This window comes from Pundamilia nyererei, unplaced genomic scaffold (assembly GCF_000239375.1).
Source record: "Pundamilia nyererei isolate P.nyererei 1_Seehausen unplaced genomic scaffold, PunNye1.0 scaffold00066, whole genome shotgun sequence".
Lineage (NCBI taxonomy): Eukaryota > Metazoa > Chordata > Actinopteri > Cichliformes > Cichlidae > Pundamilia > Pundamilia nyererei.
Genome location: NW_005187467.1, coordinates 516,401 through 620,729, shown reverse-complemented (window position 1 = coordinate 620,729; position 104,329 = coordinate 516,401). Strand labels below are relative to the sequence as shown.

Genomic DNA, 104,329 nt, shown 5'->3' with positions numbered 1-104,329 from the left:
GCCCCTGGAGGGGGGAACTGCACCCAGACCCAGGTGGTGTTTCCCTTTTCCCTGCGGTGGGGGGAGGCAGACCGCCCCGACTCCGCAGCAGCAGGAAGGCTCCACACTCCAGACCGCAGTCGGACGGCCAACTCCTCCTCCTAGCCCTCCTGCTCCAGCAGGTCGCAGAGAACGGGGGTTATTTTTTATCGAATGGAAAAAAGTTAGCGTTCATCCTCCAGCTTCACTGTGTTTATGCTATGCTAACATAGCCATGTCACTAGCAATCACGTAGCGCATCATTATATACCAGCTAGCCCAACTTCAGCAACCCTACAAACGTCACTGCTGTTTAGTTTTTTGTTTTCATCTATCTCGGAAGTGATAGCAGAGCTGTACGTTTTAATTTTTCAGAAATCCCTCAATCAGAACATGGTATATTATTTAATCTTAACCTTTTTTGGGAGACTCCCCGCGTACCACAAGAGGGAGCAAACATACCAGCAGTACGTAGGCTCCCTCTTCATCTCGATCTCACCAAATATTCTTTATATAACCTACTTAACCTCTATTTAACATATACATTTTCAAGTAATTTCAGCTTGACTTTAGTATTTCTCTGTTTTCTTTAACAGTTTTAAGTGTTAATCTTTAATTGACAACTTATACATTTTTTGAAATTTCTATATTTGTTTAAATGGTGTCCAGTGTTGGGAGAAATATCACTCAGGTGGGATCATTTCTAATTCCTTTAATTCTTGGGTGGAATGGATATCACTGTTATCTCACAGAAAGATGGTGCCGGGTTTAAATCGTGGTGAGGGTTTCCTCTGGATTCCCTGGCTGCCTCCCACAGTCCTTAATTGTACTCAACCAAAGTGAACTGAGAACAATATGGCTTTTTTGCTGAGATTACATGAATATATCTTATTAAGGAAAAAAACAAACAATGTCTTGTGTTTGACCAAACACAGATAAAGATAAAAGATTTACATTTATTATTATATATTGTTGTGTAGTTGATTTAATTTCTCTAAAATGTGTTGTGATAAGGTTGATTTATGTTTTAGTTCATATATTCTGTGCTCACTTGAGTGTTGTTAATCTGTCTGCTTCATCAGATTGTTGTTATTAACTTTAAGATTTTGCTAAACGGAGCTTAAACTGAATGTCAGAGAGGACAGTGTTTACATAAACAACTACTGATTAATAAATTGGATTTATCATCTCTGGTATTATGCCAGCGTTGTTAGGCAATGTGATTTTGTCACCCTAAAATAGCTTGAAAATGGATACTGTCTCTTTAATTACTGGAAAGGTTTTTCATGCTAGTTGTTATTATGTCTCCCCTAATGGTAGTGGGATGGAGCCTGCCCCAGCTGTAATAGGGGAAAAGATAGGTCACCAGTCTGTCTATTGTGATAATTCAGTTTTAAAGTAAAGTCACCTCCGCTGGCTCCGTGAGGAAGTTGAAACCATACTGAGGCTGAAAAAGGAAGTGCCAAAAACTGCAATTTCTCTAGGTGCCACTTGAGGCTGGATCTCATAGGTTTCCATGTAGAAATAACCACTTTTATAGCATTAAATTCATATTTGCAGCCTTGTAAAAAAAAAAAAAAGTTTAGGGGTCTATGGATAGCTTTCCCCAACTCTGAGTGGGGTGAATTTTTTTATAACTCATTCACCTGGATACTGGAGATAGGCGCATGGCTGCCTTAATTGGCAGTTATCCCGACACAGCCAGTTAGAGCCCACTGTTGTCTACAAAGTGTCATTCACTGCTCTAAAGACCTCTCTGCTGTGTTTGTGCTGTTGGTGCCATTTGGAGCATTTTATCTGGCTTTTAATATGCCTTATTGTTTGGCATTGACCGTCCAATATGTTTGTATTTCATTTTCGGTGAGTGAAATTCTATTATTTCCTGCACTGCAGTCATTAGCCGATATCTATGTCTGATGTGTTTGTGCACATATAGAGTGTTTTTGACAGTAACCACAATAACCAACTTGGTGGCAGCCAAAATATCGAGTCCAAAACCAACGAGTGACATCTTGTCCATTTTTCATGATGTCTGTGCTTAAAATTGATTTTTAAAAACAGTATATTAACCCAAGTTGTTTTGCAATCTAAGCATAACCAAACAACAACAAACAAAACCAAAAAGGAGTGAAAGCAAAACATAAAAGAGGTCCCAGACAATGTTCAAACTCCAGTCTACTGTGTTTCTGTTGCATCCATCAGACATGAGTGTACACGCTCATGAATGTTTACCTAGTCCTTATCAGGAAACGGTAATAAATAAGTGCTGTTACTATTAAGGTTTAAGGATTCAAGAGACAAAAGTAATTGTAGGTTTAACCACATTTCCTTGTATGTCTAGTATCTTAATTATCCCTTAGGTAAAGTTAGATTTTGAAGTGGAAAAAATGAAATGTCATTATGTTCAGAGCATTTCTTAAAGTCGGTAGTATTCTATGAATAATTTTGTGATACAGAGGTATTTTATTCTAGTAGTAAAGTGTATATCTAGCAAGTCTCCTTATTTTAAATTGTAAAATAAAATTGTAATGTTAAAATTCAGTGTACCGAATAAAAAAATGATTTACCAACATTATCTACTTAAATACCTATGACCCACTTTATTATTATTATTTTTTGCGTGTAACTTATTCCTGTAATATACAACACATGTTCTGTGATTTCTTAAAGTGTATTCTTCCAAATGATTTTTTTTGCATAAAGCTGTCTTGTATTAGCTCTCTTTATTCAGGATCTGAATGGCAAATTGTATTCATGGAGATACTGCTCCCCAAGAGAGAGAGAAAAAAAGCGATTTAAGGGGATGCGATAGCTGCTGCAGTCCATTACTGCAGCAGAAATGGAAGAGATGCACTGACTCCTCCAAAGGCTTTTTCATTTATGTGCAGGAGGCTTATTCATTTACACAAACTTATCAAGTGGGTTTTGTCTTACACTGTTTATGTGCACACAATCATTTATGCCCCAGTGTGGATTATGAGAAGAATTTCAGTAAGCTGTTTAAATGCATTGCAGTGGAAGTTAATATTTTCACTCAATCATCCACACTGCAGTTTTTAATTCAATAGATTTGTCGCATAATGTCTGCCTTATAGCACACAAGCCCTGTCAGTCATTTCCCCCCTCATATTCCGTTGCATCACTTCTTTCTGTGCAACTTTTTTCTCTCCCAGAATTATTTATTGCTCAGGCTCCAGACTAGAAGTGTGGATGTAAATACAGATAGTGGCTATAAAAATTAACAGCCCGGTGAATGTTGGGCAAGTGTCGCAACTTGCATGATCGGTGTGAGTCAGAGTGAAACATCAACATCTGTACAAACTGTTCAGCACTTGATGTCTTAATGCTTGAGCTAATGCTCTGAATATCGCCTTAATTGAAGCTACATAATTAGATTAACATGTTCACGTGACATAAAGCGAGTCTACCTCATCATTCTCATAATCACATTAACATCAAAGCGTTAGTGTGCGTGGAAAAAAAAGAAGAAGCTCGGATTTCTTTATCGAATGCCTGCTTCTGTTGAATTTAATATCTTAAAATGCCAAGCTTTACCTCCCACCGCCAGGTTTTCCCTCAGGCAAGTTATTATGCAACAGAAAGTGGACCGGCTATGTGAGGCACAGTGCGCTTTATATATATCATGTGCACTTTAATTTGAAGCTTTAGAGACTGCAAGAGAAAGACAAGGCCACTTAAAGACCCTTTCACCCTCTTCTAACAGCATTCTGTTTTCCCTCCACTACTCTGAGCTGTGCATTCAGAGGCTGCATTGGTGACCCCACTCAAAACTGTGAGAGAGAACTGAAAACATGAAAAAAAAAAAAAAGCTTCTCGGAAATTCCTTCATCCACGGGGAATATTCTGCTGTTTTTTAAAGTTTTCTTTAAGCGAACGGAGTAACAACAGCCTCAAACTTTCTAGTGTTTCAGTTTCTCTTCTCTGTAAATTTCATGTATTTCTGTTTGAAACTTTTGTGTGGAAAAAAACAAGACACTGAAGTCGCCACCATCACTTTCTGCAAGCTCATGTAGGCATCCTGCTCTCCTCGAGTCTGCACCTTCACACTTCATTAAATTTTGTGCTGTTTTTTTTATTCTTTATTGGAATGTTTAAGGATGTGTAAAATACACTCACTGACCACTTTGCTAGGGACACCTATTCAGCTGTCTATTAATGCAAATATCTAATCAGCCAATCACATGCCAGTAGCTCAGTGCATTTATGGATGTGGACATGGATAGAAACAGGAAGAAAGGTGATAAGTGACTTTTAACTTGACATGATTGTTGTCAAGTTGAAAGTTACACACGAAATTGGACAATAGATTGGAAAAAGGATCAAACTCTGCTGCGGCGTTCAGATGTTAGGGTCAGAATTTGGCTTAAACAACATAAAAGCCTGGATGAATTCTCCCTCCTATCAACAGTTCAGGTAGTTCAGTGGGGTGGTGGATGGCTCCCTGGTCCACTTTGAGCCCCTTAATACCTACTTTGCGTTTTTAAATGCCACAGCCTACCCTAGTATAATTGCTGACTATGCCCACCCCTTTATGACCACAGTAAATGGCCTGTATTTGTATAGCGCTTTACTAGTCCCTAAGGACCCCAAAGCGCTTTACACAACCAGTCATCCACCCATTCACACACACATTCACACACTGGTGATGGCAAGCTACATTGTAGCCACAGCCACCCTGGGGCGCACTGACAGTATACCCATCTTGAGGACACGTGCACAATAACATGCATGTGTACCCCTCAGTTTAATCATCTCAGAATGCTTGCTCGAACATGACAGTGTTCATGATACTCAAGTGGCCTCTAAAGTTCCCTGATCTCAATCCAACAGCACACTTTTGGGATGTGGTGGAATGGAAGATTGCAGGCAATCTGCAGAAACTGTGTTATGATACAAAGTTGTCTTATGCTTAGGAATGTTTGCAGTGTTCTTACAAACCATCCTACTTTTGGAAATTGTCCTACTGTACGTAGTTTATGCACATTTCTGCTGTCACACAATAATTCCAGCATAAATCTAAGTAGGTAGGACGGTTTGCCACTTAATTTTACCCATCAGGTTATGCTTCCAGCTCATATTCACAAAAGTAGGACAGTTTGCCACTTAATTGTGCGTTGTGCGCATGCAGGCAGAAACAATGGGTAGGGTGGTTTGTGAGGTAGGTTTGTGTGTTGTCTATATCACATAGACATAAGGCACTTCTTAAGGCAAAAGGAGGGTCCAACCCAATACTAGCTATGTGTGCCTAATAAACTGTCTAGTGAGTGTAAAATATCCCACAGTTAGAAAATGGTAGCATTTGGGGACTGTTCTAGCTTCTGCTAATATTCATTTAATCTAATATAACTGTATGTAACTGCTCTTTCAGTGGTTACGCACAACAATCATGACTAGAAAATGTCTCAATTTGCAGCTTGTAAAGAAAGATTTCTTTTTTACATCTGTTCTGTACAACTCTGTGCACTTCTTCCAGAAGCAAGTCTCACTTGAGATAAGCAATTTAATTCCACTAGAACTTAGCTAGCCTGCACTACCATCTTTGCAGATGCAGAATTCTCCCATGCATTTTAATTCAGGATTCTTTTAAAGCCATGTCCCTCTCTTATAAGTCTCTGTTTATATCTTAAGTCTTACCCAGAATGAACAGTTCCATGTTCATTCTGCATTACAACAACAAGTCCAAACATATAGCCTTGTCATAATGAGTCACAAATCATCTTCAGAGAAATGAAAAACAAGAAACATTACAACAGGTGGTTTGCCCCGCACAGAGCCTAATCTCAACATCATGCAGTTACTGTAGGATTACATGAAGAAGTAAATGAAGACTTAATTCATTACTTTTAAATCCTTTAAAGTGGATAACTGATTTCTGTACCCCCACAAAATTAGTAGGAAATCGCACTAATAATGATGAAATTCTTGCTTTTTTCTATTTACAATACTTTGTGCGGTGTTTAGATATACATTCTGTTGTGTTCTACTCTATTCTACAATCTCTCTTGTACAGATTTAATCCAGGCTCAAATATTGGCTGTGGTGCAGCACTCAGTTACCTCTGTGTAGAGTGTTTGTATGTGTGGGTGTTTGGTTAGTGGCATTAGAAGAGGATATGAGAGAAGCTGACATTGTAAACCTGGATGTTGTTTTTACCAGACATGGTGGTATTAATCATGCGTATTTTGCCAGCCTGAGCTCTGCTATGTCATATATTTTTTGCTCCTTATTTTGTGAAGCTGGTCTTGGCCTTTGCTGTAAGTGCACCGATTTCTTGAATGTCCAATCCAACTTGCTTATTTGCTTATCGCAGGATGTCGTTTCAGTTTCATCAAAGCTTGTTCGATGAGACAACAACACCTGTTGCTAATATGTATTCTTATCATTCTATCTAATAACTTAGAAGTGCTTTTATTGATGAGGCTGTTGGGTTTCAGCTTACACTCAAAGAAATCTTAGTTTTTTAATTAGCAATTCTCACTCATAAAATAATCCTTTGAAAAAAAAAAAGTTTACAGCCTACAGCAGATTCTTTTTTGATATCTACACTGAAAAGTCAGCTTTATCTTCAAAACAATTCCTCAAATATACTACCTAAACAAAAATAATAATAATAAAATTATAATCATAATGTATTAGATACAATATATAGCATTTTCTAATACGTATGTGTCTTCCTTAAGCTCAGGTCCCTTACCATAGCTGTTCCTATGACTGCAATCTTCTGAATAGGTCTGGAATATGCCGGAGCACCAGTAGACCTAGTTTTAGTGATACAGCTCCTCTTTCCTATTTTCTCATGCTCTTTCTTTCTGGTGTTGCTGGGGAATTGAAACATCTATCACAACTGCAGTCTTCTGCTCCTTGTCAACCATCACTATGTCTGGTTGATTGGCCAGCAGTTGCTTGTCTGTCTAGAGCTTGAAGTCTCATGGGACCTTAGCCCTCATCTTTTTCAACCACCTTGATGTTTCCCATTGGGAGCTGGGACTTCTAATCCATATGCAGCACAGATGTTCCTGTATCTACTATCCCAGCTACTTGGTTGTGCCCCAGTGTACACTTTCACAGTTCGCATATTACATCCTGCTTCTATGCGGTGGACTGTTTTCGGAGTACTTTTGCACAGCCTGCAATTTGAGTCCTGTCAGTCCTATTTGAGTTCTACTGCCTCTTTGGATCTGGTGCTTAAGGCATGTTCTTGTGCTGCCATGAGTGCTACCAGAGCCTTTAGGCCAAACATTTCAAGCAACTGATGTCAATCACTTCCTCTATCTGTCATTGGTACTGTCAGTGGGAGTTTGAGGGTCTTGCACAGTATCTTTGATGTTCATAGGACTGCGCTCTTCAGGACAGAGATCTTAGGTGTCATTCCTGGGATTTGTTGGAGCCACTCACCCAATTCGGAGGTCACTGCCCCGGTTGCTCACATTACCACAAAGACTACTGTTGCTTCAGCCAGCAAATCTTCTCAAGCTCCTCTCTGAGCCCTTAGTATTCCTCAAGCTTCTCGTGTTCCTTATTCCTGATGTTGTTATCACTTGGCATAGCTACATCTATCACTTTGGTCGTATTCCTTTGCTTCTCCACCACTAATATGTCAGGTTGGTTAGCCATCACCAGTTTGTCTGTCTGTATCTGGAAGTCCACCAGGATCTTAGCTCATAGCCCAGGATTCTCAACCACCCAAAGAGGTGTGTCCCATTTTGACCTGTGGACTTCCAGGCCATACTCAGCACAGATGTTCCATATATATGCCACTTGGTTATATCCTGCCTGCTAGCATTCTGCACCTGGATTCTTGCCTGGTGTGATAGACCCCAGTCTCTATGGATCTTGTGCTTAGGGCTTGTTCCTGTGCTGCCATGATTAGTGCCTAGATAGATAACACCCCACTCACACAATGTACATTCTCAGATTTCAACTGTAAATTTCCAGATTGTTTTGTTTTATTGTATTTATATAATGTATATAACTCACTTACTGCAGACAATGTCCTCTTTGTACATATTCACTCACTGTATATAATGTTCTCTCTCTTGTTTTCTTGTTTTTTTACACAATCGAGGAGCGTATCAGGTCACATTTCACTGCGTGTTATACTTGTATAAACAATTTTGAATCTTGAATCTTGAATCTTGCCTCTGCGTTGCCTTTCAAGCCAGCTTTGCCTAGCCACTAATAGGATTTTCCAGTATCAGCCACTTCTTCCATCTATGCCAAATGTTTGGACACACCTTCTCATTTAATGTTTTTTCTTTATTTTCATGACTATTTACATTGTAGATCCTCAATGAAAGCATCAAAACTATCAATGAACACATATGGAGATATGTTGTAAACTAATAAGTGTGAAATAACTCAAAACACATTTTATACGTTAGCACATATTATGCACACTTTTGGCATTCTCTCAATGAGTTTCATGAGGTAGTCACCTGAAATGGTTCTCCAACAGTTCCCAGAGATGCTGTTGGCCCTTTTGCCTTCACTCTGCGGTACATCTCATCCAAACCATCTCGTTTGGGTAGGTCAGGTCACTGTGGCGGTCAGGTCATCTGGTGCAGCACACCATCACTCTCCTTCTTGGTCAAATAGCCCTTACACAGCTTGGAGGTGTGTTTGGTATCTGTGTCCTGTTGAAAATAAATAATAGTCGAACTTAATGCAAAATGGAAGGGATGGCAAGTCGCTGCACAATGCTGTGGTATCCATGATGGTTCAGTCTACCTTCAATTTTGAATGAATCCCCAACAGTGTCACCAGCAAAGCACACCCACACCCTCACACCTCCTGCTCCATCCTTCACGGGGGAACCATGCATTTAGAGACCATCCCTTCACCTTTTCTGCGTCGCACAAAGACGGGTGGAACCAAAGATCTCAAATTTGAACTCATCAGACAAAAGCACAGATTTTTACTGGTCTAATGTCCATTCCTTGTGCTTCTTGGCCCAAACAATTGTCTTCTGCTTGTTGCTTTTCCTTAGTAGTGTTTTCTTATCAGCTATTGGATGGATAGATTGATTTCACAAGGTGAATTATTGTGTTACAATAAAACTGCTACAGGTGCACAGTTTTAAATCACATTTAAAACACTTTGCAAATTTAGTTTTATTCAAAGTTTGCATGAAAATACTTTGCAGTTTCATAATTGCACTGGTCAGTTTTCAGTACTCTGCTTTACTAAGCTTTACAGTGATGCTCTGATGTTGTACTAGACACATCTAACGTGCTATTCTTTCGCTACATCAAGGGTAAAGACATCAGTTTATATCTAGGGTACTGATGCTGATTAGAGTCAGTTATTGAGTTCTACCTTTTACATTAGCTTTATATTATCTAGTGGTTGAAAAAAAACACTAAAGCTCATGTAACATGATGTTGAATTCAGCTGGATAAATCAGCAAAGAGCAGTGAAAATCAGAGCAGCAGCCCAGGTCAACTGATCACAGTCTGTATACTAAGAAAAATCAAATGGAGCTCACAAAACAAATTATTATGTGCCTTATTTCTAAGTAGTTTGTTTCCCTATGCTGCACTGCTTTGCCCATCTGCCGAATCTCACTATCTAACCCCTGCTTGTAGAGTCATGGAATAAAAATAGGGAGCTTGAAAAGGGCATAATAGGTCCATGTTAAGTGATACTCCTGAAGAAAAAAAAAGGTGTTCGTTAAGTGTTTTTCTAAGAAAAAAAAATCTTGGCTGAATGTACTTTAATTCCCTGAAGGGTTCACAGGTTTTAATATTTAAGATTGTTGATGGATGTTGGATTTAGACTTGAAACTGGAAGCTGTTTTTTTGCTGTTTAAAAGCAAAGAATAGAACAGACACGGGAGTCGACTTCATGAATCACTAATTTGGACTGTATCTTTTCGAACAACAAGAACACAGTGTAAAAATGTTGTGACTTTACTGAAGGTAACGTAGTCTATTTCAGCAGATGGGTCGTGGCGTGCCCTCTTCAAACATGTTTCACTGTGATTTTAAAGTCGGCATCAAAATAAATTCAAGTGCCTGGATCTAGATCAAATCTCCTTGGCTGATGATCTGACCCTGCCCCAACATCTTTTTAAAATGTTAAACATTTCTGTTAGATATGATAAAAGACAGGAAAAAAAGATCCAGAACAACTCCTTCCAAGAGCTTTATTTTCTCAGTGGTAGATGTAATAAATTAAACCATCTGATGGATGGATGGATGGACGGATGAGTCGTGACTAAAGAATGCCAGGGCCACATTTTGTGCCCAGTCTGGTGTTCCTATAGTAACTCTTCTACAGGGCTCTTATTGCCACACAGTTTCTGCTTTTTCTGTCTGGTTTCCCTCCAGTTCACTCTGTGTGAGGGGCTCTTACTCCTTATTTGGCAGTGCTGTAAATTGTTTCTGTCAGCTTAGATAAACGGACCCCTGGGTTTGTCCATCTCCCTTCAACACATACACCTTTACACACACATCCAAGCACAAACATTCACACAGCAACCCTCTCCCACACAGAGACACACACACACGTATATAGATTATGCAGTAATCAACGAGCAAGGGTTTATTCTTTACACGCTTGTTTTCAATGCTTGTTTACTTGTTTTCCACATTATTAATATTCCACCCTTCTGCAAGGTATCTAAAGGTTCACCTTCCTGAAGCAGATAAGGATGTTATTTATTCAAGCATTGGCAATGTTGGCATTGGCAAATCTTTTAAAATACTCTCAAATGGCCATGAATTTACCTCCAAAATATGAAAGGAGGTTGTAGATAATTATCTTGAAATCTTCTTCCATCATGATCAGAAATGTCTTTATTGCAAATCGGGTGAGATCAAAAAGGAGAAAAGGCATAAGTCTTAAAGTAAGATATCATGGCAGCTTACTCTGACATTGGCAGAAAGAGAAACTGAAACAGAAAGTATTTGGGACGCAGAGTTTCCCAACTCAAAGTATCCTTCAGTTCTGTCATTTTCAACCGAAATTGATTTTCTGTGAACAAGGATATCATCTTGCTTCATGGTTTGTTGCCGTAAACCATTGTGCAAACTGATTTACCTCTTCTCTGGCGCAGTGCGATGGCAGTGATAATTTCTTTCCTCGCTTGTTTTTTCTATTTCTTTAGGGACTTTATTATGTCATTTCTGCTGAGATGCAATTTAGGCAGACAGTTTTGTTCCCTGTTGATCTGATATAATGAGATGAGGTGGCATTTCTCTTGTTTGTTGAAGCATTCGGCTTTTATCCCAGATGTCTCCAAAAAAAGAAACATTTAAACAATAAAAGCACCGATGCAGTTTAAATTTCATATGGAGAAAGTGAGACGACATAAATTAAGGTATGGCATGCCGTGTAAAATGCTTATAGATGACAAATATATTTTAAATGGTCTTATGAAGATCCCTTTTTCACGTATTGAGATTTTTCAGTTACATTTCCTTTCTGCAGAGTGTTTTCTTGAATGTAAGATAGAGATGTGGATGAATAGATAAAAACAGATGGAAGGGAGATGAATAAATGAACTAAAAGCTTTAGTAGCTGCGTTACATTATACAGTACTCAGCTGTTCTGGGAACAAGAGGAAATGACTTTTTATTTCCTTTTTCTCTCTATGATTTGGCTTTCAAAGAATGAATGCAGCATGCAGCTTATTAATTAATGCCCAATTTGAAAACATTGCTGGAAGAAGAAAAGGGTCAGCCGTAACATAATGATCGCCAGAGGCCACGAGTTTTCTTAATCATCAAGTCCCTCGTCAGCGTTGGTCATAGGAAGTAAATCCTTCATTAAGCTCGAGTTTCTCGCAGAGGTAGCATATTAGCACTTGTTTACCGCAAGCCTCAAAGCATTGTGTAGGAGAGGTCTTCTTCAAACAGGAAGTGCTCGTAGGATTGCAGGGCGCTCCGTTTCTGAGGGACTGAATTGGAAGGGATGAAAGTGCTGTTTGTTGTCTTTTGACTCAGTGCGGCTCGGTGTATGCAGTTCAGTGTCTGTCACTGTCTTTGTGTTTCTCACTTTGCTTCTCTCTCATACATACTTAGCCACATAAACACTGACACTATGATCTGCTATTATATTATACACAAGCGTACAGGCTCGTGTCCTCACACGCGCAGCTGTTAGATACAGTGAAGATGAAGCAGAATGAGGGAGTGGTTTCTCCTGTAGAGCTTAGCTGGGCCAAGTGTAATTGCATAGGTGGACGTAAGCCTAATAACGGCCTTATTGAACCAAATCTGTGCTGTTCTGCCCGCAGAGATACTTCTGAGCAGTCTTTTTCATGTAGTTGTTATGTTTTGTCTTGAGGGTGTACAAGTTACCATTTTCTACCTCTCTCTTTGCCGCGGTTTTGGCTGTGCTGTCCTCCACCCCCTCAGACAGGCACTCTGTTAGAGCTGAGATGAGGAATGAATTGAAAGAGGTGTGAATACTACAGCGTGGGATCATTACAGTGATGACTTCAAGGTTTTGTGCCACCATTCCCTTGGATCCCTTGTAATATGAACTGTCCTATTACAACAGCCCGGATTTATTTATTTTCATCGTGTGTGTGTGTGTGTGTGTGTGTGTGTGTGTGTGTGTGTGTGTGTGTGTGTGTGTGTGTGTGTGTGTGTGCGTCAGTGATTGCAAACAAATCCTCTTACATTTTTTTTTCAGGAAGCCAATGCAGCTTCTGTGCAGGGGTGTTGGTTTGACAAAAGAACCAAACTGTGGACTAGATTATGCATTCTAATGGATCATCAAGGAATCGGGATTGTCAGTATTTGAAGATATCAGCATGTCCTTGCGTGGGGAGAAAAAAAAAGCATATATTAAAAATATATATATTTTGATGATAGTTTTCAACTCTTGAATAAATGTTTCTATTAGCATAATCAGGTATTATAGTATGACAAAGTAACAGCTTCCAAAAGTTGAACATTTTCATTAGTTATAAGCACAGCACTTTATATATCTGATATTGTGCACTTCGACTGACACTAAAGATTCGTTGGTACACCCACAAGCTGGTCAATAATGAACAAATCAGGACATTGTTTCTGAATGGCCTCAGATATTCAATTAATGACCAGCATACACACTCACGCCAATATCTCTTCACTATTATCGTCTGATATATTGAGCTGACCAATTTATCATAGCTTTATGATAACAAAGAATTCAATGAGCAGCAGGAGAACCACATGAAAGATGTGTTGTATAGCTTTGCTTATAATAATGCCAGTCTTTCAGTACAGCAGGTTATTAAATAAAGGTCTAGTCTAGTCAAGTCAAATCGTTTCAAATAGGCCAATGATAGGTTCAATAAACAGACTCAAAAGACAATAGTTCATCATTAAATTTTCTTACTTGCTTCTATGATGTAAGATTCATCCGGTCTGTCCAGCAGAGACAGGCCAAAACCCGTTTTAAATGCAGCCCCATTTCAAATGGGGAAACACTAGAGGTTTTTCAGATGAGTGAATTGAGTCAGAGGTATCGACTGGTAAACGGGAGAGTGGAGGAGACCTAGGGGGCCACTTCTAATCCACGGTGACCTACTCTTATCACGCACAGCCAAGGTCAAGAGTCTAATGAGGATGGAACGCCATTAGAGCAATTAGACCAAACTACCTTGTTTCTGGGGCATGCAGAGCCATGGGAGAAGAGGGAGAGGACGAGAAGGAGGGAGAGAACTACAGGAACGACAGACTGATGATCTGCCCAGCAGTTGCCTGCTTTCTGTCTCTCTCCCCCCACCTTTCTGCAGACAAACAACGGGTAAGCACTCAGCGGCACAGCGTTGCAACAGTGACACATGGTGGCAAAGTCACTCCCTGACAGAAGTGTCAAAAGAGTGGCTGCAGGGATGTTTTACATGAACAGAGCACTTTGGAGTTTATGGAAAGATGATAGTCGAGAGTCACAATCTTACTGGTACATTTTGGTGATAACAATTCAAACTAAGGTGTCTGTATTATTGTCATTTACTGCAGGAAATCGCTGTGTAGAAGAAGGAAAATGAGTAGTTTCAGATTTTTTAGACCATTTATTTCATACTTCATATGCAGAGTGGGAATAAACACTCTGCTGTATATCCAGCAGACATTTTCACTTCTTCCAGCTGTGTATCATCTCATTTCAAACTGAATATGCTATGATTTTGGATCCTTAGTCATGTAAAAGAAGGTTTTTGAAGAGGACATTTGTTCTGAGAGACTTCAGTTCATCCATCCGCTTCCCTAACTGGCAATTAAGGATCGCGGGTTGGCTGGAGACTACTCCGACCGTTAAAGGGCAAGAGGTGGGATACACTCCGGACAGGTTGCTAGTCCTTTGCAGGGATATAGAAAACGTACTAAGAAATATCTAAACTGTTATTGTAATACTCTAATGATATATGGACAAACAAAATCATCCTATCATTATCCCACAATTAAAAGCTAAATTATAATTATGTATTTCCTAAAAATTTACACCCACCTCTGGAAAAAAAGCCCAATTTTCAGAATCTTCCCAAATATTGTCTATATGCTAATGTATGGCAAATGAATATTTGTACTATTATGCTTTATAACAAATCATTTTTTTAGACTTTCAGAGTGCATGAATTTCTACATTAGCTACTTTTATTTAAAAAAAAACATGGGTTTTTTTCTCAGTCATTTAGCCTCAAATAATTCCAGAAAAACTATGAGCGGTTTGTTTGCTGTGAAGCATAGTTGTGAAGCACCCTTTTTTGCTTCTGACCATATAATCAAAAAAAAAAGCTTACAGGCACAGACAAAAGTATCCCGGGGACATGGGAATACATTTGCAAGATTGAACTGAATAGAACACAGTAATTTTCACCTTGGGAGGTAGATCTCTGAGGGGACATGGAGACCCCAATTCCAGGCATCATGTGGAAGAAGGCCAGCACTCGGAAAACTTCAAGAGTGACTTTGATAGAAAACTGGATTACTGACAGTGCATGAAATGTTATATGTAAAAGGTTATTTAAATACTACTTAGGGTTCAACACATGCCTATTGCTTTATTTTACACAAAAACACCAGTAGGTCACAGTTTTGTGTTGGATAATATAAGTTTTAATTTGGATGACAATGCATCAGGTCATAGTGAAGGTGATTGTAGACTAACCACAAAAATAATGTGAGTAGTGTAAGCATAAAGTTCTAACTGAATAAATAAGGTAATGTATTACTTTTCTTAAAAAGACAGGTCATGTGTAATACATGACTTTTTTGAGTCAGAGAAATACTTTTAGTATAAATATTTTATTACTAAATTCTAGAAGGATCGACTAATACGTTATATTCAGCTTTAAACCTCTACCTGACCAGCTATTGTGAAAGAAGTCCATAATCTTTCTGACAGGACGGAGGGTGTTTGTTAGTGAGGTGCACTGTCACTTCAGGGGACACACACATTTCTGAACAAGTTGGTAAGAATTGAGAAAAGCCAGTGCTGCTTGAGGGATGAACCAGAATCACTCGGGGTAGTGGTGGAGAAAACGATGTTTGCGGTCTGCTATTATGGACAATGTCCTCCACCCTCTCGATGACAAAATGTCAATGCAATGGAGCACTTTCAGTCGGCAGCTTTTTCCACTGAGGCGTGCCAAGAAGCACTTCAGGAGTCCGACTGACTGCCTTCCACTACAATGCCCCCTCCCTAGCATCAGCTGCTAGCCTTTCGTTCCCCCTTATCTACTTGCCTGCAGTCTGTCATTTACTTATTTCTCAAGTGAGCTGCAATGACATTTCATCCCCTCACACGTATATGGAAGGCCAAAACTGCCAAAGAAAAAAGAAATGTTGAGAAAACTAAAAAAAATTCAAGGCAGCATCATCAGTAGCTTTTTTAATTTTCTCAACTTTTAACTGTTGTTGTCAACTTTACTGTGATTTACACAATTAGACAAGTTTCTCAATTACTTACTTTAATGCAAAAAAATTTAAAACTAAAGATAAAGATGACAAAGCTGTAAGTTGGTTGAAGGATGCTTATTCTGTGAAACATCCCATGGCTCTGAATAGGTCAGGTTTACAGCCTCAAATATAATCTACCTAAATTAAAGACTGCTTCAACTGCTCCAAACTAAACATAAAGTAAATGTTGCATTTTTGCACAGTGCTGTTGACTTGTAACAGCCAGAACAGGTTTCTTTGGGTAAAAGGTAAACGGGAAATACATGCAAATAATGCAGTTATTGATCAAAAAAGTGATCAAGCTGTGATAAAAAAAATATTTTCTTCCATTTTTTTAAAATTTGTTACTACTCAATGTTAGTGTTGGACAAAATGTAACAATTAATAGTGCTGCGAATTTGTTTTTCAAAGGCATAAAATTAAAGTGTGTCCATATATTTTTGTATGAACACTGAACATGCTAGCGCATACATCCACTTACGTTTTACTAGAAATCAGATGGGCTCCCACTGTAAACATAAAGTGCATCCTCGTACACTGACAAGAACTCGAAGGAAAATTATTCTGCAAGTTTAAAATTCTTGTTATGCAGCTTTGAAAAAACGTGTTAGGGCAACTGACAAGCTTTTATTTGTTGCCCTTGGGAAATCTTTCAGTCAGTGTCTGAATGAACTGAAGGAGCAATTTTGCCTCAAATTGCATCAAAATGGCAAAAAAGACACACTATTCCAAACACAGAATGAGGCAGGAATAGACCAAAGTTACTGTTTTTGTTAACAGAGTCTGACACAGTAGCTTTAAAAAAGGTGACATAAAAGTTTGAGTTTGCTGATGGAAAAGGGCGAGAGATGTTTTTAGACTGCTCTGCCTGTCACAATTTATAAATCAATGAATAACAACATTTTTATGTTGTTTATTTCTTTATGCATCTTTATTTCTTTAGTCAACTGATTTATATTTTGATTGTTTTTTGGCAGTTTCGGTCCTCCATACTGATGCAAGTATCCATATAAAGCTTCTCCACTTCATACAGAAGCTCAGCTTCATCTGTTGGATTTAATCCTGCTCTTGTTTTTGCCCCCTTTTTATTTGTCTTTGTTTTTTGATACAAAGCTCCATGGATCTATAAAGTAATTCGCTCACATAGTAATTTATTTATTCACTATTTCACAAAAAGAGGATTAGTTAATCTGCCCCCTAGTGCCCATTAGAAGGGATATGGTACATCTACAGAGAGCACACTGAACCATCAGTCACTCTGTGTGTCTCATCTGTGACGCTGTGTCCTTGTTTTTTATCTGTGTTTACTGTCTGTGAAGCTCTTTGTCACAGATGTTTTCCTGGAAATTGATTTAGAAATAAACTTGACTTGATCAATCCCACCATTTTTCTTAACCATCTGGAAGCAGTTGAGGACTCTTACACTGCGCACGCTGCCCACCTCCTTCTGTCTGTCTGTCTTACAGATCAGCTGATCAATAAGGATAATGCTAATGATTATTCATCAATTCTGTCAGTCCGTTCTTTCTACCTTCTATCTAATCTACAAAGTCAAACAGGACTCATTCCAGTGTTAAGAGGGACATTAATACTTATATAATAGTAATAATGCATCAATAAAAACAGAGGAAAAATCAATTTGTCAATTTGTGTGACATCTTACTCAAAACAACATATTTCTAGCTGTGCCATAGAAAGAGTCGGGGGATGTGTTGCATTCACAGCCTGGGAACCATTAACGTCTGTACAAACTTTCATCAAGAACATTTTATTTACTTGAGCTGACCGAAAGTAAACACAGAAATTGGCCACCTGGAATGACCACTTGGCTTACTGAATTAGGGATCTCCATCTGGGACTCATTGCTGTATGACTTAATCACAGGCATTAATCTGCTCAGGTTGGTTTGTTTACATGTGTAATGCGAACTTTGTTGAAACTCCATAGATAAGTGGTCTATTACGCCATGGTCACACGCCATTTCATTTTGATGGTCAGCCATAGTCATCGGCATTGGAGTCAATAAACCAAGAGAAGAGAAGGCACAGAGATGAAGACTGAGGCCCAGAGACAATGGGACTGTCCTGAAAAACAACATACAGGTGGCATTTCTCTGTTTACTGCACAGCTAATCTCAAAGAGGGGAAGAACCTCTGCTGACTAGTGCTGAATACCAATAATCTACAACAAGAAATGATCCGACTAACTCAGTTAACTGGCAGTTTTGTTTTGTTTTTTTTAAGTATAAGGCTTCAACAGTGACGCTGTTATAAGTAAAAACTAACTTTATATGTTGGACAGCTCGTTTGCTTTAAGCTTTCGGCATGAACGCATAAACAAACCACCTTAAGTGAAGAAATGTGTGGACTGACCTAAAACAAGGGGTAAGTCAATAGGTTACTCCTGATGCACAAAATTGCTATTTCAACAGCTAGCTTCCATTTATCCTGCCGGTTACACTCAAAAACATCTTTAAAAAATGATCCATGTTATTTTGAAAAAGCCAGAGGAAACTCCAGCTACCTGTCACACATACACTTTTACCTGCTTTTCTGAAATGTCCCCAAGGCGGTGAGCGTGACCTATAAAGCCACACTAGTCATATTATTATATCAGAGTGAATTAAACACACATTAAAGCAGCTGGATTTATCCCCTCAAGACCATTAATATTTGTAAATCTTGACAATCCATCCAACAGTCTACAGTGGACCACAGCCGTGGGTTAAATGATCACCAAACAGAATGACTAACATTTGCCTGAAGCAAAGCCAAAGTGTAGCAAAGAAAAATGAAGACAAATGGACAAAAGCTACTTGATTATGAATGTTTGATCAATTTTGTGGAAAAAGAAAAGTCAGTCATACTTCTTTTAATTCATCAGGGGGTATTATTTTATAGTCTAATATTTCTTTATAAACAGCTTTCAATTGGTTTGCCTATCATTGTAAAAGATTGCTTTTTATGATTCATCTGTTTCAGTCTGCTTCGAAATGGAATGAGTGTGTAATTTTGAATTTAAAAAAATATTATTATTATTATTGTTGTCAGTATCTCCAACTGGGTTGCTCCACAAATGGAGTCAAACTGTCAATAATAAACTCTTAATGACAAATAGATCATGTGCAGAAATATGCACCTGATCTGCATCATCAATTCATGCTTAGTGGCAACATGTAGGGCAATCATATGAGATAGTCAGTGAGGAAGATGATGTTTTCACAGTAAAGGCTCAGTGCTTTACATGCTTACATTGTCACTGATGACATTTAATATAATTAAACTGTGACTATTTTTGATAATTGTTATTTATTTATTTATTTGTTTTGTCCTGTATGATTTTTAATGACTTAATTCTAGCCTAGCCTTACAGCTAGATATGTTTTTGCATATGAATGTTTAAATTAACCTAGGGTTGTATTTCTTTAGCCCTTTTCAGATTTGCAAGAAAACATCTTTTAACATTTTAAACAAACTTTACAGCTGCTTTTATAAATTTGCTGTATTTATGAATGATACTGGTTATATTTAGTAAAAGCAAAAAACCTCCACATGACATTGTGAATGGTCAGCCATACAAACTTTCTCCTCCGTGGACCCATAATCAGTGCTCTTTTTCCCGTCCACGTGATTTTGAAATCCTCTTCCTGTAACACATTTGCAAGGGAGAAGAATCCAGATCGTGGGTGGTGCCAGATGTTCCCTGCGGCAAACAGTGCTGAAGCTAGACAGTCTCTGAACATCTGTGGAGGTGTGCTGACTGAAAAGAGAAAATGTTCCACAAAGTTCGAACGTCAGCTTCACATTAGCTATTGTTACATCTGATTTGTGAGTGAGGCTTTTTAGCCGCTGGTAAAAACAGCAAGTGTGGCTTACTTCTGTACCAAGCAGCGTGCTGTAGGTTAATTACAATACTGCTGTCCACCCAGGAAAGTGTGCGTGTTCAGAGTTGCATGCCTGGAAAATATGCAGAGAAGAAATAAGAGTTGATACCTGTCTGTCAAAGAGACTGAGAAATATCCCTCTGTGTTCAGAGTGTGTTCTGTCGTGGGCAGCTGGCCACAGGCAGTTGAACTAGCAGCAGCATATCTCTCCAGTTCATTGGTGTTGGCCTTTGCCTTCCTGGCTCTGCATATTCTGGCAGCGATTCAGCCCTTGTCCCACAACATTAGACTTCTCAAATTAACATTTCATGTGATGGCATCGTGGTGTGGGTGTGTGACAAAGCTTGCCAGCACAGAAATGAAGCAAGCTGGCACCAAATGCTCTGCTAGCTCTCTCCTTCTCTCTTTCCGTCCCACTGCAACAACCTTGAACCAGTTTGTTAGCATCCCAAATGAACAGCACTGGTGTTGAGATTTGAATAGCATAAATAAATGAATGAGCAAACAAACCAGCACAAGCCCGACGTTGCTCTAGTGGCAATCTAGGGCTTGCACTCCCTGTGTAATGATCTGCAAATAGCTGGCTGCTGAGATAAAATTCAATTGAAACTACAAACTGCCACTGTCGACCACATGGCAAATAGGCTGTTATAATTTCAACCAAGAGATTTGCCATGCACCTGTTAAAATCCAAACACTTTAAGTCAATAGGACTGCTGGGTAATATCATAACAAGGCCACATGTTGCCTTGTATTTTGCATCCCTGTAAGGGTCTCATCTCATCACCAGTGACACAAAAGCTGAAAACATTAAACGGTAAGAAGTGCAAAGTGGATGGATTCTCTAGTGGGTGCATTCAAAACTGACAGGGAGATATAATATCGTCTTTGTTAGTTAATGTCATGGAAATTGCCATAAATCTACATGGCATGTAATCTCCATTACTTTCTGTGCTTTGCAGTTTGTGTTTTTTCTGTCTTTGTAATCATTAGGCAAGATCTTGAAGGTGAATACCTTTAAAATGAAGAAAGAATAGGCCAAACCCGAGGCACAAACAGTTATGTCTGAGTAGTTCCTGTTCTGCTCAATTAGATTAAAAAAAAAACAAAAAAAAACCTTAACCTAAGGTAAACTATCAATCCTGTCTCTGGAGCTGTACTTGTTGGTTGTTGAAGTTATCTTAGACACCACTGAGATGGATTCAATGCCATACATTACACTAAAAGTCAAATTTTAAGCTTTCCACTTGGCTAAATTAATTTACCGCATGGACATTCATCCACACTAAACACTGATAATACTCTTACATCTAATAGTAACATGTTGTTCATGGACATCTGCTACACACAGTAGGTGAAGCCAGCCTGATGCTGAAGAAAAGCTCAGTTATCTCAAAAAAAGCAAAGCTCTCTTTACTGCAAACCTTCTGCTTCACCATGACCTCAGCTCTCTGTCACAGTGCAATAACATAAACACATTTCGTGTTATATTTAATCGTGAAATGAGGTCAACCTTCCCATCGCTATTTCAAAGTAACTGAGAAAGAATGTAAACACCATTACTGTGAAGTATATACTTAAAGAAGGTTTGATGCTGATTGGCCAGTGTTTTAGGTCAAAAATCAAATGGTTAATGTTCGGTTAAAAGGAGGGCATGTCAACGCGAAGTGACCGAAAACAAGCAGGTTGCATTTCCTTTGAATACCAGCTATTGTATATTACATTATTACAGTGACTCTCACCGCACTGTCCGCTTAAATGGCCATTTCTACCTCTGACAGGCTCTTTAAAATACACAGTTCTGGCTGACCTTGTGACTCACTTGGAGAACGACACAGAGATCAAGCATGTGAATGAATGTTTATTCCAGGAACACTAAAGTAAAGGGGCTCTCAAAGGGTGATGCTGAATGCAGCTAGCTTTTTTTGTGTATCAGGCGGAGTGAGGGTAGATGTGTGTTGGAACAAACAAAACTACTCTTTCAGCAGTGGTCAAAGCTTTTGGTTGTAGCAGTACTGCCTTTCCATTAGACACAGCATATATAAGTGCAGTCCTCTTGCATTGCTTTGGCTGCCGCTTTTGCTTTTTATTCCAAAGCAAATATTATGTCTCATCTATTTTTTCTAATCCCATTTATTTATTTATTTTTATTTGGGTAATTTTTTCTCACCCTATTTGTGTTTACACAGCTACAGAGAAAGTAAATTGGATTTCACTTCCTTCACAGTGAAAAACCAAAGACCACACAGTACAAAATGGTGATTGAATATCTGGTAATAGGAATCTCTATAAATTTGAATGTGTAAATTTCAGCCTCTCGCTCTGATGACAGATTTAGAATTTATCCTTCGAAATGGGCTCCGTCATTATCTGTTGTTTGTAACTCATCACTTTTCCCATGACAGCGCTGTGAAAAGGACTTCGCTTTTACAGCTGAGCACTCAGGAGAGGACTGATACAGAAAAGTATGTAAGCTTCAATTCTAGGTTGACATGCATACAATTTCTGGAGTGCTTTAAATGGGTTTCTTTGTAGGGAATGTTTTCTAGGGTTACAATAATTATTCACAAATGGAAAAGAAATAAAAAATGGTGAAAACCTCTGACAAAAGTAGCAAAAATGATTAGGTTTTATTATAAAATGAGGACATCCTGTTAATTATTGCCTATAATGTGTGAACAGAACTTCTCGTTTATTTGAAATTAGAGGTGAGGCTACTCAGTCAACACCTTGTATTTGCACAGGGCTGTGATGTGAAGTTTAAATTAAAAAGTGTTGCTGACAAGAGATCTCTTCCTAATAAGGCGCAGGTGATTGTTTTTAACAAAACATTGGGAAATTAAAAGGCATGCAGAGAGTGCATCCACCCGGCAAAGCTAAAACCTGCCTCGCACTTTTAAAGTGATCTGCACCTAATTTAGTGAGTTCTCTTTCCTGTCAGTGCTCCAAGTTTCCAAGTCTGCTTCATTGCTTTGGCTTAATCTTTCTGATAGACATATGGCACTGAAAATGTACCTCGATCCCAACTTCAGCCTCGGTTTAAGAGAAAAAAGCTTTAGCTTTCCTAAATCAGCAAAAACCGTTCGTCCGACCTTAAAGCAGTTTGAAGCAAACGTGAAGTCCCGACCTCACAATGAATACTTTTAGTATATGTCTATGTTTAATCCTCAAGAACTTCAAGAATTACCAAATCTAATTATATGTAAAAAGGGAAATGATGTGTCAGCAAAATTTGAATGTTGGCTTGCTCTTAATTAGGCGAGCATCTTGCAGGGTGGCGTGTAGTCTCCCTAATTATCTCTGCGCGCGCTAAGTGTACTGTGAGACTAAATCTTAATAAGATGGGATGAGATTAAATTTTATTGATCTCTGTGGGGAAGTTGCAGCGAAAAATAAGAGGATGGTGTGTTCATATATGTGATATGTTAAAATAAATAAGCTTAAAGGATCATTCAGATTTGTGCCAAACTGGAATTATAATAGCTCTGGTGGCTGATATTACTAATTATGTGGCATTCACTGTTTTCATTTCTGAGAGTGTCTCCGCAGGTTGGTCGAGGCTACTCCAAAGAAAAAACATTCACATGGTGGAAAATGGAAAATGTGGATGTGGTACTTTAATTATTTGATGGATTACAGGGAAATTTGCTCTGTTTTCTTCATGTATTTTGTTTTATTGTCATATTTCTCACTGTCCATTAGCTTGATTCTGCCAGAGGTTTTGTCCCGTTATATGCAAGGCTTTCTTCCCACTCCCCCAAATGCTCAGTAATCTATAATTATCTGTGGTCTTTACTCTAATATGTAAAAAGTGCTGAAATTCTGAGATAACCTATTATATCATTTTTATAACATTAGCAGCCTCAGACACCAAACAGCTAGACAACATCAGTGTCAAGAAAATGTGCCAGCTGCTATAAAACTGTCTGCCTGTAGTTTAAAAAGGTCTGAAAAGAAATATAGAATACCCAAAGACATTAGCTTTTTATGCCACATCAAACCTATATTACCTGCATTACCTTCAGTGCAACTCAACCTCTAAATGTTAAAAGTCAGAGAAGTCAGAGATTTGAGTGTTTTATGCAAAGAAGCCTTAATGTAGCCTTAGCCTGCTAGCTTGCAGCTTAGGGGAGTGTGTTGCTGAGTTTTTCTTTCTCTTAACCAACAGCTTCTTTCTTCTTTTCTAACATATGCAGCAGCGTAAGACCTGATGGCAGGTGTTTAAATCAACATACTTTCCCTTTGACACAGCTGCTGAAAGTGGCTGTAGACTTTTAATCTTGTTAAATGGATTATGTAGCTTAAGAACTAGGAATTTTCTCAACTGGTGAAGAAACTTGATATAATATAAGGAAATATCTAAAGGAAATACAATTCAGGACTGTAAACATAACTGATCAGTAATGAAAAAAGTACCCAGACAGTTTAGCACATAATTTGGGCGTAGCCTTCTAATTGAAAACACCAATCATATCACTCTATGTCAGACATTGAAATCAGTTTTTTTCTGTCCTACTTAATCTTAATCAACATAAAGCTGCCTGTCATTAATCCTCTTTTTCTTCATTCACTCAGATCAATGTTTCCTTTTCCTGAGCAAAGATGGTAATTAATCCCCAGTCCAACAGAGCCTTCAGGCATGACTATTTGACAAAGACCCTAATCAATGCTTCTGCCTATTCTTCTACCTTTAGTAAATGAATAGCTTTTCTTTTTTTTATCATGTTTTACATTCCATCGAGGGAATCGATGATTCATATAACAGCCAAATAATTAATGTTTGAGCACAATCCCTGAAGAAAATCTGAACTGTTGCAGAACAGTTTTAGAACTTCGACCTGGGAGCTCATAAATGTGGTTGGAAGGGGTTTGAATTGATATGCTTCCTATTATGCTTATTAGAATTATTTCAGTAATAAATGGTCTATACGGGTGTCTTTTCACTTCATTGCCCCCCCACCCATTGACTCACCATTAATGACATTTCTGAAGAACGATGAATAATTGATGTTATTACTGAAGAAACTTATATGGGAGAAGTGGAACTCGGAGGAATCAAGCAGGCTGAAGACTGGCAAGGCTAGAGTAGCCTGGGCACAACAGATAGGGAAAGGGCTAAAGGAGTGAATGGGCTACTGCCTATTTATCAAGAGTAAGGTGCATGAAATTGGCTCTTAACCTCCCAGTTAGAAGGTTTAATTAGAAATCATGCTTTTGCTACAGGAGGGGGAAGAGCGGGGGTGAGTTGTCCAAACAGGGTGATAAATGACTTGTGGGACAGGAGGCTTTGGAGAGATGGGAGGAAACAGCTTGGTGAGAGTGAAATGTGGGTGACAGCTCTGGTCGAGGTAGGTGGTGAGACAACGGGTCGAGGCAAGCAGGAGATTGCAGCTGAAGTGCAAACGGCACCTCAAGAGCTGTAAGGGGTGTTATCGACACAAACAACCCGCAGGGCTCCCAACTAAAGAAGCTGAAATAGTGGCACACAATTTGGATGTAAGAGCAAAAATATTTATATTTCACATGAAATATGCTTTCAGTTCTTAAGAAAAGGCTTTGAAAATGAACTGAAAGGTCTGCTACCAAATATTTTGTTGACGCTGGAATTTATTTTATGGGTATGTTTTGCCTCAACTATCTGAACCACAGATATGCTTTAAAATGATAATATTCAAGAGCTGTGACAATTATTGCTTCCTATAAACCTATACCAGTGCGTGAGTAAGGCTCTTATTCAGACCCAGTGATAATAATGTGTTACAAGGTTACCTAACCAGGTGTTGGTGTGAGCATGGATTGCAAAAACATATGACTCATCCCTTGTACTGTGGCATTAAAACAGGCAAGGTGGCAGACAGCAGTGTAGCTGAATGCACACGTCTGACCCAGGGACACAGATGCTCAATAAAATTAAAGCAAGGCAGACTGCAAATGTTTTATTCAGTCTTTACAGGGCCACCTCCCCATCAAGTCGCCATGTACAGTTGTGCAGTGTGTTTCTTTTTCGCTTTTTGAGCCTTAAGGGTCATAAAATTTCTGCTGGCAACACTCAACAGTTATTTCTGCTGATTGATTTGGCGTGACATTTAGACACACCCTTTAAAGGACTGGAGCTGTGTGAGCTAAAATAGGTCACAGCCTTTATGCCAGCACAGTGAGACTTTCTGCTGAGAGCGAAGAGAATGAGCGCACTGCTTAAACCAACATCCTGTTCAAAACCTGCTCTGTGTTTAAATCTTGCCTAGGGCTTAAAATCCTACTAATGGAGCAGGCTCATGTCAAATAGATGGAGAAGACAGTATGAGGGATTAGAGGGTCTGATGGGAAAAATGTGGTGCGCTTCTAGATACTTTGTCTACACGTTGGAGAAAACTTTTTTTTTTCACTTCTTGGAAACGCGTCCCAAATCGAGCCTCTCCAGCACTCAGCGAGAGACGCCTCTGATCTTGCCACAGTGCGCATCGTGTGAAAAGGTCGGTGACTGCAAAAGGGCAGACTGGTTTCAAAATACAGTGAGAATGGGAATGACTTTTTGTGCCTCAAGAAGTAAAGCTCCAGCATTTCTGTGTAAATCTACATTCATTACTAAAGTATTTATCAGATAATAATTCCATCTTTCTTTCTTTTGTTTTAGCCAGTTTCAAGCCATATGTACAATCTGCCTGATGATTGCATCTGCAAATCCAAGCTGATATTCTCTCATTTCGGGTAGGGATTATACTCCCTTGAGGATGTCTTTATGAACAGCTGCAGACACTGCTGTGCTACTTTCTATAGTGTGCATGGAAAGTGTAGTAGCCAGTCCCCTCGGACGCCTGTGCGCTCAGAAAATAAAGATTTCATTCAAAACTGGAAGCTCCTAACTGATTCTACTTGGGCTGTTTTTCTACCTCATTTGTTGTCATTTGATATGCAGAAGTGCCTGAAGTATTTTTTTTGTAATTATAAATGGACAAACCTGACCGTGCTTATTTTTAATGTGAGGACCACGTCATGGTTCATCAGTTAATCTCTGCAGTGTGAGCTTAAAAGTCAGAGGCTGTGCAAAAAGGCTGATAGTAAACTTGCAGTGCAAGCCTTCACAACATAGAAGGTTAATAAAAAATGCACAGGGGCTCCCGAGCTTTAATAACAGGAAGCAAATGATGTAAATTACATAAATAGCACAGCTGGTTTGGCATCCCACTAATTCTCCTCCAACCTTGTTCCGCCCGTACTTAACTCTACCTTCACCAAAAAATAAATAAATAAAAATAACTTAATGTGCTTCATCATTTAACGGCAGACATATCCTTGAATCAATGCCAAACAATAATCTGTGAGTCTCATATCAAACAAAACCTCCAGCGGTTAACTCTGGGGCAGCGATGACTAGGAGGAAAGCTGATATACAGTAAATATCTGACTCCCTGAACTTCACCACTTTCTAATTATATTAGGATTAATTGGCATGGTTCTGAGGGACTCCGGTTAGTGGTGTTAGGGTATTAATGTACAGCACACCTTGTTGGATGGACCCTGGACTCTGTTGAAAAGCCTGTTAATTAGGCCTGTGGTTAGGTGTGATAAAAAAGGGAGCAGTACATAAACAGGACCCAGCAGAGGAGGGATGCATAGGTCACCTGCTACTGGACCCCCGACAGCCTCTGCCTGTATCACACAGGGCCACATGCTGCTCCTCCGTCTCCAGGAAAGGCTGACAGGGAAACTTCACACAGAAGAGCTACAGCTACACCTAATCTTCTACCTGTCCGACTGATTTAGTTAAAGGCGTATTTCCCCGCCAACTTCTTCAGTATGTATCTGCACCGTGCAGAGATCTAATGTCTGTCATAAAGTTAAACATCGGCAAGCCACATGGAGATTTTTAATGAGACATTTGTGCTCATTTCACGCACAATATCTGTCCTTTTTCCTTTTTTTCCCTGCTGGTCTCTGGTCTTTTCCTCTATCCTTCAACAGGGAGAGAAGCTCTTACCATCAATCAGCCTTTAGCTCCTGTGGACTGAGACAGTGTCACGCTGGGCTCTGTGTGTTGCCAGATAGGACCACTGTGCCCTCAGGTTACCCTTACACTTCCAGTTTGACACCCCTGATATTTACTCGCTACAGAGAAAATTGAAAAATACATGGAAGTTTGAAGTGGGCACACAGGAGTCAAACTTTTGAACCGTGTTTTCTATCAGGGTTAGGAGCCAAAGAGGCTGTTTCTGTCAATCATTAATTGCAGTCCTTTACAGCCAGAACTTTTCAGATGCAGTCAGCGAGAAACTGTTTTATCGAGAACAGTCATCTGGTCCGTAGAGGCTGTCATGATGCATCATTTAAAGTAAAAAAAAAAAAGGATTTTAGTTGTTGTCACAATGAAAAGCAGTCAGTGGGATAAAGTGAAATTGCCTTATTGTGAACAAGAACATGAATGTCTCACGCTTAGAGCGCAGGGACAGAAATCTGAGGATGGAAAAATGTATGTCTATAATGTCAGTAAGATGAGTTTATTTTTGCGTATGTAACATATTTCCTTCGCATATGGCCAAGCAAATGCTGTTTAGTTGAGTTTGGATTCAGAATGATTAGCAGATTAGTGCCAGATGGTCTAAGAGGCCAAGTGAGTTTCAAAGGTAAAAGAGAGTAAAACATGCACATTATTAACCAACACTGATGCAAATGCACTTTGACACTGGACACAATCTCCTTGTGATTAGTTGCCTCAGAATGCAGTCCAAACAGTTATTGCATCTCAGTCCACTGATTATCCCGGCTAATGTCTCTGTCCCTCAACTTGTGGAGGAAACTATCCAAAACTAGACATCACCATCATCGATCTGGGAAGTACATCAAGCTGTAGTCAAGCTGTTTTGGTTTGAGTAATGCTTCTAGTACATATACAGCTGGATGCCCAGAGAAGTCAATACAGGGGGCAGTGGTATCAGAATTTACTTGCTCAGCTACTTAACTTCTCAGCCTCTGCTGAACCCTGTAATGTTCCCATCAATACATACAAAAGCTGTGCAGCCAGACCAAGAGATTCTTATTTTAACCCATGTATTTGAAATTCCATACATTCATTTTTTAAATTGCAAGTATATCAGGTTGACATTTGAGGAACAGAATGCAGGTTATGAATAAAAATAGTAAAGAGGATGTAAAATCTTTCCCTGTTCAGTCTTCTGGTTCAAATCTTGCTTTGTTTGTTTTTCCTTTTTTCCACTTAGTTGGCCCACTTTACATTACAAGGTATTCATGAATCTTGGATTTACTAAAAACATAAGCTTCCCCTTTTTTGCTCATTTGATTTGGTTTTTGTTTGATTAATTTGGCTTCATTTTGCAATATAACTAAGGTAAAATATCCGACCTTGGGTTTATACATGACAAATCTCACAAATGCACGATTCTGAGGATGTGCAAACACAGCTGCCAACCTTTCAAATTATTAGAATGAATTCAGTGCCAGAACTCATCCACTGTGGAACGGCTCCATGAATGCTTTCCAATGGTAAAACCTTTGCAGCATGTTTGTCCAAGGTGCAACTTGAAAAACTGATTTGGCATCAGTTTTCCAGGGCAAACCAACTGGAGGTAATCAGCCCCCCACTTGTCTTCACACAACATGCAGCCCACTGATTGCTCCTCCTGATCCGCAGTTATTTTCAGCCTGTAGAATCTCTCTGTGGCGCTGTTGATGGGCCTCCTCGAATGCACATTCCTGATTCTGGATGGACTATCTGTGGTGCTTATGTGTCATCAGAGAGGGCCGTGGATTTTCTGTCCTTCCATTTACGGATGCTGAGTTCTAATTGAAATTGTTTGTCACACTCAGGAAACTTTGGATTTTGTTTTTTCTCAGTGTTTTACACAGTGTGAGTGTGAGCTTTTATGGTTGAATAATTATATATTGGGTGGGGGTGGGGGGCTCACTGAATAGTTTCAGTAGTGCCCACCCAACACTGTGGCTGTTAAAGCCCTTTGTTTTTTCCAAAACATCCATCCATTCTCTTCCGCTTTTCATGGTCACGGGGGAGCTGGAGCCTATCCCAGCTGTCTTTGGGCAAGAGGCAGGGTACACCCTGGACAGGTCGCCAGTCTGTCGCAGGGCTAACACAGAGAGATAGCCTGCCCATGGGCAGTTTAGAGTTACCAATTAACCTATCCCCACTAACTGCATGTCTTTGGACTGTGGGAGGAAGCCAGAGTACCAGGAGAGAACCCACGCAAACACAGCGAGAACATGGAAACTCCACACAGAAAGACCCCGGCCTGATGGTGGAATTGAACTCCGGACCTTCTTGCTATGAAGCAACTGTGCTGCCCCAAATTTTGAATGCATATTTTGTACTGCACAGTTTATCATAGGTCATTATTTACATTTGCAATTAACAATAACTTACCTGAAATTAGCACAAAGTGCGTGTCTGTCTCTGTGCAGTTTCTTAGTTCTCTGAGACATAGTTAAGAGCTCTAAACTGCATTTGAGTGAAACTCTGGCAGTGGAGACTATTGTAAAGTGCACTGCGACAACATTCTGGCTGACAGGCTTTATTCTTGCTATAGCACCACTCCTGCGACCTGTCTTACCCACCTACACAGTGACACACATTTTTCACAGCTCAGTCTGGCTTCTGTTTTGACTGAATTCAGCAGGCTTGAGTAATTCCTCGCCCAATGTTCATTCACACACACACACACACACACACACACACGCACACATTTGTATGCAGGCAAGAAGTGATCATTAGCTACATCTGGTGATCCTTCCAGCTGAACAGAAAGTTGTTTATGGGAATACAATATCCCAAAGCACAGACACCAAAAGATCTTGAAATGTCTTCCTTACTGTGTAATTTGAAAAAAGACACTGTTTTAAACTTATGTGTCTGCCCCAAATATAACCTCAAACTATTCAATAGTTCTTCTCCAACTGTGTTTTCTTGCTTTTTACAATCCTCTGAGCTAGAAGTCTTTTAAGGTTAACTATTTGTTTCTTCTGACCGCTCTTTTCATCCTTCTGTCAGAAAATTATTTTTGTCCTGCTCTCTGGATGTATTTCAGAGCAGCTGAAGAGATATTACTTTGCAGTCTCCCTATAATACAGTATATCATCACATTTTCTTGGTTGGCTTAATTGTACTTTTACTTGGTGACCACTGTGTCATTTGGATTTTTTCTATTCTATGCCTCGGCAGGTTGTGTGTAACAAACCAGCAATCTAAGTTACATGCACATTATAAATACCAAACTGAAAGTGTGAGGGCATTAAAGAAAAGATTTGTGTTCTACTCATGCACCTCTACTGGGCAGTCTTTACACCGACGGCTGCAGGACTCAAAATAAGCAGAGACACATCTGGTGATAAAGGTCATGGAGGAAGGAAAAGCACATGAGGGATGTTACTTACCAAAACAGCTTTCAAAAAACTTCATACAGGGCTGTCCATAAACAGAAAATATAAGAAGTGGCTGATCAGTAGATACAAATTTTGACACTCTAGTATTTAAAGGATTAAAAAGACAATAAAAAAAAAGCTAGCTGTATTCAAACAGCTCTACCTTATCCATTTCATGCAAGCAGTTTAGGCTTTCTCAGGGGTACCGTGGTTTGGAAATCTAATTATAGAACAACACAGCTAGTTGCTGCAGGGAAAGGGAGCTGCAATGTCCAGCAGACATACTACACTAATATGTTCATAATCCTCACTGACTTCCCAAATGGTAATGGTACAAACAAATTCAGATACACTGAAGGTGTCTGTTTTTTTTCATGTCTCATAAAACATGTTCAGCAGATCGACTGTGTTGTTCTGCTTGCTCAGTTGTTTTCAGCTCCATGTTCATGTAATGTTTTAATGGGTTTTATACGTCTTTTGTGTTCTTCCATTACTGTGAGCTTGCACAGTACCACCAGTAAGACTTGTTATTTCCAGGGTACATGCAGTTTAGTGTACATGGGGAAATATTTCATGTGAAGAAATAGCCAGTGGTTCAGACGTCGGTAGCATTCAAACTAATTTAACTCTGCTCCATTCTGCACACACTTCTTTTTTGGGAAGGAGTGGGGAAGTTCTGCACAAACGCACACTTTTTCTTTATATTTGTGAACAGTGTTTTGTGGGGCTTTGTCTTTATTGAACCATCTTTTATGTTTCTTCCAGGCAACACGTGTTGCAAAAGCAGTACTTCACGTTTGATCCTGGCACTTGATTACATTTCCTGCTTTAGTGCACATTTTAAATTTCCATTTTAAAAAAAGAAAAAGAAAACAGTCAATGCTGTCGGGGAAAGTGGTGTAATTTTTCTGCCCTTGTCAATAAAGAAGCGATGCAATAAAAGCTGATGGAAGTAGTTCTTTTGAATGGACTGCTTCTTCTTGTACAATAAACTTTACCACAGAGCCATTGCAAGACTCTGCTTTACCTGAAAGACACATTCTCACACACACACACACACGTGTATATATATATATACACACACATATAAAAAGAAAAATAACACAGACTTAATGGATGACGCAGGCCTGTAATCATCTCCCCTTGATGACCTTCTGTTCGTCAGCCTTCTCTCTTTACAAAAACCTTATAGAGTGCACAAGAATACAGAAGCCATATAAAATACTTTCAAATCCCTTAATGTCATTTTAGCCAGTACACCAGACAGTGATAGAAGGTTTTCCCAATGTATTAAATTCACCATTTAGAACTTCCGCAGCCACTCATAATCCACTCCTGTGTTGTCCATCTGTGTGCTCACTATGTTCCAAATTCTCATCATTTTGCCAAAATATGACAAAATGTTGCTGCTTACATGTCAAGCTATTGCTTTGATCAAAGCTCAAAAGCTCAGCCAGAGATGGGATATTTAGCCATATTTGAACAAATCTATGAGTATCTGCAACATACTGAGATGGAAAGCTGACAGGTTCTGCATCTGATAACAGCTTGAGCTTGGTTTTAATTTCAGAAATGGATTTCCCATAATTTTAATGCTAATGTCACAGCTATGCAGACTTTACTTGCATTGCACTGATAAAGTCTTAATAAAGGCAAATCAAGATAAACCTGCTGTGCAGACATATAAGCATGCAGTGAGAGTGAAAATGGAAAGCCTTACAGACACTATAGCAGCCAGTCCTATAGCTTTTCTGAATTTTAATTCAACAGCTCAGACTCATTCTTGCTTTAAGCCATGTGGGATACCACGGGGTACCACACTGGCTTTGATCAAACAGAGCAGGAATTAGCCTGAGTTAGCACTACTTGGCCTCAAGTGAAAACACATAACAGTGATTACACTTTATTTAAACAACTGAAGGGATTGGAGATGTTACTTTATTTGGACCTGGACTGATTTCTTTATCTTCTCAACTTCAATCTCTTGCTTTGCTGTCATGTTTGGAGCCAGAAGGCTTGATCTGCCTCAGTGGTGGTGAGAATTATTCTCTTTGAACAGGTTCTACCTAGTGTCAGTAGCTACAGTGCATGGATTTGCTTATGGCTTGACTTTTTATGCTTAAACTTGAGCTGTGATCACTAACTTATTAGACAAAAAACAGCATCCATATTATTCAGACCATTTTAACCAACCTGAATAAATTTTGCGTTGGCGATAAGATTCTTGTGTGTGTGCACTGCCAAGTCGATTAAGCTGAAACTTCAGTATAATGAATGCAATGGGGAAAAACGACTTATGACAATAACTGAGGCTAATCCAGGAGACTAAGAATAATTAATTTGTACTGAAAATCCATAACGTCAGTTGTGGGGAAGATTACTAAGACTTCCCATTTATTGATTGTCACTCTTATTTGGTGTCTGTTTGATGACACTAGATTGGCACATCAGCTGTTTACAGATGCATGTGTTTTATGGGGTCATGTGGCTTACAGTTGCTGTTCTTATTGCAACGAGAAATCCTTAAGAATTCAGAGCTAGCCATATCAAGCTTTCCATCTTTACTCTTACAATACAAAAATAAAGTCAAACTAACAAAGACTGTAAATCATGTTTAATTCCAGGCCCACACCAATATTTGTTTATCTGTTGTGTCAAATGAATATAATGCTGGCTAAATGCTCATATTTACTGTGATGGAGTGCTGAGAAGAATGAGAAGATAATGAAAAACAATACGAGAATTTCTTTGATTCTCTGGTACAAAGACGAACATGAATAACAAATACAATTAAATAGCAAACCAAAAAACATTAGCGTGGGTTAGAGTTAGGTAACTGTTGTTTTAAACATGAATAGTGACGCATCATTTCATCGGTACATCCCTAAGATGTTCCATTTACCCACATAGTGCCTTCAACTTTCACCATTGTTCATCAGATTTTCACTGCTGCTACATTTTCACACCTCTCCTCTCAGTAGTTTGTATCATTGTATTAATTTGCATTAACTTGCATGCAATAATAATATTCTGTTTTTGCTTCTTCTTTTCTTCCTCATTAGAGGGACAAAAATTTTGTGAACATAAAGACTCCTTAGAATATCCTCACTTAAGTAAATCACGTTTGGTCTTCAAAATGCTCTGAAGCTGTGTACAGTAAGCATGTCAATGTTTTTTATAAATACAGGTTTGGCAACTGTGTACTAGTTTTCAGCTAAACACAAAAATGGATGACTTTAAATATAATAAAAAAATATGCACATAAAATCAGCACATTTTTAACTGTACATGTTGTTGTTTGGCTTATTTTTGGCTTATTCTTTTAGTTTTGATTTAGCTTGCAGTCAAGCAGATTAATTGTTTGCAGTCCCATCACAAATAGGTTGCCAGGAGGGTTTGTGTATTGACCCATCAAGAAAGCATCTCTCAAATGTAAGCAGTGAAATATCAGAGTTCACTGTGCAGATGAAAAATTGGGGGATTTCTTCCATCAGTCAACTAAAGCTAGAGAGAGGTGCTCTGGTAAATGAGAGGTAAATAAAAGAAGGATATTTGCTCAGGCTGTTATTTTTTCCTCCTTAGTAAATTACCAACTAGAGGTTTTTGGGTAAAGTCAAACCTTAGCTTGGTTATTAAAAATCGTTTTTGCTCTCTGTTTTATCTGTTTTGCTTCATAAAATTATTTTAAAACATTATTGGCTTCAGGAAAACATGGACCTGTCAGCAGCACTTTTCTTCAATATGATACGGTCCTTTCTCTTTCCTGTCTCCTGCTGCTCCTTCCTACACCTACATCACCTTTTCTTGACACTAGATAATACACTGACAGCCCATTACTGCTTATCACATTCTGTCCTCCTTAATCAGTGATGCCACAGCCACATCAGAATATCTTATAATGAAATTTCAGCCCTTTTCTGATAGAAGTTTTGCCTAACCCTTTGATAAAAGTGTGTCACTGACTTACCTGATTTTTGCTGAATACAAACAGCAAGCAGTCGTTTAATCCAGACAGAAAAATGTGATTTTTTTTTCTGGAAATTTGATATTATAGCTTAAAAAACTTGGATAACATAGCAGTGCAGAGAAATACATAATGGAGGCTCGGTATGGTGTTGCACATGCAATAAAGTTTATTATCCAGTGCATGGAGGTAATAAAATGGACAAGCACTGCACAGCATCACTAAAATAAATAAAAGAGCTGCCTCACAGCTGACTACTGCCTACTGCTACAATTACATGAATAGGCCCCATAGCAGCTGCTAAACTCTACAAGTGGTCAGAACGGTTGCTAAGCAAACACCAACTAAAGTGAGGCATAGATATTATTTTTGCGCAGTAGACTAATATGAGCAAGTCAATTTGCAAAGTGTAAAAAGGAAAAAGGCTGAAGAAGGCAACCCGTAGGTCTGTTTCTATCTATGAAACACAGGCTCTCTTCTTTGTGACCATCTCTGCATGTATGCTGTGACACATACTAGCAGTAATTTCCAAAGAAAGTGCCGATGAATAAAACTGTGCCAAGAATCTTAGATCTTTTCTTTTTAGGACTTGTAAAGACTAAAACATATGTTGCATTCAGGAAAGGTTTTCGTTCAGTCACGTGACCTATTGCGCCAGTCCGCCAGCTATACCCTATCACTACCTGGTCTTTATGCTGAGCTGTCTCCTTTATGTGTTATTTTAAGGATCCCTCACTGTGAGCATGAGACACGGCATTGCGAAGTAAAAATGTAACAATGTTTCATATAATTTGTGAAAACATATATAAAAGGAAAAGTACAGTGAGAAAATGAATAATCTTGTGGTGGTTTTCTATCTAATTTATTAGCACTTGTCTGATATCAGTGCCTCAAAGCGACAGTCATTAGGCTGCCAACTGCTGTCATTTAGAGTCACAGTAGTTTCTCCTTTTTCTCCCTTACACACAGGTGTGACGCTGACAGGAGACAGCTGAAGTGACAATAGTAGTGAAATAGTATTTAGCTGTGTTGACAACAGCAGCTTACGTTACATTACTGTGTGAAAGGAAAGCTTAACAACAACTGTTACACCGAGCCCGCATCTACCTCGCTTCTCAGTTGAGGTCTCTGACCGAAAATGGGGAGACTGCAAGTAAACGAGCGAGCGACCTAGTGAGAGAGAGAAAGCATGTTGTTGTTGGACCCTTTCAGTTATGTCAGCTCTCTTTGTCCACAGTTTGCACCTAAGTAAAAGCTTTTGTAAACATACAAACAGAAGCTGCTAGTGTGAAAAGCCTCTAAAATGCTGACATTCTGCCGTTGGCTTCGTCCATGATACGTTAGCTCTACTGCTAGCTGCTGCTGTTGAATGGAGCTATAATTACAGATCTGAATGGATCACCTCATTGTCCCTTGAGTCAATGTCCATCCATCCACCCATCCATCCTAACTCCTCCCAGAGGGACTATGTGAAATAGAGGGAGCTGCAAGAAAAGTTTTCAGTTCAGTTCAAACAGTTGATTCAAGTTGATTTGAGATCCTACAGTAACAGAGGAAAAAACTCAAATAATCAGACGACATCCTTTGAGCAAACACTTGATGACAGAGGAAAGGAAAATCTCCCTTTTAGCAGGAAGAGATCTCTTATGTATCCACTACCCTGTCGATCACAGTATATCCTGCACTCACATTGGTAATCACTCACCTCAAAGCTACGGAACATTTATTCCAAGACCTGTCCGATATAAACACTAGTAGTTCTAATATTACTTTTAATTAGTATTAAAAATTGGTTTCTCACCAGTAGTCAATTAAAGTAGTTTCTAGTCACTATGTCACAGATCTATAGCCATACTTCCTGTGTGGAAGTAGGTTAAGCTAACTGGCAAGTCTGCTTGCTCCTCTTCTCCCCATTGTCCATTTGAGGCATTGAGAGATAGATTGTAATGACAGAGGGCAGTTTTCTGGGTCATAGTAGAAGAGAAGAGGTGAGGAAGCAAGGCAAGATAGTCAAATGAATTACACAACAAGCTTTGCTTGTCCACCAGGAGGCAGAAAAACAGCAAAAACATATAATTGTTAGTGACTTGTTATGTTCTTGTCTCATCATAGATCGAAGAAAAGGTTTGGAGTACTGCCATGACCAAGTATGCAAATTTGTGCTGTGGAAAGTAAAGTGCTAAAAGAGCTGAATGCAGATTTTGTAGTAGTATGACTAGTAACTCTCCATTCAATACCAAGATTGTTAAGAGAATTATATAAGGATTTTACAAGCACAGACATTTCAAATAAAAGTAAATAGCTAATGTCATTTTTTTACCTCGACTTCTTCGTCACAGCTGTTCTTGTTATGCTTTTTAGAGCAGTATGAATTGCACTGCGTTTTCTAACCCTTTCTAAACCCAGCATTGATCATTTTACAAAGAAAATGAATAAATGTAATGAAATTACTGTATTTTGTGGTGTATTGAAGGCACCGCAGTTACACACAGGCATAAAGGAAGAAAACAAGGAGCTGACCTCAAGGCAATTTCTACTGAGGCAGAATTGGCAAATCAGTGAATGCGGAGAGAGTAGGTTGTCCTTTTTTTGAAGGCTTGCAGAGAGTAAAGTGAACAATTTCAATCTAAATCCTCAGTTTTGTTGTTGGTCCACTTTCTTTGTCTGTCTCACGCTTTGTATCTTCCATTATATGAGATTTTGGATGTGACTCACTGCATGTGTGTAGCCTGTAATCATGTATGAAGGGCGTTTTAACATCAATCAATCTGCTATGGAATTGTCCGTCGTGATATCGGCAATAGCTTGTAATCTACAATAGCTTCAGAATTCGGGTTATTTATTGTTATATTTAAAAGCAAAGATAGTAAGTAATTCTTTTTTGCAATGTGTCTGTTCATTTATAAACCATGTAATTTTTTTTGTTTTGTTTTATATTTATTTAATTCCGTTCCATTCAATTTTATTTAAATCGTGCCAAATTACAGCAACAGTTATTTACCTATACATTGTATAAGTAAAGACCTACACAATGTATAGGTCTTTAACTATACATTGTAAGGTAAAGACTAAACAATAATACCAAGAAAACCACAACAATCAAACAACGCCTTTTTAGTAAGCATGTGGTTACAGTGGGAAGGAAAAACTCCCTTTTAACAGGAAGAAAAAACAGGCCTAAATGAGAGAAGCCATCAGCTGCAACCAGTTGGGAGTCAGGGGAGGAAGACTGGACAAAAGAGATGCTGTGGAAGAGAGCCAGAGATTAATAATAATAACTAATGATTAAATGCAGAGTGGTAAATAAACAAAGTGAGTGGTGAAGAAACATTCAGTGCATCATCTTCCCTGCAGCCAACGCCTATTGCAGCGTAACTACAGGAAAAACACCAAAATGTAAAAACAAGTCATGGCTAACACATTTAAAGAATGTATACATACATTTCCCATTTGGAAGTGTATTTTTAATGAGGAAAAAAATGTGAAAAAACTGGCCCAACAAAGAGCAAAGAGTGCTTGAAAGAGCAGGTCTAAAGAAATGTGGCTCTTTTTAGCTTCAAAGTCACAGTCTTAAGCCTGTGGGTCTTAAGTCACACCTTTGTCAGCCAGAAAGCAGCAGTTCGTGTCTCATTTGGGAACTTTACGTTTCCACTTTACTTTTTACTTTCTCTTGTTGGTTAGGTTTATGCATTTAAAACCCCTTGGTGAGGTTTTGGCACTTAGATGTATTTGGCAAGGATTTGGCACTAAAATCCTGCCAAGATTTTTAGCACTGAGGTTTATGCAACAACAACTTCTTAAGGTTCAGGAAAAGATTGTGGTTTGGGTTAAAATATGCTCCTTCACAACTTTAACCCACATCAGTTGCATGTTGAAAAATGAGATGCATTTCACTGCTGTCTAAACAGCACAGTGCTACAGTACAGTCACCAAAGGACAAGTCCCCCTTATCAGCGAGGTGCCAAATGTTTTGACAAAGCAGCTGTACATGATGCCCTGGGAATGAGAATGGGCTGGAATATGGGATGTTCCATTGGGTTTTCCCTTCAAACTGTCTGCTGTTGTTTTGCATGAGCGCCTTTGTTGACCTGGTGTTGCTATCAATAATGGAAATGAATTCAGTCATACAGATGTAATTTAAATGAATGACCAAAACACAGAGGACATGGGGGAGAACAATAGAGAGAGAAAGAGTACATGTGATTTATTCCTGAACCGCAAATGAGTGATTTATATGCCTAACTGTAATGAGCTCACAACCATGGAGGCAGGCAGACAAAACTTATTCTTGAAGCATTAATTTGAGTGTTTGGGAAAGCAATGACACTTTAATGAAAAGTACTTGCAGAGCAAAGTTTGGCAAGCTCCTGTGTTAATAAGCAAAGTTTAGTGGGTGCAGTTGCAAATTTGCTTAGGTTAAGTATATTTTTGGAATATGGGAAACAAAGACTGTTCAACTTAGAAGTCATTGTACTTGAAGCAATTATAACTACTGAATAGATCAAGTGATATTGCATCTTCATTTGAAAGGCCCTCATGCCTGGATGAATAAGTGGCCTTCATACTGAATACAGAGGACGGTATATCATTTTCAAAGGAAGACTTTTTCAGTAAATCCTCCACTTTCTTCCCCGATAGGCGGTCCATCTGTAGAACCTGGGTGTCTATCAGCACTGCCTCCTCCAGGACTCAGATGGGTCTGAAACTCTCCGTGAACCCTCATGAATTATTCATCATCACATATAATGTTGGCAAATTATTTTATGTAGTGGGGAAAGATTCATCTTAGGAGCAGGAATTGGGTAGGGAGAAGCTAATGTGTTTATTATGCCAAGATAATGGCATGAAATAGAGGCCAGGGGTGGAGAATTTGGAGGAGTGTTTATACTTTATATTCATTGGAGGGTAGCATCTGAATGCCTCGTGGTCACATGATGGCAGATGTCTTTTGAATGCAGCCGGCGAGAGTGTATTTGCGTGCATGTGCGCACGTATTCACTCATAGTCAAACCTTTGCAGACGCTTTAGATGTTCGGATGTGTGTGTGCAAGTTTTCGTGTGCGCGCACGTGCAGTGTATGTTTATGTAACGTATAGATTTGCCTAATCGAGGTTTCATTCCACAGCCAGCGTTGTCTGCTTTTATGGCTGTTGTTGAGAAAAGAGTTCAATAAGCATTACCCAGGCTCTGCTCTCCAAGTGGCAGAGAGCACCATTACAGGGAGAAAGAAGGTTGCTCTGTAACTGCTGTTTGCCTTGCTTAGCTGAAAGGAGCTGAGATCTATCCATACAGAGCTAATATCTGTGCCATAATGACATTGCACTATCAAGAAGATGGGCTGCTTTTGAACTCAAGGCTGCCTGCTGTGTTGAAAAAGAGAGACAGAAACCCCATACAGATGTCAGGAGTGTCAGGAAGGAGATGGTATCTTGCCGTTTCGTTGTCTGGAAATAAAAGCTTAATGAATTTATCTTTAGATGCACATTTTGTCCTGTCTTTTTGATCCAGGCTACAGTACAGTTTCTCTGACCAGGTGCACAGACAACTGTTTGTCCACCGTTTTGCATCCATATAGACTACTTTTGTCTTATTTAAGTGAAGGCTGTTTGGATTTCCGACACATCCTTCAAATATAATTCTCAAATCCCGAACACAGGGCAATGTGGGATGATAATATATTCATATAGTGCTGCAGGAATGTGTCTCTTCTGTGCCTTTCATAAATTGGGGTCAGGTGATATCTGTCACAGCAGAGAATGTGCTTAGTGCTGACAAAGTCATGTTGACATTTTTTGGAGAGGAAAGCGCAAAAAAAAAAAAAAAAATATATATATATATATATATATAGTCTCCCAGGAGGCAGGAAGAAGAAGAAATTAAATTGCCTCTCCACAGCCCTTGTTAAAAATGAAAACCAATCAGCCAGCCCTCAATTCACACTCACAGCTCCACAAAGATTATGGGGAATATTGATATTAATATTAACAAATGCACTGTCCTTTTCGAGTCTGACGCTATGGGTCCAGTTGCAACTTCACTGATAAGAATTTTTTTCCCCTCATTGAAAAAGCTGTTTAAACTTGATGGATTCATGGCTTTTCTACAAATATGACCATTAACTATGCCTGAATAGGCTGATATGTATTGTGAGGCAGAAGAGAAATGGCTGTACCGATGCAAAAAAGGTTCGTCAGTGTTATTTAAATTTGCGGATGTCATGTTGAAAGGATCCAGATCGTCTGTAAACCAAGAAATACCCTAATTGCAAAGCTTTGTTTGGGCATTTCTGTTTGAAACCACTATGATGAGTCTCATTTAAGAAAGAAGGAAACTGTCAGCACTTTTAACTGTATCCCCAGTGGAGAGCTTTGTGCTTTTGTTTGGCCTAATTTGGGGGGTTCTCGGGCTTATTTCCCCATGAAATCCCTTCTAGTAACATGAGCACACATTCAAAGCAGTGGGAATGGGGAATAATGAAGTGTACGGACAGAAAGACAGTCACGTGGCCTTCGGAAAGGAGCATTAGCAGGAGTTATCACAGTTAATTTCACAGTGATCAGTTCAGAAAGAATTCTGTACGACTGAAACTGTATGACCGTCAATAGAGAGTATGGCGCTATATGGCATGTTGATAGAGGCCCTGGAGTTTGTTTACAGTCAGGACCACTGAGGAACACTAAGCTAGCCAGTGATAGTTAGGAAAGCGTAGCAATGAGAGGATCTGCCATTTAAGTTTAAAAATAGTCACAACATGCCAAAGCCTTGAGCTTCTGACCAGTAACCATGTTGGTATTTAAAAATAATACACAAAGAGTGGATTTGACTGAGAAACCCAGACTGCACATGCTCATACAGTGGCAAATTGTCAATCAAGTTAGATAATTTTCCTTTAAGTCTTGTCATGCCTTTTTTTGGTTTTTGCAATCAAGTGTGAACAGGCACATAGTGTATGCATGCTGTGTGCTGTTTTATTTGCTAACAACTGGAAATCTTAAACTTTATTTAAAGCACTGTAGTTGTCACTATCACTTTTTAACCAGTAAGGACAAAGAATAGTAGACTGTGACATGTATGAGTGTTGAATGAGTGTCTTCATATACAACCAGATTAATATGAGAAAATAATCCATTTGTCTTTGGTCGACCATTCAAGCAGCAGTCAGCTAGAGTCAGATAATTGCAGACTGCATTACCTCTCAGATATTCTGTATCATAGCAACCAAAGCATATTAGCAAAAAAATAAAAATAATAATAATATGCACCTTCAAGCACCGCAGCTCTCTAAGGCCCTCTCAGCTGTGCATTTCCAGAAGATCGCCTGCTATTTTTACTGTCAAAAAAGGTTCCCGTTTTCGTCGTAGCCTGCTTTCTCCTACTTTTTGGCTCTAATGGAGAATAAACCTCATGCTGTATTCAGTAATATATGACACTGAGACCAAGAACCAATCAGAAAAGAGTTTATTGAGGTGAAGGGAGCTGAAAAGCATTTTTTCCATAGACAACTGGACTTTTTTTATTTTATTTTATTTTTTACCCCCTGCTTGCTACTATAAAGAATAGAGGTGTACAGCACTTCCACGGGGGCTTCACTTTTCAGCTGTAGCTGAAGGCTGTGTCCATCTTTCACATCTTTGGTGAAGATACAAACATCTTGCTTTTAATTTTTAGTCTTAACATGTAAATTAGATAAAAATGTAATTATCAGCACGAAGCACAAAACACAGTTATCACCAATGGATAATTCATTTGTGTGGGTTGCTTGTCAGAAATTGAACTGTTACAAAAGTTCTCAAGAAACTATAGCAAATTTCATGACAAACCTCTGAATAGCTGTCAAAACATGTTCCTGAAAAACGAAGGTCTTTTGCAGAAGTATATCACATAAGTTGATTACTTCAAATATGCAATTACTTACTCCTCAGTCTTTCTCTCAGAAAAGTTAAACTGGAAATTAAACACATGCATTATACTAATATCTTGATGAAACTTCAAAGAACAGAATCATTTGAAAGAAAATTGTATTATACATGCAAGACTAAAATGCTTGCTTTGTTTAAAACTGATGCCATGAAAACACAAGCTATCATATTAAGATGCTTGTTACTAGTCATAATATTTTTATTTTTATATTAATGTTAATATAAGTTAATTAAATCTTAGACTTTCAACAAACAGATAACCTGTCTTCAGTATGAAGTATTATAAACATGCCTCGCTTATAAATTCGTACACATTTATATAAGCACTTTTTTCTATGCCTACATGCTTTCTATCAAAAATTCACACTCCAGTGGATGTATCAGAGAGCAACTTGGGTTCAGCATCTTGCCCAAGGATATTTGGGCATGCAGACTGGAGCAGCCAACCAGATCAAACCACTAAACCTTCCGATTAGTACATGATGTGTTCTTCCTCCTGGGCTACAGCGACACCATTGTGGCTGTAGCCACAGGATCCATTGTCTTAAAAATGTTTTTATGAATGCAGTTACTTCCGTTAGTTAAGAGGTTAAGAAAACGTACTATATACCAGCTAAGTAATGTATTTGTATATATTAATAAGATGATAACCCCAACCTTTTTTTTTTTCTTTAAATGCATTAATTTCTTTATTCACACTGTGTTTGTGCTTTAGTATACCATCCATAATACCCCGGGGAATCCTCAGGAGTGGGCAGGATGTGGGAGGAAGGCCAGGTCACTATTTCCATCTTCTCAGCTGTACAGATCATTAATGTCAGTAGCATGCTAGCCCACTAATAAACAGGTTACCTCCTCAGAGTACAGATGCGATCATGTTCTTGAGATCAGGTCTAACGCTGATCTCAACAAGCAAAATAAATTCCAGTCAAGCACATTAAAATTAACCAAACCTGAGAAAATGTCTTAATTTAAAATGTATCCAAACTAGGCAGGGAAAGTTTTTAGCTCTGGGTTAGCAGCATTTAGCAAGCATGGTTTACTTTAAGGCAAGAGAAACCCAAACCTCATGGAGACTATCGATACAAACTCCACACAGCAGGACCCTCTTGTTGTGAGGCAACAATGCCAGCTACTTCACATCATGTGAATTACCCATTTTGGGGGGGAGCAAATCTTAAACTCACATGACATTTTCTCTCGTGATACTAGTCTTTATTCTCTGAGGAGCATGAATGACTCTATAAAATGATTAGTCTGGACCAACATGATAAAAACATCAGTTGTCAATAAGAATGACCCCATGCCTGGATAAGGACCACGGCCATACGTGTTACAGAGCTGAGCAGGCTTCTCAAATATTGTCCTCAGCGAGAGTCGATGCCTCTGCTGCTGATCTTGATTTAATGTTTTATTTCAAATTAAGCTATTTAATTTGGTGTCGATTTCTGAGTCTCAGGAGAACCAGCTGCCTGTGATTCGATGAAAATCCAGCTTAGTTGTTGTGTTAGACCTGATGGTGTGCACATTACTTTGTACACAGATCTCATCATCGTGCTCATTTGGGATAGCTTAGGCAAATTCCAAGCACAGACGGCTGTTTGAGGCTGAATAATAACTGAGATGTTGTGTTGTGTTATCTGCTACAGCAACTAAAAAGAGATGGCAGGGATAATCCATTTTCTGGTATGTTTCTGAAAACAACAAATGGATACGCCTGAAGAAGTTCTTTAAGATTAAATTTATCAGTTTACAGCTCTGCATCAAGTACCTTGGAGAACAAGATTGCATTGTGAAAAATTTCTTTTTTTTTCCTCACCTGGAGCGAAAATAGCACCCTCACTTGAACTGGGTAACAAAAGCACAAGTCACTGAAAGTCCTCTTGATATTAGACTACAAAATATGCAGCAAGGACTCGAGTGAAAGCACCCACCCTTCAGGTACTCTACATGGTACCAGACTGGGCTAACAATGGGATATAGGAATAATAAGGAAGATGGGAGGTGAGGTTTATTACGGAGGGTGGTTGAGAGGTGAGTGTGCTGATATCTAAATCAAGCAATTTAAACAAGTTCTGAATCAGAGCACTTGTCAATCATAATTGATCTCGAGTTGTGGGGGTGGTGAGAGATGAGGATGAAGACACGCAGAGAGCGAGGGAGAGAGCGAGCATCTTCCCTGGAGGCTACAAGCACCTTTTTAAGAAGGAGAGGCCCTGAGGGCCCCTACGCCCTTTCCCCACTTCAAGATCAAACCCATTCGTTCCCCATCTCGCTCGCCTCTCCTCATCTTCCTGATCAAAATTCGTCTTCATTAGAATCAGTGAAAAAGAGCCTCTTAACAGCTGGATATAAGAGCCCTGCATTAGGAAGCATACATACGGACAAACATCTATTCAGAATTCATTCTGAAGTCGCAGGGGGGGGATGGTGGAATACACACTGGCCGGCAGTGATTCACTTTTATCTGCACATTGAAATTCTTCTTATTTTCCACCAAGAGAATTTCTTGTACAAAATGCATTAGCAACTGCTTTTGTTAAGCTTTACTTTGGTAAAAGGGCTTATTATCCGAGATCTTACACTGTCACTGTAATTATCTTTAAGAGAAACTCTGTCAAAAGCTTTTACCCCCTGTGTAGTCACATCTGAATATGAATCCAGCAGGGCAAGAATGCACTAAAACATCATTTTAATGCATTTAGTTACTGTGCAATTCTAGAATATTTCTTTTGTCGGAGACCTCATAGTGTTATAGTCTCATCATATGCAGAGTAAAAGTGACACTATATGGCCCAAAGAATGTTGGTGTGGGTGTGTGTGTGTGTGTTTCCTAACCTTTAATTATTTTATCCCTTGCAGAATTTGTAAGTTTGCTCACTTAGAAAGAAATGAACAGTCTAATTGTTATGGTAGTTTCTTTTTAATGAAGAGAAAGAATATCGCCCACAAATTGTGAAAAAACACATTACATATAATTTATAAACTGATATCCATGTCATTAAGTGAAATAAGTATTTGATTCCCTACAACTCGGTAAGAATTTTGGCTCGCACAGACTGGCTGGCCGCCCATGTGGGACATAGCTAACAATCAGCATTGCTCCTGATTTCATCTCATTAAAGCACACAGAAGCAATTTCTTCTTTTCTGACCTCTCTACCGCCATGGGCAAGACCGAGAAGCTGCCAAAGGACATCACTGATAAAATTGTAGACCTGCTCAATCCACACTGGCTTAAGTGGGGGTAGAAGATCCTCAATAAGAAGCTTAGTGAGAAGACAACTGCTGGAGCAATAGAAGAAAATGCAAGAAATATAAGATGACCATCCTCAATCCCCACAGTCAAGCACAGAGGTGGAAATATTATGCTTTGGGGCTGTTTTTCTGCTAAGAGTATGTGATTTCACCACACTGAGGGGTCATGTACTGTGAAACATTGGATGAGAAACTCCTTCCCTCAGCCAGAACACCAAGCATGGGTCATGAAAGGGTCTTCCAGTGTGGCAGTGACGCAAAACATACCACCAAGGAAAACATAACACCAAGGCAAGAATGGGGTAAAGAAGAAACACATTAAGGGTCACGAAGTGGCTTAGTCCTATATTCCTGAACTCAGTCCTATAGAGAATCTGTGCAGAGAGCTGAAGCTTCAAGTTGCAGCTATGAAGCTAGAAGAGTGGGACAAAATCCCTCCTCAGATGTGAGATATGTGCAAACCTGGTGACTAACCGCCAAGTACTAAACCATGTTTTTCAAATACTTAATTCACTCAATGACATGCAAATCAATTTAATTTATTTCCTGGATTTTTGGTTGATATTCAGTTTCTCTTCAATAAAAAAAAAAAGAAACTGCCATAACAAATAGACTGTTCATTTCTTTGTAAGTGAGCAAACTTACAAATTAAACACTGGGTCAAATGATTATTTCTCCCACTGTATCTTAACAGCTAGTTTCTCATGCCATTAGATATTCATTCTCCCAACAAGACTGATTGTAGCTGATTGTTGACATTGATATTAACAGTTGTGTTCAGTTCTGGCATCAAGTGAAACATTTCGACTGCAAATGGATGACTCACCATCTACATTTGCTGCAGAGACCATTGTTGACTCCTGGGGTTTAATTGCAATTTAATTAGTTTAACGTTAGACATTCAATGTATCCAGTACACTGGTTTATTATCAAATATATTATAAAGGCATAGCTGCTAACAAGCAACAGCTCATATGAAATTAAAGCACATTATCATGCTAAATGGCTAAACTAAAATCCAGAAACTACAAACATTATGACTATTGCTTATTTGTAGGCTGCACTATAGTATCGCCTTCTTTGGGATTTTTTAGCAGTTCTCTGAAAAGCCTTCAGTGGAGTGTACTAACAGCAACTTCAAAGATTATATACATCTCATATTTTCATCATTCGCTCCCTTTAAAGTCCTCCTTAAAGTCCTCAGTGATCACTCTCTATCATGTCTTATAGACCTTTATAGTACATTATTATCCTGAAGGAGCACTTTGCTGTAAGAGTGTAGGCTTACTTGTGGTGAAGTATAATGGGAGACCGAGCCCTTAGCAGGTAATCTCCTGACCTGTGGAACTAGCTCACAGTTTGTGACACAGACAGTTTTGCTGCTGTTTTGACAGTTTTATAGAAAGTGTATCATGAACCTGCAGCAGCAAAATTAGGGACAGGTCAAGGTCACTGTAACCCTGAGACTACAGCTGTTTCTCTGTTCATGTATTTCTATGCCATTTTTACATGCCATTAACTTTATGTCAATCATCGTCCTTAGTTTTTTTTCATCGGTTGTTTTTTTCCTCTCATTTTATTCCTCCTTTTACCACCTCGCGTTCCACTAATTGTTACAGATGGCCACTCGCCCCAAGCCTATTATATGTGATGTTTGTGCTCTTAAAAGAGTTTTTTCCCCTTCACATAGTGGTTAAAGGGGGAATTGTCGATTTCCATGTACAATGCAATGTTGTGGTCTTACAGTATAAAGTGCTTTCAGATGTCAACTTAATCTGATTTATGGCTAAAAATTGCACTAAACAACCATTTAGTCCCAAATAACAGCTATACCTAAAAAATAAATAAATAAAAGCAAGAACACAGAATACAGTGCATCAGTGCCAGATATCCAGAAGCATAGGCAAGAGGTGAAAAGCATCATCGCTATTTTCAGACGCAATCCTGAAGGTTTGATGAATCAGTGCAGCGCCTTGTGTCTTTTACTGAACATGCACACAAAAACAAGGATCCTTGTGAACAATCGAATGCTGCAACAATAAAGTTGGGCTGTAAAACGTCCAGACCTTCATATGGATAGAATCTGTTGTAATGGACATCATTACTGTTTAGCTAATAAACTGACATTTTACTGTAAAGTCATTTATAAGCTGAGAAACTGCTTACAGACAGAAAATGTCTAAAAATAACTATCTGATGTTATTAGCGCATATAATTTGATTTTGCCAAATGTTCTTTCACTGGCACGTTGCCTCTACTGACCTATGAAAAATTAAAAAAGCACAACCACATACCATGAGCTGTTTGTTTTTGACACTCTGGAGAAAGAGGGTGCTTGTTTTTAGCCACAGTTTGTATTCTTCTGAGCAGGTATGCTATGAGTCATAGTTTGTAGCTTTTACAATGCTGCTGTCTTTGGAAGTGATGCTGTGCACTTTTTTTTGCATTTGCTTTATTTTAGAATTTTTTCTTAAATAACAGCCGTGTCACAACTCCTCTGTGGCTGCACTGAGTCAACATTTGCAATTCAGCAGCACATTAAAACAAAGTATGTGAGCCAAATTTGAAAACTGTATTTTCTTTCATCTTTACAAGATTTGTTTAAAGTCACAGACGGCAGGTTGCTTTCTTTAATCAGAGTGTGCGATAAACTCAAAGGAACTGCTAGTGAAGTTGCTGACTGAATTTTATTTACCTCTCAGCCACTTTGGCTGGTATCCAGCACGGGTTTGGAGGTTATTTTTAATCCAAAAGGTCAAACTTTGCTCTTCAATTTGTGATTCTGAAAGCTGTTTCGGCCTGTGAGCAAAAAAAAAAAGAAAAAGAAAAGAGGTAATTCTTTTTCTTGCCTGTTGTGAATGTTCATGTAAGGTTCAAGTCCAGTTACTCTGAGAAAACTACACCAGGAAAAAGACTAAGTAGTAAAGAGAGCCACAGAGAGACCTAAATTTCACTCCTCAGCTACTCTTCACATTCCCCACATAAAATGACCACAAGCAAAGATCACAGAGTAAGTCTTTTACCAACAGGAATACTGTTAGAGCACAAAGAGTATCGCCCCTCCCCAGTCTCTTCTCCTGGTTAATTTCCTTGGAGCCTGCAGGGCCAGCCGGTAGGGGGATTTGACAGAGGACTTCTGACAATCCTGAGGAGAGCTGACACTGAGAGCACCAGTCTCTCCAACACTTGAGGCCAGATTGGAAGATGCTCAGCATGTAGAGAGCAGATGAGACAACCAGAGGAGCCAGGAGGGCTATCCATGCAGAACTGGCTAAACTTGAAATGCCCGAGTGTGATACAATGAGCAAACAGTGCCACACAGAGGCTGGAACTAATACTTCAGCCACAGTCTGCAACTATGTGGCCAAAACGGTTTTTAGCTCTGTGTTATTCAGAAATTAGATAGTGATGGTGAATGGATCACCACATATCCAGAATGTGCAGCAGATCGGTATGTGATTTTTTTCCCCTGCATCCGTTTATTAAAATAGGGCTCTGCACAAGTGTCTTTATCACCCTAATCCAACATCCACGGCGATATATGAGCTCAGTAAGTGTGTTACTTTGCCTAGAAAGGAAGCCCATTTGAAATGCAATAACCAAATGTCAGCCTTGAGCTTACATATTTCAGTCACTTATTGTGACCTTTCTAAGAAAAAATTACATTTAAATTTATATAAAAAGCAACTTCAAACATCCGAAGTGAAATTCAAAGGCAAAAAGGCGCTTTACCCTGTCGTAATTCTCCTCATTGCAATATAAATGGAACGAAGGAATATGCATCCAGCCATTTGCTGCTATCAAATCACAGATTCATGGGAATACAAGCCACTGTTTGGTACAGATAAATGTGTAGCACTCAAAGAACAGAGCGAGGCAACCTCAAACAACAGCGCCAGGAGATGCTGAGGGTCTCTGGGCAGAAAGAGGAAAATATGTCACTCAAGTTGTTGAGTGTGATGAATTTTTAGTGCGTTATTGAAGGCTGCCAGATCAGAATCTACATGTAACAGAAAGAGCTGTTTTGATACTTGTGAAGGAAGAATGGAGAAAAATCCTGGAACGTTTTTATTATGTGTGACGCTAAGCTGTGTTCAGGATAAAAATTTATCCAAATAAACAAAGTGAGACCTTCATCAGTCCACCAGCTGTGACACTTCAATTATTAAAATTATTGCCAAGACAAGGACAACTCTATTAAAAATCACCCCAGTATCTAAAAGCACTCAGAATGAGAGACATGTGAATGAGCTTTCTATGAGCACAGCAAACAACAGTCGCCTTTCAGGACAGCACTGTCTGTTATAAGCAGAAAAAAAAAAAGATTTCAATGATATTTTATTTTTGCCGCAGTGGTCAAAGACACCGTAGGGTCACTGGGAGGCCTGTAGGTGTAATTAAGTGGGATCATGCATGTTTAAGCTTAATCACTAGATAAATACTTTATAATAGAACAAACCACTTTGCAGGTCAGGGTTCAGATATAATTGTCTTTTTATAATATTTCATTGTTTCTCATTTCCATAGGACTCAAAACCTGCTTTAGCTGTATTATCCATCAAGTCTGCATTTCTTTCTCATATTGTCATACACTCACTCCTTATATTCAACTGCTCATTAATGAAAATATCAGCCAATCACATGGCAACATCCCAAAAACAATTAGGCATGCAGACATGCTCAACACAACCTGCTGAATTTCAAACTGTGCATCCAAACTACTACTACTGGGATCTTTCCACACACCCATTTATCGGTTTAACAGAGGGAATAATATGAATTTAGCAGAGATTCCTTGGTGTTCATACCTTGAGTTTGATGTCAGAGATCTGAGGAGAATAGCCAGATGTTTTGAGTTGATAGGAAGGGAACAGTAACTCAGATAGCCACTCATTACAATCATGGTATGCAGGACAGCATCTATGAACACTCAACATGTTGAACCTTGTAGCAGATGGGCTACAGTAGCAAACGATCACATGACACCACTCCTGTCAGCTAAAGCCAGGAAGCCGAGGCTGTGATTCGAATGGGCTCACCAAAACTGGACAATAGAAGATGGGAACATGTTGGCTGCTGTGAAGAACAACATGAAAGCCTTGCATGGATCTTGCCTCAGATCAACAGTTCAGTAACACTTTGGGCTCCCCGTATAAACTGAGCATAATTTAGTATCCAAAGCCTACTCAAGTGCTGATGACCACACCACACCCTTTATAACCACAGTGTCTTCTGATGGCTGCTTCAAACAGGATAATGCACCATGTCACGAGCCTCAGATCATGTTAAACTAGTTTTTTTGTTTGTTTTTGTTTTTTTTAAACATGACAATGAGTTCACTGCGCTCAACCGGCCTCCACAGTTACCAGAACTTATTCCAACATAGCATGTTTGGGATGTAGATGGGAGAGACCCGTGACGGATGTGCAGCCAACAAATCTGCAACTTTCTGATGCTCAATTATCTCAATACGGACAAAAGTGTTGAAGGCAGAAGTCAGATCAAGTATTAACAAAACATTAAAATGAAGCCAAAGGATAAATGCACTGTTTCTGCCCAAAGTAGCAGCCAGGGATCCAACCACCAACCTTCTAATTAGCAGATGACCTGCTCTGCCTCCTGAGCTACAGCCACTTTACTATTTGAAGTATTCTTTCAAGTCATTTTCTGCACATACATGTAGAATTCATGATAAAAACAAAACTCCACGCATAGGGATTACAAAGCCGAGACGCCAAAAGTTTCAAAATGGGTATAGTTTTTAAAATTGCTCTAACATTTCTGAACTTTTTGGCAGAAATCTTTTCTAATAATAGAGAAAATTTGCAATAGATTAAAAGCAATGGTTTGTAATTGTCTATTATAAAACTTCTTTTGTCCTAACCTACAGGAGAATTGCGCAGCTTTGTGCTGAAATGAGCAGCTGATTAAATGATCAGTCACCCAACTGAAGTCGGCTAAATTGGCACTGATGCCAGCTTCTCTGTTTAGATTGAAAGTCTTGAGTGCTGGTTGGACAAAACTAGCCAAGCTTTGTAAGCTAGCTTTTGCATTGACTTAAAGTTTACTGACATCTTTAAGACTGAAACGGTTAAAACAACTGATATGTAAGAAAAGGGGGGGGGAACAAACAGGGGAAAAAACCATACCCTGGACCTATTTGGATTATGAACAATGACAATAATGAACAATGATGCAGTAAAGTAACTGTTCTGCTGAAAGAAAACCTGCATTGGGAAACTGCATTAAACACGTGTTCACAGGTGTTTGCTCACTTTTGGCTACTTATCTGTAAATGTGTTGTTACTTTACCGCTAAATTACTGTCATCACCATTAATGGGGAAATAACAGGCGTGATAATGAAACCGCATTAGAATAGTCTAATACATTTTGCTCTAATTGTGATGATTTCCAGTGAATCGAATTTAATTCCTAATTTAGCCAGAAACCTCCTGGATTCCCCTCCAGGATCCCTCATGGGGCTCTCTTGATCCCACTCAGGGAGCAGCTGCTCTACCTGTGTAGCAACGCTTTCTCTGCACCCCCTCCTCCTCCCTGCTAATCTGTGACACTCACTTATTCATATTCTAACCTGATTAAAAGCTGAGCTTGTTTCACATTCGGGTAGCAGTTAGTCTTGCTATAAACCCCCTTGAGGTTGTGTCCCTCCTCCTCTTTCTTTCTCTCTTCGGATTCTGTACATTCACACCTGGCTTGAAGGTGAGGTAGCTGAAAAGATAGCCAAATAACGATGTGTGGGAGTGAGAATGTGTCCAGGGCAGCCCTGGCTGCTGTTCCTTCGACTAATGGTGGCCATGTCCAGCCACTGATTAATTAAACATCCCTTGGGGTCATGGAGTCATGGAAGGCGATGTAATTTATCATCTGGCCCATGTGTAATGGAGTGTGGCCTACTGCAGAGTCTCTCATTAAGAGTGATAAACTCAGTAGCTGCATCCAAGGCCTCTTCGCAATTCAGCGAGGCCAGAAAGGAACAATACGGGGACATGTCTTCTCTAAGAGCTGCCTCTATTTTGTCCTGGAAACCAAACGGGTGCGATTGTAATCGCCTGACTTTCACCTTGAACTGAGTGCTCTGCCCACTTGAGGAGGATTTAGAATATGCTGCAGATGGTTTGGGGAAATGTTTTGCCTTCAGTCTCCACTGTCAGTCAATGTAAGGGATCATTCGAGCCCTAAATCCCCCATTAGAAACAATCCTACCATGGGAGCAATATCTGTAAATCCCAACTTGTCAGTACCCATGTTCTTTGATGCAATTTGAGTTTGGCTTTCATGATGCGTGGATAGACAGTGTACCGCCCGCAGATTTTGAGTAGCCCAGAGGTGTCATATATATATTTAAGAGGGGGGAAATATTTGTGTAAAGCCATTTGTCCTGCAACACAATAAAACTCCAAGTAATTTGTTAATTATCAGTAGTCTATAGTCTGCGTTGTTCACAAAAATCACATTTGCATGTAGTCATTGCTGCTGTTTTTAGCAAACAACGACATATGATGCATCTAAATACTGTGTACAAATAATATATACCTATTTTAGTTATTTATATTAATCACTGTGTATTTTATACCCGAGTGCTTTGGCAGTGCATTTATAGTGCAATGCTACTTTATTTAAACTGTAACAAGGTCACAGCAGATGATAGTTTGCATGCACGATGCATGTGAACTATAATGATACAGTAATCATTACACATATACAGACTAATCTTTTCTAATAGTGAAATAAACATTGTTCTATCTGCTGTTTACTAATATTTTAGTTTTTAAACTTAGTTTTAGTTGATTTTGGATTTCTGTTCCTGACTGATCCTCTTTGTATCAAAGTTGTGAATCATACATGGATCCTATGAAGTTGCAGTGTAATAAACTGAAACAGCTAGAAGCAGGAAACAACAACTTCAGCTCCTGTTAGCATTTTGATAGATCAGGATTAGGAAACATTCATTGTTGTCTCATTTATAAATTCTTACTGACAGGTGTGTGTGCGCCTCTGGAAACTCGCACACCTAAACTTTAGTTTTTGCTCTTCACTGTTCATAGACCAGTGTTGGTGCTGACACATGGACAGAGGGCTCATGCTCGGAATTTGCCCTGCTTGGGGAAAATAAAGCATGCTCTTTTTCTGGCCACTCTTTGAGACAGGCCTGATTACAGACTTGTTTTGGGTTTTTTTTTTACTTTGAATTCATCAAAACTGAAGCACAGACTTCTTGGACCAGTTATCGGCGTGGAGTTTAATTCAATAAATGCTCTAAAAAGTACATTTTAATGACTCAAATTAGCCGAGGTGAAGCCAAGCAGACAGTCAGCAGCTACATATATCAGCACAGCTGTTACATCCCTTAATTTTTCAACACTGGAGATTTCTGCTTCATACACAGCAGACAATATGAACACAAATCCTGAATCCACATGTGTCCCATCTGCACAAATATGCACCAGTTTAATGCCTCCCAAGACCAACCCTGCTTCTAATACCAAAAAAAGCTAAACACTGCCAAGAATCAACAAGTTGTAATTGCAGTTCTTCCAATATGCATAAAAAAAACTGTCCTGACTGCCCCGTCACACTTTTTCTGTAGCTAATACATTTTGCTAATTGGCGTTCAACCTAACCTTGGTGCCCATTTCTAAGGCGCTCACATTATTCTGTTGACAACCTGTATTTAGGTGCTGTCTCAAAAAAAAAAAAATGGTCTCTCTCACTGCGGCTCATCTTCTGCCTAAGCGGCCGCGTGCAGTTCCATAACCACAATCGGTCCGTTTTTCCCGAGACTGAGATTTACGGGCCCCGAGAAGCTGTCTAACTCAATTAGCGACAGCTGATTCTGAAAATCCGTCAGCTGATTAAATTTGCGCGCACTGATCTGATGCTAGTCATAGACATTTTTCCTTCACTTTTCAAATCCTGGCTCATTTATTGTAACATAATGAAAATTAAACTTGATACTTCAAAAGAGATGAACTGGGACCAATATTGTGAAACTATTACAAGAAACGAGACTTTGAACTCTGTATAATTATGTGATGTGAGGGAAAAGCTCACTCTGGATGGGCGGTTTTCCCAGGTTGGACTTGTGTGGTTTAGTAAAATATGAACTACTGAGAATATCTATTCCACTGAGAATTTTACTTTGTTAAGCAATTAAGAGATTCACAGTGTCAGCAGTGGTAAACTAATTAATAGGCTTGAGTTTCCACTCCGCCTCTTCATGTCTCCTCAGATCTAACTGGCCTCTAATGAAACTAATTACTTTGTTGTCGTTTTGAAGGGTCAAAAGCCAAAAACCATTTGCGTTTATTGTACATTTGAAAGTACTGAGCAACACACACACCCTCCCTAACATTGTCTGAATTATGTAGTACAGGCTGTGATCAGTTCTTCCCGTTTTGCTCTCATTGGTAAATTCAGCAACGTGACCCGAGAGGCATGCCACTGCTCACCGCCTGCCATTTTCCCCGGCTTCTCCCGCTGAGCAGCGTAGGCGTGACTCAAACGATCTTCCCCCTGCTAGGCAGAGAACAACCATGAGGCCCCGCAGCTACACTCCTGCTGGAATATCAGAGCATCTGTCCCCCCTGCGGCTTGCCTTTCAAACAGCATAAGGCCATCTTCTCCCAGCACCAGCATTTTTCAAAGCCAGAGCCAACGCTTGGGGAATATATTATCATTGCATCCTAAGCCCATCTGGTAGAACAACACCTGGGACAACGTTTGCACCGATTCTCGAGCCCACACCCACCGAGAAATGCTTGCCTCAAACACTAACACAGAATCTTTGCCATCGCATGCTATTAATTATTAAAAGTCATTTTTGCTCACCTCCTTTCTGCTGACTTTTTAAATTGACAAGATGACATCTGATAAGAATATAGCTTTTTTTTTCCTAAATCTGCATCTGCATATCAGATATTAAAGTAGATGAAATGAACCGAGGGCTATTTCCTTGTGGACAAGACAAAAAGAGAAAAAAAAATCACCAAGATGCAGCAGTGAATGGCACGCTGGGGTATAATATATCATAAGACCCAGCAAATTTTCCATTTAGAATAGATGACAGTCAAACACAATAAAAGCTGTGAAGCTCCAATATTTCCTTAAAATGAAATCCTCTTTTCTTTCCCTCCTGAAGGCTGTTCTGGAAGGATTTGCTGATTACATGGTTCACACGGCTTTGACAAAAGAGGAAATTGGTTTCTTTTTATTATTCCTTTCCAATGGGACGTAACAGGTCTCCAGTGGACAAATATGGTCTTGACCTGACCTTCGTGAATATTCAGATGGTGCGCATTCCTAATAAGGGGATAGGAAAGGGAGAGAGTGGCAAAAAGAGCCTCCTTTGTTTTGTTTATGCAGAGAGAATGAATTGGCTTCATCATCAAATACAGAATTTGCCAATGTGTGCATGTTAATCACAGGATGACACAGCTTGCACTCGACTACAGATATCTAGTTTGTTCATAAACAGGTACAATAGAAAGAGAGAAGCAACTGCATACTGATTAACACGACTGGAACGGGTATTACAATGTGCAGCCTAAGACAAAAAATAAGGGATGTGTACACCGGTATGCTGTATGCTCATGTGTTGGAATCATAAATCAGATGGTAGCAATCCAGACTAAATCAGAAGGACCACTTTTGATTTGCATGTTTAGACATAAAAATCTGTGCAAATAATTGGTCCTGTTTGCTCTCCCCGTTCCTGCTATTTACTCTCAACCAATGAGATTTTGTCAAACCTGCTGCCAACCAGCTCCGATTTTTCTCTGACAGATCTACGCTGCAGTTCTGTGACTCACATCCACCACCTCCTGTGCTCATAATGAGCCAAAGTGGAATTGAGCTCCAGGAGCTGCTCAGCATGCCTCTCAGGAGGTTTTGCTCTGGGTCCATCCGACCCTCGTGAAAAGAACACCACCACTACGAGGATTGTCTTAGGTCACCAAAGGGTCATTTCAGTTATCCCACACCACACTCGCACATGAGTTTTAATTTAATAGGAAATTCTACACACACGATTGTGTTTTTAGTATTTTTCTGCGTGTTTTAAAATGAATATTCCTTCAGTGCATGTGACTGCAAACTTAAAGCTTTCTTAATAATCCGTATTCAACTTTGGCACAAGTTTCATACTTTCAAAGTGGTTCCATTTGACTTCCAAAAAAAAAAAAAAACATAGTAACCTAAAACTGACATTTGCATATTTGACTTATCAGCGACAAAATACTTGCTGCTGCACAGGAAGACATGCTGAGTTTCTGAATTTGTTCTGACACTTATTTTTTTTCTTCCTTTTCCACTCTTCCTGCTGTTTTTATCCACTGTTGTCTCATTAAAGGTGCACTTTTTCAGTTCAACAGACTATAAAAACTTTAGTTCTTGGTTCCGTAGTGTGTTGATGGTGCATCTCACCCTACTCCAGCTTTTGGGAGATTTTCAGTTTTTTGGTAAGTGATGAAAATGACAAGGAGGCTCCTTCCTACAACATAAATTCAATGGAAGGCCAATTAATGGTATACTATTGTTATTATCAATGATGAAGTTCCAGATTAGAGAACTTCCAAGTGAAAAAGTCAGTCATCAATTAGGTGAATAGTAATGACCATGTTTGGGAGAACCTGGCAGAACATCTGATCCCATTATCTCACTTTCACAATCTCCAAGAAACTGTTTTTATGTAACGTAGAAATATGTGTGTGTCATGTATCAGTAAATAAAAATGAATCACTTAGTTGTGAGTCAGGACCTGTAGAAACTAGATTTGAACATATGCTGTGTCAGAATGTGAAGATTACTATTATTCATGGTGTAAATTGACGTGTTTAATCAACATTGTCAGCATGATTTCAGATGAATTAATTTCAACAGAATGTTATTTTCAGGTTGTAGCTTGAAAGTGTAAACATCAAAACTGTCTCTCTTCAAAGTTCAGCTGCAAATTTGAAGTATTTGCTGTTCTATCAACTTTATTTACTGAATCTAAACATCTCAGTTCAAATGTTTTAAAAGGATCCAGACTATCACTGCAGACTGCTAAAAATGGAATAACAATGCATTAATTAAGTATAATCTATCCCCGACTATCATCAAGCCCTAAATCTTATGTTTGAAAATTCTTCTAGTTAACAGAGCCTCCGCCCATGTCTGCTGCTGTATGTTTAATGCTTATTTATTTGAGAGTATAATCAAATGGTCAGGGGCAGAGTGTAGACTCAGACTCCTGCTGTGACCTGTAGGTCACGTGCTCAACCAGGTGAGCTACAGCAGCGTCTCACAGATGCTTATGCTTTTAAAAGATATGCATTAATGTCATTCCCTAAAAGAAACAGTGATTCCTTTTGTTTTCCCATTTAAGAGCATCAATGACAAAATGGTCAAAAAAAAAAAATTGCCTGGGGCACTGAGTGGGAATATCTCATCTAATAACCCATATGTTATATAGTTTAATAATAAACCTCTTCATTTGGTAACTTTATGAAGTGTGCATTAGTGTTCAAATGATTTCCCAGGATGTGCAAGTCTTATGAAGGTGCATCTTACTTTAATTAATCCATTTTGGTGGTAATTAGTTATAAACTGTACAGTGGTTTCACTTCTATTAGCAAGGGCTTTGATAATAACTCAACTGCATGTGATAATTAATAACAGGCAATTGAAGAAAAACCACTGCTTAAACCCTGACGATAATGTCTAACTGGTAGCTCAGGTGCAGTGGGCTTTGCAAATTTGGTTGATATTTTTTAAGTAGGACCAGTTCACCTCAATAATCATAACATACTTTGTGCTTAAAATATACATGTAGTATTCTAATTTTGCCACACAGATTCATTTGGAAGTGTCATGTTTGTAGTTTAATTACTGGAGTGTCTACTGTGAATTTATGCATGCTTGCAAGTGCTATATACCAGATATACGTTCAGTAATACTCCAGTGAGCATATGTATGCTGAAGGAACACTTGGTGCTAAGAAAAAACATAAGGGAATTGGAAGTAACACAGTAGGTGCCAGAAGCTCAGTTTTTCCTCCACTTCCACTGAGCTGAGATCATGAATTGTGAGCATTCTCTGATTACTGAAACGCATACTGTATATGCTTTAAAAGAAGCACAATCACTTATCATTATTCATTGCTGATTGACATATAATTTAGAATCAAATCTTCTTTAGTAATACTTATCCAGACTGTGCTCGGTCTAAATTTCAATGTATAAAATCAATCAAAAACGGGAAAGTAGAGTAGTGTGAAGCTTTATTGCTGGTTTAATACGTCTTTTTAAATACACGTGTGAAATGTCTTTTTGCTCTTATTACTTTGGCATTTATCTCTGGGAGACAGACAGGGTGAATATTGACTGCGTGTGGAATAATAGCTTGCAAAGCACAAAATCTGGGCTATTCAAATATGTCTCCCCTGCAGTTGCAGACTCATGGGCTTCACTAAATCCTCCTCCCAATAATTTAATTTCCTTCCTTCTCTTCCTCCACTGCCCATGTGTCCGCACTACTTCGACCCTTCCTCGTCTGTGGAGTTTGAACCCTGGCATCCCCCTCCCCCTCAGGATGTTACACCGTATGCCACTCTATACCTTCTACCTTTAGTGCTGCAATGAAATTAATATTTCACCGGCGTTTCCTCAGCCATTTTTCTTGCTGACGAATTGGAGGTAGAAAGAAAGTTTCCAACTGGCCACAGCACAATAAATATTTAAGTATTTCCCTTGGAAGTCTTCCAATTGGGAGCTCCTTATGTACACTGTCAAGCACGAGCTTTGCTGCCATTTCTCCCTTTCCCTGTCTTACTTTCATTCCTCATCTATCCATCTATCCCTCCCATCTCATCTGCTGCACCATCTGTGCAGCTGTAATAAGCAGAGCTCCTCATGTGCTCTCTTTCACTCCCTTGATTTCCATTCCCTCCTGATTCTGGCTCACCCCCCTCTCCAGGCATGGCTCCCCTGCTTAGCTGTTTGACTGACTTGTTTGCATCCCGCGATGGCGCTACCATGCAGTCAAACCCACTGTGTACAAAAAAAAGACTCAGCTTGTGTTGTCACACAGTACCTTCTGCAGTCACGCAGCCCCAGTTAGCGCAACACTGCTTTCATCTCCGGGTGAAAGTATTCTGAAAGCAGAAATGTGATGACCTTACACCCTTACCACGTACAAAAATGCACGATCACTCTCAACTCCATCAAAACAAAAGCGTCTCCCTCTCAGAGTGAAGAGCATGCAGTCCAAATCGAACAATTCAAGTCCTCAACGACAGCAGACTATTGATCTGAGCCAGTAATCACACTGACTCCTCACTCAGCTGGGTGATGGAAAAATGAGCATGATGGAAAAAGATTCTATATGCTTATGGAGTGTGGGATTAGATATTTTTTTCCTACTATAAGTTCCGGATAAACATGGTCAGTTAGGAGGTAAGGACTCTGTGCCACTCTACAAATACTAAGCTTTTTGTGGGGTCCATATTGATTGTATGGCTACCAGAATCAAAGGGCATAGCTGAGTAAACAAGGCATCCACTACAGCAAAGAGCTCTACTACCTCACAGTGGCACATTGGGACAAAGGTCCTAAGTGTTTTGGATAGGAGAGAGGGAGGGAGGGAGGGAGGGAGGGAGGGGGTATCCAACAGAAAAGAAATGCATTTATCCTTCTGAGATGTCTAGAAAGTTACTGGAAAAAGGAAGCAGTTAAAGCACAAACACAAGCTGTGCTTTAAGAGTTCACCAAGTCCTTCCACGAATTTATGAAAAATCTGTTTGTGTACAGTTCTATTTTATAACCAAATTTTCCAAATTCATAAGATTTTTTTTTTACTGACTTTTCTTTAAATTCAAGCATTTTAAATTCTTACCCATTTTAAATATGCGAAACTCAGTTACATGCTTCTGTACGCCCATGTCTTTAGCTACATCTGGATCAACATGCAGTGACAGATGTGGAGCTGTTTGCTTGTGTTGCCAGCTTTGCTGATTAAATCCATTCTAACCACACCCACACAACACTGGAGACATCGCTGAATATTTTTTTTCATACCAGTAAGTTATTTGGGCATATTTAGTTTAGATATTAATTCGACACTTTAAAATAAAGTTTTTAAACAGCCTATAAAATGTTGACCAGTTGGCTGTAGTTAGATGTGGCCGTAAACGTAACCGGTTGTAAGTAAACCAGAATATATCTGCAGCTGCACTAACAACAAATGTGTGTGAGAGCCAACAAGAAGCCTTTTATTAAAAATTTATGGAATTCACAAGGAAGGTCAAATTATTTTGAGCTCTCACTTGTTGAAAGATTTCTCACTAGATTGAACGCTGCAGATGAGCCAAGACGTTAAAGTCTCCCACTAGAAGCTCTTCGACTGTTAGACTGAATTTTAAAATCTCATGCAGGAGAAATTCTATAGAAACGATTCTTCAAGAGTTATTGATTATAAAAAGTCAGATAGCCGGACAGTACAGAATCAATATTACTAAGCTGTCCCTTCTCTATCTGTATAATGCCTCCAATTTAGCCAATCTTTCCAGTTTAGAGGTCAAGGAGTTGCTTTCTTCTATAAACAGTTTAGCTGCCAAGCTGGAGACAACATTTCTTGTGGAGGCCGCAGTCATAATTAAGGTAATATTACACAGAAAGACAGGCGTGATCCCTCAAATTAGTGATTGATTAGAGCATGTTGAATAGGAGTCAGTGGTGGCCAAGGAACCACGTCTGGCTCTTTGATTCACCATCAGAGGACAGACAGCCTCCCTCCCAGCACATCTCCACTGTGGGTCTTCACAGATTGCAGGGATGTAAGTAGGTAGGGTGGGGATTATCCTGGCAGAGCAAAGCAGGGTTCTGCTGCACAGAGTGGCACCACGAGGACTCTGTGGATAACGTGCAGTCTGTGATGTGTGCTGTAGAGGCTAGTGAAAGCTGAGCCAGGAGGCAGCACTGAAGCATGGGCTTCCATTCAAAGCCACGCAGACACATCTACCTCTATTGTCTGCCATGCCTACCTATTTTATCCCCCCCACCTTCGCTGCCATTTGATAAGATTTCACACATTTTTGCATATCACCCTGCATCTTATTCTCATTATGGAAATCGGGGGCTGCTTCTGTGCCACTAGTACTATTAACATATCCAAGGCCAGAGGTGCACACAGTAGAGAAGATTAATGGGATTACATGTGGAATTTAAAATAAAATAAAAAAAAATAATCCCCAAATCCATCACATGGCTTTAAGTGCACCTTTTCTGCATCAGGTAAAAACATCACAAAAATGTATCAGATTGATAAAAAAAAAATAATAGAAAAATGTGAACTTTAAGCAAAGTTAGTATGCTGCTTTTGTACACAGGGGTTGTTACTGGATGACTGCTGACAAGAAGACACTCTGACCTTTGCTTCCAAAACAACATGTAATCCAGTTGTCACCAGTACTTTACAATTCATGCACCACCCAACGAGTGGGCTTCTTAAAATAATGTCCTCAGGTACTTGTAATTAAATGCACATGCTTGTGTGCACACAAACGCACCGCCTTGTCACCTCATTGCCGCTTAACTGCCGGACGACTTTTTTCACACTTTAGAGCTCGATCTCATTAACTGAGCACAACCCATTTCTGCTAAAACAGCATGATAATGTGGGAGTTATCAAATAGAGCAGGTTCTACTTGAGTTACTGCTGTCAGCAAGGGCTGAAAACACAATGACTGCTGCCTGCTGCTTAAACATCTCTAAACACAGCACACAAGGCTGCCACTGTATGAGTTATATGTATATAAAAAATAAAATAAAAAAAAAGAAGCTGCCAGCTATATGCCTTGTAGATTGAGACCCACAATAGGACATTACTACAGTGTGATCTTTGGGGTTGCACGGACTACTGCACCTATTGGCCTTTTGCCTATTTAAATTGCAGTCAATCTGTTGTGTTCACTCATGCTAAAGAGAGGGATGCAGTGAAATCCCTGCTTAGGGCTCACATCTTCACACCAAAGGAGGATGCAATTTCTTCTTTAAAAAGGCAAATTTCTCATTACTTTTTTGACAACCATTTGAATATCTATATAGACTTAATTTCATGCTTGACCAGGATGTCACCATAGATGTAGGCATAAATGGCAAAAACAGAAAGAGTTCCTTTGTACAATCAGACCTAGGAAAAAAGGGTTGATTTGTCTTTGTTTCTTCTTCAATTATTGACAGTTTTTGTTTGAAGTTATATTCAGCAGAGTACAATGCCTCTGCAGGGTTTAAGATTTTTTTATTGTCTAAACGAGACCAAATTTAAAGCCTCATAACCCATGATGACTAAATGATTTTAATGTAAAATATTTAACAGTACTGTGGTTCTTCTAGCAAAATGCAAAATACAGCAAAACAGTTCAGAAAACAAAGGAAAAGTGCATTCTTTTAGATTGTCATATTAAAGAAACAATTAACAGACCATTGGGTTTTTTCCCCACTGCAAGAGACATTTAATTAGTTCTCTAAATAGTAGCTCGCATTGTTAGCGATGCAGTCTCGTGTTCCCATGGTGGATTTAAATAGCCTTTTAAATGCACCAGGGATGCACTGAATACAATGCATGTATGTAATTCCACTGCTTTCTGTTTTGTTGTCTTGCTTTGTTGGCATATTCACTTTTACTGTGCATATTCAAAAAGGAGCAAAGGTCATTCTAACATTCAGTTATTTTTCTAATGCACAGCTGGTAGATGTGTAGGAAAATGTATTCCCCCACACTTTAATAACACATCTATTAAAACAAAAAACCCAACATTTAGCCCCCCAATCATGCATTTATAATTTCATACATTAAAACTGTCATCTAACATTTATCGGGTGTCTTGTATAGTAAAAAAATGAATTAAAGCATTGTGATGGTTTAAAAATATTTAGTGCAAGCAGACCACATTTTATTTCTCACATGGACTCATTTCCATTCCAACTTCAGTTTACATGCAAATAAAGGGGCTCTGTGGGAGTTGAGCTACAGTACAGCAATAAACTCTATAACTGAATTAGGTGAAAAAGCCGTTTGTAATGTCAGTTCAATATCTAGGACAAGTTAATGTTGTAATCTAAGCAGCAGCGAGCAACAGCCTGCATCGCTGGAGAGAGGCCAGAAATGCCAAAATGTTCTGAGGCTTCTGATAACACCATGCATCACTTAGCTCTGAGGTTACATACTAAAATATTCAGCAACGTAATCCTTAGTTACAATAAATCATAGCTGGTTCCTTGCAAGTTATCAGGATTGTAAAATGTCTAGAAGGCGTGCAATATGCGCTTAAGTCTCATTGTCAATTTGCGTTTAAAGTCTGTCAGTAGCAGGAGTGAAACCAGGAATAATAAAAATCCAACGGGTCCTTCTGACACCTCCGACTCACTCAAGCATGATCCTAGCTAAGATGACCAGGGGCAGCAGGAGGCCAGATCAGACACGTCTCCCTCCTGAGGTGAGAGTCGCCCCATATTGGTCTAGGAGCTGCAGCGCCACGCCATTGGTCCAACCAAACCCCAGCTGCAGAACAAAGCAACACAGCACAGCATGAGGGGTATTTATATATTCACTAAACCAGCAAACTACAACAGAATAAATACAGGAAATGCAGCCATTGGTTTTCTTAGTATTCCCATCTCATAAACTAAAGTAAAACTGGATGACAACAATTTTCTATCAAAACAATGTTACAAAGAAGAGGAGGAGTGAGAGTGTGTGCATGAGCATGTAAATGTGTTCAAGTTAAACAGGAGAGAAGAGGAATTTTCTGGGCTTTGCATGGAATTAGAAAGACTTGCGTGACTATAAGCACATTCGTTTTACACTGTCAACACATGAAAGGGAAATACCTGAACTTCATATTCTCCTCCACCACCAGGTTTTCCATCTCCGTTCACATCGTACTGTCAGGAGGAAGAAAATTGCACATTCTGAGCCAGCTGTGTTATCACACTGCAACATGAGCTCCAAAGTGCTGAAGCCTTCAAAAACTCACCTTTTCAAACATGGCTTCATACTTAATGTATGCCAGCCAGTTTGTCTTGATCCAGCGCTGGGCCAAATCGAATGCGAGTTTTTTAGCATCCTCTGAAGGTAGCTTGGAAAAACCTGGGTTTTTAAAACATTTAAAAACTATTTAAGCTGCTCAAAGCAGAAATCTGTTAAATGTTTGTAATGTTTCATCTTTATGTTGCCAGCTAATGTCGAATTAAACGATAGCTACATTTACATGCACACTAATATTCTGGAGGTAAACAGCATATTCAGATTCGATACTATGAATCAGGCCTCACTTCTAAATGAGCCTTTTTATGATTAAGCCACATGGGATGTGTTGACTTTAGTACCATCTTTTGGACATTGTTTGCATCTCAGGTGGGATTTTTACTAGAATTAGCAGGGAAAAGTAAAATACAGTGTCACTTTTATACCATTAACCCCCTTGATGATTGGTTATACATGGCTTTGTTTTTGTTTAATTAATGCACTGAGGTAATTCAACAGTAATGCCAACAATTAAAGGGAGTAGACAAACCAAGGAAAGGTTTATAACCCAGTAGTGCAGCTGTCTTTACCGGTCCCATCAGACGCCTGATTTCAATGCTGCCGAGAAAGCATTTCAGGTGATGAAGACGTATATATACACATATAAATACATATATGAATGACAGAGAGAGACCCAAAGGAAGGACATTTTGCACACCGTGTCTGATGTGCATAAAAACACTTATAACCAAACGTTTATTGCACTGAATTTAGTCAACAGGCTACAAGCAGCCATTATTATTTCTATTACCAACACCGTTTGTTCTCAAGGAGGCTCGATCACTAAAGCCACTGCACAATAAGTCATAAAAAAAAAAAAACACCTCAATTTTTTTCCTCCTTGTCTAAGAAATACTAGTACATTATGAAACTGGTCTTAAGAAAAATAGGTGTAATTTTAACAACAGATCTCAGTTTTTCCAAATTCAGTCTTCACAAAGAAACGCCGCTATCATAAATCAGACACGGGTCAGGCTTCTCAGTTCAGCCATCTCGCTTCAGTGTGGTATGGAAGGCAAGAAGACGGTAAAACTAAGGATGACTCAGACCTCTAGCTTGGATGATTTTAACAGCACAGACACCTCTAATGACATGAATCATTTTTAACCACTTTTAGCACAATGTGTCTTCCTCCCCATCCCCTCCAAAAAACAGGAAAAAAAAAAACCCCAAACTACCCTATACTGCAGTTTGCACACTTTCCAAGGTCATCCTCCAGGTCTAATTGGACCATTTGGATGGCGCACCTTTGCCATGTGTTCAACTGTTTACTGAAAATTGCCTAAATCAGCTGAGGACACTTATAATCCAAAGCTACAGATGAGCCGCTGAGCAGACCTGATGAGAATGTTTTATCGGTTACAGATAATCAATAGTCCTAGAAACTGTATTGTAGAAATCCACTGTGCAGAGCTGAGCCTATGTTTAGAATTTGCTGTTCATTTTAAGAAAGAATTACCCACTGACAATAGAACAGGATGTTCTGTTAAGTGCTGAATCATCACTGTGGGTTGGCAGGTGAAGTTCATGGTACCTACCATCGATAAGCATGTGCTGCAGAGGTGGCCACGCATTAGGATAGTCCCACTGCTGCCCAGACTCTTTCAGTGATGTTGGAACTCCATTGGGAAACTGGAGAGCTCCACTCCCCTGCACAGACATTACAGAGTGTGCATAGATGAAAGCTCTGTAGTGCGTTTGTGCCATCTGCTGGTGTGGCTGAGCATGATTTATAAAAGCACGTTGCATCCTGCTGGAAGTTGGCTTCTGAAAAAGAGTTCATGGCTAAAAATCTAAATGTCTCTGCTCCCTCAGCGACTGTCAAGAAGCTCATGAGCCGAGTATTTAAATGCTCAGTTTGCCATCAGAGGAGGGGACTAGTCATGTTGGACATTTTTACAAATGTAATGGGATAAATATATTTTAAAGGGGTCTTTCACACAAATGGCATGATGGGGTCATATAAAACCATCTCTTTCTGGTTTTATATGTCAGTTCTTTGATAACAGCAACAACAAAATTATTCAAGGGCTAATAGTTTCAGTTTCTTGTGGAAACTAATTTGGAGGTAAATGTGTATCTTTTCTAGTTTTGATGAACAAAACAGGCAAAATGATCTATTCTTCCAGGAAAATATCAACCAACCTTCAGATACTGTACCGCCTTCTCTCCCATCTCAGGCTGAGAATAGCACTGTGCCCAAATTGGTCCCAGGTTGGAGGGATAAAACTCAAAGTTTTTGGAGCGTGTCATCAGGTTGTAGTCAAACCAGGCTCCCCTCTCAGCATCCCAAAGCACAGACTCTATCGCCTCCAGCCTCCTCGCTGCAGCCTGGTCGTATACTGCAGCTGAGTCACTATCACCTGTCAGGAAGTAACACATCACCGTTATGTAACACCAGTTAGGAATTAAAAGCCACGCACAAGTTAGTTTCAAGGTTAAAAAGGCTCACCGAGCAGCCGATGAAACGACGCAAGAGTTTTCTCATTGCGGCACAGCAAAGCGTTGAGGTCAGCGGGCAGGATCTGACTGGTGCGCGTGTCTCTCAGGGTGCCACTGTTGTTGTCGCCGCCATCAGCTATATACCAGCGGGAAGTAAAGTCCCAACCAGACTCTGCACCCGTTTTCAGATCCATCCACAGCTGCTCTTTCTTGCCTGAGGGAAAGAAAAAGAAAACACTAGTAGAGCCACAACAAATCAGCATCTAAACTGTGGTACTTACTCGTTAAATATGCAGCCTCATGTTGAGCCATGTTTGTTTTCTAGCACTTTTGTCAGAAGCTTTGGTGATTAAAAAAAAAAAAGACTTGTCAAAGGAGGAGAAAGTAACTTAAATATACAGCTCCAGTATTTTCCCTTCAAACAGGTTCTCTTTTAAGTGTGGTAAAGTTGTTCAGTGAATGAATGGGTTTTAACATTAAATATTCATTACTCGGGTACTTTCAGAGCAAATTTGTTTTGCACAGATGATCCTCGAGTCTCTGGGAATATAATATTATCCCTTTTCCCCACTTTCTCAACTGGAATAAAAGGACCATCCGAGTGCAATACATCCCATGAACACTAATAGGCCATTACCATCAGTGAGTCCCTCAGCTAATTCCAGATCGTCCAGATAAGATTCAGGCCTAGAAAGACAGACATGGTTGTTGTAGGTGAGGACATGGAGTATAGTCCCACAACCTAAATATCCATTTGTTATTTATACCAGGTAAACTTCCTTTAAACATACCTGGGCAAGCCCGCCTCTACATAATACCGGTTCAGTACATGCTGCTTCCCATTTAATTCTAGATCCACAGAACGGTTCTCCATCCAGAATTGGTACTCCACTTCCAGAACTGGTAAAGCCGCTCTAAACCGATTGTAAAGACAGCAGGAGGTGCTTTTTAATTCACAGTACTTTCACATTGCTTAATATCCTTAAACACAAAACTTAAAGTGTCACATTCTAATTAAGTATGGTAGGAACAACAAAACACCGGAGGCACAGAGAGGCACGAGCACGGAGGTGCTGATGTTTAATATGCTGAAAGAGGCAGAAGGCAGCTAAAGAATGATAATGTGTCTGGCAGGACGTCAGCTGGGGCTAAATATCACCTGAGGAACTCTTTATCCTTGGTTGCTTGATAGTAGCTCTCCACCATTAGAGTGAGGAATGGAGGCTGACTGCGCCTTTCATAGTAAATCCGCCCACCATTTGGAACAAAGCCATATCTGTAGGAGGGAAAAAAATCTTTTATTCCACAAATCTTGAATATCCCCTGAGAGCTCCATTTCCAAAGTGCACAACTTGGGTTACTAAATGACTTATTATTGAAAATTTGCACGGTACACTACCTGCAGCGAGGTGGACATGTTTTTAAGTGCTCTGAATGATGAAAGACGTTTTAAAGGCTTACCTGTTGACAAGGTAGAGGAAGTTTTGGATCATTCCATGGGCTGTATCTGTCATCTCTGACAGCAGGAGCCCGTTGATGACCCAGTAGGAGTCCCTGTTGGACACAGAGACTCGCATCACTTTCTGGGTATGGCACGTAGGTGGGCTATCAGCATAGACCCCTGCCTGGGACTTCCTGTGATCTCTTTTCTCTCTGACCTTGTGATACTCTACCACAGCTGTCAGACAGCTTGGTGAAAGGCTTCATTGTTCACTCACCAATAGTAGAGCTCCCTGAAGCGCCCCCCTGGCACAACAACGGGATGTGGGGTGTAAATCTGGGAGTAGAGCTCTGGGTGATCTTTAACATCAGAATGGATCTGGATGGGAAATCATATTTAATTTAAAATGTTTGGACTGAAGCATAGATAGGTTAGAGGTGGATCCAACAGCAAAACTAGAGGAAATAGTGCATCAATATTTCCTAAAACTCAAGAAGAAACTGAAAAACGGATAAAACAAAAGCATAAAATTTGTGAGGAAGGTTGGTTGGATATTAAAGTTGTGTTAGTTTGCTACTCATCACCTTTCTGCCAAGAGATTTCCACAGACCATGGATCTTTTCTGCCCACTCGCGTAGTTTATCATCTGCTATCCCACTCAGGAAGTTTGGCCTGCAAATCAGTCATGTGGGTACAGTTAAAAACACAGTATAATCTGAGCAGCAAACAAACACTGGATCTCACTTCTCATGCCAGTCCGGCGGAGCCCATGACTCAAACTCTGTCCCTGGTTGATCAAAGCTTGTATTGAGAAACTCCTCCAGTTTCACAGGCGGGATGGTTGTATTTGGAAACTTGCTTGAAAGATTGCGAAAGGCCGACAAAACATCATCTGCAGGGAGAGAGAAGCAACGCGGGAAAGCACATGATTCAGAGCCTTGAATTTTTTTTATTTATTTTAAAACCAGACCGACTTACCAGGAGCCGACCTCAGCTTCATGTCAACAAAATGCTTATCATCGTCAAACAGTTTTGCTTCTTGGACCTGGTGCAAGATGGGCCCGGTGCAGTATATTTCACTGAAATAAAAGGGGTATAAATTATTAACTGTTTCATGAAGGTCATGTCTGTATTAGAGCAATACACTCAGTTGCTATCAAAGTCCTGCGGGGAAGCAGTAAATCAATAAAATATAAATATATCATGGAGAGGGGAAAGGTAAGCCTACAGCTTAGTGTGGTTGCACCCCCCCACTTCCAAAAGAAAAAAAAAAAACCAACACTTTAAACCTGTCAAACAGCCATCTGTAGCAAGTTAAAAAGTTGGTAACCTATCAAATAAGCGACGTTCTGGCGGAAGGATAATGCACAACCGACTGGGCATAGCGTAAAGATGCACCGTATGCAACATTGCAGGTAATAGTCAATATATGTAACGCTTAAAGTAGAGTAACGGGCCAAAGCAATTTTTTTTTTTTTTTTTTAAATTACAGGGGACACGTCTGCTAAAACGGGACAGTTTGCAACCCTAGTCTGTAGTCGTGTCATCACTGCCCAGATGAAACGCAGCAAGCCATTAAGCAGAGACCTTTCAGTAGTTTAGATTTCAATCACTGCAGTAATTTGGCATCATTTTAAATCAAATTTGTAGATTTAGGATTGACCCAAGGTTCCTCTAGTTCTTTTCCTAGACCAGGAAATGACAAATCTCTTGTATCATGGAGACTTTCATGTCCCCTTACACGCAAGACCCCCCCTCCAAAAAAAACAAACACCACCACAGAAGTTGTATTTAAAAGTATATATTAATATAATCCATACCTGTCACATGGTGGAGGAACATCTCCCTTTACGCTAGCAAAGAGAGCCAAAGACAAGAAGCACAACGCTTTCAAGTTGCTCATGTTCAGCTGTAAAGTCAAGTGACGCCAAAGTACAAGCAAGAGTGCTATAAGAGAACTGTCATAAGAGAAATGCCTCCAGGTCAAAGTTTATATAAAGACACAAGATCTGAAGAGGACAGCTGCCTGCTGCATTAGTGGCGCCAAGCTTTGAAAGACTCATTAGTCAGGCGAGCAGCAGTGTCCAAGTTCAATTTGCAATATATTTGGAGGAAAAAAAACAAATAATATATATTTAAAAAAAAAACAAAAAAAACCACTTCAGACAATAAATTTCAGTGAGCTTTATTGAACACAACTTTTAATCCAATCCAGTAATATTTATGACATCTTGCATCACTGAAAAATCTGCCAATTAAGCAACCAAATTCAAAATAAAGAAAATTTCACTTAAATTTGGAGCCTTTTTCATGAAACGTGTACTCCATTGAACATTTCATTTTGAAAAGAAAAAAGCGGGGTAACTCTTTCAAACCTTTTCGTACCCATTACCTAAACTTTGGATCTTTAGATATCCTGTTTCTGAAGTACCCACAGGCCCCACCCCACATATTTTACTGATGCATAAATTCAGAAAGAAATCCTAAAAAGGACTCCTATCGTCTCTTGACAGTTGAGAGATGGGACGGCCAAATTGTACACAAAAGTTGTGTTATTAATGTGTCACAACAATCAAGAGGACGAACTTATGCATCAGGGCAGCAGGCGCACCAATTCAACCTCCTCCCAAATTTAAAAAAGAAAAAAAAAAAGACCTTAACAAAAGAGACAATTTTATTAACCAATTAGATGCCCAATCTGGGGAAAGATGCTCTTGTCTCAGTCGTTAAGGTTCTCCATGACAGCCACTAGCAGTAAAACTAGCTCCCACATGAAGGCAGCCATACGCTGAACCTCGAAGGGTCGTCAATTTTAGCCTCAAAGCATTTCAATTACTGCCAGTGGGCTGATAAGAAACAGACAGCTGCCAAGTGCCTGCACAAACAGATCCCTGTCGACTCCACTAATGCTCAAATTTAATTTTGACTTTAAACGAGAAAAATTCCCCCCCACCCCCCCAAAAAACAAACAGCCTAATTATCAGTTTAGATGTGCAAGTATTTCTGGGACAACAGCAGAAGTGTGAGAACAGGGATCAGAGTCTAACCAATGAGAAATACACGGGTAACTAATCATCTCTGCTACACTTGTCTTTTGAAATGAGCTTAAATTAAATGAGCAATACTTCCCATTGGTTAAAACAGTTAAGAGAGCATCTCGCCATATTAAAGGGAACACCTCAGTTACAAAAAGGTTTCAGCTGAACAAAGTGATCAGAGGACCTCAATGCAAATGTAAGGTTGTCACGTTGCATATAAAATGCAGAGGTAAAGCCCCAAAACCCAAAACATAAAGCAATAAAGGGCAGAGAAATTAGCCATAAACTCAGCAGGCTGGGATGCCCAAGTTATGTCTTAAACAAGCAGTCTGACAAAGTAATTTTCTAACCCATCTTGTTCATTCCCCCTCCCTGCACTAGCATGCACTTTACTCCCAAGTGGGTATCTAGTGTGTAAAAAGTAGTGCAGTAAGTGTAGCTGCATGAACCATCTGTGTTTTAAGTGCTGATCAACTTGCTCATGTTCGTTTTTAAAGTATCTTTTGTTAGCTGGTTTCACAAAAGCCAGCCAACTTGCAAAGCACAGAATTTGTTCCTGCTACATTTTAGATGGATTTCAGATGGTTCGTTTTGATGCAGTCGGCCAACATTCTGCAGAAGGAGGGGGACTTCCTGCCCCTCCCTCAATATTAGGAAGTAATGTAGCTGTGCTTAAACAGGGCATAAATCAACGTAACAGCTAATACCGTCGCCACAAAACAAATTATCTGCCAATTCAGCTGCACTGCAGCGAGTAGTAAGTAATAGAATATTTTCTTTTCCAACACCAGCACTCAGTATAAGAGATCTTAAGAGTGTTTCAAGAGTTTCACAAGTCAAGGCTGGTGACAAAGACTTCATTACTCAAATGCACAAGCTTCAGAAAGCCATCTGTCAAGACTCGCACTTGTTAACACTGGAAGCAAAAGAACAAGGGCAACAATTTAAACAGTTAAGTGCATCTTTGAAGAAACATTCCAACAAATATGCATGGGCTAAAAAGATTTTCAGCAATAACTGTCTCTAAAAACATTTCATGAACTACGCCATTTAAATGTTTTAGATTCCGGTAAATTCTGCAATTTCTAAAATTATAAATAAATTCACAGGCCAATATTGCAGATCAAACAAACTGGCAGTTCGGGAAACCATCTCCAGTGCTAACAAGAGGGAAGGGGCGGATGGCTTTTCAGTTTGTCAGGCAGCCTTTTTAACTTGTTTAAAACAATCTTAAAATGAAGGTATATACACAAAGTGTAAGGTGCACCCCAAACGCTGGCTGCACGTCTCACAGAATTAAGTATGGCCACCCACAGGAAGGTGAAACACAGGACGACAAAAGACAGACCGAAGAAGAAATGAGGGAGAGAAAATAAAAATACGCGTCAGGCATTCGCTCCAAATAAACTCCACCAAAATAGGAATCCTCATGACTCATGGTGTTGCAAGGCTGCTTAATTATTTTTAGTGTTCTGATGCTGAAGACAGAGGAAAGAGTTTGGGTCTCTCAGAAGCACAAGTTTTTTTTCACCAATGACTGACAGTCTGGCTGCATCTTGGAGAAAGGGAAAAAACAAAAACAAAAAAATCCAGCATCTCTGTCCATGGAAATCCAAGTTTGTCCTCATTTATCAGCCAGACTCAAGTTCAGCTTAGCCAGCAAGAAGATAATTCAGACCAGTCTGCCTCCAATCATCTCCAGTTGCTGTGAATGGATGACCCAACCAAAGACAGGTATGAATTCACCTATTTTGTCAGACATTAAATTAGTGTAACAAATTTTCAATTAGGTGAACAGAAATATGTAGCGTGGAGTGGAGAGAGATGACCGATAATGAGGGGTTATTACTTTAGAACAAGCTGAACTGTTTAAGGCACTTGATATTAATTGGATAAAACTTCCGAACTTAAAAGTGGAGAATGGAGGGTGTCCTATCGCTCTCTGTTGGTGCTGGCTTTGTGTCAGTGGTGGATATGAATCATCACAATGTGCACTGATAACGTTTCTGACTTGGTCCCATTCTTTCCTTGTGGTGCCCATGTCTTCAGGGTGTGGTGGTGCAGCAAAGAGCCTTGAAAAGGCAGATGAGTTCTTCCAATAACACATCCATCAAAGCACGCATTCCTAATGGTGGCATCCAAAAAAGGAAGACATACAGCAACTGTACATTTAAAAAAAAAAAAAAAAAAATCCAAAGATGTGGGGGATGAAGTAGAATACAGAGGGGAGTGGAGGATGGACTGGTCTCTAGAAAAAGGAGAGGGGAGAAAAAATATCACATTAGACCAGACTGTTCAACAAAACCCCCACTAACAACACTCAGATAAAAACTATTCTACACATTACCGAAGTTCTTGATTTACATTGGAGTTACAGTGTAGTGGTCTTTTTTTCTTTTATCTTTGTTAACAAACCGGCTGATTTTTCATAGATCAGATGACCATTTGGGTTATAATGTTTCAGAGTGAAACTAGGGTACGATTTCTCTGCACATGCAGGAGGACATTCCTGACACCATGACTGAAATGCTTAAATAATTCTTATCATCAAAATCAAGACAGATTTGCTGGAAGCAACCTGTATAAATGTATCAACTCAGGGGTCATTAGCAGATATCCAACTTCTACAAGGATATATTAAGGATGGTAAAGACATTTCATCTTCTGTTACCTGGAAACACTGTACCAATAAAAAAATAAATAAAAAAATAAATGGCCACGAGCTGTGGGTAGTGACCGAAAGAACGAGATCGCGGATACAAGCAGCAGAAATGAGCTTCCTCCGAAGGGTGGCTGGCCTCTCCCTTAGAGATAGGGTGAGAAGTTCAGGGCTCAGAGTAGAGCAGCTGCTGCTCCACATCGAAAGGAGCCAGCTGAGGTAGTTCGGGCATCTGACAAGGATGCCCCCTGGGCGCCTCCTGGGTGAGGTGTTCCAGGCATGTCCCACCGGGAGGAGGCCCCGGGGCAGACCCAGGACACGCTGGAGAGATTATATCTCTCGGCTGGCCTGGGAACGCCTTGGTGTTCCCCCGGATAAGCTGGAGGAGGTGGCTGGGAAGAGGGAGGTCTGGGCCTCTTTGCTTAGGCTGCTGCCCCCGCGACCCGGCCCCGAATAAAGCGGATGAAGATGGATGGATGGATTGGGGGGGGGGGAGCCTCCTTGTCCTTTTTCCTAGCTACTTTTCCTTGATCTCAGAAACTTTGTAAGATCATAGCAAGGTTTGAAGCAGAATTTATAAGGAATTAAGACAACAGCACATAAACTTGGGCATCTCATTCCTAACCAATATATTCCTATCTGAATGTTCAATGTAACTTGTCCCAGCTGACCAAGGGGGAAAAAACCCTAAAATGTTGGCAATGAAACAACGGCTACAGCTCATGATTTATAGAACTTATGTAATTCTTTGGTGCATTTAAAAAAAAAAAAATCATGGCATCAGCTCGATAGGCTTTTATTACAGCAATATTAATGTTCATAGTTCACATGTGGCTTTAACCGCCTGTTGAAGCAGCAGCAAACAGAAAACACTTCTGAACACTCAACATGATCTGCTCTGCTGTTTCAGTGATCGTTTCAATGTGTCCTCTGCTGAAGGAGGTGATAAAGGAAGCACTGAAGTATCTTTTTAGTATTTAGAGAATTCGACTGCGATTATGGCCAACACGCTGATACTCTGCATAACAGCAGTGACGTAGCAAAATTGACCATTTGAATACACACCATTTTTCACACTGCAAATATACACACTATATTACATTGAAAAACCTTTGTAGATTTCTTTTGCCATCTTTAAAAATAAAAGTAACAGACTTGCCTCAAAGGATATATGTTCACTAAGAGCAGCAAGAAAAGCACAGTCCAGGTAATGACAGTAATCATGGCTAAATTGTATTTAGTTGTGTCAGCAAGGTGCCGAAGTATCCAGCATACCAAGCAGCAAAGCACTAGCTCTGCAACAGCTCATATCCATCAGCTCGTTTGTAAAACTTATTCGAACCGGCAGGATGAAAAAGATTAAATCACAGGAGATAAATTATCTTCCGACCATCTATAAACCAGCTGGTCGCATATCTGTGTACTCACTGGCTCATGGCTTGACTTCTTCGCCACTCTCACTGTGGTACTCTGCCACGTATAGGCTCTTGTCAATGATGCCAGGGATGGGCTTTATTTCTGTTCCAAGCTGTTCCTCAATCCCTTTCAGGTTGAAGCGATCGTCATACGTGATGAGGTTGATAGCTAGACCCAGGTGTCCGAAGCGGCCTGGAAATTATGGTAGTCAAGAGCTTAAATAATTGCTTTAGCATTTTTTGCTGCATAAAATGCATTTATATTGCAGACAAGAGTGAAACAGTCAAAGCAAAAAGGATGAAAACAGTCCGAGTCACGGCCCTTACCAGATCTACCGATGCGATGAAGGTACGTTTCTCCCAGCTTAGGAAAATCAAAATTGATCACAACATTCACAGCTTGAATGTCGATTCCTCTTGTGAAGAGGTCTAGAGGGGGAAAGTAATAAAGATCAAACCACGCAGGATAGAACATTAAAGAAAATAGGCTTGAGCAAATCAGTCACTACAAAAAAACAAAAGCAAAAACAAACTAAAGATGTACACAATAGAACAGCTCAGTTTCACCATCAAAAACTACTACTACTAATAATAGCAGTAATAAAAATCCTCTCTCAGTTTCTTTCAACTCCTACTGGTAAAATGCGGCAGTTGTACACACGTTTCTTTCACTTACCAGTGCAGACTAGATTCCGGCACAGGCCATTTCTGAAGTCGTGGAATACACGGTTACGATGTTCCTGGAAAACGATTTTTTTAAAAATGCATTTAGAAGCAGATTTATTCACTTCAGAGCATCATTTAATTACATAAGGATAAATTACATAGAGATAAAGCATGCCTTTTTACTCTCATAACACTTGTCCACAACTGATGTAAACCATGTTAGGTGAGGTATAAGCACATATGCTGAGTCAGTAACTAAGCTGTCATCTCAGGTATTCATAACATGCAAAAACAAATGACAAGTAAAGCAGTGGAAAATCTGTTTGTGCAGCAACCCAAGTGTTAACAGTTCTATTTTTTTATCATGTAGTCAGTCTGGGGACTGGCAGTGCCAACTCTCCATAAACAGGATGTTGGAGTGAACAGCAGTTCTTGCAAAAATCAATTGTGCATTTTGGTGAACAAGCTTTTCTGGGGCAGTACTTTAAGCTGACCTGTCTCATCTTTGCATGAATGTAGAAACATGAATATCCAAGCTGGGAGATCTTCTTGGCAAGGAGCTCCACTCTCTGAGACGAGTTGCAGAAGATTATGGATTGGTTGATCTGGAGCTAAAAATAAATGATGCAAATAAATATGTAAACAATTGCATGTTCATCAGACTCTTCCTATTTATACATTTTTTTATTATTTACACGTGCAGAGAGGCAAAACTCACCCTGGAAAACAAGGTGTTGAGGCAATGGACTTTTTGCCTTTCAGTTACATAAGCATAATACTGAGTCACACCCTTCAGTGTAAGCTCCTCCATTAGGTTGATTTCATAGGGTTTCTGCAAGTGTGAATTCTACAAAAATACATAGAAATGATTATATACAGGTTGAAATGCAAGTTGTAGCATTGTAAATCTTATTTGAAATCACAAGTTCATGAATAAGGAACCAAAATGTACCATGAACTTCTGCACGCTGAGAGGGAAGGTTGCAGAATAAAGCAAAATCTGCCTCTGCTTGGGCAAAAAGCCCAGGATCTCCTCCATCATGACCACAAAGTCCTGAGACAGGAGCTTGTCAGCCTTTTGAACAGGAGATGGGGGGGGGAGGGGAAAACATTTAGCTCCATCACCTGACTGACTCAAATTATCTAAATGCACTTATTTAGAAAAAAAGGTCTAATAAAAGTAAACAGCTTCACTCACTTCATCTAGAACGATCATCTGCACTTGACCAACTTTGGCCACTCCTTTCTTGATGAGGTCTAAAATCCTTCCAGGTGTGGCAATGACCACATGTACTGAAAAATAAAAAGCAAAAAGGGAACAATAATTAAGGTCTACCACATTTTCTGAGAATGGCAGCGTTATCAAAATTTACGTGTCCACATTTCAGTGGAGGAATGATGGTAAATGATCACGATTATCATATTGCTGATATTCAGCCGCTGAGGAATGTTCAACAAAAGCTATATTGACAACTTTAACAAAAAAAATCAATATGCATTTGACAGTAATCAGATCAATACATGTGTTTTCATTAGTTAACATTTCAGACATCAGCATTGACTGCCTGCGAAATGTGTGTGTGTGTGTGTTTACGGGGGTCTATTTTTTGTACTGGCTACAGATAAGATCAGGCAAAAACTTGAAAATTAAGCCAGACTGTGCTTATCTTTTCTCCTTTGCAGATCTCAGTGCAGCTTATAATGCCTTCCTTTGATGCACTCATGTTTGTTTGTTTGTTTAAGTATAGATGAAGATTTTCATTCACTCCAATCAAATGAGCTTTGGTAGCAATCATATAGTATACAATAGCAACATTTAGGATTCAACTAGAGATGTACCAAAGATCCAGGAATATTTCAATTTACATCTTCTTAAAAAAAATAAATAAATAAAATCGTCACTGAGACAGACAGTAAAGCAGACGATTCAGATCGCCCCTGATTTCAGACTGTATGAGGAAATCCATGCAGGAGATTGCACAGACTTGCACAGACTTCAGTGTGAAAGAATCATGTTGACTCCCACCAAGAGTATTTAGCATTAACTAAAGCTAAACTTACAAGAAGAGTAGCTGAGGGAGGAGGGGAAAAAAACCTTAGTTAAATGGAAAAAATAAGCTAAACTGTAAATTTGCAAATCAAAATTTTGTTAATACAGATTGAGTTTCAGTTTTAGTTGGTTTGGTAAAATTTGCCAGTACAACTCAAAGATTTGTTGTTTACTGGGTGGGGGACGCATTACATTAATGCAAGTCAACTGTCTTCACTAACTGTTGTATTGTTAGATTAATTTCCAGTTTTCCTAAATCTTACTCCTGGAAAATACCTTCCATATAATAACACTGAAACCAATAAAAATAAATAAAAGATAAGATAGGCAGTGTTATAAAATATGAGACTGTAATAAGTGATGTTACGTGTGAAAGGTTACCCGTTTCATCGAGTCTCATGATGTCATCACGGAGATTGGTTCCACCTGTGGTTGCCATGACCTTCACACCACCCATGTGTTTGCTGACCTGGATACATATTTGGCTTACTTGCAGAGCCAGTTCTCTGGTGGGCACTATGCCCAAAGCTGGAAAAAGAGAAGACTTATTTATTAGCATTTTATTAAACATTTGCAAGTAATTAAGAATAGGATCAAATGCAATGGTACTACTACATTTTCAAGAATCAAAAACAAATTAAAACATGCTCCGATCAGTAACATGTCTCAGACCTTGTCCCACCACTTTCATTTTTATGAGGACACAATGAATCAACAAAAAAAGATGTTTACATGTCTTTATCAGACACTGTTGTATTCATAACATAGTCAAAAACAGTCTTCAGAAAAGAGAATAAAAATGTAGTTGCATGTTAAATGGAGCAAAACAAACTAGACCATCAATAACAGGAAACCTAGCCTCGAGCAAAATAATGCATTTGGATGAGGATCTGATTTTGTGCTCTTGAAGCAGAAAACTCTAGAAGAGAAGCTGACATTTAGGGATCGCATGTGTAGCACGATTGTGTAACACGTGATTTGCAATTTATAATGTTTTTGGTTAAACGTGAGTATGTTGTAAACCATTTCAGCAGCACCGTTGTGCAGAATTTACAGTGTGTATATATAGTTGCCATTTTATTTTGGAAACACTGAACAGCAAATGTCAAAATATATCAACTGTTTATACAACTACAGTTTGTTTCTCCTGTTATCCTAAGTAAGTAATATTAAAATTGGCATTAGGAAAAAAAAAGTGAATGTTGATGACTTTTGCATTTCTAGTTAAATTTCAATACTAAAGCAGTTGTTTTTTGGCATCATTGATTTGACCAAATCGTCAGTAAAGGCTCATTATGTGTCGAGGTTTATCAAGGGCATACTGATTTCATTTTCACCCCCCTCTTTTTTTAACAACTCACTTAATGACTTTCAAATGAGGCAAGCTAAAATTCAACATTTATAATAAAAAAATTAATCTTATTGAAAATGAGCTCTCTCACCTTGTATGCAGTCCTTCTTCAGGTCAATGCGTTCAAGTAAGGGAATGAGGTAGGCTCCACTCTTTCCCGTGCCATTCTTGGCTCTGGCCAAAATATCTCTTCCTGACAGTGCAATGGGGATGCTCTCCTCCTGCAGACAAAGAGAAATACAAAGAATACTTTTTGCTTCAGTCACATCACACATCTACTTAATTTATTCTAGTGCAAACATGTAATACAATTGTTCTGAGTGGAAGGTAAAACGTAAATTTTTCAAGTTCCATTTACTTTGTCTACTAACAGCCCATACACACATCCACCCACCCTGCAGTTTGCCTTTCTGAAATAGGCCACCACTCATTAGCATACTTTGTTTACATCGTTCCTTCCGATGGATAAGTGCTGAGAAACTGAAACTTATTCTGTGCAGCCGAGAGTGATTCTAAAGCTTATAAATGAAGTTTAATAAACCAAATTTGCCAAACAAGCTACTAAAGATGTTAAACTCATGAAAGTGCAGAAAGACAACTGAGGAGATGGGCGCCACATGTCACATAGCCAAGTGAAAGTCCCTGGGTTCAAGTCTCTCCCCACTTTCCTTTCCTTACCATTGTCATTGTTTCACTTTCCAATAAAGGCAAAAATGCCACAGAAAAAACAAAAAACAAACAAGGCAATCTTTTTTTTTTTTTTTAAAGATAACTGATGAAATCAAAGCTGAAATGCATAACCTGGGTACAACAAATGTACAAACATTGTGTGTCAGTCCACCCACTAAGTAATAAGAAATATTATGGTATGTCCAAGAGGGTTCACCAGAGTTTTTAGGACACATGCTAACAGGCACTACCTAAACAACCTAATAGGTACTACAATGCTCCTGAGCCATACTGCAGGAATAGCAATTTTCACAGGTTTGAAGAATTAACTGTTACATTTAACCTTTAATAGTCAACTAAAAACTGTTGACTACATTTAACACTGATCACGTGTCAATGTCAAAGAACTCGTCTGTCCTTTTATGCACTACAATCTATTCTGTAAGTGCCAAAGTATGCACTTCCTTATGCACAAACATGCCTTCTTGTTCAGCCGTCAAATCAAAGCAGTCTTAACATACCTGGATTGGAGATGGCTTTTCCCAGCCCATCTCAAAGATTCCCATAAGCAGCTCCCTCTTTAGGCAATAATCTTCAAACTCATTGCCTTTAGTTGCAGTCACATCCTGTAATTGTCACAGAATGATTGTATATGAAGAAGAGTACCGACAGCTTGTGTGGAACACATTAATATAACAGTGATTGTAGGCTTGTATAAAAATGACTTATTAAACACAGCACTGAATATTTTTATTCACAGCCCAAAAAAACCAAATGAGTAATAGGATATATAAGCTTCCAGGTCAAAAGAAACGTGTTACCAACCGAAGTTTTCATCCTCATGTCCTTTGGGGGCAATTTCAAATTTTTCTTCCAGTCATCTCCAGGCCTGTGGAGGCCAGAATTATTATTAACAAGCAGTATCACATTTAACTGACAGCAGTAGTTGTAATGAGAAGTCAAAATAGTTTAATTTTAGTATTAAATAACTTACTTGATGACAGCATTTGTTGTAGGGGCTGGCTGGGAGTTTCCATTGTTGATTGTGCCTTTCATCTGGTTAAGCTGCTGCTGCGGCCCTCCTCCACCTCCACCTGGTGCACCAGCAGGCTTCACTGAGCCTCTGAGCTGTCCATTCTGGTTGGGCAAGCCCAGAATCACTGGGTTCTCCGTTCTGGCGGTGCTCATGTTGACTTGGCTCAACTTTATTCCAACAGCAATGAAACCTTTAACAGTTTCCAGGTGAAGTGAGTCCACTCAAAACATAAAAATTGCCCTTGCCTTTTTAAATCTTAATCAACTAAAGGTAAATACTAAATCATTTACTCTTCAACAATGTCTTTTGTGATATCAAGTGTCCAGAAACAAATTCCTCTTCTCGTTTTTTATAAGACGTCTATGCATGGAAATTAAATTAGGGCTTAGCATAGATAAATTTTGTCAACATTATCTGGAATACTCCAAGAGAGCTTCGCAAGCGTTCAGGCATTGGCCGACAGTTCAGCTAGCCATCTTGATTAGCTAAACTGGGCCGCTGTGTCCTTCCTCGGGGCTGTCCAAACCTAAAACACACAAGACAGCGTTAGAAATGGCAAAATAGAAACATCGGTGGAGTAACAGCTCCCCAGCATGCAGTCCTCGGGTTTGGTGAGACTTAAAGTCACCATTTTGCTAACGGACAGCAGAAACACTTGACGGCTGGCCTAATGTCAAAAGTTAGCCGACACAGCGCTGACAGCGAATGTTATTTAGCTTCGCAAACAATGAATAAGCGGCCTTGATAAATTAAGAGCATTGGCAAATTAAGTGTACAGTTGGATAAGAATGTGCTGCGTGTGATTTCTACTGGATGCATACTTTAATGGTTCAACGGTGATTAGTGTACTCGTTTAATAAAAAAAAAATCTACCCTCGAAGGAGGAGTAGGTAGGCTAGTTACAGACATGACTTTCTGGTACATTAATTTCAATCTTTTCACGTTAATCAACACGACAATACCGAATTCATATACATTTATTCCAGTCAATATTACACGATTAAGTCATCTGACCATTTTAAATGTCAGCCCAATAACAAGACTGACTGGCTATCCGCCATCAACCAGCATTAACTTTAGCTGCAATGAGATTGCGGTGCTAGGTCTGCTAGCAACCTAGCAAGGCTAGCGACGGTAAAATAATAAACACTAAAGCCTAGTGTTATCTACAAGAAATATCAGCTGAACCTAAAGCAATGATCTATTCGTGAATTGAAGCAGATTCATTATAAGGACGTTTACCTTGAGCTATTGAAATAGCCGGTGCCGTAAGCGGTATTTGTGAGCAATCTTTAGCTAACTACCAACGAGTCTCGTCAGAGTCAAGCAAACGTCCAAGATGGCTTCCACCCGTATTTGAACCCGCCCCCATCCAACGAATCAGCTGATTTCATTTCAAATCAAGGAGCTGTGAGGTCTCCTCCTAAAATAATCCTCTCTAACATTTAAATATTTTATCTATCTGCGATGGTACCAACGCGGCCGGTGCAGCCACATCGTCTCTGTTGATAGTGTTTACCATCCGTGCTCTCTGCGCCTCATGTTCATGCACATGCAAACACTGCAGCTGTGTTGTGAGTTGGGTTGTGAATGTTATTGCTCTTCAAAAATTGTATAAAACGAAGCTGCTCTCCTGGGTGTCATGTGGAGAGCAAGGTTTCAATACACTCTCAGTGATTCCTGTGTGGTTGTTGATTCTCGCTTAATTAATGCGGCATCAGCAGCTGTGTATTGTTGTTGTTGTTGTTGTTGCTCAGTGTATTTTGTGAGTTCTTTTTGTTTGTTTTTTTAAAATTATTTTTAATGTGAATTTTAATGTGATTTGAACAGAATTTCTCATCATTTCTCAGAGTGCTCTAAAACCCATCTATTTGTAACTTTTAGGCTGCACTATTGTGATTCAGTGTCACCAGGCTGGCCTAAAAGCTTTCTGAAAAGCCTTCAGTTGATCTAAAATGTTACAGAGAGAGTACAAACAAAGATTAAAAAGAGAGATCATAGTTTCACATATCTCCTCTCCTCTTTGGATCCCTTTTTTTTATATATAACTGAATGTAAAATGCTTCTTCTCACAAACATCATCGCAGATCTTCAGGCACCATTCTATCACAAACAACAAAGATGGAGTTACTTTTAACTGCTCCCCTAGTCACAAGTTGCCACAGCCCCAGATATTTGATTTGACAGATTTTTATGCTAGATGCCATTCTTAACACAATCCCAGCATACCAATATCATATGATCTCAATACACTATCAGAGTACTCTGATCTCAGAGTGTAGACATTTTTTTTGTTCATAGTGAAAAAGCAGAATGGGATGCAGAGCATTTAGTTATCAGGCCCCTCTCAAGATAAACACACATCCTTTCTACCTTAAAGTTTGGCCTTAAATCGTCCACCTGTTACAGACAGACAGTGTTGTGGTTGTTATGGTCAGGGAGAAAAGGTCATACAGAAATCAAATAAATATTTTTTTAATGATAGATATTTGTCTGTACAGTAAGGGATAGGTGTGGATGTAGCGTCATCCATGTGTTTTGGTGCATCACTGCCACCTGTTGTACAGACACTGAAGGTATCCTGTAATAATGTGTTGGTTAGGGAGAACATTAAAGTTTACCAACCAGAGGTCTCTGTTCTACACTCTTTGTCTTTCTTTTCTTGTGTGCCACACATAAAACTAATGCCGCATTAGATGATGTAAACTTTTTTGATGCTCAGTTTATTTTGTGTGCGGAGAACACTGTGACTCATAACGAGTGTAAATTAATATTTGTGACATCATTTTGCTGTGGGACAATATTTTAGGTATATGCCAAAGGGTGGCAGTGTGGGGTTTTGGAGAACATGCTTTTGACTAGCAAGCTGTAACAGTTACATCTTATATACTGCCTTCTAAGACTTCTAAGACAGACTCCAAAAGGCTGATTTTCATGTGTTGTGTTATTACTTCATATAAGTTTTTTTGTTTTGTTTTACATGGTGTTAGTCCTGTTAAGATGCGGCTCTTTAAAAGAGTTGGAAACTATTAAAGGATAAAGCAGTGCAGACTTTATAAAGTTAACAGTGCTTTACTTAATTACCCAAATGGTTATTCTGATACCTGCACAGTCTTGCAGCATGTAATCATATTTGGTGCAAAGCAAACAAACTCAGTGTGTTGTTGTCGGCTAAATTCTTTACAATTATAGTTATTATTCTTCCTCAAACCGACAGGTGTAAGAGTGAGATGAGTGGTCTTACATTTTTTCACACATATTATTGTTCTTAAATTATTTGAATTTTACTGCAACAAAATCCAACTCTATTCAAGAGACTGTGATGGCTAGATGGGATTAATTAACCATCAGAATGGGAAATTCTTCTTTCAAGAAAAGTCTACCTGAAAGCCAACAGACTGCTACTTTTTGATCTGCAGAGATCTGGATGTGAAGATGTAAATGTCCCAAACTTTTGTTGAGGACTTTGGGAGAAATACCGAAACAATATCTTTTTCATCTTTCTTATGTGATCACAAAAAGACCACAGATTTATAGAACAACGTCTTGGGAATGCCACACGTATTAAAGCATTAAAGTGCCTCCTGACCTCAAACACAGCTTATAGGTATGTCTTTGTCCATGAAGGTTACAATCACACACTGTACTAACCGTGGATAGAAGATACATAATTTGAACACTTTTCAACAAATTTACAACTATAATTCCACTTTTTTCATTATATTTAATCACTTCTAACATTATATCTGTATATAAAACATAATAATAATAAAAACAACTTTCAAAAATAGTAGTGCTTGCATTCCGGTAGGTTTCAGTCAAGACAGTGTGAAACAGAAAGTGAGACAGCCTTAGCTGATGAGTCCGACATCCTCGTGATTTAAAATTTTACAAGTATTTCAGTTTTGTTTTGTTTTTTACAATACTTTAATTTTTTTTACATAATTTTTTCACAATTGTGGTAGGAAAGTATCCAGCTCATTCATGAAATGCTATTATTCAGTTGTTCACACAGTTTTAAGAGAGCCAGTGCTACCAACACTCCTGCTATGATTTCCATTTTTCAAAAACTCTAGCAAATGCTCAGTCATAGAACTTTCTCTTTAAATTGATCAGCTTTTCAAATGTAGTCATTTCTTTTGTAAAAGAACCAGCTGCAGTATTGTTAGGAATGAATGTACATGTGCAATGCCAAAAATCCCACACACGTTTCTAGCAAATAGCCTGCTCTTCAGGATCACCTTGAATGACTGAAAAATAAACATTTCTCATGTTTGGGACGTTGGTGAGTCATCTGGATGTTTACCGTGTGTAGCATGGATGAGAAATGTCACACCAACAGCTTCTATATTAATTTAAAAAAAACAAAACATGCTGAACTTTTCAGCACATTTAACAACCTGGTTGTTCAAACAGGTGCTGCATGCATGCCATCGTTGATCCCTCGTGGGTGAAACAGAGTATCGATATGCATGGTAGCCTGTAAATTCGTGTTAAGAGATGGAGTTTGTGTGGTTTTGATGTTAATGCTGTGGTCTGGTTTCACAGTCTGTTTAGCTGCTGTCTTCGCTGCCACATCTGCCCTAGAGCTGGCTGGGGATAGGGAGTCTTTTGAGTAAGTGTGAGTTTCACATGTACAAACAACTATAATCTTGGGGAACAATAGGGCATCCAGCAATGCAGCTACAAGCTCAGTATGTGCAATCCACTCCCTGGGGACTGTTATACGCTGTCACTGTTTCCATAAAGTGCTGAAATCATGCACCACCCCAAATGCATGGCTTTAATCGATAGAAATGGTGACTCCTTGACCCTTAGCGATTTCACACGCTCATGTTAGTCCCACGAGTTCAGCAGCTTGATCTGAAGAGTGAGACGGTCCTGTGCCTGATGCTAAGATGTCATGTTCTGTGACCACTGCTTGTCAGGTTAGATTTAGAAACAACTTCTCTGTAATTGTGTGGTTCGCCATCTGCATCTGTGGTGAGAAGTGAAGCTGAGTTTAATACAGGGCCACTTTTAACCCTGACATTTGGGATTTCCAGTAATATAGTGTGTACATTGCTGTTGGTTACCTTCTTGTTAAAGGTCTTAGCATTTTTGTTGTAATTTACAACAGAATTCTTTTTTTTTTACTTACCTTGACCAACAAGCAGCTGATAAATGTGTATTTTGTTTTTCTCAGTGACACAGTTAGTACTGACTTGACATGACCATGCGGGTTACTCAGAATTAATGCTTTTAGTACTACCTTTTTGAGCTGTTCCATATATAGAGGAAGATCTGCTGCTAGTAATTCCAGCGAGAATGAAAAAAATGCTATTGGTCTTTGTCTTTCTCTATGCGGCTTTAGCAAAACAGAGGTCATGCATCCACCCTTTTTGTCTGCAGTTTGTCGGGATTTCATAATCGTAAAGTAATGCAGGTCTGCAGTATTAAGTCAGTGAAAGCTATTCGTTCCTGTTCAAGGTGGCAAAGATCACAGTCTGTTTTTAAGTACTGCAGATCGGATTTATTTCCCCTCGCAACTGCTTAATCTGTGTAACCGTTAAAGGGTGGTAAGTTGGATCCTCATGGGTAATTTGGCTTGTAGCAGGGTGGAGCCTGGATGACTGTGTTCTTTCTTGTGTTACAGGCCTACGCACTGCTGCTGCTGTGTTGTTGCAGCCTTGTTGTTGCTTTGCTGTAGTTTACTGACTGGCATTGACTGGAGTTGTCTTTTTTGGTTTTGTGCGTGTTGGTTCCTGTTTCTTTTCTATCTCATTTACTGAGTTTTGTTCTTTATCTCTTAATTTATAGTTTGTTTGTTTGCCACCACTTATTGTGGGGGCTAGGCATGTGTGGTGGAATTCCCTCTGATGCATGCTAGTGTACACACTGGAGAAGAGGTATAATGCATCATTTAAGTGGCATTGAGAATTGCAGAGAGTCCACGGGTGAGTAATTGGTGGCACCCTTGGGCACTTCTCCCTGTAGGTTGCCTCCCCAAGTGGCCGGTCTCCACCATTTTGTTTAATTATTTTACTGATGTGCTATTTTAACTAGGGCAGCGAACCTTGTTCGTTTGTTAATAAAGTGTCTTGATTGACAGTTCTGTATTGCCAGCCCTGCTACCTTAGAAGTTTCCTTTCTGCAGGACTGTATTTGCAGTTATTGTCTGAAACCTTGTTTTATGAAATTGACCTGCTTCACCTCTGCTTGTTAATAACAAGCCTGTGTGCCTTTTGTAACTGTTAAAATGTTTGCACTGGCTATTGTAATCTCTCCTGGGGTGTAACTTTCCTCCCCAGGAGAGGAATGGGCTCTTCCTCCTTCGCGCCGCCACATTTGCTTGTGGTTTTTTGGGAGAGAGGGACGTGCCTCCGCATAGGTGACTTTCTCTGAAGCCCATCACCTTGTGACCGTTCTCAGTGAGGAATTTCAACAGTCGGTCTCGCAGGCCTGCTTAGAAGGAAAACACATCATTAAATCATCAGCATATTGTCACAGTGTCAGCCCCTCTGGAGAGATTAAATAGAGAGATTTTTATTTTATTTTTTTTCCACTGCACTGTTGAGCATCATCTTGAATATCTTGTTCAGCTTTTGTAAGAGAAGGATGTGTACTGGTATCATGGATACTGTAAAAACCTTGACATTTATTAGTGAAAATCACTCTGACTGCACATTTGGGTTTTTTTGTTTTTGGTCAGCTCTCTCAGACACATGTGCTGTCACTTGTATTGTGTGTGTGTGTACGCTGTTGTGGAAACTTCACCTGTTTATCATGAAATGCAAGCACAGCAGTCTGTAGGAGTTTCCACTCCAATGTGAAAGCAAATTCAAGTTGTATTCAACAATCGCTACATTTTACTCACTCATGTCATAATCAAGCTATTTTCCCCTGACGCAATGACAGTCAAAAGTTCACATATTGTTGGGATTAAATAATTTGCAGTGCCTCAATAATGATATGCTTTTTTATTAATAAGTGTTATAAAGTTATATAGTGTAGTATTAAGTGGACACAGCCCTGCAAGTTGACAGGACAACATGGTGACGGCAGAAATGCATGTTTGAAAGATTCGTTCATTGTCTTCGGAAATCTCTTTTGCGTTGTTCAGTCATTGGAAAGTCTCCTGGTCCTGCAGATTTTATGGCTCTACCACTTAGTCTGTTTACGGGTTTACTAAAATGTTAACATGTTGTCCTGCAACCCAGATAATTCATTGTAGCGAGGGTTTGTAAACACCAGATGAATTCAGTCTCTGGCCGTAATATGCCCTCAGCTTTTTCCGTTTTAGCAGCAATGTGAGAGATGGCTGTGTTAACACGCTTGCATTCATTGCACGTGCATGTCTCATTTTCACATCCCCCTCCTTCCCCTTCTCATCACCCACCCAAAGTCATATACCCCCAGTTTCCTGTTTTTCAAGATAATCCTTAACCTAACTTAACTGTCTCTCGCTGATTTTTGCTTCATACAGCAACATTTTAGGCATTTTCAGCCACATACAGAAAACAGCCTATGTTATTGCTGCCTTCACATCCTTTCCTCTTCCATGTCCACAGTAGTGCATGCTTGTGTCTTGTGCATTATCAGCTGTTGTATCCGGACTTTTTAATTTTCTCAGTCTTTTCTTTTTGCCATTTCTCTCCATGTATGGCAAATTTCTCAACGTTTGAACACCTTCCCAAATCCCTTTGCACCGAGTGTTTGTTTTTGGACTTCAGGGCCTTTCACAAAGCGATCTCACAGGTGAACTTCCCAGTTTGTGATTTTGGGGGGCATCTCTCCAACTAGCTGTTGGGTGGTCTAAGCAGCTGTGCTTTGGACATATTTCCATTAGGTTTGACTTATTTTTCTGTTGAACAAAGGTGTATATCTCAGAAAGGTTTTATCTCCCTGGGCATTTAGTGAAGTTGTTGCATAGTGTGCATAGGTTGGTCTCACCTGCTCTCCATCCCAAGGTCTTCATCAATTGAAATTTCAGCAGTGATTCTGTCTGCTTTGGATTGGTAGGTACCTGTCTCCTAAATAATCAGTGTTCTGATCGATAGGATTCTTTTGGGAAAATAAATTCAGTGTTGAAACCAGACTTATTTTTTCCAAGATCATTCACTTCATATCCATATCCACACTATTAACCTCCAACAGCCATAGATTAAGTCTGGCATTTTTAAAGCAGTCTTGAGCAACAGTTCTCCAGGCTTTCTGAAGTCCTGTTTTCAGAGGAATTTCATTTGTTCACTTAACACTGATCTATGAATCATTCAAGCAACAAATAACTCGAGGGATGAACCAGGGTTGTGTCTACACATCACAGAAAACTTTTAAAAAGAACCAGTTTGAAATTGTATCTTCTGGCACTTCATTATTAGCAGCCCTTTAAAACAACAACAACAATGAATAAACTCATTAACATTTGTTGCAGTTTCTTTAGTTGAATACAGTGACTGTATAAAATGTTTTCTACAGTCATTGGCTGAATCTATAAAAAAAATGCCAAACATAACACATTTCTGCACATAATTTTTGCCCCAATAATGTGATTCCCACAGAGCTAATAAATGGCATGGTATGCAGTATATTCTAAAAAATTGATAAAAGTGGAGGACAAAAGAAGAGGCAGCAGGCCTAAAACAAAAAACAACAACTACGGTGGATGAACAGCATCTGAAAAAAGATAAAGTCCCGTCATAGAACTTGAGAGATGCGTCTGTCCCTCCTGCTGATCCATCTACTGTTTACTGGAGCATTATCAAAAATGGTCTCAGTATAGGAGCAGCTGTGAAGTGACCATTTTAAGGAAAGGAAACATGGAGAAAAAGCTGAGGTTTGCCAAATTACACAAGAACTGGACTGAAAATCAGTGGGGTTTTGGTTCAAATCTTCATTAATATTGGTACTATAAAGAGGAAAGAGGTGCAATGTTTACTCCCATTTCTGAAATAAAGGGGAGGCTCTGATTAGGGCGGCATTCAGCTTGTAAAGAAATTAATTGCACACTTGCTTGTAATTAAAGACACAAGGTGGTCATACCAAACAATGACTTTCAAGCTTGTTAGAAATACAGTATATAAGGCGATTCTATCTATATTTGTACATTTCGATAAATCACTGCAGTCCTAGTAAAATATAAAACATGAGGGATGGCTAAATACTTTTGCACAACACTATATATGATTTTGTGCGGTGAACAGAGATTTATTTACATTTTACTTGTGGCCTTGTGTATTATGAATGTATCAGGTGGTTGTGAATCAGTTATAAAATGATTCTGTATTTTGTTTTTCCTTCATATAAGGATGTAATATCTGACAGCAGAAAGTATATTTCAGTATCTTTTAATAAATTCTGCTGAGTGAAGCTTCGCTGAGCTGAAGCTGGCTGACTGTCTCACTTGTTCTCCTGTTTATATAGAAACATACTGTTATCGGTAGATTTCGCGAGTCAGATCAGTAACTTTTGGATAGCAGACTTCACTGTGGACACCATGCTATTTATTATTTCATATTTTAATTATTTATTTAATTATTTATTTGGTCTAGTTCAATTTAATCAGTCCAAGTGGGGACATTGGCAGTATATTATAACTGATTGGACCAAAACACTTACTATTCATATGGTTTACAATGAATATAAAACTTATGCAAGAGAACCCCAGAAAAACTGAATGGCTCCTTAGTTTGGTGGAGAGCTAAAAGGGATGTTTGTTGTGTAAAGAGAGCTAAAATGCAAGGCTGGTTCTGTAAAGGGCACAGATTTGCAGTGTTGCTGCTGGCTACAGCCCACACTAATTGTTTTTGTCATGCAGAGTCTCGTCGTTCTTGTTTTTGCAGCAAGAATGTACTTTCCTGTTTTGGAGAAATTCTGCATCTGTAGCTAAGCAGACATGAACGGAAATCACAAATAAGTCATTTTAATCATCCTGACTTTGATCACTTGTGTGGAGAAGCATCCTGTCAGCTGTTAGGCATGTATGCACTGTACTTCCACATTCGGATTTACCACAGAAACCATGTCCGTGGCCCCCACCCCCACTTCCTTTCTATCAAAAGAGATGATAAAATTTGAAAAATAATCTTGTGTAGAGTCTAAACCAAAAGACGACTGAAGTAGATTAAACAGGGTTTGTTATCTTTCTAAGAACAATATGTGTCTCTATCAAAGATATATGGTTTACTATTTGTTTTCTTTTATAGTATTTTATGTTTACATCGTTAAATACCCTTAATGAAATAGCCTTATTTGATTAACCCACGTTTTATTTTTTTAGTTTTTTTTAAATTTGATTAAAAAAACAAACCCAATCACATTTCCTGTTGATATTTGTGGTTAAGGTGATGCTGAAGCTGTAAGTAGCTTTTATGGCAAGGTCTTTCAACCTGTGCAGTCACCATCCTGCTTGTTATGGCTCCTGGCCTTGGAAGAAGTGAGCCAGCCTTCCTTCAAGCAGACCTCCAGGGAAAATCTATAGGACCAGCCGAGGGATCCCAGACCAATCAGCAACTGATTGGGCACACCTGTGTCTTTAAAAGGCTGAAGCACATTCATTTAGGGGCTGCTGCTTTGAACTGAGTGTGCAGTCTGCCTCGTATGCTTCTGTCTGTGAGCCTTGCTTGTAAAAACCCTGTCTCAAGTGTGAGATTGTGGCTACTTTAAATTAAAAAAAAACAAACCCAATCACATTTCCTGTTGATATTTGTGGTTAAGGTGATGCTGAAGCTGTAAGTAGCTTTTATGGCAAGGTGTTTCAACCTTTGCGGTCACCATCCTGCTTGTTAATATTAACCTTAAACTGGACCATGAACATAAAAATGTTCAATTCAATTAAATTTTATTTATATAGCACCAAATCACAATTCAAGGGGCTTTATATTGTGTTGTCAGTTGTCAGTAAAAACATAAATCTGGTACTAATGACCGAGCTGGATGATCTTTCCAAACTGTCATTAAACAATTTAGAGGAAGGATGTATATAAGCATGCTGAAATTATTCTGTTCAGTTTAGTGCAGTTGCAAAGTGCTGGTCAAAAGCTAGAATACAGGAGTGCAGTTACTTGGAATTGCATTACTGCTCTTGTGTGATTAATATAGATAACACTGCACTAAAGCTTTGATTTGTTTTTGTGTCTTTCCTTCCAGAGACGCCCATGAACCCAAAAAAAAGAAAAAAAAAGAAAGCATAGTGAATAGAGCCAGCCAGCACTGGGAGGAAGTGCAAGCATATTTCAGTACTGCAGTGTGACACATGCATTCAAGGGGCCAAGATTTATCTGCATGGCTTCAACAATGACTTTTACAGCATTTGAGGTAAGACTTAAAATAAGAAATGGTGAGATGAATGGAAAGTTAGTGCAAATATTCTGTATGACAGCACTCTTCAGCAGAGTTTTGTTGTAATAGCACGTATAATGGGAAATTCTGTCTAAATATTTTAATTTAGAACTTTTTATTTGTTTTATTGTTTTTTTGTTTTGTTTTTTTATACACAACCATAAAGGAATACGTAAGCTCTATTGTTATTTCCTATCCGGTCACATATTCTGTAACTCCTCGTTAATCGTTATGAAGCTGAAAGTCTCATATAAGACATTAACATAACTCTGTACCTTCATTTTCCAAACCTCAGCCTCAGTTTTAAACTGAGGTTTTAGTTTAAAACAAGAGATTTTAAATGGAATGAGCAACATGTAGCTGCTGCCTGTGACTACGGCTCAGCTGGGAGTTTTACATTCTTCCTATATGAAAAGAGAATGAATGATGTAATTTTTTCTATTAATACACATTTGATGACACACAGATTTGGAGGGAAAAGGAAATTGAAGTTAAAATAAAACCTGTATGGTTGTTATGTTATTTCTTATTACAATCATAATCCTTTTATCAGTCTACATTACTCGCAATAGAAAATAGATGTGTAATCAAATACCATAGAGAAGATTTCTTTATGAAAATATGACATTTCATCACATCTGTAATATATCATAAAAATATTTGTACGTGACTTCTTTTTCCACAGAAGTCCAGCAGTACAGTTAACATTACATTTGAATAGGATGCAGCTTTTGGTGTAACAGTGTTATGATTATTACACATATTTTGCATTTCTAATGATTTTTCTGCAGATATTTTTCCCGCAGGCTTCTTTTCATATTTAGTAACATTTGATTAAACACTGAGAAACGGCACACTCGACAAGGCTTTCAGCTAGTTATTTAAGTTGTGTTTGTACCTGCTACTATTTTAAAAAAAAATATGATTAGCCACGGTTGAATCACATTTGTCAAATTTAGCTTGAAATGCCTTCTGAGTCATCATGAGAGGGAAGTGAAAACAATCTGGTCTATTCAGTGTTTCCTGCCTAAACATTAGACTGAGAAAACTGCAGTGGAAAAAAAGAAGTATTTGATCATTACATAAATGAGTCTGTTCACACTCCTGTAATGAATCTTCATCATGAAACAAAACTATTAGTCTGATCACTATCACATATGCTGCATACAACAGGGAATCTTCATTTGAGATTTGATGATTAAAAGTAATGCTCTCTTGTATGTGTTTTCAAGTTGACACCTGAAGAACTTAATAACTTGACCTATGACTACTGCAACTTCACCGATGACTACTGCAACTGCACCGATGACTACTGCAACTTCGATGACCAGTGTGATGATGTGGTCCTGCAGAGTTTTTATGGCCAGTTCCTGCCTGTGCTGTACACTGTGATTTTTCTCCTGGGTGTGGCAGGGAATGGCCTGATGATAACAGTCCTGGTGACACGATGGCGCCAGCTCCGCATCACAGAGATCTACCTACTGCATCTTGCCCTGGCTGATCTCATGCTTTTGTTTACAATTCCCTTCGATGTAGCCGACAGCGCCACCGGCTGGATTTTTGGAGATTTTATGTGCAAACTGAATGAGTTCTTGAAGAATCTGAACCTCTTTTGTGGCAGCGTCCTTTTAGCTTGCATTGGATTTGATCGGTATTTGGCAATTGTTCATGCAATTCCCAGTATGCAAAGTCGCCTTCCAAGAACAGTGCACCTAACTTGTATGATAATGTGGCTCATCTGTTTGTTTTTGGCATTACCGAATGCCGTATTTGCCTCAGTGACACAGAAAAATTCAACGACAGGCATACCTTTCCTGGCCTGTTACCACTACAGTCATGGTGCACACGCAAGCAACTGGGTTTTGGCCAACAGTGTCTTTCATCATTTGTGTTTTTTCTCATCTCTGGTTATCATGAGCTACTGCTACACAGCACTAGTAATTACTCTGTGCAACAGCCAGAAAAGTGAAGCAAAAAAAGGAGCCATTCGAATATCACTGCTTGTCACACTTGTGTTTTGCTTCTGTTGGCTGCCATATAATGTCAGTTTGATCATATATACCCTGCAACAACAGAATGTGATCGTGGATTACAACTGTAAATCAAGAGAAATAATGCTGCAAGTGCTTGAAGTGACAAAGAGCCTGGGTATCTTGCACTGTTGCCTGAACCCTTTCTTGTATGCATTTGTTGGAGTGCGCTTTCGCAATGAGATGATACATGTGCTTTGTAAACTGGGCTGCAGACGAATCTGCCTGCCTTTCCTCAGAGTCCATGGCCACAGTCGGGTATCAATTTCTGATGGAGCAACCACCAACAGCACAGTGCTCATGTAATAAAGTCCTCTAGTCCATGTGTACATGCCCTGAAAATACCCCTCCTCTGTACAGTGATCTTGTAATACAATACTCATTTCTACTTTTACTGTATTTTGTTTTTTTGTTTTTTTATTGTCCAGTCAAAAAAAAAAAAAAAAAGTTGTAAAGCTGGCCAAATATCAGCCTTGTGTTGTTTTGTAGCTACTGCTAATCCAATAAAGATTTTATTTTATATTATACGACACCCGTGTTCCCTTGTGAGTGTTATCAGATTACATGAATTGACAACACAAGAACCAAAACAAAACCATGTTAGAGATCCTTATTATTCTTTTTTAAACTCCTATTAAAACACAGTTATACAGAACAACTGCAAACAATCACAAATTGCATCTTATATACAGCAAGTATATATATTATAATATATATATATATATAATTCCTTTGCACAACAGTTTGGTAGTTGGAGAAAATAAATCAATGATATTAAAACAAATAGAAATTTGAGGCACTCCTCTCCTGACTGCTGCGCTGTTCCCACAACAAATACACACATTTCTGAAATATACACATTTTACAGTTTATATAAAATGGCTTCAAACTTGTTATTGAACAGTGTTATAGTGATTTCATTTTTAATCAGTTGTAATCCTTTTTTGCTCTCTCTCTTTTTTTTTTTTTTTTTTTTTTTTAATTCCTCCTTTTCAAAACCACTACAAGAATAACAATGAAAAATTCTGGACACAATGGGAGGGTAACCCAGTGAATGCATTTTTTTTTTAAAGAACTGTTTATTGAGCTGGATCAGAATGGCATATTGGTCATACCTCCAGGACCATAGCCAATGGAACTGTCCAGAGACATTCCCCGCTGTCTGAGAGACTGTGGGCCCATCATACCAGACTGTGGATGAGGTGGGGCCATCATGGGACCCTGAGGGGACATTAGTGGGCCCTGGGGTCCAAAGGGTTCCCCTGCAATTGACATGCTTCGCTGCTTAGCCTGCATCATCATAATATTCTGCTGTGCCATCAGATTCTGTTGGTGCTGCTGAGAAGGCATCATGCCAGGTCCATATGCATTGGAGGGATGGTGGAGAAGGCTGTTGGCCATCATGGCTTGTTGTTGCTGGAGTTGCTGTTGGGGCATCAGCCCTGTCCTTCCCATCATATGACCAGGGGGACACATGGGGCCCATGCCCCCAGTAGAAACCATACCCCTGGAGACCCCCTGAGGAATGACCATGCTCTGGCGTATTCCACCATGTGAGGGGTGAGGTGGCAGCTGCTGTTCAGCCATCATATTCTGTAGGCTTGCCAAGTGGGGGTTAGACGAGGGGCCACTGCTATGCGGAGGCCCAGAAGAAGACAGCTGTTTAAGGAGCTGCTGTGGCTGCTGGGATGGCATCCCTTGATGTGGATTCTGATGTGGCTCACTCTTAGGGAAATACTGAAGAGTGCTACTCGGCTTATCGGAAGGAATGATGCGGGAGAGATCAAACTCAGGAATCCCTGTGTGAGTGGGGCGTATGACTTCACTTAGATCAGGTCCTTCACCTATGGGAAGTGAGGGAAAAGAGTCTGGTGGGTGAGGGGGGCGTTGGTGAGGATGACCTTTGTTAAGAAGATGTAACTGCTGATGTGGCAGAATATCTTCATTAGACTGAGCGAAATTCTGTGACATGCCTCCAATAGGTGAGTGCATGGGCCCATGTGGTGGTGGCTGCATGCGGGGAAACCCTGCCGTCTGGGGTATAGGCGACACATTGCAGGGCCCCATTCCCTCAGGTGCTCCTCCCATCATGGCAGAATTCATGGCAGGCATGCCCATTTGGTTTGGGGAAGAAAGGACAGGTGCTGAGGAATCGTGGGACAGGTGCTGCTGACCTTGGTTTACAATACCCATCGGGCTTTGGGGGTCACTGTGAGGACCAATCTGTGACGTCTGGGGATTACCCATATTTCCTGGTGATAAAACAAGATGAATACATGAAAAACCCATATTATAACAGTTAATAAACACAAATGTTTTCTTAACTCGTTAAAATTACAAAGTATTAACTGGAGCATTATTTTTATTCAAAAAACTCACTACTTTAATATAAATACTTAAACTTTCTTTTTGTCATGTTTTTTCCTGTAATGGCATAGACAAATTGCCTTACATCAGCACAATTTAAGCAAATCCTCCGTTTAACCACTGTAAAAGGTATTTTCTGTCTGTAATTATATCCCTATTTTCATACCTCCGATGCTGACACCAGATAGAAGAGGACGATCTGGTAGCATCTCATCATCAGAAGTAGCGATTGTTTTGATTGCATCATGGTAGAGAGGAGTTGAACTGGGAATTGCGTACTTGGACATTTGAGACATGATAAGAGATAATGGATTCTGAGATGTTGGGACATCGGGAGAGGACGTAAATGGCATACTAGGATTCATTGAGCCTGGCTGGGAAATGGGGGTAGAGCTTGAACTCCTAGGGGGAAGTGATTGGCCTGCAAAAAGAACAATGAAAAAAATTTGTAATCTCACAGCAAGACAAGGAATATCATAAACCTCAGAGAAGCCAATACGGCATCTCTGATGTTTGTTTTGAGCTTGGATTGGAGTCTACCTGTTTCAGTAGAACCACATCCTCCATTGCCCACCATCTTTCCACTGGCTGGACCACCCGGACTTGGAAGTGGTGGTTTAGGAGACGTCCACCCTGGAGAGTTTGAAGCCAGGGCGGGGGACTTCAGTCGTGCAGGGGAGGCAGACGGAGAGTGCATCCCAAGGCTGGAAGATCCCATTACTTGGGGAGACTTCATGGAAGAAGACGAAGGAGTCCCAGCACCAGATGCAGGTGGAAGAGGGGGATGATGCCCAGCAGAAGAAACCTGTGATGGTGACTTCAGCCCTGGAGCAGAGGGGGAAGGTATAAGAGGAGATGGCTCTTGATTGAGGGATGGAGACTTTAGTTGATGAGGAGGAGGCAATGAAGGAGATGTCAGAGGGTTAACATTTACTGACAGGTCGGAGGTTTGCCTAGAACCAAGGTCTGCACCCCTAAGGCCTCCGCCCATCGGCATATGACTAAGACGTGATGTACTTCCCATTTGATTAGGTCCTTGATGATCAGGCCCAAACATCTCTGGGCCACTTTGTTGAAGATACGGTACTTCCATCTGACCTCCAGAAAAATGACCTTGGTTTGGAAACTGATAAGGGCCTTCAGGTCCAGGGATCATTCCTTTATTTCCTCCTCTTCCATTTTGAGAAGCCCTGATTCGTGAAATATCTCCAGTGCCAAACATCTCCACTAGAGGTCCTCCTCCATGGCCTCCTCTGAGCTTCTGAGACATCATCTGCTGTTGCTGCTGGACATGAATTTGTGGGTTCATGTTCATTGCCATGTGGCTCCCCAGAGGAGAGTCTACTAAGTCTCTCATTGGAGGACCCCCTCCAGGAGAGCCCATAATATCACGTGAACCAGGAAAGTCCATGGGATCACCTCGACCGGAGGGTTGACCACGGCCCATTCCTAAATTGGGAAGATCTGGGCCCCCAAGATTATCCATAATTCTTGAGCCCATGTTGCCATGCTGTTGCTGTTTAGCCAATCTATCAAGTTCAAACCTGGAAGCACCCTGCATGTGCCGTTTGTCCATGATGCGAAACAGTTCCTCGCGTGTTAGCAGATGCTCTGAGTCACCTTGCAAGTGTTGTGGCGGCCCACCAGGGTAGCATCCATGGAAGGGACTTCCACCACTTATATTGTTAGGCATATCATCTAGCCAAATCATGCCTGGGCGTGAGGGCCTGTGGGGTCCTAGACCTTCCATTGATAAAACTCCTCCTGGACTACCAGGGAAGCCCCCTCCAGGCGGCCCTCTCGGTCCAAGAAACCTTGGGCCACGGGGTCCCTCTTGCATTTCTATCATTCGTCCATTTCCACCCATTCCACCTCCCATCATATTGGCAGGACCCCATTGCTGATCTCCAGGCTTGCTGTGGTATGGAGGAGGGGGTCCTCTCATCATCATAGGCATGCCCATGTCACTCATGATTCTAAAGTTTTGGGGATGCGGAGAAGGGTGCATCTCCTGTTGTCGCCTCTTCTCCTGGTAGAATTCTTCTTGAAGTTTCCTCCAGGCCACTTGCTCTTGGGTCAGTCCTTCTTGTCCAAGTAAAGGACCCATGTCATCCCCAGGTGACAGATGGTGATGTGGAGGTTGTGGCAGGTTATGATGAGAGTCCATTTGAGGGCTGTCAAGGGCAGGTCCACCAATGGATTGTGTATGAGAAATTATTGACTGTAAGGGTTCTTCATATTTCTTCATATCGCCCATTGGAGCCAAGGCTGATGATAACATATTACCACTACCACAATTTCCAGAGTTATTAGTACCACTGTTACCTTCCTCCAGAATGCCACCCCTATCAGTATTATTATTATTTGGATTGGATGAGTTATTAAGAGCATTGTTGTTAGAGCTTGCAGGGTCTCCAGAGCCTCCACCTGATCCACTGCGCAGAAGCAGCCTCTCTATGTCTCTCAACGTCTGCAGAGAGCGCTCCCTGTGTTCCAGTTGCTCTTTGGAAAGACCATCTGTGTTTCCTTGGCCACCCCTCTGTACTGTATCACTCTGTAGGTGTGTAGCTAGGATGGAGGGACTTCCCGAGGGAGAGACACTAGAAACAGGAAGAGGCATACCCCCTGTGCCTTTCCCATTTCCAGTTCCTGGGTCTGCGCCAGCAAGTGCTACCACGCTTCCTCCCTCTGACCTATGAGTGACAATACTGTTATTGCTGGAAGCTCCGCCAGGTCTGGTCTGAGGGGATTCGTTATCAGAGTGCCCTGCTGATGACGGTGTCCCTGCAGTATGCATCGGACCCCCAACACCTGCAGAGGCTGGCCGTGGAGTTCCACTTTGGGATTTCGGGGTGCCTGTAGGTGGTGAGCTACTGGTATTTAGCTTCTCAGATAAATTAGAAAGCTTCCCTGATGGGTGGCCCTGTGGCAGAAAAAAGGACAAAGAACACAAGGCTGAACTTTTAAAATGTTATTCCTGCAGTCGCAATTGCTTTTCATATATTTTCATTAGTAGTGTGATCATTTATCAGGCTAAATTATTTTTTATATGTGAACTTTGTCACTTTGATGTGATTGTCTTCTGCTCGTGTAGCCTACATTATCTAGCCTTCATGTATTAAATGGGTAACTACTACTAGTGTGTCTGTCTTCTAGAGATAGACACATCACTAGTATTCATCGCTGCACCTGCAGTTTTGCTGTTGTTGGTACCAGACAATTAATAGCACTACATACCCTTCTAAGTGTTTTTTGTTTTTTGTTTTTTTTTTACAGCAGTCCAAAGAAGTGACAGACAGACAGAAACAGGAACAGAGAGGCATCCGAGATTAAAATAACTAAACAAATACAAAAACCCTTCACACATAGTTTGCACCTGTGGTCTTTAATGTGGAAAACACTTTTACTCCCATGTGGTTTAATCAGTTTAGGAGAAAAAAAGAAAAAGAGATGACTGACCTGCTCCAACTTTGAATGTGGAACGTTTTGCTGGTGAAACAGAAGGATGGAATCAGCCTGCCCTTTTATTACTGCCTCTGCAGCACTGTCAAAAAATAAAATGGCCACTTTTAAAAGCTGATACTCTTAATCTCCATATGAATCATTGACCTGCAAATATTTTTCACCTGTTGGCAAGGTTGGTTGTGAAAACATAGACCACTTGCTGTGAAGCCTGAGGGGGATCTGCTTTTAGCCCTGGTCCCACCCCACATCCCATTGCTGGACCTCCAGATTCGGGCATGGATCCCGAAGTCAAGCGATCAGAGCGTCCCTGGATAGGACCAGCCAGCCCTCGCTCCCCTTAGAAACAACAACAATAAAACAAAAAATACATAAATAATTAAAAAGCCCCACAGTGGTTTCATTTCTCTAAAATAGCTTGGATTTTTATTTAAATACCAGCAAATTCATGTGGCTACAAGAAATCAACACCAGAGTGCGCTAAAAAAAAAACATAGTCCCATCAGTGGAGGGGATAGTAAGGCATTCTAAGCAGACATCTCTATTTCTTAGTGTTTTGTGTGTGCAGGAACTCCAACAGCAAAAGATAATTTATCAACTGAACCTCAGAGAAAATGAAACAGACGTGCTGGATGGAGCGCACGCGGGGGGGGGGGGGCGACTGTTGTGGTCACAGTAACACTATTTCCATATTTAGACAAAAGCAAATCACAGTGTGTTTCACCGCTGTGTTGAGGTATTCACACTCACGGTGGGCTGTAGTGTGTGGCTTGTCTTCATCTTCCTCTGTGTCAGGTCCAGAGCACCATTCATCTCCACTGTATGGCTGTTTCTTTTCCAGAACACACCGCCGCTTGCTGCGCATAACACCCTCTAGAGGACAGACAGACAGACACATCCACATTCATGCATCTGTTATACAATTTCCTCTTTACTGTTACAACTAACGTACAACTGTATTTTCCAGAATCACAAGTTAATTAACTAACTTTGTCTGTTCACATGCAATGTGCTTTACTTGCTGAAAGTTCACAGGGCTCCAACTTACAGCTCAGAACAGCATCTCTAATGGCAGACTCACTTTAAAATCATAATATGGTCATAAAAATGGTAAATTGGCTGCACCATGAAGTTGTGAGTAAAATGTAGGACATGTCAATTAGGGATTATTTTTAACTAGAGCTATGGTATGCATCAGCAAGGTACGTTGTAGTAAAAACTGGTGAATCATGAATTAATTTGACCATGTTTAATCCTCTGAGGTTAAAGTAACCATATGTGCCAACCCTAAATCCAATCCTTTGGGAGAGCAGCACCAACCATTGCTAGTAAATGTTGCTTTGCAATATTAAACAAAAACAAATACCCGAATCCCAAATATACTTTGAGATTTAAAATATAGCACTAAATGTGATGTAGATTATTTTTGCTTTCGTATCCAGCATTTTACATATTTTAAGATGTGACAATGATGCTGTTAAACCATCTCAAACTCTTGTATATTATTTACATTAAAATGTATCCACAACATGAACATAAGCACGATTATTTTGGTGGCTTTAATTCATTTTTGTGGTGTAGGCCTTATATACATCAAACTGTCAATAAAATCCACATAAATGGATTGTTAGGATTGAAAAAAAAATGTATAAAGGTTGAAGTCTGAGCTTTCCACGCAAGTTGAAATGGCTGCGTATTGCTGCTATGTCATCTTAAAACAGTCATGTGATTTGCGCCGGCACGATTGTCGACCCCAGAAGGTTAAATCACTTCTGCAGAAATGCTTCAGCTGCTCTTGCCAGAAGGTGCACATACCTGTTCACTCCCATTCATTTTCTAAGATGAAAAAAATATCATAAGCAGCATATGAAGTCTTTCTGCTTGTGCAAAATTTAAAATGTTGTAAATACTGAACTATGTGGTGGTTCTGGGATCTGATAGGAACAGCACCCGAACACCTCACAAGGTATTCCAGGCATGTCCATCTGGAACAAGAACACAAGATACTGAAAATACACTGGATTATATTCCCTGCTTTCCTTTGACTGATACTTTCACAATCCACATCTGAATTAGTGGCACCGGATTCTGCGCCAATGACTCGATATAAAAAAAATAAATCAATAAAAAAATATTACAGAGTTGGCTTATCAAAATAACTTGCAGGTAAACATTTCACTGGCATTTTAGCTGTATGTACGTCATTTTTTATGTAACTGTGTGCCAACTTTATTCATCTCATCTACAGTGGTTTGAAAAAGTGTTTGCCCCACCTCCTGATTTCCTAGCACTTTGCATATGTGTCACACTTATGTTTCAGATCATCAAACACATTTTAATATTAGACGAAGATAACCGGAGTAAATATAGAATGTGGTTTTTAAGTGATGATTTCATTGATTAAGGGAGAAAACTCATCCAAACCTACCTGGTTCTCTTTGAAAAAGTAAATCCTGAATTAACTGTGATTAACTGAAGAAGCTTCTCGGATGAGAGGTGAAACATCTTCAAGCAACCTAAAGAAGTCCAAACGCTTTTCTTTCCAAGCTCCTTAGACTACGATGGCCTGGATGACTGAGAACCTTCACAGACAAACTGTGATTATCTACATTTTTTGGAAAGTTGAGTTCAGTTTCACTAAACACATTCAGGCCTGATTACAGGCACACCTGTTGAATCAGGAAATCACATAAATAGAACCTGTCTGACAAAATAAAGTACACTAAAAGATCTCAAAACGCTGCACATCATGTCACTAAAGAAACACCTGATAAACAAAGTAACTGACATCTATCCATCAGGAAAGGGTTACAAAGCCATTTCTAAGGCTTTGGGACTCCAGCCATTATACACAAAGGGAGAAAACTTGGAACAGTGGTGATCCTTCCCAGGAGTGTCTGGCCTACCAACATTATTACAAGAGCACATCAACAACTCAACCAAGAGGTCACAAAAGA

General features: G+C 39.6%; 4 protein-coding genes and 1 long non-coding RNA gene across 7 annotated transcripts in view; 2 read left to right on the top strand and 3 right to left on the bottom strand.

Annotated features, from left to right (window-relative positions):
• Positions 1–19,628: 19,628 nt before the first annotated feature.
• Positions 19,629–71,263, bottom strand: treh (trehalase (brush-border membrane glycoprotein)). 2 transcript variants are annotated; one of them, XM_005735922.1, is made up of 15 exons: positions 71,131–71,263; positions 70,289–70,389; positions 70,055–70,202; positions 69,895–69,982; positions 69,588–69,688; positions 69,331–69,423; positions 69,029–69,145; positions 68,661–68,783; positions 68,507–68,556; positions 67,880–68,083; positions 67,573–67,790; positions 66,966–67,077; positions 65,378–65,490; positions 65,232–65,285; positions 64,263–64,902 (listed from the first exon to the last, which is right to left on the bottom strand). In XM_005735922.1, exons 1-15 carry the CDS (start codon positions 71,211–71,213, stop codon positions 64,816–64,818), a joined length of 1,692 nt encoding a protein of 563 aa, XP_005735979.1. In that variant the 5' UTR covers positions 71,214–71,263; the 3' UTR covers positions 64,263–64,815. The 2 variants fall into 2 exon arrangements, 1 of the variants encoding a protein (XP_005735979.1); XR_311804.2 differs by lacking the exons at positions 64,263–64,902; positions 65,232–65,285; positions 65,378–65,490 and adding exons at positions 19,629–19,694; positions 19,811–19,891.
• LOC102207052 (uncharacterized) lies at positions 25,949–26,670 on the top strand. Its single transcript, XR_311803.1, has 2 exons — positions 25,949–26,291; positions 26,453–26,670. It is a non-coding gene; the product is annotated as an uncharacterized LOC102207052 (long non-coding RNA).
• Positions 71,264–71,479: 216 nt separating the features above from the next.
• Positions 71,480–83,681, bottom strand: ddx6 (DEAD (Asp-Glu-Ala-Asp) box helicase 6). Its single transcript, XM_005735921.1, has 14 exons — positions 83,437–83,681; positions 82,153–82,720; positions 81,984–82,047; positions 81,680–81,784; positions 80,581–80,710; positions 79,520–79,666; positions 78,287–78,381; positions 78,041–78,163; positions 77,807–77,935; positions 77,583–77,699; positions 77,099–77,162; positions 76,750–76,851; positions 76,436–76,615; positions 71,480–74,596 (listed from the first exon to the last, which is right to left on the bottom strand). The coding sequence occupies exons 2-13, from the start codon at positions 82,344–82,346 to the stop codon at positions 76,440–76,442; spliced, it is 1,446 nt and encodes a 481-aa protein (XP_005735978.1). The 5' UTR covers positions 82,347–82,720; positions 83,437–83,681; the 3' UTR covers positions 71,480–74,596; positions 76,436–76,439.
• Positions 83,682–93,338: 9,657 nt separating this feature from the next.
• On the top strand, positions 93,339–96,037 carry cxcr5 (chemokine (C-X-C motif) receptor 5). The gene is made up of 2 exons (XM_005735920.1): positions 93,339–93,489; positions 94,746–96,037. The coding sequence occupies exons 1-2, from the start codon at positions 93,457–93,459 to the stop codon at positions 95,847–95,849; spliced, it is 1,137 nt and encodes a 378-aa protein (XP_005735977.1). The 5' UTR covers positions 93,339–93,456; the 3' UTR covers positions 95,850–96,037.
• A 106-nt stretch (positions 96,038–96,143) lies between these two features.
• The window catches only part of bcl9l (bcl9 like), a 37,040-nt gene continuing 28,854 nt past the window's right edge, over positions 96,144–104,329 (bottom strand). For both annotated transcript variants that reach the window (XM_005735919.2, XM_005735918.2), the window contains exons 4-9: positions 102,123–102,245; positions 101,537–101,711; positions 101,370–101,454; positions 98,451–100,833; positions 98,077–98,331; positions 96,144–97,795 (exon numbers count right to left, since the gene is read on the bottom strand). In XM_005735919.2, the coding sequence (XP_005735976.1) occupies positions 96,636–97,795; positions 98,077–98,331; positions 98,451–100,833; positions 101,370–101,454; positions 101,537–101,711; positions 102,123–102,245 (4,181 nt within the window). In that variant the 3' untranslated portion in view covers positions 96,144–96,635. The remainder of the gene's footprint in view (positions 97,796–98,076; positions 98,332–98,450; positions 100,834–101,369; positions 101,455–101,536; positions 101,712–102,122; positions 102,246–104,329) is intronic.

Bases quoted from the DNA above. Each gene is read 5' to 3' on its own strand.
- treh (XM_005735922.1), bottom strand. From the start codon at position 71,213: ATGAGCAACTTGAAAGCGTTGTGCTTCTTGTCTTTGGCTCTCTTTGCT. The intron at 68,084-68,506 runs GTAATGGCCTAT...TCTTTCCCTCAG, and splicing joins AGCTGAGGGACTCACTGATG to GCAAGAAAGAGCAGCTGTGG. The intron at 65,491-66,965 runs GTAGGTACCATG...TTAAAAACCCAG, and splicing joins GCAGCACATGCTTATCGATG to GTTTTTCCAAGCTACCTTCA.
- ddx6 (XM_005735921.1), bottom strand. From the start codon at position 82,346: ATGAGCACCGCCAGAACGGAGAACCCAGTGATTCTGGGCTTGCCCAAC. The intron at 81,785-81,983 runs GTTGGTAACACG...TGACAATTACAG, and splicing joins ACATGAGGATGAAAACTTCG to GATGTGACTGCAACTAAAGG. The intron at 78,164-78,286 runs GTGAGTGAAGCT...CCTGTTCAAAAG, and splicing joins AGATGATCGTTCTAGATGAA to GCTGACAAGCTCCTGTCTCA.
- cxcr5 (XM_005735920.1), top strand. From the start codon at position 93,457: ATGGCTTCAACAATGACTTTTACAGCATTTGAG. The intron at 93,490-94,745 runs GTAAGACTTAAA...TGTGTTTTCAAG, and splicing joins TGACTTTTACAGCATTTGAG to TTGACACCTGAAGAACTTAA.